Source organism: Ylistrum balloti, unplaced genomic scaffold (assembly GCF_031769215.1).
Source record: "Ylistrum balloti isolate Yb309-2 unplaced genomic scaffold, AGI_CSIRO_Ybal_v1 Utg370508, whole genome shotgun sequence".
Lineage (NCBI taxonomy): Eukaryota > Metazoa > Mollusca > Bivalvia > Pectinida > Pectinidae > Ylistrum > Ylistrum balloti.
The window spans coordinates 1,455,393-1,580,000 of record NW_026782328.1 but is presented as its reverse complement, the minus strand read 5'-3'; the positions used below and the strand labels follow the sequence as shown (position 1 = coordinate 1,580,000).

Below are 124,608 nucleotides of genomic sequence, written 5' to 3'. Positions count from 1 at the left end.
ATTCCGAATACTACAAATAAAAATACTATTCTAAGTATCGATTTTTAAACACTTTTGCATTGTAAAGCTAATACCTTATATGTTTCAGCAATTTACGCCCTTAGCATCATAGAGGAGTCCTAGAAGGACGAGGGGCTGCAGAATGATGCAGTTTAATTCATTGTTTGGGTATTTGTATATTCTGTTTTGCTATTCACTTAAGTGCCATTTTTACAGTGCAATGCTGTATTTAAAACATGTATCGGATGTACCCATACGTATGTTTGATTCCAGGAATGGAGCGAATAGAATAACTAGCATTTTTACATCCGGTTTTAAAAACTCTATCCCATATTTTGTTCATATGACCTCACCTAGTTACGTTAGGTTTTAAACCATATATTGACCTCCCTTGTTTTCCACCGCTCCCACTAAAGTGGCATCCGGGTTGTTCATGATGACAATGGATATAAGCATTATTTTGTAAGAATATCCAAGTTTGGGATAATAGATATTATGATCTGTTCCCAAGCTCGAATCATTCCGCGTTCAGCGTTAAAAGGTGTGATATGGAGTCAACATTACACCAATCATCAATTATTTATAATGCAATATTTCGTATCCATGATACCCTTACAGGGAAATCTTCGTACATGTTCATATGACCAAACCATCCCAGCCACGCCCACATCACATATTGAGATGTCCATAATAACTCATACAGTTCATTTTACAAAAGAAAAGCAATTCTCTGTAGTTTCATCCTATACACATCCTTACATATTTATAAAAACTCTTATCCCCCAAATACTTTCTTATCATTCCTCAGCATTAACACCCAATTAAAAATATTTTGTTATCATACATGTATAAGATGATCTATCGTAAATGAGTTTGGTTTAATCTATTGTGACGTCTTGGAGTCATATGCATTGTGGCGTCTCCAAATACAGGGGTGGAGAAAGAATATCCCCAATATGAATTTTGTAGCTGTCTTATAAAATCCTTTTTTCAAGCACATTGCAAACGTTTCTAAGTGATGCGATAAACAGAATCTTACATTTGTTTCCAATTATGAACGCGACCTTTCCCTTTAAGCTCTCAAGATGAACGGTAAAATAAAGTTGTTTCACGTTTTAATTGTATATATTTCTTTCTGGTATAGTATTCTGAAGAAACATTGAGAAGAAATAGTTTTGTCGCTTTGTTTATTATTTACATGGTTGAATTGTGCTGCCGATCACCCTTACTTCAGGCGACGATGACAGCATTAAATGATTATGTAGGTATTAGCCAATAGAAATGGTTTCTATTGAAAGACTACGTGGAAATTTGTATTAAAAATTCTTTTATCGGTTGAATGCTCCTGCGCTATACGATACTCCTAAATGGTCACGTGTCTAGGCTTGTTTGTGTTATTATTTATTTCGGGTACAAGGAAGTGACTGTGCATTTCCTCAGTTGTAGCAGCTGCAGTTACAGTAGCACTGCGGTGTTGTTGATACCTTCATTCCATATCATGTGGTAAGTTTCTTTGTAATGCTAACGTTTTATAATCACGTTGTAACATCCAATGCTTTCTGCGCAGTAACATAAGGTTATCGTGCATTACATACCGATACATTTATAAACGTTGTCTTTGTATCGTGTTTGCGAATACCTCAACAAATGATAACTTAATATAAAGGAGGTGTGACTGTGCCATTGAAGTTCCAAATCAAGCATGTTAGTTATCAGAATATAAACAAAAGATGAGTGAATTAAGGTTCGTATAAAGAAAAAGATCAAAACACATTTCATTGAAGATCTGGAATGGGCAAAGATATAAGTATATAAAATCTATTTTTGGCTATTGACGTGCATGGAATTTCTTATGCTGAACGTGTAATTCCTGTAAAAAAAGGACAATCAAAATTAATTAAAATATTTTAATAACATTCCAGAATCAAGATATGACGACAAATATTGTAATTGCTGAAATGAAAATAAAATTGCGTCATTTAATTGATTAATAATGGATATATAACTACAAAGCCTCAATGAACAATTACTACAAAATGGTGCAGAACAAGTCTATTCAATACCGATTTGCGTTCAAAATAAACATATCTGAAATGTAGCCTTAATTTTGACACAAAACGAGACGGTTTCAACCATCTTTTACAAGTCGTGGCATATAATGATGATACCGAAATTATCACATTGACTTGGAATTTTGCACATTTGCCTCCTAGATGTCAAATTTTAGTTCCTTTGTATCATTACTTACGTGTTCTTTCCGGACAAAATAGATGCATGGTGCAGTTTAATTTATTACCTTACTACACTTTATGAAATTCTAAATTTGTATTAAAATGTGTTATTCACACCTCAGTACACCTAACTGAGAAAAAACTTCCGCTGCATTAGAAACTGTGTTATTCATCATTAATATATGTTTCTTGCTTTATAGTCTATCGTGTAAGCACATTAACTAATGTTCACGTTTGCCATGACATTTCAAATTACATTCAACATTCTACCACCAGTGATGTACATTAAATATCATATCTGTCTTCGATTTTTAAATATAGATATGAGTGCTATATATCATGATTGATGATATCCAAATACTGGAATTAAGTTCCATGGTACTCAGTTTGTGACTTATATGCCAAACCATGTGGAGTATATATATGTTTTTTGAATTTGGGAATTCTTTTGTTATTTTACTAAATATTTAATACGTGTTTAATCAAAATATTTTACAAATTATATGGATATTCCAGTTAATGTGAGAAGTATTTAATATCTGAAATTAATTTTAATAATTAAAAAAAATTGATTTGCCAGATGTAAAAGCAATTCTTTTGATCTTGATGTTATGATATTGACCCAGTTCTAAGGCAATAATCCCTTTATTCAACAAGGAGTAAGGAAGGCCCATTTCCATTATAGTTTTAGAACATGAATTTACCATGTAATTCATCTCAAATTTCTAATATGTCAATATGTTTTCTTAGAGTAAGAACCTCAACAGATTTTTGCCTACACGTTTTTCCAATTTTAACTTTTTATTTAGTTGTTTAGGGTTTTTCTTTTTTTTTTTTTTTTCGGGGTTGGGATGGTGTTTGTTTGTTTGTTTGTTTGTTTTCTCACCAGTGAAAAATTAACACATTTGCAGACTTACGCAATGAAAAGAGAGAACACCAAATAAATAACAAATAACACTTTTATCAATGAGATATGGTATTTATTTGTTTCAAAAGTAAGCTTAACTCTATCCCCTGAGTCTTTGAATCTAATTAATTTCATTTACCAGATATATCATGTCGTTATTGGTCAAAACACATCTTCTGAATACATAAGGTAAGATAATCTATCACCATAGGTATATTAATCTATAGCATTGTTAATAATCAGCGTTTTCTTTTTCTATGTAATAATGCATTTGTACAGCAATGTCACTTTAAAAAGAATCCATTCATAAAATAATGACGTCACTTTCAAAATGGCTGTCCACGTGACATGATTAGTCTGTCGATAACAAATACAGCAAAAGATAATATGTTTGTCTGCAAATCTCTGTCATTTATAATGACCATATATAACACGCACAGACAGTTCAACACCCATAAAACAAAGCTATCTTATGGGTCGATGTTTGTTATCCTTTTTTTGATCGACTAATATACCTAGATTATCATTTCCTCAAAGGAAGGTCACAGTTAAACAAGATTGAAAACTGTGTTGTATACACACTAAATGCACTTGTCAACCTGCTACGTGCATAACCAATGACCTTTCAAGACCCTAAAAAGCCCTGACCTATACGGGCGTGTGATCCTAAAGATAACTTTTGTTTTCTGTAAAATAGCTGAGTAACACCTGACAGACTTTTTTATTACGACTGTGATAGCATATGGGTATAACTTGCTATCTGGTACATTATGTTTTGTTCCCTGACAATAGTTGACTATTGTCTTCTCCTGCCGAGCCATTTAAGATCGTTCTGGGATACCGACTGTGTATTTGGTATGACTGTTTATGGAGTCTACCTAATGCGCATGAAGACTCAGTCGTTGTCCTTACATGTCATGCAACCATGCTATACTGGTAAAAACGATCTTCCAAAGCGCTATTCATTTATGGAAGACACTGCTTGTGAACTTCAATCTCCAAAGTTTGCCGTACGTAACCTGCACGCCACGTTTTAATTTATTCGAATAGAATATGCACATGCCCTTGACGTTGTTCTAATATGAAGAGATGTATGAACATAATAAACTTTATTCAATAATGAGAATAGAAGTATACCTCCCCATGTAGATTCTCTCGGACACTTTGGATGTGTCTCAGCCTCTTCATAGGCTTCAAATTTTTGGACCTAAACATCACTGATGAATCCTAGAGGGAAGAAACAGCTGTAGGATGCAGTTTTATGCATTGTTTGACTCTACTTTTCCAACTCTTATTTTGAAGTAAAAGGTGTTATTCAGTTGTATGTCTTTTACAATCTCTGTGTAGCTGGTGTCATTATTGATATACCTAATGTAAATCTAAAATGATATACACAACTGTCTTTAAATTTATCACTGGTAATATTGAAAACGTTTATCTTGTTTCCAATATAAATTTACTATTATTCTGAGCAACACAATTGCTGTTAACCAGCCGACTAGAATGGAATGGATCGCTGTGCATGTTGTATCCATTACAACTACGATATATTGTTGTATCTCCGGTATGAAGATACTGAAATTCAAATGGTCCCGCAGAGCCCTATTTCTATTGCTTATGTGATCCTGGCAAAATACAAGCCGCAATACACTACTCGGCTACAGAGGACTTCTCTTGAGCGTGAGACTAGTACACCAAAGGTCCCGGGCTCGAATCCTAGCGCAGGCATTGATGAATAATGACATCTGTTACATTAGTGCCCAAGTAGGACTCGGGAATAATAATTAGTGTTACTTTTACAAGCATAATTTTAACCACGGGTAACTCGAGGACGAGTTATTACTTGGAGGGGTCATGTAACCCTGGTAAAATACAAGCCGCAACGGCTAGAGAGAACTTCTCCTTGGCTCGATCTGTAAATCAGAGGTCCCTGGTTCGAATCCTAGCGGAAGCATTGAAGTAGATACTGACATTTGTTAAAATTACGATTAACTTTCCTATCATGGAAATTGCCAGAAGCACTTGCAGTGGCGTAGCAATAATGTGTGCTTGTAAGCTTAATCATACGCTCAAAACAGCGATTATCGCCCAGGTTTGATTAAGGATCTCTAGAAACTCGCTTTTTTATTGTTCATATCCATTGAGATGTTGATACATAATCAACCAGTAATCACATTGAACATTCTTAATGAACAAAGTTGTTTGACCACATTGAACATTTTATTGCCGATAATGATGTTTTTCAACTGATTTTAAACAAGTCTGACAGGATAACATCAGGATTATTAAACTGATGTTGTTAATACCTTACAAAGTCAAATCTTACACGATAAAATCCGGATTAAAATACCGATGGTGTTATAACCGTACAAGTCTGACAGGGTAACATGCGGACAATCACACGGTTTCTTTGCCTTACTCGATTCGACATATACAAAAGGTGTACTTATATCTGACTTATGTCCAAGGAATAATTGCTTAGTGCTTGTGACATTGGAATCCTGATTGTTCTGATATAAAACGCGTTAATTTCTGTCTCCGGGCTAGGCCTCGTGGCATTGTTGAGAGATAATGGAAGATTGGTGTTTAAGAGTGCAGTTTTGGCATACTTCCAGTAATTGCGGAATGCTCTCAGAGATATGGTCACGTGTCACCTATCGTGTGTGACATTACGTATAACTTTTCATATATTAGCAAGTGCTGGGTTCTAGTTTAGAGACGGCTACCATATGGCATAGTGAATAGAAGAAAAAAACCGTTTCTGCGTGTTATGTTGAGAGATATGATATCCCTTAATAGGTTGTGTCCGTATTGTTGATATATTCGGAGATGCTTCACTCTGCGGCGGAACATATATACTTACTTAAAGCAATTTGCCTCTTTATTTGCTTTAAGTATTAAATAAAAAAAATCGGTTTTGGTTAATTTTATTTCAAAATGGTGAGGGAAAAGAGTTCATCCTTTCCACCCACCTTCGAGTGCTGTTACATTTCCTTCCTTCATGTCAGAGTTTAAGAAATGGCTGGATGAGTGCGGAATGAAGCCACAATGGCAGGTAATTAATATCATATCTTATGGATAAATAACAAAAACATTCAAGAAATTATGCTTACGAATACAAAGCACGATTTCCGTCTATGGCTTCCTAGTTCCACCGCAGTGATGAAGCATTTCTTGACAATAAAAGATTTCAAATTTTAAGATTATATAATTGAGTAATATACACCGGGCAGTAGACTGATATATCAATGGAATTATTTGTAAAAGCTAATATCTTCTGTAGATATACAATTCTACTTTAGATATCATTTGCAAAACAGTCTCCGCAAGTGCCGTTCATTAGAGTGCTGTATTTCGCCTAAAATGCATGTTTCAGTTATTTATTTATTTTTTTTTTTTACATCTGCTTTTGAAGAACTGTTAAGTATTTACTACATTTTGCCAGTAAAATATAGAAAACCATCACATTGGTCACTTACACCGATGAAACTGACAAATCATAAAGCCAGGTAAAAACATCCACAAAACCAGAAACCTACAAGGGTTGTTTACTAGTAACACGACCTTCAACTTCATGGCAAACTTTCAGCCCGCGTAGTAACTTGTTACAGGTAAAACATTCTTTGAACGTTTTACAGCAAGTTATATCAGTTAGTGACAAGGATAAGTAATATTTTCCATGTGAAAATAAATTATGTTGACATTCATTTTTGTGTTCATATATCTTAAATGATTTTTAACAAGCTGACTATGTGATGTTATAATGATTGGGTAGCGTCCACGATAAGTATAGTCAGCTTCGTTCTGTCCTAAACATATCAGTAATTTGGCTATTTTGCTTGTGAAAATGAAATAAATAGAATATTTAATACTATCTTCAGTAATAACAAATATATTTCACTCGTTTGTCTAATATTTTTTGTATCTTTCACTCGTGTTGCGCTTTGGTGAAGGATACTAAATATTAGATACACTTGTAAAATGTATTTGTTATCACTGAAGACTCTATTTAGCATCCTTTTTATATCTAGCAAACTCCAGAAAATCTTGTTTTGTTTTCCTTGAAGTTTTTCAGGTATATAAATGTGTTTAAATTAAGATGTTGACATGAGTTCTTTTTGCGATGTATTAAAATACTTGATACATTGAACTATTTTAATATCTCACTAATTACAAGAACTAATCATAGGACAACATGAACAACGTACCCACTATATCAATAGTTTTCGCCTGTTTTCTCTCTGGTTATTTAGTCCGGTAATACTGTTAAGAAAATCAGTAGAATTGGTTTACATGAAGTTTAACATTAACTTGTTTTTCTTTTGTATATATGAATTATTGCAACGGAGATTTCATAATATTTTACTATGAAATAATCTTCCAATAGAAACAAGAGACATTTCTTTGTCAACGGTTAATTTGGACAAACTTGCTAAATCTGTAAGAAAAGGCAAAAGAATTTAAACATTTTCTTTTAATGTCTCACCACTATAGCCAAAGGTCATAATTCCGTTTTTGAACAGAGCAGAGGATTTTAAAGGATAACTTCTCTATCGTAAAACAAAGGACGGACGGAAGGACGATTACAGGCGACGGATGCCGCTTCCTATCGTTTACGCTCATTTGTCCTTTGTACCATGTAAGCTTAAATATAAGAATAAACATAAGAACTAAGTTACGTCTTTGCACTAAAAAATGCATTCAACCGACGCTGAAACGCAGAGGAGTGTGACAATAGCAAATCTCTAATTCAGACATTATTTTGATTTTGCAAACAGAGCATGGATTATAACACGATTTCTTTCGAACGGGAAATGTCCACCGACAGCGGGATTCCTTTGCAAAGTAACAGCAGAGAAGGAAGAGAAGATACTGATGTGAAGGCACCTATTCTTGCGAAACCGCAAATATCTTCCGAATCGGATATTATCTATAATGGCGTCAAAAGTAACATACACACTACTCCATACGTTTCTGAAACAAATCCTTTACCCAGTAATTTCGATCCATATGTCCATTTAAAACCAAAACATGACATTCCCGAAAACAATGGAAACGGTGACATACGAGATATTCTAAAGCAATTGGTTGGAGAAAATAAAGAAAAGAATCCGGGTTCCGGAAATGTTATCAACATTGGAAATATTAATATCTATAATTCTCCTGATCAGCAGTACTACGGAACCGCGTTCCGACGACCTCCTGATCCGTGTGTTCCACATCATTACGACTACCCTGAACATCCAAAAGGTAACTAAATTTCTGTCTTTCTTTGCTGGAGGGTTTCAACTGTTAGTGACCATGTAGATGCACGAATACATATCATGTCGTGGTGATACAGTTGTCTCTAAGATTGGAGATGTTGCAATAGTCAAAATGTGGTCCTTATCAATGTTATGGATGATTATTTCAATCAGAAAGATATTTAGCGGGAAAACTTGCAAAAATAACATATCACATGAACAATCACATGATTGCTTACAATTTGAAAAAAAAATATGCTTCTAGATGTAAGAAACTCACATCATCTTCAGTTTAGATTCAAAACCCTTTAAATGGATATTCCAGTCTTGACCCAACACATATCTTTTAAAATATCATTGTATTCGTGTTAAGTGACATCATGGATTCTTCTAACAGGAGGATATACGTCTCCAACAGTATCTGAGGAGGATGTCTACATTGGCCGGTCTGATCGGAAAACAGCCGTAGAACATAACCAGTCATCCGTTCCCGACGACGAGCATATCAAACCATACAGAGTGACAAGAAACTTCTTATCTAACTCTAGACCTTTTTCAGGAATACGGGTGAGCATTATTTCTTGAAAGAAAAACGTCTTTAAAAACTAACAGTTTTCGGATTTTGGCTTAATATTTTAATAATTATAGTCTGTTCTATAGATATTGTGAATGAATAAAAAGTCAAACCATGATTTACACAGGAAAGCATCGGTGTAATGTCCCTCGTTTATAAACGTGCAACACTTAAAGATATAACGACATTCCTTTATACAGAGTATAACCTCGAGAACGCGTACTCTTCTGCACATGCTTTAGATATAATCGCCATTTTTATTTAATATAAAATCGTTTATCGATTCACCGAATTAAAATTCAGTAAAGTTTGTTTTGCCGTTGGTTCAGAAGTTGGCGGTTTTACCTCTCAATAGCATGTCTAGAGGTAAAATATTTCACTTTAGAAAGCACAAACTACCTTAAAATCCAAAATAGATATTTCCATAATGATATTTAATTATGAATGTATTAAAGGTTGATGTTTTTAGCACAAGATGATACAGATTAAATTATCTGACGCTGCTGTATTTACTTCTTAGTCTCTGTTGTTATTAAATTGTATCGTATCTACTCGTCCTCGATACTACACAAGTATTCACTTTCGCTCTCTGCATCTCTGGACCACGTCATGGCAAGATTGAAGTTTCCATTCGCGACACCTAGTTTGATCATTTGACGTACATCAAACGAATCTCGAGGTCGCATAACGTTATATTGTCATAGCGTTGAAGTTGGGTGTCGCTCATATGTCAAATTTAACTTGGAATCAATCAAATTACCTCAATTTTGCTATGACACATTGTTGCAGAGGTGCAGAGAGCGAAAGTGATCATAACCCCCGGAGTATCGAAGACGAAATCTGCTATCCAACATTATATATTGATAATAATGATACGTAAATCATGTTGTCAATATTCCAACTTATATATCAATATCGTTATAGGATACATCAACGCCCACTCAGTTGGAACAAAGAGCTGCAAGGCACGCTAAGCTACAAGGTAAGTGCATTTGGACAAAAAAATGAAGTTTCTGCAATTCTTTTGTCAAGTAAAACCTTTTCACTTGCGTATATATGCGATGCTATCAAAATAGCTCGGATTGGTGTAACTACGCATTTCCGTCGTATGATGTTAACATTTAATAAAAAGTATGATTTTTGGTGATTACATTTATGTCATTATCAAAGAACAATATTTAACTGGTTATTAATTATCAATATTAACTATTAGTAAAATTCAATATCTTATCAATTTGATTAAAACACACACACGGATTGTCGGCTTTGCTTCATCAACATTCTTATAATTTGTTTGGTAGGGAGGGTGTTGTCGAAATAAGTTTTCAAATGTGTATTAGGTCTTTTATTTGAAATCGAATATAGTCTTTGTGGTTCACGAATATCGCAACGATAGACATTCTTTTAATCATTATTTTGTTGACAGCCATGTGTTTTCAAAGCATATCTAATCAGGACAGCTGATACTAATCTCCACAAATCTCTCAGTTTCACTATCAGATTAATAGATCACGTGTACTTACCCATAAAATAAAACTGGATTTATTGAATGCATGTGTATCATCCTGAACTTGAAATCAAGCACTCTTTAGTCTATTAAACACTAGTGGCTTATTTCGATGGTCTATCACCAAGCTTTAAAAGTCAGAACAAATGAAGACTTCTCGGAATGAACATCTCATTCCTATATGTTTAGTCCGGAGGCAGATGGAAACAGGACAAGTAGAACATTTGGAATACATTTTCGCTGTAAAACTGACACCTGTACAATCGATATTTGTGCAGCTCTGTGTAAAATGACTTTGTTCGTTTGCACATTACATGAAAACTAGATTCACAAAAATAGTACTCATAGGATCGAATTAGTTGTGTCATATCTTAAAAAGGCGTATCTTATAGTTCTTTAGTGTAATGTTGGCTGTAGTAAACACGGACCATACAATATATAACATTTTTATTAACTTGAGAATTATTTCAGTTAAATGCCTGTTAACAGATACTCCTTCTTTAGAATTCTTCTATTTTAATATTTTGGAATGCGGCCAACCGGATCTCGCCTTGAATAAAAGATTTCTATACGATACATTTTTTCGTATTTGTGAATAACTCTTTAATATAATGGAATCTTTTATCTTATATTTTCCTTAACCTTTTTTCTGGTCAAATCACATATTCTTTTCTAAGCATCAGTTTCGTAGTTTATCTAACATCAACCTATTCACGTTATGATGCTCAAAAGGGGTTCATTTTCATATTACTTCAAAATCTTCACCTACAACTCTAAAAATATTAGAGATAAATACCACTAGCTGTTCATGTTGAGGGGTCATTTTTACTCCACTTTATTAAACAAGTAAGGGGCAATGCCAGTTCTTATTCTATAAACATAGTGAGATCATGTGTGAGAATCTCTAATGATACAGCGGTGGATGGGCGCTGGCCTTTGGTCCCCAAAACTAACCATTCTGATTTCATGCTCTATAAGCAATGAAACAATACTATACAGGATCCTAAAACTTCGTTACCATATGACCGTTTATAAACTATCAGGCAATTTTTCACGAATTATTCTAATCATATTTACAATTGCTTTCAAATAGTGACATGAAAGCTGAACTTTGATGGTTACCATACCTAGTTTAAAGTATCTTCTTCTGATATCCCCACCCCCAAGCGAAGTGGCGCAGTCGTAACGCACCTGCCTTTCACTTAAACGGCCGGGGCTCAATACCAGACAAAAAATAAAAAACCATTCCGTCACTTGTAGGTTAACCCCATAGCAGGTACTCCAGTTTCCTTCCGCAGTAAAACCCCCATGCGGTTCCATCTAAGCCAACAAGAGTGATCAATATAAACTAAAAGATTGTTTCGCAATTGTTGAAAATAGAAAATGTCGATAGCTACAAACTCTAATATTGATTTTAGGACCGGAAGAAACACCTACCCGGATTATAATTCAGCCTCGACACTCTTCTGAGGACGTAAGTAGAATAAGTCTATCATTAATTTCCTCTCAGTCTTCATCTTAACATTATCATTGACACATTTGTCTCATTTTTATCAATAAAAGCGTGTTGATTAAACATGAATATTATCATCAGCTTACTGCTGCTGCTTATTGCTGCTCGTGCTATTCATGAACAACGCCTTGAACTAGGTACTTCAAGAATTGAAGATTCGCATGTTTTGCCTATGTTTCAGGCATTGTGAAAAGTCTTCTGTAATTTGTTGTTGACGAATTTAACGATTGGATTGCCTTAATTTTGTAGCGTCCAAGAGTATATGATGTTCAGCTAATTATGAAGGATTCCAAACAGCGATGGGAAGGAGAATTAAAGTCCTCGTCAACTCAAGATTTGAACCAAGAACCGCTGTCGCCTGCTGACACATCAAATTCGGAGGACAGTACTTATAACAGCCACAGCGAACCACGTGATGGAATCCGTCCGACAATTTCTGAAGATATTTGGATTAGTCCACAATCAGGACGACAACAGGATACCGAAATTAACAGAACAGCCCAAACTATGAGTAATGATTATAATGAAGATATTGAAGAAAAATGGAATTCTGCTGATGACAACACTATAGTGAAAGTTCCTTCTTCAGCAACAGAGGATTATCAAGGATATACCAAAGAAAGGGTAAATTCCGTGGTTAACCCAGTATACATGAGGACACCATCATTCGGATTCGCGAAATACAACAATCCTCCTGGTTATACGAACTACCCACCAGGTAAAGTGAAAATTTTGTCCGCTAATAATGTATTATGGCATTAATTCTATAAGTTAATTTCAGTGTGAAATTAGCCGTAGGTTCGACTGGCGGTCAAAAACAATTAATTATGAATAAAGTAGTTGTCTTATAGTAAAGATGATAAATAATAATATATTACAGGAATGTAAACAAACCGCAATTCTTACTTTAATTGTATCAAACCAAAACAAAACTAGAATCAAAGGACAGAAATGCCAGAAACGTAAGACCAGACTTTCAGTAACGGTAAGCTTTTTGCCTCGTAGAGAACACCACCTTTGTAAATCTAGGCCAATCAATGCTCAATACAGCGTTATCTGTATGTGCAATTACTGACTGTAGCATGTCATAATTGAAGAATAAATGTTTTTTCTGATACAGAGTACAGTAATGAAATGGTATGTATTTTTCATATTGATTCAATTTAAATATTTGCAATATTAACATATGCCGCACAAACATTCATAATTAAGCTTCAAATATATATCTATATATACACATAACTAAGAGTTTATATCTTACATGCTAACGTAGCATCCGATCCACATTACTTACTTTAATATCCTATATATCTATCACTTTTACCATTCACTTAAACTTTATTCTATGTAATTGATGGTATTAAAATTACTGTATGGTTTACTAAGGCAAATATACTTAACTTTGATCATCAATACGCTATACAAAAGCAGCGTAATGTGTGCGTGTTTGATTTAAACATATTTTATTTGTACAAAGTATACAAGCAGGATTGGGCACAAGTTTTCTAACTTATATAAAGCCCTTTCCTATAAAAATTTTACAAAATACATATTAACAAGACAAGACGACATGTTAAAATACAATTATAATATACAAAAAAAAAACGAGAGAGAGAGAGAGAGAGAGAGAGAGGGGGGGGGGGAGAGAGAGAGAGAGAGAGAGTTTAAATAACTTCATGTAGAGCGGTCTCTTCTGATACAAACAACACAAGTAAAAATAAAAAACGCTGTGTTTATTAACATCTTGAAATTTTTTGGGTTTTGTTAAGTATGCTTATTGTTTAAATATGAATGAGAGAGAATATCATAACGAAACTGCTACTTGATGCAGTTCAATACATTATCTGACTCTAATGTAACTAATTTCACCGTTGTTTGGAAAGGCTCTATTCAATTATGCGTCATTTATACAATTTTCAGGGTCTATTCACAATATAATACCAAAGAAACCAAAATGAGCCATATTCAATTTCGAATAACATGTTTGCTTTAAGACTCTTTCTCCAACTTACATTCAAATTGTGTCTGAGTGTTCCAAAGGTAAGCCCGTAAATCTACTGGACGTCCGATGTTTTCCATCACAATTGTGTGAGGCTGGAAATTGACATAGTTATTATACAATCACTAAGCCCCCCACTAAGAAAGAGAGGCGTATAAAGTAATCACTGAGACAGCGCGCCCGCCTGCAAAATTTGTGCTTAAAATTACCCCCAATCTGATTTCATTGATGTTAAGATTCACACCATAACATAAAAAATAGCAAGGAGTGTATGCATCCAGAGTCACTCCTCACTTCGTATTTATCGAGGTCATTACAAATGTAACGACTTCACATCATACAGTTTACATAGAGGTAGCGAATTGTACATTATCAATTATCATTGACATTGGTATAGAGAAAGGGACAAGGAATGATATTGATGTAAAATGCATTGATTTTCTTATGATTTATATAGTCAATATCGAAATTAACATCTCGACCTGTGAACAGCCAATTGATGTGTTCATTCAAGTGACATCGATAAAGACCATACCCACTTACAAACTTATTGGCAACAGCAGAGAGTGCATTCAAATAAATGTATGACATAACAAGTTAATGAAATACCTTATATATGCAATTTACATTTGATATGAGGACATGAAATAACAATGACAAAAGAACTTTTTTCCCATTTTTTCTTGAAAGTTCTTGAATTTTAGTACAAGTTGAAATTTTTTTTTTATTTTCACAGCAAGCGTCTCATGGAAACCAGAACCTGAACAGAGGTGAGTCAACATAACATAATGTGAAGTGTTGAAATAAAGACATGTTTAACGCCGAAATGAAAAATTTAAAAATTTTTAAATATGGAAAAGTGCTTTTAAAAGTCCAAAATCTGAAAAATTTTAATCTATATTTGAAATGCTATTAGCATGAGTGTCATTTCTAGTTTTTTGGAAAAGTAGCGTTCATTTAAGGCACAAATACACATAACCAAATTATATCAAATTTACAATATCTCCATGTCTTTTTCATTTGTTTTGAAACTTATGTTTTATATTTTAAACAAACCGAATTGTCACGTTAAAAACCAACACCACGTAATTTTGAAATTAACCAGGTTTACGAACAAAGCATAAATACTTACAAATAAATACACCAGTTTTATATTCATCACAACTTAAAGCTTGTAATTTTTTACAATGCCACACACATTTTTAATGTTTTAAATTTTAATTCTATGTTGATTAATCAATCTTGATTTAAAGTACATGGTAGATAACATGTGTTAAATTAGTGAGCCTCCCATGCTAATAATAATTTAAATGAAAAGAAGTTGTTAGTCTGTTAGTTAAAAGCGATGTAAACATGTATACCATAACTAGGTTTTTGTCAGGCTACAAAGGAATAACTACAGCATTTAATGCGTCAATTTTCAGTATACCAGTAAGGCTCTATTTTTCATGCTGATAGATGGATATCGTTTTTAAGAAAAAAACGAGTATTTATGCATCACACAAGGATACAATTTTTGTTGGACAATAACTTGAATTTCAAGGGTATAGTTATCTGTTTAAACGACCCGTTTCTTTTTAATATCTTCTTCGTTTAGTCAGATCAGGAAGTAACATTAATTGACACGTGATAGAGATTATATTTAATTACCTTTTGCTTTAAAAGTTTAAAGAGGTGCTGTTATCTGGGTTCTTTGAAGGTCCGGTTACGAAAACAAGTTTGTGTGCTTTGATTTTAAAAAAAAACTTAAGTTGGCTTAATATATAATAAAGTACTTGTATGACAAAAGCTTTTGGATGTTGGGTTTGTGGGTTTTTTACTTGTGTGGAAAGGCATACATGGCTGATCGACATGCAACAGATATTTAAATACTGATCGATATTATCACAATTAACACACATTTGTCTTAGCGAGTAACAAAATGTGATCACAAAAAAACAAGGTAGTCCTAACAGTCAACACAATATTATCACAATAAACACACATTTGTCTTAACAATTAACAAAATATTATCTATATCTTAGTTTATAGTTTGCTTTACAGTGTTGTTTTGTTTGAATGTCGGGTTTTCTATTATAGAGAAACTTTAGAAACTGAATACCCCGTCAAGTTAATTTCCTGTATCATTCGGTCTAACAATCAGCATTGATCACATTAAACTTAAAAATCACCGCTTAAATATAATGACTATTTACGAACGAATGTCGTGTTTTGTTCAGTTAGATATTGAGCCGAATATATGGCACATTTCGTATGGAAGTTAAATCTGTGAAGGATAAAATTACGTGAGCTCAAAGAGTGCCTTGAAATGTTAATAATAAGTGTCCTTTACAACTTGGGTGTATTTTAACCTCAGGACTTTCTGTGTTCGGAGTCCGATTTTACTGATTAAACAAGACAGACAGTTAATATACAGTAAAATTTTAATTATTTTCTTAAATTTTCACCAATATCATTACAATCTAACCTTAAGGAAGTATTTATGTGTTTCTGTATTTATTAAAAAAAACCATAATTTTACCAGCTAGCTACGTTTTATATGTGTTTTTACAAAAGCGCCATATTTATTTGTTTACTGTAGAATCATAGATGTATATTTGATATATTTCACATCATTAACATGACGAATCGAGTACCAAATCGCGAACATTTTCAGGCTTTGTGGCCATCTTAAGTCTATTGCACTGGTGCAAAATAGACTGAAGACATTAGGGATTTGGAACGTCATTTGCCATGATAATGTTATGTACTTTTATATATACGATACGCAAAGTGTTTCTCATCTCATATCTCAATGCTCACGAAACAGTGTAGGTATTGATGACGGTCTCTCTACACTGTGTACGGCTCCTCCATTACAGGATGGTCAATGTCTCAATCAACACCAGATATAAGACAGAATGCTTTAGTCCGAACATCCAGTTGGTTTCCGAGTAAGCCCAAGGTCAGTAGTCACCAGTGCTCAATAGCGGGTTTTGTTACTATGCATGACGAGAAGACGATAGAAGACGCCAAGGAGATGCTGGAGAGTAATGGAAAGGTAAATAATTTTTTTTTAAGTTTCAAAATGGCATACATGTAACTCTGCTATTATAAACCTATTGTGTTCCTGTTGTTGTCCCGTTTTTTTGAGATCTGGTCTTATTTTCGTTGTACTTTAATCAAGGTCTTCTTGGAAATCTTTCATTTGTTCATATGTTGCCCTTGATTCTCCGAATTTGAGTTTGTTTAAAGATTTTTTCCCCCTTTTTTTACAATAGACCTATTAAATGGAGAAATTGATTAATAATTGCTTTTGTGTTTTCAGGACGGAAACTGGCTGGTGACGTCAGCAGTGAGACAGCCAATGCAGTCACATTGTCTCCACGTACGGCTACATAGCAAGATCAGTTCATTTCCAATCAACAAAGCTAAAAACAACAAACTCAATATTGACACAACAAGAAGTAAGGTAAATAAAGATTCTATAATGAAAAAGACTGCAGTACTTAATCAACAGAGAATTCTAACACATACATCGTACAGTAGGCTAATTTTCTATTGTGGCTACTAACTTTCACGATTCCCCGATCATAAGTAAGACTTACATTCGTGAAACACATTACACCATGCTATACATAAATCAATATATTTCAATCTTTGTCTTAATTCGCAAGAAGTAACTTTCACGTATTTGTTTTGATCGCAAAATTATTTTTAAACGCTGCAAACAAAAGACGGTCGGTTTAGAGTACTGCAAACGTTCATTTCAGTAAACGGAAAATACTTATACATAAAATCAGACTACGTTAACTCGAACACGGATAACTCGAATGCCCCTTTTAAGCCGAAGTATTTCTCTAGTTCCGGCCAAAATTCGCCTTTTTATCTTAGTTACCAAACCTTGGTTATTCCGAAGTGAAATGTTAATCCTGATAATTCTAATTCCGAAGTTAGGCGTTAAGCAACAGAAGAATCTTCTCGTAATTATTCTTTCATTTCCACTATAGAATGTTCACAACAGTGATTGTTCTGAGTGTGAAATGTGTGGTTTTATTTTATGTTCCAGTCGTTCGCTTGTATTTGTAAGCTGATCTACTACTACACAAACAAGAAAAACTTACCCAACCAGGACGTGAAGTTGGCAGATGCATTCAGGATGCCTCCACCATGTGGGACAACGGACACTTTTTCCCAAGTGTCGCATCTCTAAAGGATCTGCAGGATAAACATTTTCAAAGATATGAATATATTTTCAGTTAATTTGATCAGTTCGTTTTTCTATCAAAAGTTTACGTTTGTGAAAATTATTTCTAAAATGATAATCAAAACGTTGGAGTATTTATAAGTTTACTATGATATATGTCAACAGCGACACATGTATGCCAGCAATGAGCTTGTATTACATTTGGATACATGATATGAAAAGTGTCTGTTCAGTAATATGTTGTACCAACTTTATAGCCAGTAACATGTGTTCAGAATTCATATCATTAAAAATATACTTGCTGCTTAGTTTGTATGCTAACAAAACAGCTATGTTAACGTCACATGACGTTACATAACGTCACACGATATGAACAACTTCACACATATTTTGTATACAGAAACAATAAACAGATGTAGCTTCAAATTGTAAGTGTATAGATCTAACAGTTTGGAAATATTAGATAATAAGTAACTCCCCATATCTGGCCAAAATCGAGACCGAACTATAGAAACGATATTCTATGTTCCAATTTCTAATAAATTGCCTTAATGATAGGGAAATTCGCCAAAAATTGTGGCCGATCCACCTCCAGGCCTGTCATGTGCCTAAACACAGGTGTCAAGAAACGGTTCGCCTCTAAGTCGATATACACTTGGTGATCATTAAAGATATCCGTCAATCGAGCTTAATATCTGGCGAGTATTTCCACCGCTACAAATTTAGAAACCATCTGAGCATACGTGCTCAACTTTGAGGTGTTTGTTAACCGAAGTGCCAAGTGAGCATAGCGTGATCGATCTAACAGGTTCAGTGGCAGTTAACCTCAATAGCTAGATACTGATGTCACGTCATTACACATGGACGTCTGATTACGGTCTTTGGTCGACTTCAACTGTGCGTTAATGGCCGTCGATGTTTCAGTGTCAAGAAACCTAAAGTTGCGTACTCTCTGCATAAGCGTTACAATAGTACGCCCTCAGATAAGCTTTGACGATGACGTGTAGACCTTGTTATATAGATCGATAGATAGTGATTTGATTTGACGTTAACTGTACATGCTTTGGTCCCACGGAAAGAACAAAGGGTTTCTGGTCACACGTGGTTGATTCAGAACAAGAATTCGGGTTTTAGACAGGGTTTACTTCATTCCATACGTGTTCATGTACTTGATAGAAATACGTAACAATTTTAGAAGTTAAATTTCTTTATCGTTTTAATGTATACATAATCATTAATGTATAGAAAGCTCGAATTCACAATCTATGAATTTATGTTTAAATTTACAATAAACATGACACGTCCACTTAGCTTATCCTGTATATCAATAATTTTTTTCATCTTAGAAGAAAAGAATTTGCATTTGGCGTTGGAAAATGAAATTTCTGTATCAAAAAGTTTAGATAGGATAGTCACGGCAGGTAAGCCGCGGTCCTATTATACTGACCCATGTGTACCTGTGTACAGTTGCCCAGAAGGGTAGAACAGAAGGAGAAAATGTATATTATTTCCATATCTTTAAATCAAAAAGTGTATCCGTCCGCCAAAATGTTAAAAATGGTCTATATAATTACCAAATAACATTTTTACTTTTACTTATCGCCTCTACTCATTGTATTAATTAACCTAGCAGCGCCAGTAGTAGTCTGGAGGTTCGACTCCAGTTAGTGTTTACAAAATACTGATTGTCTGATCCTTATATCGCTCTTAAATGTAGATTGCCACTGCACTCTTTGAGTTAGCGCAAATCTTGTCTTAAGCTAAGCGTTTATCTCGCATTCATTTTCACACTTCTTTATATAAAAGAAGTATATATATATATATATAAAGATCGCCGTCTTTGTCATTTCAGTATTCCCTTTTACATAATAAATTGTCCATACATCATTAATCAAGAAGCATGTATTTATTGAATATTTCTGTTGTGTAAATATCATACCTGTTTAAATTTTTTTGTCAATGCATTTGACATAATTTGTACATATGGCTAAATTTTCGAAACAATCTCGCTCACAGATATTAATCTGAATCGTAAATTAAGCATATCAATTGAGGGATGTAATATCAATATAATGATTGATTTCGTGATCCGAGGAGTGTACCATTAAGACATTGCATCACTGAATACTCTATATTTATCCATCTTTAAGAACGAGATTGCCAGTATCGAATTCTACACTGTTTATTTTTTATCTACTTTTGTTTTGTTTTGTGTTTTTGTTTTTTGTTTTGTTATCATTTAATTACGACGCTATTGTTTATAATCAATAAGAGATATCAACATCAGTTCGCACAATGTTTATTAAAGGATTTTTTATCTAGATTATACGAAGTCCATATTTTCCTAATACGAATCTATTATACATATTTTACTAGTAATTAAGAATCAAAAAACAATAAATTCTATGAAATTGATATGACGGGAAGACAAAACCTTATCAGGTGGCTTAACATTGGCAGAGGTTGTGAACTCTTCGAAAGAAATTACCCGCTGCATAGGCCAACATCCCAGAGTATATTCAAGTGTAAAAAGACCTTGCTCATTACAAAGGGAGCTAAATGCTTTACCGTTGATAAGGACATAAGCGTATAGCTAATAAGGTAGTATATATATATACATATATATGTATGTATAACTGGTCGTATTTCACTAGAAATGCTTATTATATCACCAATGAATGTCTATACTGAATATGACAAGACTGGAAAATGTCTGTAAGATATTGGTTGATAAAAAAAGCAATTGTCCTTTTTTAACATCCTGATACGGGACTTGTTAATATAGTAAACAAGTTTTCTTTTAGAAGACGAGAAACGGGTATTCAAGAGTTCAAGAGAACCACGAGACTGGCAGTCACCATTTAAGGATATTTTGTCTTTTTCCTGGTATGAGGAAGTTTCAGACCAATATTGAAGTTCTCGTTGTAACAACATAAGCCTTCCGAAGCATGTTGTTTCAGATATGTGAAGAACAATCACATTTTTATACCAACGTTAGACTCAAAATATATTTTTTTGTTTCAGCTTGACCTTTAAAATGTTTTAAGCTCTGCACAGGAAAATAAAGGCTTTGATTTATCCGTGAAGTGTTTTTAGTGTATACATTCAAGACAACGAACCGTAAAAATAATAAAAATTGAATAATTATTCAGCGGTGTAGAGCTTTTCCAGACATGTTTGCATGCTCAAGCATGCGAAACAAGAGATCCCATAGGGATCTTGACGCCCGCCATTGTTTGATCTTGATTGGCTCTTTGAAAGTTGGATCCTTTCCCTTCTCGTCTCTGTTTTCACTCTTAATGATAAGAAATTTGAACATTCCTTTGCAGAACTAGCGATGATAATTTTTACCTGCCAAATGCAAGATGGTCACCTGAAAGCCATTTTGTTTCTTCTGATCTGTCCCAAAATCAAACGGGCAGAACTAGGGAAAAAGAGGAACCTATACATAGAATTTGAGAAATATTTTGCAGTATTTATAAAGAAATAGCGATAACAAACTTTCTAAGTCAAAATCCGATCAGCCCCTAAATCAAAGAAGAGCAACCAGGGAAATCAACCATTGAAATTTGATGTTTTTGATGATCGGTCCAAAAATTAGATGTCTACAAACTGAGAACAAGGGAAACCTACATATGAAATTTGAGAAAAATCTTCGCTGTAGTTATCAAGAATTATCGAAAATCCAAAAGAAGCCACCTATCAGCCAATTTTTTACTTATCAGTCCCAAAATCAAACTGTCATAACTAGAAACAGTGATAGCAGAAATTGTTTACAGCCCAACCACAGACATATGCTGTTGTAATTTGATTTTATACTGCTATCAGATATTTTGGATACTTACTTCCCCCTGAGCCCCTGAGCATACAAAACAATCAATACCTAGCAACTTAAAGGAATAATTATAACATCAAGTTCACATTTAATGCACATGTGATTGTTTCTACTACTTAACACCGAGCTAGGATTCCAAACTTACTATAATGATGAATTTGAGATTCTACAGTCTAAAGTATAACATCAATCAACACAAGATATGAAGAGTTTGATGGTGAAAGCAACCTATTTTCATACACTCTAACAGAAAATGATGGGATACATAATGGTATGGCATTGTCATTTGATATTCAAAAGTTCATACTTTCAAATTATATTAAAATAACATAAACAACTATATGATTCAAAATACAGAGAAGGTAACTGCCATTGCTTGGTAACAAATGTGAATTAGCAGTGCTTTATCCTACATCTAACAGAGAACTCCAATGTTCTTTTCACATACCTACATCTAGTGATGTTAAATGTTGTATTACCTACAACAGAAGGCTATATATTAATCTAACAATCAACATCCAGATTATATATTACATCCCTCTCATTTTATGGGGGAGGGGTGTATATTGTTACTATGTCCGTCCATCTGCATGTCCTGTCCCTTTCTGAATCAATGTCTTATCTTTAGATTCACTCAGAAGATTTTGATCATATTAAGCAAAACTGTCAAACATTGATACTTATATCCAGGGAAGTGAAGGCATTTTCAAGTCTCTATGATTGATTTTCAACTCTATATGGTTAATTTCATATGTTTCTGATTTTTCATTGATTATATAGGACAAAGCTGGGTTGAGAGAAAACACAAGACTTGTTTTGTATACAAATTTTATTGACTAAAACCATGCATACATGAAAATGTTAACTCCAGGTTGTCTCAAGTTTATACTTGGTGATCAGTGCCACATAATGATTGACAGACAATGAATAAACAATAAAAATTGCCCATCTACTCAACTATATTGACATCTTCAACACTTTCCACTTTTGTTGCCAAAGTCAACATTGTTTGACTACCTAAACCAAGTCTTAGAGTTTCTTATTATATAATGGAGTATTAATTTTGCTAAACTGACAGCTATCCTCGGGTTCAGATTCACACAAGCCTTAGCCAAGATCCTGAGTAGTTTGGCTTAGACTTGGCCAAGGATCTGAACCTGCCCTTAGTCTTTCCAGATTTTTTTTCACTTACTGGTTATTATTTCTATGTCTAAGTAATAAATCCTGTGTTCCACAACTAAAAGAAATATAAAAATAATTAAATTTGGACTACTTTTTGAATTAAATAATACAAAATGTAATATAGATATTGGTAAGTAATGGTAAAAGTTTCCTTATTTGTTATTTGGACAGTTCAGGTAATAATGGCAGGAGACTGAACTAAAAATACAACATTTCAGTAACAGCCTTTAAGTTTCACAAGTTACATCAAGATTCATTTCAATGACAAATCAAGTGAAAAAATAACTACATGCATGGAAAGTTCTAAAACAATACTGTCACTTGAAAATAAAATAACTGTAATTTTTAAAAAAAGACAATTATCAATATTCTACCACAAATTAATATTATTAATTCACATGTACCGGGTACCTAGAAAATATTAAAATATACTTGATTATATTACATTCATTATTTGTTAATTACAACTGAAAGTAAATTTGAATAAATTAGAACAATATAATACAGTGTTTACTTCATATCTACAAATGAAATATATTACTGAAATACAAACATGATTAATACACTCTGTAAGGGCATAGAGTCTGATAGATATTAAGATATTATCAAAGGTGAACTACTCCCTTTAGGTATTTATATTAAATACATGTACATAAGGATAAAGATATTTGTATTCTTAAATCACTGATGGTTATATTTTAGAGACAGCTATATGTAATAATGCTGGACACTGGTATTAATATTCAATATTCTCTTTATTAACTATATTAAAACAATTTATTACTACCAATTCATAAAATCAAATATTTTATTCAACTTTTGAAAACACATCTTTTGAAGTGTAGCCCAAAACCTTTGCTCTATCTCTTATTCTTTCTTTAAAAATCCTCATATAGTGGATTTTTGATAGTCATCAAATAAGGGGATGAAATCAAGTAATTTGTGTCACTTAAGAATCATTTCAGCTGAAAATAAAACCAACAACAGTGGACTAGATAGAAATAAACATTTGTATATTCTTGAAAAAATATCATTTTCTGAGATCAAATGAAATTTTAAATCATATCTAAATGCTAGATGATTGATAACAGCAAAATATTGTGGTGTATTTCAACTACTTCAATGCTAATAGTTACTGTAGCACAGAAATATTTTTAGCTCTATATCAGTCCTAATATCAATATATAAGCAAATGTAATTACAGTTACATGAAGGTCTATGTGATGTACATGTAAAATTTATATAATAGAAACAAATCTGTGACTGAGAATAAATTTTGTGATTTAAATGTACACATTTAGAATTTGTCACAAAAATTACAGGTATGTGGAAAAACCTGTTACACAGTCTTGCTTTTATGGAATTGTCTCCCAATCCTCCTGCATTAAATAGTACAAGAAATGTAATTTCATGGACTTAGAATACTAAAAAGAGGTCCATGGGCCTTAACGGTCACCTAAGGTCTTTAGAAACACATAATTTTTGTTGTTGTAACATATTTCATAAAAGGCACCTTATTAAGAAAGAAAGATATTATCTTAAACTACATTGTAATTTTAACCCCTTCCCACAATGTAATGTAAAACCCTGACATGATAAAATTAACACTTATGGTATAGAATATTAAGACCCTTTCATTCATTAAAGAGTAGTAGATTTTATTATAACTTTGTATCTTTTAGATTTTATTCAATCTAAACCCTTATTGCCCTGTCCATCAGCTGCTGGAGGCCATCAGTTGTCAATAAGTGTATACCGTCTAACTGTCACAATAAGTGTTTACCGTCTAACTGTCACAATAAGTGTATACTGTCTGTCACAATAAGTACATAACATCTTACTGGCACAAAAAGTACATACCATCTAACTGTCACAATAAGTGTATACCGTCTAACTTTTGTAATAAGTACATACCGTCTGTCACAATAAGTGTATACCGTCTAACTGTCACAATAAGTGCATAACATCTTACTGGCACAATAAGTGTATACCATCTAACTGTCACAATAAGTGCATAACATCTTACTGGCACAATAAGTGTATACCATCTAACTGTCACAATAAGTGCATAACATCTTACTGGCACAATAAGTGTATACCATCTAACTGTCACAATAAGTGTATACCATCTAACTGTCACAATAAGTGTATACCATCTAACTGTCACAATAAGTCCATACTGTCTAACTGTCACAGTAAGTGTATACCATCTAACTGTCACAATAAGTGCATACCATCTAACTGTCACAATAAGTGCATAACATCTTTCTGTCACAATAAGTGCATACCGTCTAACTGTCACAATAAGTGTATACCGTCTAACTGTCACAATAAGTGTATACCATCTAACTGTCACAATAAGTGTATACCATCTAACTGTCACAATAAGTACATACCATCTAACTGTCACAATAAGTGTATACCGTCTAACTGTCACAATAAGTGTATACCATCTAACTGTCACAATAAGTGCATAACATCTTACTGGCACAATAAGTGTATACCATCTAACTGTCACAATAAGTGTATACCATCTAACTGTCACAATAAGTGCATAACATCTTACTGGCACAATAAGTGTATACCGTCTAACTGTCACAATAAGTGTATACCGTCTAACTGTCACAATAAGTGTATACCGTCTAACTGTCACAATAAGTGTATACCGTCTAACTGTCACAATAAGTGTATACCGTCTAACTGTCACAATAAGTGTATACATCTAACTGTCACAATAAGTGCATAACATCTTACTGGCACAATAAGTGTATACATCTAACTGTCATCCTATACTAAAAAATTCTAATCAAGTTTGAATTTTTTTTTTTTTTTTTTATAAACTATTGCAAACTTTACCCTTTCCTAATTGGGAAATGTGTAACCCAGGAGTGATGAAATAAACAATATAGATAAAGCATTTTCTGTAAAATGTTTTTGAGAAGTGGAAATGGTTAATTGTTTACAGATGCACAACAGACGACCAATGACAGACAATTGACAAACGGTGAATGCAATAGGTCACTTGATAATTTGTCTCTTAATAACCGAGAACTATACTTCAAGGTATTATACACAACTTACGGTATGATTTGTTAAGGTCGAATGTATATACTGATCATTAATTCATATTACAAAAGCACATAAAATTTCTATTCTACAAAATACAATCTAAAATTCAATTTCGAGTGCAATAGAATATATCTTCTGCAAAAGTTGCTAACATTTATTAAGATACATCAAGGTTGTTTCAGAATTAATCACTTGGAAGATTTTTTTATCAGTAGTTCCATATATCACCCAATGTTTTACATTATATACATGTATAGAGAACGGCGGGGAGAGTTAAGACTTCACATTGCCACATGAATTATTACAGCTGAATGAAAAAATTTCTAGTCAAGTTCAAATTCTAGTCAACATGAATTATTGAATATGCTGACCAAATTTGCTACACCTATACTTATCAAAAGTATAAATGAAGACAGTCCTCTTTAAATATTGTTGAAATTACATATTCATGCTGATATGAACATGTACATAGTCTTAAATGCCAAAATGTATTTTTACAATCAGAGCAGTGAGTTAGTTATTTGTCCAAAAATTTATTTACAGGATAAAAACTTTAAAAATCTGTCAGTTTTATTATTCCTTGTAGCTTTTAATATGCTTATTCAACAGCCAATTATTTTGAATTGGTACTAATTGTGATAGTTATTCACAGGAAAAAATGAATTGTCCAATTTTTTTCACTTTTTTTTTTTTGTATCATTTTAAACTTGAAAAAAAATTCGTCTTTGCTGTGAATTCTTTAAATGCTCACACAGTGAGTGTCACTTGCTAAGGGTTATCACAGCTAACTAGTTACTTTTATCACAAGGAAATACAGACATCATCAGGAGCTCATGTACACTGGGAAACCATACACAACAGGAGCAGAACCAATGAGGTACGGCAGCTGACATACCTCCCTTGCTGCTGGCAGGATATCCATTAAGGAACTAGGCTTGTCTGCAGCCAGCCAAGTGGACAACAGACTCTCCAAGAACCGATCAATGTCACGGTCAGTCACATCCCACAGGTTGGATACAATACATGGGCTGCCATAAAAACACACAGGGCTGATAAATTTTTGTCTCTGATTAAGATATTAAAGTTTCCAATGGAGACTAGGTATGGGTAAAGATGCAACATAAAGTCTGAAGTTTTATTTTCTCTGTTTCTCCTTCATATAAAACCATAATTAATCCACTGATTTAGCAAAAACTGATATTCCTTTTTTGTGTGTATTTTTTCTATTTCATGTCTTGGCTATAATAAATGCTTGATTGAGCAGTAAACAAGAAAATCACTCACCATCCTGACAGGAAGTAGTTCAGCATGATCCCAGAAGCCTCTAATTGACCTTTGACCTGTAGACGACCACTGCTACAGCCCATCAGAATGGTTGCAGCTCGACAGTTGACCTGCTGAAGGTCATCGCCATGGAAATATTTGCTGCCACTGCCATGACCACAGTAGCTGTAAAGAGATAACATCTATAACTTCATTATCTATTCAGTTTTGTTTGCAGTGTCAAATGTATTTCTTTCACATATACACTGTGATATTGTAACACATTATATATGCTTTTGTAATATTGTAAAATCAATCAAATAGAGGTAGGTGTTAATCTATAATTATATAGTTCTAGATTAAATATTTTATACAGCATCAAAAATGAACTTTCCAATGAATACAAGGAATATTTTCCCAGTTTAGCTTTACCCCATATCTCACTTTCAAAATTACAAAATTAAAAGGTAGATCAAATGTTAAAACTGAAATTTATATCTTACATATATGGGGGTATATTTTAAACTGGAAAAATAATGAGAATATTTTTTTGTGATGGCAATAAATATCTTGGTCTAATTTCTGCCCACATAAACTGAAGAAGCTTGTAGCAGCTTTGTTAGAAACTTACAGCACTAAATCATTCCGGGTCAAAGCATCTTTGAACTGTTCAGCTGAGGGTTTCTCTCCAACAAGCCCCTTCCATCCAGGCTCTCTGCAAAATAAGTTGGTAATCACTTTATGCCATCAGCTATCAACTTATGTTTCTAACGCAGTGGCCATGTTTCCTTTCACTGTTCCTGTCCCCCTGCAAAATCTTCATTAAGAGATGTCTACGGTTAATTGTTAATGAGCTATAATTGATCTGTGATTTAAAGACATACTAGACGAAATTTTCTTGACCAAGTTGTACACTAAACAAAGTTAATATTTTAATAACTTGGCCCTAATAATAAGCTCCGAAAAATCTTTGTAGTGACCAGAATGGAAACATCACTGAATATTCCATATACATATTCATTTTATTTCTGATTTTATCCAAGTACATTTGTAATGACTCTGAGTTGTGAAAATGAATGATTCATATTATTTTTTGCATTTCAATCTCATCTTTATCATCTTTTTTAACACAACAGGATAGTCATTGGATTCCTTTCCAAACATACGGTGATATTTTTTTTATGCTGCACTTTTTTATAAGACAATGAAATAAGACATGAATATTTCTGACTATTCCACAGATGAATCTTCAGGACCGATGATAAAAATTTGATTATTATTCCCAGGACTACAATTCAGAGCAAATAAAGCTAAAACAAGATGAATTTGCTTGACATTATCCCCTCCGCTCCACTGTTTAAAAGAAAGACACACAATCATATATATATGTTAATATTACAAGTTTGTCATTTGGCATTTGGTCACGGAAAGGAAAGTTAATACTAATTTTGGTTTATTTTTTACTATGTTACCATGGTAACAGAAAAAATATTAAACATAAAATGCTGTTTGTAGCAAAAGTTACAACTAGGGCACTAACTTAATATATACCGGTATATCAAGTTTGTTAAGTTGAGATGAATGGTTTTGAAATTATATCCCAGAAAAGCTCTTGGATGGATGTACAGACACATGCATGCACAGACAGCCCAAATCAATATCCCACGTAAACGCGTTTTGTGGGGGATTATAAAGGTGATTGTGTTGAAAACTTACTTTCAAGTCTTTCTAATTCTAAGTATGAATCTATAATATCACATTGTATTAAATCAGTTTTAAGTGCAATAATTGGCAATGATAAAATCTGTTCGGGTGTAGTTTTTCTCTCCCAAATTAAGCATAGAAATTGAAGGTTTGCTTGTGAAGTTGCATCAGCCATGAAGTTTCTTTTCTACAGTCATACACATTTGCATTTGGAAAACATTATGTTTCATATCTTCAGAATTGTGAGAATACAGTAGTTTAATACCCATAAGACTTATCAAAACCAATAAAAGAAGCTATATTTTAAATTAAGGAATGAATTTACCAGCACGGGAGTGACTTACTTTTGAAACCAAGCCTGAAATGTCTCTCTTGTAGAGGACAGATTGCCGTCCGGATCCAGAAAATAAAATGTCTGCCTGCTGTTGATTCCTCTCTTGTATATGGAGCCCTTGTCTGCCTGGAGGAGAGATAGTTGAACACACATGTGATAGAAAGATGGAACCCGAGAAACTGAATTTTTCCTCAGTATCGGTATGCTTTCCCAGGGGAGATGTTGAATAGTCTGAAATAAAAAAGACAATATAAAATAATAATACATATTCAGAGACCTCTCTTCTACAAACTCATGTTTCAATAATTTTATAAACAACTATCATTGTGAATAGAATATTTCAAGTAAATATCATCAAATTTGTATGGTTTACTGGGCTTTTAACCCTTATCAACAGCCTTGGATAAATCAATGTGGAGACTACACTGAAAGTCATGCAGGAAGTCCATCAAATACTATCAAAAGTGACCGGTTTTTTTTTGTGTCCAAGGACACGTCCATTACAGAACAGGTTATGACCTGAAGTTACTCTACATATACATTTTATGTAAAGTCCACACATAGTAACAAGCATACCTAATTTTGTTGAACTGTCCTAAAATAAGCCATGAGCCAAGGAAAATTACTGTAATATTTCTGTCACCCCTGAAGTACATATTTTCTGGTAAATGTTAAAATAAACAATTCTAATCCATGCTTTTGGTATATCATACTTATTCAACAATAAGCACATGCCTGGGAATAAGTCCTCAAAAATAAAGAGATACAGTGTATATGGCTGTTCAATAAAATAACATATAAAAACAAATAGAAATGCATTTTCATTGCCCTTTTAAAAATGTGCCTGATGATTGCTCCCCCACTCCTCCCCTCGAGTTATTTGCAGCATAAACATGACATGAATCACAAAATAAGACACTTTACCTTGTCAAGTACTAATATGACATGCTGTGGTTTATTGTCCTCGCAAGGTATTCCAGCATCCCTACACAGACTTCTGACTGAGAAAACAAGGTCAGCTATAACTGCAGACCCAAGAGGATACCTGGTCAGTTCAGACAATGCAGTGGTCAGATGTTGGTCAGATAAGTTGTCTCCAGACTGAAGTAAAACCTACAAAGAAAAAGACAAGGCTAATGTACTCATCTATAGAAAAAAGACCTTTTGCTTCTATTGAATACAAATACAAAAGTATAAAAATCTATACACACCCTAAGCTTGGCACTGGACACTACTGCTCCAGTGCGCTGCTGTATTTCAGTCTGAACAGACTTTGTTAGGGTGGCTAATTTCTCTCTGTCCTGTTCATTCACGCATATACTGCCTAGTAGTAAGACCTTCCAGTGACCCAGCCAGTTGTTCTCTATACCGTCCAGCACACTCTACAATTTACAATAACACTTTAAATATAAATCATCATCATAACATATCTAACTTCCGGCATTATATTTTCAAAATAGTCCAAAATGATTAATTACATGACCTAACCAAAAATACTGTTTCTGATATACACTTGATTGAACTCATCTTTTTATTTTTTCTAACCTGAAGATTTTAGGGGCTATTTCTTTGGAAGGAATTAAAGATCTGGTACATGACTTTATGTTATAATACTATGGTGTGAAAGTGTTCATGAGATACCTTTTACACAATCTTATTATTTCTAAAGTAGTTAAGTATGACCCTTATGAACTTTGACCCTTTAATCTTAACCAATGACCACCAAAAATATGAAGTAATACTATGTGAACATGAAATAAAAGTGTTCAGAGGTTCTTGAGAGATACAGTACACAAGTTGTTTCTAAGAACTGACATAAGCATGCTATTATTATATAATGCCATCCCCCTATCCTTACTAGTTGGAAAGTATAATTATCATTCATCAGAGAACAAACACATGTATGTTTCAATTTCTGCATTCATTAACATATTTCCTTTATTAATATTGTTATCAATTTTTGGAATATGCAAAAGTCATGCTCAACATTTTCTTCCTGAATGTATTTTTTATCAACATGCAAAGAAATCCCACCACAAAATATGTTGAGGGATTGCAAAGTTTGAGTGATCCAAATATTAGTTGATTGACTGATACTTATGCTGTTTAACTATCAGTTGCTAAATTATTTCAATCCCATTTCATACTTACATGCAGGCGATCATCCAATCCTCTCCTCACTTTCCACCATTCAGCCTTCTTCGTCAGTTTGAGACTCTGTCGACTCTCCTCCATCACTGCTGTACACTCAGGTAGAATCTGCTGTCCCTAAAGACAATACACTAATAACATCACAATCTGATTGATAAGTCACATTACACAACTGGCAAATCTCTTATTTGACATGATACAATAACATTCTTTCAAAATTGTGAAATATATAATAATGCTAAATACAATTTAATTGTCAATATTCCACAGATTTTATTCTTTATCTGTAGCCAATATAGTGCCCTTGGAATCACCAAGGTTTTATAAACATTTTTCTTCTACACACAAACCAGGCACTAATGAATTGTAGATATTGAGAGCATTATGTTATATACAAATATGATTCCTTACCAGAAGACAGGAGATTCCTGTCAGACTGATGATGACTGGCTCCGAGTGTTTCTCAAACCGACTGACCAATAGTTGTGAGTGATGTGTTGGATGACTCACAACAGACAAATGACACACAACCATACCTGTAATCAAAGGAGATAATGATGTAGTTTAGCGCCATACAATGCACATCATGATACCCTTTGATTCAATTATTTTGATATGATACACTTGCTGTAAGTAATATTCAAATCTGACTTAAAAAGAAACATATCAAGTTTACTAAAATACAACATCTTAAAAGATCTCGTAGGATGTATGTATATTTTCAAAACTTCAAAAGATTTCATCAACACTAGATTATTTGTAGTTACATAAATAAATGTAGCACCAATGTTTAAAGGAGTACAAAAAACCAAAATTTTTTTTCATCATAACTACCTATTAAGAACTTTACTAAGGAATGGCTATGGAATGAGATTCGTTTCTACAAAATCAAAATTTTAGCGTTTTGAAACTAAATCAAATTTAGATCATAAATACATTTCACAAATCTACCGCAGGAATGCAATAAACACAGTGAAGTATAATTCTCATACCATCAGGAAGCCTCTCTATCATCTTTTGAAGATCCTGTTCAGATTTTGTAAATTGCAGACAATCTTGTTCAATCCTAAGCTTATCCAACCCAGTGTCCTCCTCCCTGCTACATTTGGCTGTTGTTTGTTCATAATTTTGTCCCACCATCCGTTTAGAATCCTTTCTTTGTATTCGATCATTCTGTTTTGGTTTAGGAGTCTTAGCATTAGAATTCAAGTTTTCTTTATCATTGAAAACTTGGCTCTCTGCTTCAGTTGGTTCCTCTGTCACTTCAATCTGCTCCACATTCTGATGGCGCTTCACCTTTCTAAATATCAATCATCAATTTTTTTTCTTCTTAAAACTACTTCACTTTTCTTGTCTAACATGAACACACATAAACTGAATAAATCAAAATACAAACTGAAAAAAGAATTACAATGCCTGAATATCTTTATAAGGATTTGACTTAGCTTACCAGATTGTATTAGACTTGTTCTAGTGGTCTGATGTTTATTTTTAACTAAAATATTAATTTTGGTCATCATTTATATCTGATACATAATGTACCTTTTACGTGATTGAAAATCCTGAATAAAACACTCAATTAAAACCAGGCTTTCGGCATGTTTCTCAGAGGGCTGCTCCATTGAAATACCTTATCAGTGATAAGACTCAATTTTGTCAAACATATCCTCATTTCTTTGCTGAAGTGGCCCCAAAAGAGAAATTATAGCCATTTAATAATTAAATATGATAATATTGACTGACCTGATTTTCTTGCCGGAGTTAACTAGAGCTTGATGACGAAATGTAATAGCTAGTGCTTCACAAAGATAGAACGCAGCCTTAAGGGGAGATGACTCAATATGCTGTAGACACTTAATGTGACAGATCTGACTGTACAGACCAGGCGACGGCATGTGGCGTACTTGTTGGAATGCTTTTTCGAGGGTGTCGACTAAGGAGGTGTCTAGCTGACGTGCTTCACTACTGTCTGTTATTGGATTAAAATCAAATGGTCAATAATTCTCACTGTCACGAATGAATGTTAAAATTTATTGGTCAATATTTCTCAATGTCAGGTAGACATGTTAAAATTAAACAGTAAGTATTTCTCACTATCACAAATGAATGTTAAAAATAAACAGTCAATATTTCTCAATGTCAGGTATGAATATTAAAATTAAACTGTTAGTATTTCCCAGTGTCACAAATGAATGTTAAAACTAAACAGTCAATATTTCCCACTGTCACAAATGAATAATATTAAGTATTACTAGTATAACACTATTTCTTTGATGATAAGGCCTGTTGCCTACATCAACAATACTGTCATATTTTATCAGTCTAGGTTTGTGTGAAGACCAAGTGATTACTCTTCATGCTGTAACCCCATATATTGTGTTATTTCCTCTCAACCTTCCAAGAAACAACGTACGATGTAAGCTGCTTTTCTTGGTATCTCCTGCTGATGTAATACTCTAAAATCTCACCCTGTATGATCTAGCATAAAATTTCTCCCATCCATCTGATATGCCCTGAGATATCACCTAGTATGTCTAGAGATGTATTTTGTGTCAACAAATTCCCTATAACCTGTATGAAGAGCTCGGAAATCTCACCCTGTATGACTGGCACTGTATTTTGTGGTATTTTGACCACAGGTTCATAAAAGCCGGTCATCTGTGGAATCTTGGTATTGAGAAGCTGTGTGGATCGCAAGACCTCAGTTGTCTCCCCTGAGGTTGACCCAGTGTCAGAGACAGATGACTCCTCTTTCTTTCTCCCTCGCCCTCTCTTGGTATTTGCTGTTGTGCCTTTCCTCTTTCCCTTGTCATCACCTCTCAATAATTCAATGGACTCATCCAAATCAAGCAGTTCTGTTAGCAGCAAACATGAAATACAAAACATTTACTGGTATAAATAATGGAAGTGCTGAAAATATATCTACTAATGAATGCAGAGTCAATTTTATCAACATATAGAAAACATCCCATGCACATAATTTGTGTTTGATGAAAAATCAATACCATACAGGAATAAGCAAATTCTTTGCCTGACAGCTGTAGGTAAACCAACATAAATCAACTGATATTCTGTCATGCATTGTTACAATGATTACATGAAATGAATGAATTTTTAAGAAATTTTCATAGTTTTTATCAATGATAATAACAAAAACATACCCTCAGCAGGGACAATGTTTAGAGCTGCTGGGCTTAAATTGTTCATCTGGTCATGCACATCACATACTGAAGGACTGTTTAAATTTTTCATGTCATTCTCCACAACACTCCTCAAGCTTGACTCCACATTGGGTGAGAACGACTCCTCTAAATCTAGTATCTGCATATCTACACATTCAGCCAGGTTGAATATTTTGTCCTCTTCTTCCTCAGTATTGTCCCTAACCATTTCATGTCCGATCAGTTTACGTGAGTTCTGGGCTGTCTGTGTTCGGCTTTTCCCCTTGACTAAACATTTACTTGTTGCAGGTTTACATTTTCCCGTTGTTTTCTTATTTGCTTTTGTAACACACCTTCCCACCTCCTCCTCATCAGAGATATCAAAACTGTACACATCAGTGGCAACAGATGCTACACATCTGATGTCTGAATCTTCATTCTTTCGCTCAAATTCAATATCTGCAACATTTTTTGATGACAGGCATTTATTATCTTTCTTACCCTGACGTCCTTTAACAATTTTGTCACAAACTTGATTTTTTTTGTTGGTTAATTTTGTTTTTCCTTCATCTTGATTCACTCTTGATTTCTGCTTACTATTGTCTTTTGTATCCATACTTGTCTTTGTAGTCTTAACACGACAAGGAATTCTCGATCGTCCTTTTTTGTTGGAATCATTTTCCTCTGTACATGTAATTTCTTTCAACAAGTTAAGTTGTGGTGTCTTCATGACTATGCTGTTGTCATCGCTTTTCTTCCTGGACTTTTTAGCATTTTTCTTGCTAGTTGTTTTTCCTCGCACAGACTTGACGTTAGTTTCCTCATCACTATCATCTAACAGATGATCCAATCTTGCCTTGCGACTACATACACTTCGAGGGGTCTTGAGAGGCATAGACACAGCCTCATCATTGTCAGTGTACACATATTGCTGACCACTTGGAGTATCACACAGGTCAGTTTTGCTCAGATTTGACCACTCATGTTTTGGTGTACTACTGATAGCTTCCTCTTTCAGTAACTTTACTCTTTTAACTGCTGCTTTCTTTGTTGTGTTTTTCTTGACTTGACTTGGGATGTTATTATCTGTCAGCAAATTATTTTTTCTATTTCTCCTCTGGTCACTTTCAGTTTCTACTTCCTCAGTATCCATATCACTTAGTGCTGTGCTAACATTTGAACAATCATTGATCTTGACCTTTGACATGGATGAAGTAACTTGTGCCATGTCATCATCATTGTAGAACAGATCTGACATGGCTGAGAGGTTGGTGGCAGAACAGTTCCCTGATATAACCTGCTGAGAGGTGTTGAAGAGTGAGTCACATTGAGACAATACTTGACAGAGGCGAAGATATGCCTCTAGTTGACTGACATAAACAGAAACCCCAGGGACCGTCTCACAGATTGCCAATCCAGATGTGGCTACACTGGCACACAGTTCCAGATCTCCAGAATCTGAAAAAATCTGTGCCTGTTTTGTCGTCACCTCCAAATAAAGCTCCTTGAATGACAACTTATCTACTTGAGCTGTGATCAGTTTTGGTGTTACATTAACGTCAGTCATCTTTTTCTTTTGCTTTCTTTTCTCTGTTTTGCTGTTTGTCACTGATGTTTCATGGGACATGCAAGACTCACAGATATTTTTAATTTGTTTTAAAGTATCTGACACTTCTTTATCAAGACTGACCTGACAATGTATTACCATCATTCCCACATGTAGGACACACAATGACATCCATGGATCTGTACAGACATCACAGTATTTCTTTTCTTTAATGTGCTCAAAACACTTTGGCAGAACTAAAAGATTAGAAAGATCTTCTTCCAGATTTTGTACCAGATCCTCCTCACATTCAAATCCAAAGTTTTCCTCAAGTTTTCTTTTGACAGATTTTTCTGGTGGGATTTTTGAAGATACTGGAGATTTCATTTTCAATTGTAGGGAAAAGGGCGCAATCCGATCAAGTGTACAACTTTCTAAAACATGACGACAGTCCAACACCGTGCTTGTTGCTTTGTCAATGTTTCCGGACAGATGGTGAATTTTCGCCAGCTCAATAAGAAACTGTATCGTCCTGAAATGAAACATCAATGTTCATATAAATTTCAGGCAGATCATGGGAAAGTAAAACTTACGACCCTATCATTTCTCTTACCCAGGACAGGTAAATCCACACTTTTTGCCAAAAAGGGATTTCCTTGTCTCACCCTACGGTTGCAACAAGATACACATGCTCTTTTTACATTCTGAAAACAATTGACTTTTATGAGGTCACACACATGCATTAGTTTGTCTGTTCCTGAAATCTTGTGTTATCATCAAGATTGAAACCCATCTTCATCCACAACTTCTTCTTTAAATATGCATAAAATATCAAAAGTATCATTTTATAAGACGTTTTATCAGCTTATATACTAGAATTATATTATGTGTAAGATTAAACCACAATATGTGAATCGTCTGAGGCATGGAAATGGTCAATTTTCATACCCTGTTCACATGTTTTTGTTTACACACCATACATTTCGTCTTAACCAAACGAAGAAAAAAGGGTAAGAGAAAAATTATCAATCACCCTTTTAAGGTGGAGATAGGGGGATCTCAACATTCAGAGAATGATTATTAAGCTGTCAACCACGGGGCTTGCAAAATGTTGACAACTTAACGATCTCCTCCTTGGGTTGAGATCCTCCTATCTCACCCGAAAGAGGTGAAAGGTTCCATTAATCACATATCTGGACAGTGATTGAGGTCATTTAAGTTGAACACACATTCTACAAAAAATAAGTCTTGACAAACAAAATGTCATTCATTCATTCATTGAATTTGTCTGTTCACAAACTTCAGGTCAAGGGTGATCATAATAGACAATTTTTATTGTATGTAGTAATAACAAATGAAACAGAAAGGGGACTTTATCTCCACCTGTATAGGTAGAATGCTACATACCAGTAGGGTAAACAGAGATGGTGAGACAGTTGCCAGCCCTCTCGGAGAAAGCATCTTGCTTCCCTTTCCTCTCCAGTCAGACTATACAGCTTACCAAGGTGTAACAGAGACTCCACCAGATCCTCTACTGCTGACCACTTGTCTAATGAATTGCTGCCTGTTAAAGAGTAACAAGTGGTATAAAACTTCCCCCAAAAAATTGCTATTATTTTCAGAGCAACCTGATTGATAAAAAAAACTTTTACAAAAGACACAAAAACAAGCTGTTGAAAATCTTCAAGGCTTAAAATTATTGCCCCAAGAACAGCTAGGGTCATTATGTGGTAGGTTTCCCTTGTAATTGTTCAGATGCTACCTCACCCATTGCAAGCAATCCAGAGAAGTTAGAGTAAAGTGTCTTGCCCAAGGACACAACCATATCAGCACAGATCTGTCCATTTCTCAAATTCCTGAAAATCACAAACTGGCATAGGTCAAGATTGTTGACCCACACACCTCAGAGCTTCAAAACCAATGCAATAGCATACCTGAAAATTCATCTGTTGTAAAGTTAAGGAACTCCTTCCCCAGAATGAGTTGAATAACACCTGTGTGCATCCTGATGGCATCAAGCGCAAAGTCCAAGGAGTACATGCTCTGGTACTGCTGCAAGCAGTTGGGAAGTCCCAGGAACATGGACATGAGACGCTTGGCAGTGCCTTCAGCAGAACACACAGATCGAGTCCTGGACTCTTGAGACTCCAGGAAGGATATAACAGAGGTCAGTCTGCTCATACCAAATTCCAGCTATAATTATAACGTATGAGGTCAGTAAGGTCATACCAAACATCTCGATCCACAAATTCTAATTTTAAAGTAAAAATCATGAAATACGAGAATTGACTAATTGGAATTGGTTGTGTAATTAATAAGCTAAGGATTATACTAGATTATGTAGACGACATTACTGAGATCAATTCATTGAAACATTCAAACTTGTTAGTAAAACTAAGCCCTTATGAATACCTGCTTGTGGCAGTATGCCTGATAAATATGGACCAACATGGACTGTAGAACCATGTCCCTCTGTGGTCCCTGAAGGTCAGCCAGCCGGTCAGCATCCTTTGGCCACTGAGGTTCAGTACAGCTTTTTTCTGTTTGTCCCACCAGAATGCGTGCCTCCAACATCCTAATATCCAGGGCTGACCGGTCTAGCGTAGGGTGTTGGTCTACTAGTTGTTGAGCAAGGTAGAGCACACGAAGCTCATTCTTGATCTGTTCAGAACGAGATTATTTTCTCTTGTTTTTAACTCTGTGACAACTTTTAAAACTGGAAAAATACTTTTTTTTCCTTTAATAATTTTTTTTATTTTTCCAAGATTTTACATGGTAGATACGATGTACACACACACACCCTCACACATCAACACCCTGGTGCACATATGTATTTGGTAAATGCATGTCTTACAAAACAAGATTATTTGTAGTCATACACTCAGCAATCTTTGACATCATCATCATCATGTGATTATATAAACATGTTTATATATATATGTTAATTCAACAAAAAAAATGGATAATAGAAAGAAGTATGTTAATCAAAACTGTATTAATTTGTCCCATTTTTTCCACTCATTCTCAAATTTACATTTTACTTTTTTCCACTCATTCTCAAATTTACATTTTACTATTTTTGTATCATGTAATTATCTTTGATGGGCCTGTAAGTTTAGTGAGTGGTGTAAGCATGTCATCTTGTAAATATACTGCTTAATAATAATTATCATTTCATTGTCTACTTGGTTACCAGGGAGCTAGGGAGCTAAAATCAATTGAAAAATTGGGGTTTTTTTAGTTTGTTTAGAACAATTCAGAGAATTCAAATTCATATAAATTTTTGATTGAGTGTATTCTATTTTATCACAAGTCATTTGCTTACTCTTCTAGAAAGTCGCAGTATACTGGAACACAGCATCAAGGTTGTCAGAAGGATACTGGGGTCAGTCCTGTTGTCAAGACAATCACTTCCTGTTAGTATCACTTCCCACAATGCTAAGGCTTTTTCCAGTTTTTCCATAGCAACTGTTTCCATGGCAACTGTATACATAGCTGGAGATGGAGGTTTTAGTGAGGAGCGGGTACCAGTATCCTCCTCTGGGTCTACAGATTCTCTGGTAGACATGTCACTTGTCATCATCACCTCAGTCATTGGCGACATGGTATGTGACAGGGCAAACATCTAGTTTAATAGAAAGGCCAAGTAAATTATTTACAGGTTTCCTATCCAAGTTTGTATTATTGGTGAAACATCTAGTTCAACAGAGACCAAGAAAATAATTTGTTGGTATTCTATCATAGTTTGTATTACTGTTGAAACATCAAGTTAAACAGAAAGGTCAATTAAAACATTTGTTGGCTTCCTATCCCAGTTTATATCACTTGTGAAATATCCAGTAAGGTAGCAAAACCAATTATTAACATACATCCAAATTAGAACACTCAGAATTGAAAACCAGATTTTTCAATCGAGTTGAAAAATTACAGCTATTTTGCACATGATATGGACATTTCAATATAAATTAAAAAATAAATACTTTTCTCCTTGACAACTGATACTTACTACAACCAGTCTGTTGCACTACTACTTAATCGTGTGTTCTACAATACTGAAGACTTTAAACTGTTGTCCAGAAGCTTGTTATAACCCTGTAAACACATCTTACCTGATGACACTGGTTCTCATGCTGTATGATGTAGGACCAGAGATAGACTTCCGCCAGCAGTACACTAGACATGGTATCCTTTGACTCTGACAGTAGCTCTTCTGCTTCCTGTATGTAGTCTAGTGAAGACCTGAAAATAATCAAATTTTTTTATCCTTTAAAAAAGTCCTTATTTATATCCAATTATTTTTCACACACAAAGCGTGCCTTTTCTGGGAACATTTAGAATAATTGATACACACTTACTTGTCCTCTGTGATCCCTTTCATCCAAAACAATTGACCAATGTCTAAGAGTGCCCTGGCCTGGACAGTGAATGTTTTTGAGACGGTCAGTATCACTTTAAGTATGGCCACCTCCACCTCACTGTAACTTCGCCTATTCATAAAAACAATGGCTTTTCATTTATCAAGTGCTGAAGTAGTTTAAACTTTACAAACACGCAATTGTTTGGACCAAACATGGCAACTGAATTAAAAAAGTAGGGAAAAATTACATAAATTTTTTTCTTTTTTTTTTTCTAACGTGTAAGCAAGAGTAAACTTGATGTGTCATAAAATATATTTATACCTATTGTTTCTAAATGCCAGTAACTCCATGCTAAGTAAGTCAGTGATGTCTAATTTCGTGTTTGGACATTTTGTCCACAGCCGCTCACCTAAAACCCTGCAATTCAGAACAGACTCATAATTTAATCTGACAAGTGAACTCTCTAAACACTGATAAGAAACAATTGTACATATCTGTCATCAAATCAAAACCAGTGCTCAATTTATAGTTAAATACAGGAAATATATTGTCAAATGCAATGCAATTAATTTAAATCTAAACACAGAATATATAATGTCAGCAAATTAAGATAAAGTCAATTAAACTCTCAACACAGATATAAATACATTTTTCATCAGATCAAGAGGCAGTCAATTAAAATCTCAACTCAAGATACTGATTTGTAAACAAATCAAGAAGAAGTCCGTTAAAATTTATGGATATATGTATTATATTAAATGAAGCCTGTTTAAATCTAAGGATACGTATTTGTCAAGAAGTTAGCTCGAACACAAGATAAATATATATTGGTCATCAGCCTGATATTAAAGTCACACAAGGTCAAATCTTACATCTGCTTAACACTGTTGATTCCATTTTTGATGGCTTCTTTCTTTGTTCTCACCCAGAGCTTGACAGCTGAGGTCATATGACTAGAATCTATCATCAAACAATGCTGGATTGTTTCCATGGCACTTGGTAAATCACCACTTTTTTTTTGACAATCTGACAAACACTCATACACCAGCCATAAGGAGACCTGTAACAGCAAGCTGGGCATGTAAAAAGTTCTCTCCAATTAGTATTGTAATGCATGATTTCCATTTGATTACAGAAGTTTTAAAAACTTTCTTGATCAAGTTTGATTCTGATTAACTTTGCAACTTTGAGTAACAGCTTTGGAGCATCAAATGTGTATCAGAGAAAACAGAAAATATCAAATTAAAAACTGAAATTTCTGGTTATTAGAAAGTGTTCATTTCAAAATTCTAGCAATTTCAGCAAGAAAATTTTGAATCAGAAACATTAATTTATTTTCAGCAGACATTTGACTCTTTGTTGGAAATCAATCTTTCCAAAATATTTAAATAAACTTCAAAATTCAGATATAAAAATAAGTCTTGCTTGGCCGACCTATGATTTCAAACCTGTAGGGTAAGTCTCACCTCCTGTAACCTCTGTTGTGTGAGTGACGGATCTGACTGCACCCACTTGGTCAGCTGGTGACATGAGATGGTGTAGAGTTTACATGCAGAAGAGTTATCTCCCTTGGTAGAATACAAATGACCAAGTTTGGACATTAGGTAGCCTGAAATGTTAAAATGGAATAGAAATAGCACTTCCTGTCTATTAAATAGACTGTTTCCCTTTCCCTTTAGTTGAAAACATCATGGCTTATTTCAATATAGGATAAAAAAATTTAACTCTAGTTTTTCACATGCCTATGTAACTGATGTAGGAAGCAAAATTGGAAAATGCAGGAAGGATAATGATAAGTGTTGATAAAATCAAGATGCTTCAATAAAATCTTAATCAATAAAATTTGGTACTGAGAAAAAGATGTCTTCATTTTCTAGAAAAACTTGGTAAATTGAATTGAACAAAGTCATCCAGCTCAATAGTGGAACAAAAGGCTTAATTTCCATATGTAACCCTCCATCATCCAAAGAACCATGGTACTTGCATACAAAATATGTAAGGTATTATTGCAGGCTACACCAGCATCTCTCAAGTTATACAAAAGGATCTTGCAGATCTTAGTTCCCAATAATTAAGAAATTGCATCCTACCACAGTAGTGTCGTTCTTGGTTAAGTTTCTTGGCTGACCAGTCCAACACATCAGTTTCCAATATTGTATCGTAATGACTAGACAGCTCTATCACAGCTTCCATGAAATACAGGTAAGATTCTCCTCCTGCAAATAAAGCATAAATAATTATTTCACTTAACTATATGTATAGTTATTTATAATTTACATTGATCAAATATATTCCTAAGAAATAACCATCTATATTATACCATCGTTGATGAATTAACAATTAATCTAAAAACAGAAAACTTTACTTTGACACTTTCAATCTTTAAATAATATCCATTAAAAAAATCAAACATTTTCTTTTAATTTGAACATTCAAATATGCCTGCGTGTGCATATTTTAAGAAATAATTTAAATAGAACAATTTTTTTCCTTCATTTTTTTTATTTCTTTTTATCTTTTTGGAAGACATTTCTCGTTTACATGAACAGACCCACCTTGAGTGTCTTTCAGGTATTTGAATAAGATCCGTAGACACAACTGTATATGTTCTACTGATGTCAACACCTGTTTACCATGGTCAATATTGGATGAAAACAACACACCTCCAATCCTCAATATTTCATGTATGGTTTCCACAACATGAAGGGATGTGCAGCTTTCTACATGCTTCAGCAATAGAGTGATCATATCATTGAGAAATGCCTTGCAGCTCTGTGGCCATGATTTATAACTTTTGTCAAAAGTTCTACAGAAAATTTCAACAACATTAGACAACTGGCAGACAATCTTTTTCCCAAACTTTTCAGTTGAAGACTTACATAACAAATCAAATACAAGAAAGAGATTTTGGACAACACTGAAAGAGTCTGACAAGTGACTTGTCACTTTCTGTTGCGTTTCCTCCAGCATCTTTAGACAATCTACGACCTTATGTTGAAGTGATCTCTGTAGAATGTACTTGAAGAGTCCAAGGAAGACAGAAAGCAAGCTGCTAGCCTCATTTTCCATGTAGAAACCATCTGAGGTCCGTTTGGTTAGGATTGACAACAGATCTTGTGTCAAGTTAACATACATCTCAGCATCTGTTTGCATGCCTTTGTTTTCGTACTGAACTGTCACTCTGTCATATCTGACCAAATATAAAGTATATCTAAATCTAAGGGACATGCAAGAACTCAAAACTAGGAAGATTTCTGTTTGTATTATGTAAACAATATTCAGTCTACATAACTAACTTGTGTATTGTGACAAAAATAGGATTTTCTTCCAAAAATAGAACACTGCCCTTCAATTTTTGTAACTGAATAATTTAACAGATCTTAAATTTCAATACAAGTTTTTAAATACTTAGCAAAATGATATTCATCATTTGAAATGGGGCATATTTTGCTAAATTTCTAGTTGTACAGGAAGTACTTGCATTTGTGAATTCATGCCATTTTCTTTCAAACATACAGAAAATTCACAAAAACGTAATTAACAAAATCTACAATACATTAACATCAATGACAAGGTTTTAGTTGTTACCTGCTAAATGCCACCAAATATTTTTCGATAAACACTGAAACAGTAGATGGACCAAACAAGAGAGTTTTCAAGGCTGCATGTCGTAGTTTGAGAACAATATCTGGGTTGCCAGTCTCCTGATCCTGTTCCAGTTTGGCAGCCACATTCCACATATAACTGTATGTGTTATGTATAATAGTATCCAAATTTCCATTCTTGGCTTCAATGTTGTATAATAATTCCTCTCGTAAATTTTCAGCGATAATCAGCTGACTTTCAGGAACTCCCTAAGGAAAACAAAGAAGTTATATGACATTGTATGTAAACACTAGTTAAGAAGAAAAAAATAAAATTTAAAAATAATTTTAGTACTGTTCATTACTACATTAACAGGTTAACTCTGAGTGGGATGTGTTGTACTGGAAACAAATATAGACATGAATTACCTGTACAAATATAATGACATGTTATCATATCCTATTAAATGTTTGTATACTCAAAACTGTCTGTTGATCTTCACTGATATATACTTCATTTATAATCAGGCAATTGATTTTGGTAAAAAGAACATCCAAGTGGTATAACCTTTTGTGGTAATTTAGTTAGCAGATGATACAGAAGCTTTAGCACAGTCAATGGTTCATTCAGTTTAATCTCATCCCTCGCAACCTTGTATCCCAAGTAACAGCTATGGACAGCCTGAAGAAGACTGCTGGTTACTGCACTGTTGTTCACATGTGACACAGATGTGTGGAGGAATTTGACTGTGTACAATCCATACTTGGATTTGTCCTCTTTTTTAGTAGAATTCTTCTTACACAGCAGTGGGGCCAGGTAGTTCTAGATAAGAAAAAGGAAATCTCTTTGAGACAAATTAGACATTTTGACCATTTGTTACATTTGTTAAACATTAAAGTCATATTTCAGGAATTTACTTCACTACTTTAGGAATGGGTTCCATGGTTTTTAATTCAGAAAAAAAGTGCTACAAATATCAACATCTAAAATGGGGAGAAAACATCAAAACTTAAAGACATTTTGATGCAATCATAGCTAAAAGGTAGGTCTCTCCAATAGAGCTAAAATACCTAAAAAAAAAAAAAAAAAGCAACCATGTACATGTGAACCAAAAGCTCACTTAAATAAGTTGAACACAAGTCAGCAACATCAGATTTAAAAAAAAATCTTTGATTACCCTTAATTTAGGGAATAACACTTAGATTAGGGGGGGGATGGCTTTGCAATTAGGAAAGGGGTCATTGGTCAACAGGTGTACATGTTGTGATATGATAGAGATGTACAAGACATTGAGAGGGAAATACGACGAGGGCCGGGGGATCACAGTTTATAAGGACAAACTCATTGAAATATTCCCAAAACATTAAGAACATCACTACGGCAAATTCTTTCTCCATAAGAACATAAACTGTATGGGAAAGTTTGTCTGATCATGTATTAACTGCAAACACACTAAACAGCTTGAAAAACAAACTGGGTGACTATTAGAATGGACAGGAAATAAAGTACAACTAGATGTGGCAATATGTATAACAACCAGAAGTGAAATTTATAATTATAATAATAACTTTTATAAGGCAAGCGAAGAGGATCCCTAAAGGAACCTGAGCTGGAAATTAAGAAATCAGAAGTGGTATAGTATGGATGGGCAGGGTGGTTTTCATTATTTTGAAGTTGTTGCAGTATACACCACATGACATTTTTTAGAAAGAAATTGAAGAAAAATTAATTCAATATATAAATGGTAAAATGCGTGCCTGACTCATTGTATTGACAATCACTACAAATAAATATCGTCAGAATCAAACAGCATAACTTCAAAATACATGAAAAAGGCCTCGTTGAATCGACTATAAACAACTCGGCCAAATAACCTCAATGTCTTGTCCGATCGTTTCATGTTTCCCAGTCTGTAAATCAGAAAGGAAAAGTTGTCCAGCCATGTCCACATGGATATAGCTACTTGGAAATCCACTGAGCCGATTCTAATGAATTAACATTTTATGTTGCACAGGATCCATTTCAATGTTCCCGCTCAGCCTTGTTTCAAAATGGTCGCCATTATCTGCGGAACTGACCGGAAATAAGAAAACGTTTAAATCATTAGTTCTTATTTCTCATGACATTTTGATATCTAAGAACTTCAGTGTTAACGAAGAATTCTTAAATATTCAAATTAGTATTCACACTTTGTCATTAATCAATATAATTAAACATGGCTATAATATTTCCGAAGTTTGTAGTTTCTGTTTATAACTTCCGGTCAAAACATTGCCGTGCGTTTGGTTTTAGTTTTGTAGTTTTCGGATTGAACAAACCAATCATGGAATATCAGGAAGAAAAGCTAACAGACGCACTCGTTCTGGCAAGGACTAGAGCTTCTGATCTTGAAAGTGTCAAGAAACTGAATTTTTGGTAAATATATATATTCGTTTTTAAATGAGAGTGTCGAATGACTCAATCTTGACCAACGGAATGTGATAACACCACAAGCATCGTACGTGTTATGTGAAATGACAGAAATATAAAACAATTATCGGAGTCATATATTATATAGATAATATCAATGTTTCACACAGCACATATGGTGCATATAAAAACACTGAATTTGACATCAATGCTTGTAACAGCACATGTCCGTTGCACTTACCACTCCCACATGTATCTGTTGACCCCCACCCACTCTCATACACATCCATTATCATTCGACAATCACATAAGCGAAAAACTAAAGAAAGCGAACTCTATTTTTGGTCTTATAAGAAGAACATTCCAGTTTATGGGCCAAAAATGTTTTATTCCGTTACATCAATGTCTAATATGCTAACACTTGGATTACACTAGTCCTTTGTGGGCACCAAATCAGAAAGCATATTGACAAAATAGAGAGAGTATAAGAAGGGCAACTATATATCTCATTGGCATGTGATACCTTGACAACAGCCAGAGATTAAAAAACTAAGCCTTCAAGAAAGTTAGAGCATGAATGACAGAACTTTATAAAATTATGGAATATACAAATGTATAACCAGGAATGCTGTTATTCAGCCATATTATGGGATGACACCACTCAATGACAAAGCTATCAAGTAAAATCTAAAACAATTTCTCTAAAGCATGATTCTACACTACTAAGACTTTTTTTCAAATAGATTGGTATTGAGATTTGGAATGAATTACTAGAACAAGCTAATTCTGCAAAAAATATTAATAAGTATAAAAATGAGTTAGACCAATACTGGAAAAACCAAGAACTGATTTTTTAATGCAGGACTGAAATCACTAAGTTATGGTAATACTTAAACTAACAATGTAACCCAAGAAATAATGCATAATATTTTATATGTATTTAAAATTGTAATACTTTATATGTATTTTTGAGCCTGGTATAGAGAACTTACATATACGCAAGTTCAGAATGGAAATAAACTTATCTTATGTTTGTGAGACATCTTTGCACCCTACACATGTCCTCCCCATACCAGATGTCTGCTTACACACTATTCTACACATATTCATATGAAACCTAATAACCCTCCATCTAACTGCCCACTATCCACTTGACACTTACCACCCACACTTTACTACCTACCCCACACATGTTCATTACACCCTCTACTCCACACACACACACCTTACCCCATTCCACCCTACCCCAGTTGACCCCACCTGAACCCCAAGGAAGTCATTTCACTTGAGATACTACAATTGTACAACATAGCATCAATGTTAATTAGATCATTCTAACACAATTCACCAAAATATTGACTGCTTCATCAACTGCCTCAAAATCTTTGAACACAAATAATCCACAATATAAACCCTGGGTTACAAAAATTATTCAGTCTTATATGTTGCATGAACATTTTATAAAATAGAACAAAACATTTATCATGTAGTATTTTGTCTATTTCCCAGGGGCTCTGATATAGAAAATGTCAGTGTGGTTCGCAGAATGCCTAACCTAGAAGTCTGCAGTCTCAGGTAATTATACAAAAATGCAATTAAAAGGGCAAATCATTAAGAGCCTTTAATAGACTCTCCTTATTAAATCTTTTCCATTAAAAAAAGTAGCTAGGTATTAAATAATGTTCCAAGTTGTACATGTTGAATGTAAACTTTTTGGAAAAACTAAAAGGCCATCATCTGGCCATATTGGATTTTGATAGTAGCAATTTGTTAGTGCTGTTTTTAAATTGGCATATTGTGAGTATTCAGTTTTTGAAATGATAGAGGAGATGAAAAAAGGCCACAAGTAGTCACAATGGATTTTGACAGTTCTTTTTCATTATGCCTATTTTCCATGTAATACTTATGGAACATTCTAAAATTTCATTTGTGGCATGACACAAGTTAATAAAATGCTCTATTTTTTTCAGTGTCAATAGCATAACAACATTAGAAGATTTTTCTTACTGTCCAAATTTACAAGAACTTTACATAAGAAAAAATAAGATTAAAGACCTCTCAGAAATCAATCATCTTGCCACATTGCCACGATTACGGAATCTGTGGCTTGCCGACAACCCATGTGCAGACACTGAAAACTACAGATCAATTGTACTAAAAACACTGCCAACCCTACAAAAGCTGGACAACATTGGTAAGTCTGCCACAGCATACTTGTGAGTTAAATGATTGAGTTTACATTACATGAATACAAGTTTTATCCACTTAAAAAACCATATTCTCTCAAAGAAATACATTCGAAAACAGTTTTTCTTTGTTGTAAAACTATAGATGTACATTGTATCTCTTAATATTTATGGTTCTGCCATTGTCATGTCCAGGTCATCAGGTCAGTACATGGGTCTGCAGTACTATAAATAAAATCACATATTGATATAGAAAATCAGTATCCTTGAAACTTGATGCTAAGATCTAGAGTTTGAGAAATACTACCCATTGTAGAAAAGGTGAGTTCTTGGCCTATTTTAAGAAATGGAAAAAGTTCAACCAGCTGTTTTGGTCAGAATTCAAAGGAGGGATAGGATAAAAATACTATGATGAGGTTTGATTGATAATCCCTTTTCATGACTGCATGATTTGGAAATATGTTTGGTTAAACTAATTGGCTCTGTTTTATTGGAAAATTTCCCTATTTGGAGGTGTTATTTCCCCATGTTTACAGTATATTCTCTTGATGGGAGAGAGGGAAACATAACATGTGGGGAATATAGTGTACTACCTTTATCCAATAGTAATATTTGTCTAGATTAATCCCTGCATGTGTATTAGTATTTCACTTCCATGTATTGTGTTCATCCTGCAAGAACTCTTACACACAATTTCTGTTGTGTCATGAGGTGAGCTTGTTACAGAACAATGCAATTTGTTGGTGATTGTGCTGAACAGCAGTAGATATAGACTTGTTGATAGACAAAGGGCTTATGGAAAGTTAAATATGGTATGTTTGTAATGTTCTTACTTGAAATATGGAATATCTCGTGTTACATTATAATTGCAGGTTTTTAACATACAATAATGTATATAAATCTTAAAAAACAAAATAAAGAAATGTTCAGTAGGATTGAATAGAGTTTTAAGAATTGATGAACACTATACAATAAGAAATCAATGTAATTTATTACTGTTGATTTTTGTCTGAATTGAAATAATTTCTACGTGTATTATCATACATGTCCAAAGACAAAATTCAGAACTCAATGACTTATGTAATTATTTCAGTCGTAACAGAGAGTGAAAAAGCTGAATTTGCTGATACTAAACTGCTGACAAATGACACCAGGGACCCTGAAGTCACTGGTTTAGTTTCCACTGGTGAAGAGGCTACAGGTTTAGAAGCCACTGGTAGAGAGGCCACTGGTAAAGAGGCTACAGGTTTAGAAGCCACTGGTAGAGAGGCTACTGGTGAAGAGGCTACAGGTTTAGAGGCCACTGGTAGAGAGGCCACTGGTGAAGAGGCTACAGGTTTAGAGGCCACTGGTAGAGAGGCCACTGGTGAAGAGGCTACAGGCTTAGAGGCAACTAACACAGAAGCCCAAGGACAAGACTCATTAATCTCTCTTGATGACAAAGAGCCTGAATCCAGTCACTTTAGTCAGAATAATGTTAGAGAGGATGAGAAAAGTTCTGATGAATCTATGACAGAGGTTAAGGTTACAGAGGAGAGTTCCAATGTCAAGGACAAAGATTTCAAACCTCATAAAAGTGCTGTGCTGGATCCTGTTACACTAACATGGGAAGAAACAAAGTGAGTTTTACTTGTGTTTCACATATATCCTGTCCCTAATTCATCCTCAACCCCAGGTGAAAATCTCACTATCGCTTGAATAAAGGATGGTGCTATTTTCACCTAGGCACCGAAGATAGTCCAGTCCCATCCCATCCATCCTTCCAATTCAAAATTCAATCTTAAAGTTCATTCTTTTAATGCATTTTGATAAATTGTACAAAACGGTAACTATGATAATCAAAGTCACTTACTATTTATAGGAAATTATCAACAAATTCAGTAACATCATTTTAGTAACTTTGTTTGTCTGGGGATTTTGATACAACTTTACACCAAGGTATTACAATATAATGAGAATATCTCAAATGGGTTTATGGTTCAATGCTTTGTTACTATTTCTGCATAATTTGTCAAACAGCTAAGGAACACAAGTGTGGAGACATTGTTGATTTACAGACATTTTCTGGTTCCTGACCTGTGATATTGTACCAGTGTTCATAATCATGGTTTCTTCACAAATTTAAACAAATTTAGTCTCTTTTCTCTCTTGGAGCAATGAAGCAATTCAAATTAGATTTGATGTGAGAGTCACCATCAGAATAACAGAATACATATTTTTTTTATACCTACAATTGTTGAAGCTTGACCAATGAAAGTGTTACTGCATGTTACTAGTCCCAAAATTCTATGAGAAATGAAACAGTATCCAGTATGTATTCAGTGATTTCAGTTTTAAATGTATTAGATGTAGATCTCTATCTTATTAGACCATTGTTTTTAGTTCAGAATCACTGAAGATGTCTCTTTTGGGCAACTTTTGTTTTACACTTCACTTTTAACATTTCAGCAAAATTAGACAAGAGGTTGGATTAAAGCCACTACCATTTGAGAAGATCACATCCACAAGGCCTGTTCCAGCAAGTGCAATGACGTCACGGGTAAGACATTGTCATGTCAGTTCTTAATACTCAGTACTATTGTCTCCATATACTTCATTGGTAGATTATTGAAATACAACTTTTCATTTCGATCCCTTGCTGGATAGTGAATGTGATTTAAGCCCAAAAATGTGACTTTTAAAGTGCGAACTAAACAGTTTGTCCTCATGAATGAAGAGGCTCCAGGATTATTATGATTATAGAAAAAAGTGGTCATGTCTACACTGCAGCTCATAAGGTACAGCATTTATCCAGCAGTAAAGTGAGTAAACCCATGCCTAGCAATAAGCCCACCCCCTGACTTCGGGTCAGAGGTTATGTGTTGGCCTCCTGAGCTTATTGCAGTGATACAGTACAATGATAATATAACTACATTTCCATTCCCTGTATCAGTTGTGAAATTGTTTGTAAAATCAAAGTTATTTTTTAGTTTGACCTTTGCTCTTGTTATTTAAATTCAGTACTTTGATTTATGTTATAGAATGCCCATATATTACAAGCAGTGATGATACTGATAAGAGAGTTGGATGACGACAGTCTGGAGACAGTACAATATACTATACAGCGGAAACTCCACCCACCTTCGTGATCAGTCATATTAGTTTACAAAGGGGTACACAGCAAATTTTGACCATATTGAGATGCTAAACTCATGTATAGATGGAGCATTATGCTACAGATGTTTTGGTATTTTTTTCTCTTTAAACCAGAGAAAATATAATCAACTTGTACATCAAAATCAGCTCAAACTTCAGGAAATTATATATTATATTTTGACATCACAGATTTTCCAATTTTTCTCTTGAATATTTGGGGTCGATGAGGAGGACATTATATTTAGGTTTGTATATTTATTGAATGCATGGAATGATATATAGGTGTCTGTACAGTAGTTATAACAGAAGTGAAAAATAAAATACAGTTGATCCACCAATAACTGCTTTTCTAGTTAGCCATCTCAGAAGGTAGTTATGTGAATTATTTTTGTCTTAGGAATATTAATTTTGTTTTTTTTTTTTCAATTTGGTTTTGCCAGTTTCAAGGATTTATTAAAAGATATTATAAACATGTCATGGTGTGTAAGGGGATGGAATCGGATGACCTGTTCAGACTTTAGGTTTAGATTTTTTTTTATCTTAGAAAAATAAATCATTTCAGGAATCAAAATGTATTTGTGAAAATAGATCACAATTATCATAAAAAATTATTGTTTATAGAAAAAAAACTAGGACTATCAAAATTAATATTCTGAAGTTATGAATAACATGTGTATGAAACAGACTTCTAAGATGGCTGACTTGATGGGAAGTTTTTCATAAATTACTGTATCTAACATTTTACTCTTGTCAGAAATTGTGCTAACTGCAGAAATGTTTCTGTAGGACTTTGTTTTTGTTTAAATGTTTCTTGCCATATAAAAAATTGACTGCCTTAGTAGGTATTTTAGAACGTCAGAGTGACATGTCTTTTTGTCATTGACTCATTTGGATATTGTACATGGGTTTTTTTTTTCATTTGTTACAAACTTTATCCATAGCAATTTTTAAAAGATCTTAAAACATTATATTTCCTGGAAAGATATTTTCATTACTTATTCATTGATGTGTGAGATACACACTCAACCAACATGTTTGTTAAAAAGACGCAAGATATTTGTGTATTGCCAAAATTGTGTATTGAAAAAATATCTTATGTATTCTAAATATTGTTTACATAGAGGCTACACAAAGGGTGGTTGTGGAATATTATATTTCTTTCACTCAAGTTCTTATATTTCAAAAGTCAGAAAAGAACACAAGCTTAAGCCAGTATTTTTGTAACTTATGAATATTATCTTACAAGAGTGAAAGAAATGCTTATTATAACAATCATGAGTTTGTGTTACCAGTTTCTACCACAATCAAATTATTGATTCAAATTATTAAAAAAACATTTGTGAACTACTCATTACATGTTCTAATTTCCATGTGTGCATGAAGTGCCCTTTGGGTGGAAGTTCATTCTGTCTGCCAATCAAAACATTTTAAAGTGTTATTCCTCATGTGGTACAACTTAAATGTTTAAACAATAGTATGAGTGATTAATTGATGCCTTGGTAGTTGAGTATGCTCACTGATTGTGGTAGAAGTATTCTGAAATCTATTTCTGTATCAGAAGTTATTGTCTATTTCTAAATTGATAGTCACTCCGTGTTGTAAGTGCACTTTTGGAAGTAAGATTTTTCAGTATACAATAGTTTAACCCTGTTCACACAAATTAGGATGGCATCAAAACATACAGTTGTGGATTCTGTACTTGATACAATTTGTACTAAAGTAGTGTCATATATGATATCATTAAGAGTCAGCATGTCATATTTTCAGTTTATTCTGCTTACTGTGTTTATGAAATATTATCAGGCTGAAGTATCACTGGTGTAAAGTGAAAGAAATAGAAATATTGAATTACCTGTAAATATACTGTTAATTATTATGAAAAGTATAACATCTCTTGTCCATTGTATAATACTGGTTATTGTCTACAATAACAATAATTTTGTATTCAGAGATAATGAATTAAGAACCAGGTTGCTTTCATCTATCAATTTGAATCTGACAAGAATTATCAAAAGAAAACAACTAGAGGGATCCAATTGTGCTTGTCCAAAATATAAATTTTGACTCAAAAATGGTACAAGGTAGTCAGAAGTTTTTCAACAACAAAATGAATACTTTACTGTATCATTTTACACAGTGTCAAACTGGTTTAATTTGTGCTCCACATGTTACATAGGTCCACCATCAGTGTTTAGTGTATAAATGTACTAAATTTTGGCACAATCGGTGATAATTGCTATACATATGTAAGCAATGTACAGAAACTGCAATAAGATGAATAATATTTTAGCACAATTATCTCTGTGTGATAAATACTGAAAAAGATTAACACTAAACTATGTACATTTACAGTATCACATTGACATTGCCAGTGGACTGTTTCAACTTAGATAAATGAAAACAAACTGGTTGCAAGTCATTACTTAGACGACTTAGTTGATGAACTGAAACAATTGTTGTCTTGAATCTACAACTTAAGGTTTTATATAGTCTGTAAGTCACATCTTTAGTCTGATTTGCCTCAAATACAAGCCTTAGTTTATTTCCGTCCATTTTCATTATTCTGCAAAATGTGATATATTATTCCCACCGTTGCACAATTTTTAGTTTCTTCTTTTTTTTTAAGTTTTTGTTTTTATGATTTTCCATTTATGTGAAATGTGATATATTATCTTTAACATTGAATGTACAGTGGATTGTAATTCATGGTTATTTTTGATATGTGGGCTTTATTGGTACATAACTTCATCATCTGTACCGGGTATATCATCATACAAATGTATATTATAAAGACAATTTTAGTCATCATTAACATATACTTCACCTATTTGCTTTGTAGATGTAATTGACCCAATTTGGTGTTTAGATATAAAGTTCAATCACTTTGTGAAGCTAAGCAAAAACAAACAAAATTGGCAGGCTTAGCACCATATTTGTTTTCAGGCAGTGAAAACTTGTGTTGGCCCATTGTACCATCAGTTCTGAATGAGATCTTTCATCTTTTAGTCAATACTTGAAGACCTTTTACGGAATATAAATCATCATCACTATGCATACATGTACATGTAGTTAGGATACTCCAATTTTGTTGTTATCTCTGAGAAAATGCTCAACACACTACCACATGCTGCTGATGGTAAAGTGAGTGTTATATGTGTGTATTGCATTCATCCAACGGCCTTACAATGATAATCTTAAAAATGTACTTTTATGTAAAGTGAACTGTTTTGTGTCAACTCAGCAATATTTATTTACAGCCAAAACATTCCAGGTCCTCCACAGCATTGATATATACTTTTGTTAGGTCATCTGACCCAAAGGGTCATAATTACTTAGAACCGTCATGCTTCATCCAACGTCATCCGCCGTGACTGTGTGCTGTGTGCTGTCTGCCATTCGTCATGCGTAAACTTTTGACATTTTGAACTTCTTCTCAAGTTCCACCAGCGGGATTGAGCTCAAACTTGCATGAAATGATCCTGAGATGCTCCTAGCCATGTGTTGTAATTTTTTTGGTATGTCTGAAATCCAAGATGGCCACTATGGCTGCCATCTTGAAAAACATGTTTTAAACTTCTTTCCCAGTACCACTGGTACCATTGAGCTAAGAACTGGTAGGAATGGGAAGGAAAGGTAGCCAACAAAATGTTATTATTTTTTTACCTGTCAAAACTTCGACACAGCAGTCAGGGAGGCCATATTTTAACATGCTAGCACAATCATGGTTTTCCTGTGCAACACCTATTTCAGACTTCTTCTCATGTTTCACCAGTGGGATTGAGCTCCAGCTTTACAGTCGAAAAATAGGTAGCACTTGTTACAGTTACCTACTCCTCACCAAAACTACTATCTGCATCATGGAAAACAGCTTCTTAGTAAGATTTCATTCAAAGTAGAAAAAATTACCCTTCTCCCTGCTGAAAGTTTTGTAGTCAGATAACCATTGGCCTCTTGTTGAACACCCTTTGTAACATAAAATTACTTTGTCATGATGAGATATTCCACTGATCTTACAAATCAGTTTGGAAATCAACCTACATGGATATAGTCATCTGATTCTACGTACAGTGTATTACTTTTAAATTTTCATTCAACTCAAATTTCATTGTTTTATAAAAAAAAAAATGCATTTTCGTTGGCACTAGATTTCATGGATAAATCTTGTTCACAAAATCCACTGGTCCAGCACTATCACATATGTCAATTTTTATCTGTTTTTCATTTCATGAAGATTTAATTTGTGGACGAACAGTAACCAAGAATTTAACCAAAATAAAATCCCCTCTAAAATGAATGATTTTACAGTAGTTTTAATTTTAAAACTGTACAAGATGTCCTCAACTGTGAATAGTCTTCTTATGAAATTTTGTATTGCTTTGTGTTTTAAAGCTGAGATTTAGCATGAAATACTGTTCATTTTTACAAAAGAAATATGTATTTTCATTTGGTAGGCAGCAGGTTGATCCTACATGTTGCCAGCAATCACGACAGAAGTGCCTCAATTATGTCTGTACGTGCAATAGCTAGCTTACACTTCACAATCCACCTGTAACCCCAGCTCAACTGATATCATATTTGTGTACAAAACCTATTTTTTGTAATGGATATATGACAGAATCTGTTTGACTATACAAGTCCAGAAATCTCTTCAAATGTAAAGATATAGAAATATATGATATATAAAATCTTTTTTTGGGTATGATCCTGCTTCCACTAAAACCTGCAACTCCAAACTTCTCAGTGCCCCCATCTCCCATGCAAGCTTCAAGAGGCTGCACTCGTTACGCTCGGTTAATACACTACTATATTAAACAAGGGACTTGTTCCTTCATACACCTTCTTATGTATTTAACAACCACTTTGTAACTTGTTGATTTTTAACAGGATAACATTACATTCTATCGTAATACGAGTTATCGCAATAATGAACAAGCCGTTACCATGCTTTGTATCTGGTAAGCAAAAGATATATATATATACATGTATATATAATTCTCATCAGTATACTACCAAATTTAGAGGGCAGTTAACATGGTGTAGCAGTGGAATATTTGTCTGAATGAAGAAAAGTCTTTCAATGTCTGTATACATAATGACATGAGGACTTTAGGATGACTTAAGGATATATGCTACCATATTTTGACATAGGGACTTTAGGATGCTAGTATATCGTTTTATTGGGATTTAAGGATGTAATTTTTATGGTACCATAATTTGACATGGAGATTATCATCTAACAGAATTCCTGACTATCAGACTTTCAGGAAATAGGAAAATCATTGAAAGTTTTCTCCTACTTAGATGAAGCTAAGGGGGAAAAAAAGATGTTTTTTTTTTTTATTTTAATGCCTTGTAACAGACAAGGGCATCAATAAGACAGGATTTTCAATCACTTATCATCTTTAGGGCCGGTTATTGACACACAATATATACAGGAATGTAACTAACATTTTCATGATACCGAAAGAATTAGGCAAAACTGGAAAAAAATATTAACAAGAATATAGGAGTTTTCTGGATCTAGTTCTGGTCAAGTAAGGCAGAATAAACCAATTAGTAATTGTTATTTAAGTCCTAATCTGCTGTAGAATGATTTCATTTTTTCAGAGGTGTAGGCCCTAATTTGTTGGGACAATTTATTGCTTTGTGCATGGACATTTGAATACTTGTATTGTATCAAAGTAATAGAATTCAATTTGGTACATGTATTTGAAAATTGATGGTGATCTCAAGTCTTGGGGTTAACATTTTCTGTAAATTTTGTCACAAGCTTTTAATATCATTATTTTCACAATATCTTGAATGAATGATATATAAATTTTTTTATCATCTTGTGTGTAAAAGCAGTTAATTCTTATAGTGCTATTGCATATAAGCATAAAATGCTATTATTTCCTTTATGCTAAACATTATATTGTGTATACATTTTTAAATTTGTATAAGATGTTGCATAAAGATTTATCATTCCAATTGTACATTTGTTCTGTACTTAGCCGGTTAAAAACTACATGTAATAAATTTTGCCACTATATAATTGAAGTATATTTTTCATTTTGAGTCTTTTCCTATTAAAGCCATTTTAGGACTTAAAGATGCCAGCTTTAGCCCACCATCATAAATGATTGGTTGTTCAAATCAGACTTTGTCATTGGTACATAATCTGCCTGAAAATTATCCTTGTTATCACTATTTCTTAAGAAATACTGGAAGAATATTTCTCGAAATTTGATATATTAAGAGTGTGCCCTTAGTCCCTTATCGTGCCCATCCAAATCTGTGTCTAGTCAGAAAAACACCATTACCACGAAGCAGCCATCTTGGATTTTGGCAGTCAAAGTTAGTTATCTCCCTATTTCCCTGGAAGAACTGGCAGGACATTTCTGGTATTTGATGTATAGGCTTTCCTTGGCCTCCAGTTGTGCCCATATAATTCCAAGTTGGTTTTGGAAACAAAATGGCAGACAGCCAGTCATCTTGGATTTCGAAAGTTGAATTTTGTTATCGCTGTATTTTGAGAAGTACTAAAAGAATAATTCTGAAACTCAATTTGCAGTTTTCCCCTGATACTTAGTTGTGCCCATATAATTTTGATGTTGACCAGGAAAAAAAATTTCAGACAGGCTGCCATCTTTAATTTTGAAAATGACAGTTTGTTATCACAACAGATTTTTCATGATCAACTCAGCTATCCTTTAATTCTAGCTGACATGTCTTTTTTAATTTTGGATTGATCAAAAAAGAAAATAATTGACAGGTGGCATCTTACAGTTTGAATAGGAAGAATTGTTTCTGCTATTCTTGTGAAGTATCGTATGAATTGTTCTCGGGGTTTCAAATAAAGGCAGTCTTGAAACTTTGACTGAAAGTTTGTTATTGTCATATCTTGGGATTAAGATGTTGTTAATGGATCTTTCTCATACTTGAATTTGGTTCCTAGTTTTTCCCTTTTGATCCTGGGATTCATCAGCAAAAAAAAAAATGCCTGTCATGTGGCCATCTGGAATTTTGACAATTAAAGTTTATTATTGCTATTTCCGGGGAAGCTTTTGATGAATCTTTCTAAGATTTCATATATGGGTCCCCTTTGGTCCCTTAATGAGCTCTTTTTATTTTTGGTCTGATCATGATCATGAAAAACAAATTGACTGGAAAGCAACCATTTTGAAGTTGGCGTTTAAAGATCAACATTAACAATGTATAAATATTTCCTAAAAGGAATTTTCTAATTTCAGAAAATGAATAGCCGAAACAATGATCAAATGAAATGAGATCCAACTTTTAGACTGGGTACAGATTAAACAATCGTAGGTGCAACAGACATTTCTTGTAATAATATTGATATACTATATATATATATATTTATGTATATATATAAGTGTATCAGTTTATCTTTCGTGTTAAAGCTATTAAACATAAAAAGTAATCAAACTGTTTGAGGACAAGGTTTACTAAAAAATATATCTAACAAATGATTTTAATGTATTGATTTTTTTTTCAGAAATATTACGCATTTTAAATGGGTGCGTATATGTAGAACTACCTTCACAGCTGGCATTTAATACAGATAAAAAGGGTGTATCGTTTGTAACGTTGATTTTGGGGAAATCCATATTTTGAAACTGCACAATTACTAGATTATTGAATTTATCTCATACGATATCAAAAGTAAACTATATAATAATTTTGACGTGTAATATTTCCGATACTAATTATACTGAGCATGTATGCTTTAATAAAAAAATACCCCGTTCCTGAGCCCCAATTTCCTCGTCCGGATTTGACCGGTTGGTTCTTTATATAGACTGCCTGGGAAAGTTCAAGGTCGATAATTCGGAACTCTTGCTTGCGAAGGATATGAAAACACCAGAGATACCCGACTAAAATTACATTGCACCACTCAGTGGCAAGAGTTGTGCAATATCCCAGCGCAGGTATATATACCGCCGTTTTCATTTGCCGAGATATCCTTTCCCAACGTCTGGGTTGGACAGCACATCGAAGAGGGATCCCCTCTACATTTTTCACAAGAAACTTTTATTTTCACCCTTTTTTTTTAGTTCACCTGGTTGGTGTTGGTTAGTGTGAACACTCATAACCAAATTGTTCAAAGTCCGTTGTCCAATTAAGGTCACGAATTCGGTTGTGACTATTCCAGTGAACGGTTATAAAGTGACAAGTTCGTTGGGAAACGTGGAGGAAGTGTCAAACTTACCAAATCAAGGGAAGTTCTACCATATTATGTTCAATAACCCTCAAAGTAATTGTCATTATTTCAATACTGAGAGCGGTTGTAAGTTTGGGACTAACTGTAAGTTTTTTCACGTGACTATTCCCCCTCCTAATCCAGCAAATATAAATCAAAATGAAACAGTAAGAAGGAACGTCGACTCTCCACCACAGTCAACAACCTTTTGCTCCAATCGGACGACGGACCACAGCCATGAAGAAACAGTAAGAAGCACAGATCAGCTTGTTTCTCCAGCGTTGTTATTTACATCTTCAAGTCTCACAAGAACACACAAAGATGGCCCAGTGAAAAGCAAAGTTGTTAATCCTTCTCGTGCTTTAGAGTCAAACAGTCCAATTTCTTCAGGTGATGCTGAAGGAAATGGAAGTCAGAATGAAAGTGGAGCAAAGCCCTGCTTTCAGTTCAATAAATATGGACAATGTCGATTTGGTGCTAAATGCAGATTCAGTCATGGATATAATCTGAAAAGATCGGATCAAGATGGCGAGAAAAAAGGTACCAAACAGGTGAAGGAAACTTTGCCTGAATTAGCAGCAGAAACCACACCGCATGTGGACAGACCTAATGGATCAAAGCCAGAGAGGAAAACAAAGACCCCAGTGACATGCCGCTATTTCATCACTGGTCGATGTAGAAGTGGAGCAAAGTGTAGGTTCTATCATCCACATGGAAATGAAAAACTAGGTGGTACATCGGCTTACAAGACTACAGAGGACAATGAAATGTCACAGGAAAGTGGACACAAAATTTCTGAGGAGGTTGTATCAACATGTCCAAAAGATTCCAAAGTCCATGTTACACCCAGACCAGCATATATCCCTACAACAGTAAAAAGAGAAATCAAGCGTGACAAAGTTGGCATGGAAGTCATCAAAAAACTTCAAGCAACAGAAATCGAGCAGCTGAAGAAACGATTCCCAACAGATAAACTGACAACAATTAAAGAATCTGATAATGGGGACAACATTTACCGTCTTAGCTTCAAACCATCTGATCCAGACTGGGTAAGTATTGTACACATACACAAGACTCTTGATCACACTTAATTTCATTTGAACTCTGTGGCAAGAATACCATGTACATTGAATAAAAAAAAAATAAAGTATTCCTACCAGCAACTTGCACATCGTGTGGTACAAGCTTTAAGCATACTCCAAATAAATGAAAATGAGATATCTGACCAGTCCTATAAGTAATGAATAATGAGGAATGTTGGTAGGTTTTGAAGTGATTTGAAGCAATATTAAGTAAATATGTAAATTATTTTTCAGCCATTCGATGTCAATGTATACGACATTCAACTGAAATTTCCTCAAAATTACCCAATCAAGGTAAGTGAAGATAGACACTGAACAGTTTCTTCCCAATATAATAATTTTCTGTCAAAATTTAATGTTATAGTTAATAAATCAGTGAAGGATATTTGTAATTTAAAAGCAAAGTTGGTGTTTCATTTTTATTGAGTGATGTCTTTAAGAATATATACCTGTTAGAAGTAAGACAATTCCATGCATTCGATGGTTTTGATACTGTGATATGTAAGTAATGTTACTGTATGAATCTGATCTTCAGATGTTTAAGACAGAGTTACCAACTGACCAAGACCTTCCTGAAACTGTGAGAAGGTACGTATACACATGTCAAACTGTTGTGTCATTAAAATTGCTTTTTTAATATAATCCTGCAGGCAGAAGCAACTACTGTGAAAATCATTTATTACAAGTAGTATTACTACAAATGTTGTAATTGTAGTTTATAACTGAATTAACACTGAGGAACCAGTAATTTTTGTAAGATTTTTTCAGAACACATTTTCCAAAATGTTGATGAGGTCCACTACTAAGACATACAATGGATCCAACAGGAAATTTATGAATCCAAGACTCATATATCTTTAGTCACAAAAATCACTGATATTAAGTATATCATACATTGGAAAATATTGACAGGAGCTGTCCTAATTGTAGATGTTTTTTGAAAGAGTTACTCAGACGTTGGTTACAATGTTTACAGGTATGTGGAGGCTTCTATCTGTGAGTGGTTGGACCATAGAGAGACTGAATTGGAGACCAGAGGAGTTCTGGAGCTAACATTCCGTCCCTTCATTCACTGGCTGGACAAAGATTTAGAGGAGATTGTTACAGAAGGCCTCAGACAGGTAAATACATTCAATACTTTAGATATTGAATATAATAACTTTTCAAACACAAGCAAATTGTTCCTTAACTTGCTATGAATCTAAAATATGATTATGTATGCTATAATTTCCACAAAGTATAATATTGCATTTCAATTGCACTGTTTCTTTAAATTGTTGATTATATATCATTCCAGAGTTAGATTACGTGAAAAAATTTACATTATTATCAAAGCATAAGCAAAAGGAGTAATCATGCAAATTGTTTCCTGTGATGTAGATCAACACAAGATCAAATGAATGTATAAGATTATACTTATTTGTACTTTATACACAGCTTCAAAGAGAATTGATGGCAAAGGCAGCTGGCTTTGAGTTTATTCCTGCCAGCGTGCTGAGGGATCGCCTAAGGGAAAGGAACTCTGGAGGATCGCAAGAGGAAGAGACAACAGAAAGTGAGGAAGACAGTGACTCTGGGAAAGAGATGGAAAATGTTGTTGTTTATAGAAAGAAAGATGAGGAGGAAGTATACAAAGGTATGTTTCATGTACAGAGCAATTATTTTGGCATACATTATCAGGCTAAATTCAGCATAACATCAATGACAGGTAATTAAAGAGTTAACAACAAAACTGTTGAAGTTTTCGATGGTCTGATTTCCATTCACTGTTGCAGGATAAATATAATATATGGTCATTGTCTTAACATATTAGTTGCATTATGGCTCAAAGTGGCTTGCCAGAGACTTGCCACTTTTGTTGTTCTTCACCCTTGCCAAAGTACAGCTGATATTTTAAGGAACTGACAGTGTATTCTCCAATTATGTTTACATTTTTCATACTTGACTTTTATAAATAAGTCTGTGTCAATTTATATAATTCTGCATCATTAACTCGACATAGTTTGATAGTTACAAAAAAGGTTCTTATATCAACAATTTACTGTAAAATTAAGATAAAGTTTATAATTAAGATAATTTTTTGCAACGCATTCATTTTTCACAGGTCCAGAGGCATATAGTTCTGATGAGGATGAGGATGAAGACATGGACCTCGTAACAGGAAAGTTTGAGGAGGCCAACCTAAATGCTGAAAGGAAAGGAACAGAAATCAGACTTCGCAACCTTGTGATGAAAGAAACAGTCTCGACAATGACCTACACACAAATTAAGATCATTGTCCAGTGTTCCCGCTGTAAGAGCAACACTAACCTCTTGACCCCTGTTGGAAGGGTCAACTTGCTTCCATGCTTCAAGTGTCACTCCCAAATGCTGTTGACATTCAGACCAGCCATTATGCATCCCTACTCCTCAGTCATGGGCTATCTAGACCTTGAAGGATGTGTACCTTTTGATCTCCTCCTACAAGACTCTGCATACAAACTTGGTTGCATGAATTGTAACAAGGAGACTAAAGTTGATGTAAGTTCATCTAAAGAGATTTAAATTATTTTTTTATGAATGTTAACATTCACATTGGAATTAAGGTTGAATGTTATATTGTATGGTATTGGATGAAAGAGATGGATTAAGAGGAAGAAAAAGAATATAGCACACCAATTAAAGATCTTATTCAATAATTGTGAAAAGACAAAAATTAAAATCTATCGGGCACGGTTTATAAAATGGATATGTTTGTCCATACAGAGTTTGTATCCTGGTCAGCCAATGGACACATGGTGTAAGTCATGCCACCAGAAACTCCGGGTGGCAGCAGAAGATGCCAAGTTCACATTGCTGCTGCCTACTGGTGTGGAGACAGGTGGGTAGTAATGTTTTCTATCAAGTAATGATTAAAAGAGTATGGCAGATATTTTCACCAACACAAAGTACAAGTAAATGCATAAAAAAACTGGTATACAAGTATTTTAGTGTCTAGTGTTATGTCTCCTGATTTGGACATTACTGTATAAGTAATGTTTTTTTTTAATCAGTTTTTTTTTCTTAAAACCATTCCAGACACACAGATTTGTTATAGATGTATAGTACAGTGAAATTAGTTATTGACTTATGAATTTTTTCCCCAGAGAAAACAAAAGTTTATGAAGTTGATGTGAAGAAAGTGAAACGGATTGTCCAGGACCCCGTCATCAAGTTCGGCAATCCTCTTCCTGATAATGGCACCTGCAAGCACTACAAGAAGAGTTTCCGTTGGTTCAGGTATAAACAGATTAAATATGTAGATTATGTGATAGTTGTTCTCCTTACCTATTTGGGAGTCCCACAGCAAGGTGAAGTATTGCTGAAATCATTGTGTCTAATAGTGTTGCCACTGTATCCTTTCTTTGAAAACCATTTTTCTTAGAGCGTTCTAATAATTCAAAGTCTGTGATACATTGTGTATGGAAACTGTTTCACTTACTGTGTCTATAAAGATAGTGATTCCAGTTATTAAAATGATCTTCTTAAATTTTCTTTTTTGCAAAGTTGGCCTAATTTGCTGTTTTGGATTTGAGTTTATAGAGTTTATTCATTTATTCATTTGCCTCCAGACTCCCTATTGAAAGTTTTGTTTCATTCTCCCTACAGATTTCCCTGTTGTGGAAAATGTTATGCTTGTGACCTGTGTCATGAGGAGGGGGAGGATGGACATGAGATGTTGCTAGCCAATCGGATGATCTGTGGATTTTGTTGTCGGGAGCAGCCATTTGCTTTGGAGAAACCATGCATATCTTGTGGTCACTCTATGACAAAGACAACCACTTCTCACTGGGAGGGCGGAATGGGCTGTCGGGACAAGATCCGCATGAACAAGTGAGTTATCTATTAAATTCAATTTCATTTTATAACATTTTATTTGTCACATCAGACAAGGGGACTTATGGATCAGTTCAAGATTTGTTTGTGTGGGTGTTTTTTGGGAAACATCAGCCAACAAGTAAGGCTCGTGTAATATTCCAAAACAGGATATACATAATTCATTCTTTACATAAATACTGATGTTAAAAATCCTTGTAAAAACATATTGTTTCTGAGGTAGTGAAAGTTTAATAGTTAAGACTCCAAACTATCTCATGAATACCAAGATCATCATTAATATATATTATTGTGTTAACTTTTATCGTTTAAGAGCTTGTAAATTCTAATTCTAAAAGCCAAAGGATGATCACAGTGTTGCTTCGTTGAATAGTTTTGTAACATGTTCTATTAAAACTATTTCTTTTTCAGGAATGATTCACAGAAATATTCAAATATGAACAAAACTGTGTCAAGGAAGGCAACTGAGAAACGGCAACCAAATAAAAAGAAAAATGTCAAACTGAGGCATTCTTCTAAGTAGTTTACACAGCTGTACAAATGGACACAGCTATTTGACATCTGTATTAATCCACAGCTGTACAAATGGACAAGGCTATTTGACTTCTTTGTAGTCTACACAGCTGTACAAATGGACACAGCTATTTGACTTCTAAGAAGTCCATACAACTGTACAAATTGACAGCTATTTGTCATCTATTAATATTACAGAACATGAGTGGAATTGTACTTTGTTAATTATTTCTTCTCGTAAATTGTCAAAGTTTTGTTCTTGTTGTAAATTGTCAAAGATTTTGTTTTGAATGTACCCGGCACAATCCTGTATCTTTTGAGCTTTGTTAATACAGAGCAGGATATCCTGTTCAAGAGTTGTAGTAATAGAACTTAGGATCTTGTTTATCCAGGTTATTACAGCAAATTATTTTTGTTTTTAGTCTGTGTAAAATATGTAATTCTGTTTTTGAAGTTTAAAACAAAGTGCTATAATTTCTATATACTTTTAGATAAGTGCATAGATAGAGTTTAAACAGTATAGAAATATCCTATATCTATTTGACTCTTTGTCTGCATTGAATGTTTGCTGTGTTTCTGTGCCAGAAAGTCTTGCCATTTAAAGGAGAAATAAAGCTTGCACGGCAGTATGTCTGCTTTTGGCTAAAGGGATGTAAAGTTTTCTGTGGGAATGGGTTTCAGACTGTAAGTAAATTGATCAGAAGTAAACACCAACAAAACCTAATGCTGTTCTCTTTATTACTTGAAAGATTTTTCCCTTTTCCATTGTTTATGTTGTCAACTCATTTTGTTCATTCAAATGTTTTATTTCTGTATATGTATTATTTTAATGATGCTAAATCCTCGTGTGGCTTCATGGGGTACATGTGTACAGTCTCTGTGTGGCTTTGGGAGATTAACATCTGTAAATACCCTGACTCCGCCCCCTAAAACTATTATAGTGGGGGCCCTGAGTGGAGTTCCCAGGAACCAGAGATGTTGGTACCACATGTTATATACAGTATGGCTATCTGTTTGTGATGGTCAGTTTAACATTTGATGTACTTAAGTAATGGAAAAACATGTTGGAAATAATTTTATCGAAATTAAATAACTTTTAATCAATACTGAAAATGATTGAACATTATTATAGTAGCAGGAATTTATTTTATTTTTCGTTTGAAAACAAAACATAACTAGAATGGTATGTTTAGTACATGTATCTTTTGATTAGGATGGCATGAATTCTTTTAAATTTGACTCTTGATTTCAAAATGTAAATATATTTGCATATTTCTTTCTTATATATGCAAATTGCCATGTTTTGTAACCGTGTATGTTATGTTGATCAACTATTTTGACCCAATTTTATGTTTCGTTTTGAATAAAACGTTTTCAACCATAAAAGTGTGTTCTTTTTGAAATGTTTTATATAATAATTCTGTTTCATTGACCTCTTTTGGACTACCATGATTGACCTCTTTTGGACTACCATCATCAGATGAAGTACTGTGAAATCAACATTCCTGGGTCCATCTAAAACAATTCTTGATATTGTTACTTTAAGTACAGAAGGGATCATTGTCAATTGCTGAACCTGATATATGTAAAATCTAAAGATTACTGTTGTGTAGAACAATTTTTATTGATAGCAGGCTGTTTTTCGTTTTGTTACTTTTTAGACAAAAAATATGTTGTGTACTTTTAATGCAATGTGTTAAAACGTTATTTTGACATCGGTGTCAAGAAATTTACACTTATATTTTGTTTAATTTCCGAATTTTAGCATTTAATTTCATTTAGAATAATGGAATATGGATATTTAATCAGCTGTGATTCCAATGTCTACTCACTTCTGTAGTATCCAATAATCTTCAGTCTGGAATCCATAGGTATCTGGAAAATTAACTTGAAAGCAATGAAATAGCATAACAAATTATATGAGATGCTTTGTCATTGAATTAAATGAAAGTATGTTAGTGTGTTGTTGACAAATTGAACTTTCAAAACGAGCAAGTTTTCTGATTCCTAACTGTGCTACACCATTAATAGTTTTACGGGTCTGAGCATGAGTTGTGATTCCTGTTTGTGTTACACCATTAATAGTTTTACAGGTATGAGCATGAGTTGTGATTCCTGTTTGTGTTACACCATTAATAGTTTTACGGGTCTGAGCATGAGTTGTGATTCCTGTTTGTGTTACACCATTAATAGTTTTACGTTCTGAGCATGAGTTGTGATTCCTGTTTGTGTTGAGCCTGTTTGTGTTACCTGTTTGTGTTACACCATTAATAGTTTTACGGGTCTGAGCATGAGTTGTGATTCCTGTTTGTGTTACACCATTAATAGTTTTACGGGTCTGAGCATGAGTTGTTCCTGTTTGTGTTACACCATTAATAGTTTTACGCTGAGCATGAGTTGTGATTCCTGTTTGTGTTACACCATTAATAGTTTTACGTGTCTGAGCATGAGTTGTGATTCCTGTTTGTGTTACACCATTAATAGTTTTACGGGTCTGAGCATGAGTTGTGATTCCTGTTTGTGTTACACCATTAATAGTTTTATGGGTCTGAGCATGAGTTGTGATTCCTGTTTGTGCTACACCATTAATAGTTTTACGCATGGGTTCTGATTCCTGTTTGTGTTACACCATTAATAGTTTTACAGGTCTGAGCATGAGTTGTGATTCCTGTTTGTGTTACACCATTAATAGTTTTACGGGTCTGAGCATGAGTTGTGATTCCTGTTTGTGTTACACCATTAATAGTTTTACGGGTCTGAGCATGAGTTGTGATTCCTGTTTGTGTTACACCATTAATAGTTTTACGGGTCTGAGCATGAGTTGTGATTCCTGTTTGTGTTACACCATTAATAGTTTTACGGGTCTGAGCATGAGTTGTGATTCCTGTTTGTGTTACACCATTAATAGTTTTACGGGTCTGAGCATGAGTTGTGATTCCTGTTTGTGTTACACAATTAATTACACCATTAATAGTTTTACGTAGCATGAGTTGTGATTCCTGTTTGTGTTACACCATTAATAGTTTTACGGGTCTGAGCATGAGTTGTGATTCCTGTTTGTGTTACACCATTAATAGTTTTACGTGATTCCTGTTTGTGTTACACCATTAATAGTTTTACGGGTCTGAGCATGAGTTGTGATTCCTGTTTGTGTTACACCATTAATAGTTTTACGGGTCTGAGCATGATTCCTGTTGTGTTACACCATTAATAGTTTTATTCCTGTTTGTGTTACACCATTAATAGTTTTACGGGTCTGAGCATGAGTTGTGATTCCTGTTTGTGTTACACCATTAATAGTTTTACGGGTCTGAGCATGAGTTGTGATTCCTGTTTGTGTTACACCATTAATAGTTTTACAGCATGAGTTGTGATTCCTGTTTGTGTTACACCATTAAGTTTTACGGGTCTGATGCATGAGTTGTGATTCCTGTTTGTGTTACACCATTAATAGTCCTGTTTGTGTTACACCATTACTGAGCATGAGTTGTGATTCCTGTTTGTGTTACACCATTAATAGTTTTACGTCTGAGCATGAGTTGTGATTCCTGTTTGTGTTACACCATTAATAGTTTTACGGGTCTGAGCATGAGTTGTGATTCCTGTTTGTGTTACACCATTAATAGTTTTACGGGTCTGAGCATGAGTTGTGATTCCTGTTTGTGTTACACCATTAATAGTTTTATGGGTCTGAGCAAGGGTTCTGATTCCTGTTTGTGCTACACCATTAATAGTTTTACGGGTCTGAGCATGAGTTGTGATTCCTGTTTGTGTTACACCATTAATAGTTTTACGGGTCTGAGCATGAGTTGTGATTCCTGTTTGTGTTACACCATTAATAGTTTTACGGGTCTGAGCATGAGTTGTGATTCCTGTTTGTGTTACACCATTAATAGTTTTACGGGTTCATGAGTTGTGATTCTGTTTGTGTTACACCATTAATAGTTTTAGGGGTCTGAGCATGAGTTGTGATTCCTGTTTGTGTTACACCATTAATAGTTTTACGGGTCTGAGCATGAGTTGTGATTCCTGTTTGTGTTACACCATTAATAGTTTTACGGGTCTGAGCATGAGTTGTGATTCCTGTTTGTGTTACACCATTAATAGTTTTACGTCTGAGCATGAGTTGTGATTCCTGTTTGTGTTTCACCATTAATAGTTTTACGGGTTGTTTGTGTTACACCATTAATAGTTTTACATGAGTTGTGATTCCTGTTTGTGTTACACCATTAATAGTTTTACGGGTCTGAGCATGAGTTGTGATTCCTGTTTGTGTTACACCATTAATAGTTTTACGGGTCTGAGCATGAGTTGTGATTCCTGTTTGTGTTACACCATTAATAGTTTTATGTGTCTGAGCAAGGGTTCTGATTCCTGTTTGTGCTACACCATTAATAGTTTTACGGGTCTGAGCATGAGTTGTGATTCCTGTTTGTGCTACACCATTAATAGTTTTACGGGTCTGAGCATGAGTTGTGATTCCTGTTTGTGCTACACCATTAATAGTTTTACGGGTCTGAGCATGAGTTGTGATTCCTGTTTGTGTTACACCATTAATAGTTTTACGGGTCTGAGCATGAGTTGTGATTCCTGTTTGTGTTACACCATTAATAGTTTTACGGGTCTGAGCATGAGTTGTGATTCCTGTTTGTGTTACACCATTAATAGTTTTACTGGTCTGAGCATGAGTTGTGATTCCTGTTTGTGTTACACCATTACTAGTTTTATGGGTCTGAGCAAGAGTTCTAACTACACCATTAATAGTTTTATGGGTCTGAGCATGAGTTGTGATTCCTGTTTGTGTTACACCATTAATAGTTTTACGGGTCGGAGATAGTTTTACATCCATTCACTTTTTAATGTTTATGACACAAAGGAAGCGAAACAAAACTGGATTGAACATAGTCAACTGACGGTCACTTAATGATTTTGAAATGTTTCTACATGATAAAAAAAAATTATTATTCTGTATTCAGCATTTTATGTATAGGTATTTGTTTGAAGATTTCAACTTGCCAACTTCAAAATCAAAATAATCTTGGTGACGTTATTTCAATATAACTCGCTTCCTTCTACACGCACGTCTTACTCGTCTTTGCTTCCAGTTACTCTTTTTGATTAAAGTCGTTTGACCATTAAATGTGTCTGCCAATTTAAGCAAATTGAATATCTGCTTAGCGATTACTTTAGTGTTCCACTGACTAATTTCTATTACTTTAGTGTTCTACTGACTAATTTATATCACTTTTGTGTTCCACCGACAAACTTATATCACTTTAGTGTTCCACTGACTAATTTCTATAACTTTATTGTTCTACCGACTAACTTCTATCACTTTAGTATTCCACTGACTAATTTCAATCACTTTAGTGTTTTACTAACTAATTGCTATAACTTTAGTGTTCCACTGACTAACTTCTACCACTTTAGTGTTCCGCTGACTAATTTCTATCACTCTAGTATTCCACTGACTAACGTCTACCGCTTTAGTGTTCCACTGACTAACCTATATCACTTTAGTGTTCTACTGACTAATTTCTATCACTTTAGTGTTCCGCTGACTAATTTCTATCACTCTAGTATTCCACTGACTAACGTCTACCGCTTTAGTGTTCCACTGACTAACTTATATCACTTTAGTGTTCTACTGACTAATTTCTATCACTTTAGTGTTCCACAGACTAATTACTATAACTTCAGTTTTCATTGTCTAACTTCTATCACTTTAGTGTTCCACTGACTAATTTCTATCACTTTAGTGCTCCTCTGACTAATTTTTATCGCTTTAATGTTCCACTGACTAATTTCTATGACTTTCGTGTTCCACTGACTAATTTCTTTCCCTTTAGTGTTCCTCTGACTATTTTTTATCGCTTTAATGTTCCACTGACTAATTTCTATGACTTTAGTGTTTCACTGACTAACTTCTATCATTTTAGTGTTCCACTGACTAACTTCTATCACTTAGTGTTCCACTGACTAACTTCTATCACTTTAGTGTTCCACTGACTAACTTCTATCACTTTAGTGTTCCACTGACTAATTTCTATCACTTTAGTGTTCCGCTGACTGACTTCTATCACTTTAGTGTTCCACTGACTAACTTCTATCACTTTCGTGTTCCACTGACTAGCTTCTATCACTTTAGTGTTCCACTGACTAATTTCTATCTCTATAGTATTCCACTTACTAATTTATATCCTTAATTACATTCTGTAATAGAATCAGGGCTCAGATATCATTGAATTCTTGAATTTAGTTCTTTCTCACTTACTCTTAAAATAAAACAGAAATCGGAAACGTTGGTATGGAAAAAATATTGTAACAGGTCCATATGATATTATTTTGGTATTAGTAATGTTTGTAATAAATAATTTGGTCTGCATGAAGGCGGACGATGGACTGATACTACATAAACTCACCTGGACCTTCATGTCGGCTAGAAATATATTTTTATGCTTGTTTTCTTCATTTTCTTTCCATACATGGAGAATCTTGCAAGAGTTTCCACTTCATATGAGATTTATGAAACAAGACGAAGTGACATGAACAGGCGCAAGTTTCATAAATTTCTTAATTGAAATGGAAGCGAATGTAAGACTCAGTTAATTATATGTTATATCTTTTAGCTATGAGGATTTTAGTCGACTGACATTATGTCTAAAAGTCATTCAGCTTACACGTAACAATGAGACTGGTGTAACAAAATAAAATGCTGGCCTTATCAACAGATTGAGAATGCATGGTATTTTAATGGTGGAGTTTTCACGATGTACAATGGCGTGAGGAATCCAGTTGATCTGTTTCACTCTGTTGTACAATGTATTCGGGAGGAGGGAGACTCATTGTGTAATGTTGTGTATATAATGTTATATTCTGTTAATCATTCTGAGTGTATTACAAAGGATGTGAATCAAAAACAAAAACAAAAGAAAAAAAATGGAGTACAATGTGTATGGGATATAAGATTTTATCAGTATATCAACATCTACATACATATGTATCACTTCTAGCAATGGTCGGTGAAGTTTGTACTTGTAAACATGTATGGGAATATATTAGTTATTTGCAAATTCTGGTTGGGATCTGCTAGTTATTTTATGCACTTTCCCTTTGTTCATCCTTATCCTCAGCGAATATTGTTTTTTGTATGTAAAGTATACATCAGGTAGATATGGTATATGATTCTTCAAAGGCAGTATATGTATGTACCATTATGCCTGTCAATCCGACATTTGAGTGTTCTGACTTATTTGACATCTGAGTGTTCTGTTGTTCAGACTGTCTATTTTTGACATCTGAGTATTTGGATATCCTGGAGGTCTAATTTGACATCTGAGTGTTTGGATATCCTGGAGGTCTAATTTGACATCTGAGTATTTGGATATCCTGGAGGTCTAATTTGACATCTGAGTATTTGGATATCATGAAGGTCTTATTTGACATCTGAGTGTTTGGATATCCTGGAGGTCTAATTTGACATCTGAGTGTTTGGATATCCTGGAGGTCTAATTTGACATCTGAGTATTTGGATATCCTGGAGGTCTACTTTGACATCTGAGTATTTGGATATCCTGGAGGTCTAATTTGACATCTGAGTGTTTGGATATCCTGGAGGTCTAATTTGACATCTGAGTATTTGGATATCCTGGAGGTCTAATTTGACATCTGAGTGTTTGGATATCCTGGAGGTCTTATTTGACATCTGAGTATTTGGATATCCTGGAGGTCTAATTTGACATCTGAGTATTTGGATATCCTGGAGGTCTAATTTGACATCTGAGTATTTGGATATCCTGGAGGTCTAATTTGACATCTGAGTGTTTGGATATCCTGGAGGTCTAATTTGACATCTGAGTGTTTGGATATCCTGGAGGTCTAATTTGACATCTGAGTATTTGGATATCCTGGAGGTCTACTTTGACATCTGAGTATTTGGATATCCTGGAGGTCTAATTTGACATCTGAGTGTTTGGATATCCTGGAGGTCTAATTTGACATCTGAGTATTTGGATATCCTGGAGGTCTAATTTGACATCTGAGTATTTGGATATCCTGGAGGTCTAATTTGACATCTGAGTATTTGGATATCCTGGAGGTCTAATTTGACATCTAATTTGACATCTGAATTTGACATCTGTTTGGATATCCTGGAGGTCTAATTTGACATCTGAGTGTTTGGATATCCTGGACATCTGAGTGTTTGGATATCCTGGAGGTCTAATTCTGACATCTGAGTGTTTGGATTTGGATATCCTGGAGGTTTAATTTGACATTTGACATCTGAGTATTTGGATATCCTGGAGGTCTAATTTGACATCTGAGTGTTTGGATATCCTGGAGGTCTAATTTGACATCTGAGTGTTTGGATATCCTGGAGGTCTAATTTGACATCTGAGTATTTGGATATCATGAAGGTCTTATTTGACATCTGAGTGTTTGGATATCCTGGAGGTCTAATTTGACATCTGAGTGTTTGGATATCCTGGAGGTCTAATTTGACATCTGAGTGTTTGGATATCCTGGAGGTCTAATTTGACATCTGAGTATTTGGATATCCTGGAGGTCTAATTTGACATCTGAGTGTTTGGATATCCTGGAGGTCTAATTTGACATCTGAGTGTTTGGATATCCTGGAGGTCTAATTTGACATCTGAGTGTTTTCATTTTGTATGTTTGTTTTTTTTAATGTTTTTATTGTTACTGTTTACTTCTACAATCTATATTCATAAACTAAAATCAATTTGATGATAAATCAGAATATTTAGTGTAGTCACAGTAACCATGTTTAACCAAATGTAAGGGGACTTAACTCAAACAGGATAAAAAGAAGAGATATATTTCATTGGACAAAAAAGAAACATTTTCATATCATATGTTTGCAAGAAACACATTTTATACAGTACAGAAAAATGTAAGAAAGAGAATGGGGATATAAATGTATTTTCGTAATCACGCTTCAACATCAGTAGGGGTAGCTATATTTCTGAGATATACATTCGAGAATGTTATATATGGCACTACAGAATGGATAACATCAGGGAAAGCTTATTGTACTTGATATTTCAATAAATAAAAATAGATTGTCATTAGCAAGTAAAAATGGGCCAAATCAAGATTCTTCTATATTCTTTGAGAACTTTCTGTCAACCTTACAAGTTTTCAACAATAGTGCATTGATGATATCAGGTGACTGGAACACGTTACAGATAATGATATAAGGTGACTGGAACACGTTACAGATGATGATATAAGGTGACTGGAACACGTTACAGATGATGATATAAGGTGACTGGAACACGTTACAGATGATGATATAAGGTGACTGGAGCACGTTACAGAACAGAGAAATAAATACACGTTATATTCTTCACAACAAGAACCCAAAATCTCAACAAGTAATCAAAAATATAATTACTACATATGACCTTATAGACCCCTGGAGGTGTTTTACCCAAATTTAAGATACTTTACAAGAGGCAAAAAAACTTATTCGACAAACCAAGTTAGATTATTATTTTGGTTTCAGATGACATCTATTTAAAAACAAAAGATTAAAAAATCCAACCTGGTTACAGAACAGGCCACTCTTGTATAATATTAGATGTCGAGTTCAGTAAAGTAGAACGTGGTAGAGGATAATGGAAACATAATGCTTCTCTCTTAGAAGATTTAACTTCTGTACAACAAGTCAGGAACTGAATTGTAGAGACTGTAGATGAATATATTGTAAAAGGAAACAGAAATAACATACAAAATATTGTGGTGAGGGTAAATGATCAACTGTTAAAGGTTAAAATTCGTTCACTCTCAATTTCTTATTCTATCTCAAAAGCACACTTGAGAGAAAATTAGAGATAGAAATAGAAAAACTAGACAGATGAATCAGAGTCCTAGTGGAGGTTTATGGAGAGAATTCAATAACAAACAACTGGAACTGGAATCTATTAGGAAAAGTAAAGTGGAGGGTCTTATTTTACGGTCAAAAACAAACTGGTATAAAAAAAATAGGGACAATGCAACAAAGTATTTTTGTGATTTATAAAAGCGTCATTTTGTAAACAAAAGTATTACTGAATTAACAACAGATGCTGGGGGCTTATTGGATGACCAAGGGGAGATACTTGAAACAGTGACTTTTTTTTTTGAGAATCTTTATACATCGAAACAACATGATTTTACACAATTAGAAAATTCTATTTTTTTCAACATAATATTAAACTAAACAACAGTGATAAGAATAGTTGTGAAGGAGAACTAAAACTGTAAGAACTAGCAAAAGTATTGAAATGTATTGATAATAGGAAAAGTCCAGGGTCAGATGGTTTCAGTACAAAATTCTACAATTTTTTTAGAGGGACCGAGGAGTTTTCGTACGTAGATCATTTAATTATGCATAAAACACAGGTCAGTTGCCTGATTTTCAAAATCAAGGAATTATTTCTTGTATTCCATTTGAGGATAAGGACAAATGGCGACCAATTTCTTTATTAAATATAAACTTTAAGATTGCAACTGCAGCTATAGCCGATAGAATTAAAAATGTTCTCCGAAAACTTGTAAGTGAAACACAAACAGGTTTTATCAAAGGTAGGTTCATAGGGGACAAACCAGTCTTCTCTATGACTTAATGACATTATTAGAAGAAAAAAGTAAATCAAGACTCTTGTTTATTTTGGAATTTGAAAAAAAGCATTTGACTCAATTGAGTAGAGTTTTATTAATAAGGTTTTGAAATCTTTTAACTTTGGATAGTCTTTATGCGAATGGGTTAAAAAAACATATAGATTATAAAAAGCTGTATACTTAACAATGGTCACTTATCAGCTTTCTTTGACTTGGGTCCAGATTGTCGTCTAGCGACCCATTGTCACCAGATATGTTTTGTATTGGAGTTGAACTTCTATCCTGATCAATGAAATCCAATAATAATATGAAAAGTGTAGTTATAACAGAAAGCTGATTCCTTCTTGGTCAATATGCTGACGATGTATATCTTCTACTTGATGGCAATAGTCAATCTTTATACACTGCAGTTGAGTTATTGGAAGATTTTGCCAAAGTATTAGGACTTAAGATAAATTTACAAAAGTCTACTCTGTACTGGATAGGAAATAAAAAGCTTTCAACTGAAAGAATATGACCTGGCCCCACTTGTATAAAACATCTCAACTTGAGATTTCCTCAAGTCGAGATTTTCCTAAGCTGATATCTCCTCAAAAACGGCTTGTATAAAATTTTCTCAAGGAACAGGAGGAAGGCATCGGCTAGGATTTCCTGAAATTCCTTGCGGAATTTTCATACAAGATATTTTCAAGGAGATATTAGCTGAGGAAAATCTCGACTTTAGGAAATCTCAAGTTGAGATGTTTTATACAAGTGGGGCCTGATCTGAAGACTACCAGGCCAAATGCAAACTTAAAATTGCTGGGTATAATATTTTCATTCGATACAGAAAACATGGAACGGGGGGGGGGGGGGGGGGGGGGGGGTTTATTTGAAGAGATCGATTTATGTTGTACTTAACATGACCCATAATTTTTCTTTCATTAAAGACCTAAAAGTGAAATGGATCAGAATAATATTTGACGGTTCTAGGATATAGGATAACCTGTGAAACTGAACTTTTGTATGATCTTGATAGGAAAACACTAAAGGAAGTTGGGAAATATTTTTAAAAAATCCTTTCTAGAGAGAGAAAGCCAATGCCTTGTCAGAAATCCAATGCGAGTCTGATAATCTATCAGAATATGTATGTAAGAGTTTAGTCAATTTTGTGCCAGTGGAAAATACAAAGTTATGTAATTAGTGGAAAACACGAAGTAGTTTAGGTACAGTCGAGGATTCCGTTACCATGAATGAAAACCCTTCAGCGAGCCCCAATAAATCAAACGGAAGTAGGAATTATATGAAAGCGAGGCTAATTCTACTTTCAGATTTACTTATGTAATGCTACAAGGAAAGTTAAACCGGCAGAATCAGGTAAGATAAATATATAATTTTATTACAAACGGGAAATTAATTGAATAATAACCTTACTTTAACCGTCAAGTCCGTTCATGTAATAAACCAAACTTAAACAATTTACCCCGTCAGTCACCTATGCGGGCAAAACTGATGGTAACGACTGTTATCAGCTGATTGTTTAATGGTACATTGTATTTGTGCAAGAGGAACGGGTTTGCCTAACTGTAGCTTTCTCATTAGAAAATCATGTGTATCTACGTCTTCATGTAGATCAAAGCACGAATGTACTTATTCTGCTTTATACATAGTTAGCCGTGTTATACAATGTTTCACATTGGTTGGTCAAATATTCTTGAAAGGGCAGTAACTCTGTAGGCCATATGTTGTTGGACGTACTAAATATACTGCTTACTCAACATGTGTACACGTATCTTTAAGTACAGGCAGAAGACTTCTCATTTTAAAGGATGCTGAATTTACAAATGAGATTATTTTAAGACATTTTCTGCAATAGTGACAAGTCATAGTTCAGTAATAATGACTACCTGTTTACTTGTGAAACAAGCATTTACATGTTATTGTGCATAACAGTATCACAAAAGAAAAAGTTATCAGTATCACTAGCTGTTAAAAAAAGAAACTCATCAATAGTCAATATAATCTGAAAATAACTAATTTACTCTTTCAAAACACACTTAATTATATCCTAACTATTTTGTATTTTACAGATGTCAATAATCCTTTGAGAAGTATGGAAATCAAATCACTAAAGGTGTAACTGATGTTTGACAAATCAAAACTTACATATTTCTGACCAGTAGTTTTATTTGTTAGAATGAGTAGTACACAAGGAGCACGGGTACGGGCCCTGTATAAGGCTATTTTAAAGCTGCATCGTGGTTTACCTCTGAATTTCAAGGCCATTGGAGACCAATATGTGAAGGACGAATTTAAAAGACACAAAAACATCACCTCAGCAGAAGCAGAGGTGTTTATGGACGAGTGGACAGTAGGGGTTTCCTTTTTTACCTCGTTAAATCTTTTCACAGATTATTTAATGTAGTACAAAGATTTGTTTCTGTAAGGCTGTTTCTGTTGTACATAGTATGTTAGTACATACTAAGTATGTATTGTGTATCAAATCAGATTAATTCATCTTACAATATTGTTCTTGATTCTATTTATTAAAGAACAACTTTGTTAAAGTAAAACTTTCAGTTTCTAGTTAGAATTTTGGTGAAATATCTAATTTTTTTCATTTTTAAATAAAAGAAAAATCCAGTAATTATTACTTGTAGATTTAAATGTCTCTCTTTATTGCAGAAATATTATCTGATGATAGGAAAGCAACTGTCTCAGAGAAAACAGAAACAGACCATAGGAGTTAACATGTCTTCAGAACTTTTGGACTGCTTTAGTGATGAACAAATTGTGCAGCTGATGGAGTTAAAAACGGAGACTGTAAAACCTACACCGGAAGACAGCTAACCCATCTATATCTATACTCTGTTTTCAAAAGAGGTCCTCACATCATATTCTGGTTATCTAAGTTCTGCTTTTTCCAAATATAACTGGATGATAGTGATGAAAACTTACCTAATTATTATTTAAAGAAAAAAGGACAACATAACTTTGTCTGTTTTGTGATTTCTGTTGATTATAAATTTTATTAACAACAACATTGTGTTCATTAAGCTGTGAATAAAGTAATAAAACTTATCAATCCAATTTGATTTCATGCACAATACAATTATTGGTAATGACAGGAATACTACTGCCTGGTGACCTTACACCAGAATTCACGATGGGTTTCTGCCTAATACCTTGTGATGTTCCAACTTAATGCTGGTTACTTCCATAATTCCAATAACCTCTCAATGTAGTTATCATTGCTTTCAAACTCAAGTCCAAGGGCATTTAACTTGTTTCCCATCCTAATTCAAGTGACCTTTCACCTCAATCCTCTGAATTCCGACCATAGATTTGTTGGCCTCCCACTATTTTCCTCAGGAATTATCACCTTTATTCCAATGACCTGTTTTAATGCTAGTGAACTTCAATTGTATCCCTAATGAAATTCCACATCATTAAATACAAACTGTAATCTATCTTGGTCACTTAAATCACATTTATATCTTTCTCATCTCCAATCTTAAAAAAACTCTTGCATTTAATCCTTACATGGTTATCCTGATTATCTTCAACATAACTTTCCTTCTAAACCCTGGTTAACGTCTGAAATGGAACTGCCAATCTAAGCCCTGGTTAACGTCTGAAACGGGCCAATCTAAGCCCTGGTTAACGTCTGAAACGGAACTGCCAATCTAAGCCTGGTAAACATCTCTGACCAAATGTCTAATCTTAACCCTGGTAAACATCTCTGACCAAATGTCTAATCTTAACCCTGGTAAACATCTCTGACCAAATGTCCAATCTTTACCCTGGTAAACATCTCTCCCATAACCTCCCATCTTAACCATTGTTAACATCTCTCACAGAACCTCACATCTTATCCATGGTACACATCTCTAACAGAATCTCGCATCTTAACCCTGATTTTTATCTCTGAAAATGCTAATCTTCCTACCTCCAATCCTAGTCATGCTAACTTTCCTACCTCCATGCTTAATCATGCTAACCTTCCTTCATCCCACCTTAGTCATGCTAACCCTCCTACCTTCCACTCTAGTCATGCTAACCTTCCTACCTCAAAGATACTTATGTGAACCTTCCTACAGCATACCCTAGTCATGCTAACCTTCCTTCATCCCACTCTAGTAATGCCAACCTTCCTATCTCCAACCCACATCATGCTGTCATTTCCATCTCTCGTCCAACTCATGTTACCCTTCCTTCATTAAACCTAGCCATGCTAGCCTTCCTACCTCCCACCCTAGTCATGCTAACTTTCCTACCTCCCATCCTGATAATGCCAACCTTCCTACATTAAACCTAGTCATTCTAACCTACCTACCTCCAACTCTAGTCTTGCACCTTAACCCTGCTTATAATTTATCAGAGAATCTTGAATCTTAACCCTGGTAAACATCTCTCCCACAACCTCCCATCTTAACCCTTAATATCTTTCACAAAACCTCCTATCTTAACCTTGCTAAACATTTCTTGCAGAATCTGCCATCTTAACCCTTGTTGACATCTCTCACAGGACCTCTCATCTTAACCATGGTACACATCTCTAACAGAATCTGCATCTTAACCCTGATTATCATCCCTGAAAAAGCTAACCTTCCTGACACCAACCCTAGTCATGCTAACCCTCCTACCTCCCACTCTGGTCATGCTACCCTTCCTACCTCCCACCCTAGTCATGCTATCCTTCCTACACCCTACCCTAGTCATGCTAACATTCCCACCTCCGAACCTAGTCATGCTATCATTCCTACATGCTAACCTTCCCTCTTCCCACCCTAGTCATGCTACCCTTCCTACTTCCAAACCTAGTCATGCTAACCTTCCTACCTCCCACCCTAGTCATGCTACCGTTCCTAGCTCCAACCCTAGTCATGCTAACCTTCCTAGCTCCCACCCTAGTCATGCTACCCTTCCCTCTTCCCACCCTAGTCATGCTACCCTTCCTAACTCCCACCCTAGTCATGCTAACCTTCCTACCTCCCACCCTAGTCATGCTACCCTTCCCTCTTCCCATCCTAGTCATGCTACCCTTCCTAGCTCCAACCCTAGTCATGCTACCCTTCCTAGCTCCAACCCTAGTCATGCTACCCTTCCTAGCTCCCACCCTAGTCATGCTACCCTTCCTAGCTCCCACCCTAGTCATGCTACCTTCCTAGCTCCCTAGTCATGCTACCCTTCCCACCCTAGTCATGCTACCCTTCCTAGCTCCAACCCTAGTCATGCTACCCTTCCTAGCTCCAACCCTAGTCATGCTACCCTTCCTAGCTCCCACCCTAGTCATGCTACCCTTCCCTCTTCCCACCCTAGTCATGCTACCCTTCCTAGCTCCCACCCTAGTCATGCTACCCTTCCTAGCTCCCACCCTAGTCATGCTACCCTTCCCTCTTCCCACCCTAGTCATGCTACCCTTCCTACCTCCCAAATTTCGTTAACCTTTTAATCCAAGATAGCCTATATCTAAATCCGTCACATTCCACCTGAAAGCTGAGGGACAACTTATAAAACTGTTAAGTAAAAAAATTAAGAAATTGGTGGAATAGAGTTTAAGATGGGTGTCTCAAGGAGCGATGTCATTCTGAGCCATCCATTGATAAGTCTTTTTTTTTTTTTTTTTTTTGTGGTAAATTTGAATTTCTTGAATAACAAACATGAAAGACTGAAATGGGAACCCCGGTTTCCTTTTCGGTGCTCGGGAACAGGTCAAACTTCACAAACATAATTATAAATAGCAATCATAAATCAACTCTAGACATTGCTCAATGTCAAGGTCTTCGTTACTATTTTCAGCAAAATAAAGGCCAGAAGTTTGTTTGTTTATTCAGTCAAAGGCATAATAAAATTACACATTACAAATATTACATAAGCAAGTTTTATGGCTTTATACCTTGGAGGATTTGGATGAATTCGAATTTAATAGTTTTAATGTTTATTCGTAATGTTACACTGGATCGACAAATATGTTTGTTAAGTATACTATTGAAATATGTTACGCCCTGTTCCACTGACCAAGAAACTGCCCGCCGTATCTTTGTACTCTGTGAAATAGATGTCCGTCATCGGTGACGAAATGTTTCGTGAATTTTGGCAGTTCGGTGTCGGCCAGCCATTTGAAAAAAGAAAAATTAAAGGAGATATATTTTTATACAGAATATCAGCAGTAAAGTGTTATCTGTATATAGATTCTACGATTAGGTATAGAAATATCACAGGGTTTGATTTTGCCATTGCATACATTGGCGCCCCTGTAGCACTATGAAATAATACTTAGCCATGTCCCACCAGCGTTACTTTCACAAGTACCGAATGCAAGCGGGGGAAATAAACGTTATCGAGACTGGGGACATTTTAATGACTACCCCCTCTTGAAACTTGACATGTTTCGCTGATCGATGATAACTAAACACTAAATTGAATGTGTTATCCAGTACAATGAATCTTAATCTTTGATTAGTTGAAAAACATAAATGACATATTTGAATGAAAGTGTAAAATTGTTACAAACATTTAGCGGTAGCGTTTTTTTTTTTTTTTTTGTGTGTCGGTATATAATCACATCGAAAAATAAACAACCACACGTTCGATGACCTCCGGTGTTATTCGAAACGCAAGGAATGTAACTTGCGTCATTTCATTGCCTTACGTGAGAACATGAAAAAAATTCAATTGATCTGTATCGCTCACCTGGATCTTTATGATCAACAGCACTATATCTGTGCATATGTTCCACGTTTAACACATTTGACACCTGTGACCTTGACTACGGGTCAAGGTCGTTGCTTTTTGCAAACTTTCTTGGACTTCATAAAAGGAACATATTGGCCAAATATAATGATTCTAGGCTTTTCGATATTTCAGAAGAAATTGTTTAAACGTTTTAACACATTTACCCCTGTGACCTTGAAGATTGGTCCAAGTCATTTCTTTTAGCAAACTTAGTAGGACACCATAAGAGGAACATAGTAGCCTAATGTAATGATTCTAGGCATTCCGGTATTTGGGGAGAAGTCGTTTAAAGGTTTTACCATATTTGACCTCTGTGACCTGGAATATGGGACAAGGTCATTTCTATTAGCAAATTGTGTTGGGCTTCATCAAAGGAACCTTCCAGCCAAATATAATGATTTTAGGACTTCCGGTATTTTGGAAGAAACCGTTAAAAGGTTTTAACACATTTGACCTATGTGACCTTGAATATGGGTCAAGGTTATTTCTTTTCGTAAACTTTGTTGGGCCTCATCGAAGGAACCTTCCAGCCAGATATGATAACTTTACGCCTTTCGGTATTTCAGAAGAAGTTGTTTAAATGAAAAGTTGACGGACGCTGCGGTATGGCATAACCTCACTTGGCCCTTTGGGCCAGGTGAGCTAAAAATGTACAGATTTACCCGACCCTACTCTAATATAAAATAAAAACTATTCCATCAATCTAAACCAAGGAACCATTTGGGCTGTTTCCTGATTCTGGCACGATTGAATATATCTACTGGTGAACAGTCGTAGTCGAACAGGACACAATCAGATCTAAATACGTCACGGAGCTTATGTAAGTCCTCCATATCAACAGAGGCATACGCGGTCAACATGACGTCTCTTTTTTCAACACGTGAGGCCCTGTAGTTCAAATGTTTGAACAGCAGCTGCAGTAATTGTTCGTGACTGACGTTATCGCTATCACTTCTTTTGATTGGATAACTGGCTTTCAAACTTATCAAACCGCGCAATTGCAGCGCGCGCCACATGCGCTGTTGAGCCGTGAAGAAACTTGGAACGCATTTATGACGATCAACAAGGTCTTTTTTGAAGAAAAACAACAGGTCTACACTATGTTGGAACTGATCTCTAACGTGAGCATCGTTAAACTGATCTCGGAGTCTGTTATTCATTTTCGTATGTCCTATAGTCCGTATCAGAAACATTGTATCGTTATAAAATGTTCCCATCTTTCCTATGATGTCATACCGGATATGACATGGACGACAATGTTCCGTAATTGTAATGAAATGGCTGTCCGTTTTCTCCAGACCATGTGCAAGATTGATTGTATACTTCACAAATTCTGCAAAACTGACGTCATTTCCACATCGTAAGCTGCTAAACTTTGCTAAGTCTCGATACTTGCGAACAATACCGGTTCCCACTAAAATCCAGAAGTTGATATTCGGAGAAATAAACTTATCGATATACGCCGAAAACAATCTCTCGTATGGATCTCGAGAGAACATAACAGTTAACGAAGAGCCCATCATTTGGTTATATTGCTCTTCGGTCTTGTTGTCCATGGTATCTACATTTTCTGGTATATACGCATCAAATGCCCGGATGTCATACGGGCTTGATTTTTTGGCGTCAATCAGGATCTGTCAAACAAATGATGAAGGGAATTTTGAATTTGTTTGATAACGACAACAATGATAAACACACATGAATAAGGTAGCTCGTGACACTAAGGTAGCTGAAACATATTTTTTAAAAATATTCGTATGCAAAAATAAAGTTCATGTCTTTTTGTTCCTAGCTTCCATATATTTGTAAATCCTCCGTCTCAACTTCAAACAAGTAGCTGAAAGCCTTACCGTAAAACCCATTTACTTAACTGATTCATAGCCAATCCTTCAGGCTTTTTAATTCAATTGAATTGAAGGTCGAGGGCATAAAGCGACCGACATTTTGACAAATAGAAACCCAGTGTCAAGTGTCTGGCCTCTTCAACAGGTAAAAAATATATAAACAAGGTCACGCACTTGGCATCAGTCAAGGAATGTTACCACGGATATCCACCTTAATGGAGCTGTTTGAAAAAATTAGATGAAATAAAATTAATGTAGCTTACGGCACATTGCTCTGGCAATTTGGCAACTACAGATATTAAGATCCAGCATACATCGTGTGTCCATCAAACTTTATTTCATTTTGAAAGATGGACGATCTACATGGAGAGGTGATTAAAACTTTGAAGGTGGCACTAGTAATGTTAATGGTCATTGGGAAACATTACTGAGTGGTTAAACCGAAAGGTGAATGATATCTGCACGCAAGTGAAAAACCAGGTTTCTCTTGTTCATAAAACAGACGTGAACGACCTTTAATGGACACATGTCCACAGCAGGCATCTGTCCGTCAAAATATCTAACGTCTTGTGTGGGAGCTAGAGGAAATTTAGATTAGGTGAAAGGAAGGAAAGTAATAATAACCGTGAAAGTCGTCGCTACAATGCTTGTGACACCGACGGCAACACATTAACATTAATGAACAGTTATAAAGTAGGGAACACCAAGTCACTTACAGAAAAGAACCTCCGCCAAAACGTTAGTCCGACTTTTTCAACCCCACAGAAAACAAGATTGCGCCCGCTGTCGACCAATAGATGCTCCCTGAAAAGCTTCTCTTCGTACAACCTCTTTTCAGACGGTAATGACGCACAATTCTCGAGAAGTCTGTTCCGTCGCATGACGTAGGTGATTGGAATCTTGCGACCAAATGTTTTGTTGCCGAAATATCGCTGAAAAGATTCGATCAAACAAAACACGGATATACACGTATGTATTAGGAGTAACAGACATCATATTTGGACTATTACGGAGGTTTTGCATTGATGGTCAATTCAAACGACGGACTTTAGCCGACAGCATACCGTATTGCACCCTAAAGTATGGTATGATTCCTATAAAGCTCTGTCATTTACTCTGACCAAAAATGACATACCACTACATTTCCCATTATTACATTTCCTACGCATCATGTTTCTTATGCCGATGAAAACTTTATTTAAACTGAAATAAAGATTCGTTTATTTAGTTTTTTTAATCATGTTTTATTATCAGTAGCAGAAAAATGCATCAGAGACAAGTTCTAGCACCTTATGACTTTTTCTTCATAAATAAAATTACAAATAATTGATATACCGCACGTGACACATATTTATACTATAAACATGAAAATATGTAATTGGTAGACGTACAATTGTTTAAATAGTTTTGTCAAAAGGAGGAAAAGATGAGAAGATATGATAGAAAGATTAGAAGAGAAAAGGAGCCTATATCGATTTTATATCAATTCAGTGCCGACTACAAACAGTTCAGAATCAGGTTGTGTTAATATGCGTTGTTTGTTTTATAAACTTCTGAACAAATCTGACAATTTTACGAGTAGCTTTATATGAGTTAACATGACTGTCGACCCATAAGACAGGTCCTATATCAAAATCTACGTCTAAATTATACAAAGTTTCAAATATGCGTCTACAATAAGGAAATAATGAACATGTAAGGAAATAGTGAGTGTCTTTAATACGTTCACCACACGAACAATTCGGGGATTGGCAAATACCTACCCTATATAAATCTGAACGCAAGCCACAACAGTGGTGTCTGATGCGACCGTGTGTGACAGAGAGGTATCGATTACTAGAATGTAAATAATCAGGAACTGATGTTATTGAGACTGGGGACATTTTAATGACTACCCCCTCTTGAACCCTGACATGTTTCGCTGATCGATGATAACTAAACACTAAATTGAATGTGTTATCCAGTACAATGAATCTTAATCTTTGATTAGTTGAAAAGAAAAACATACATGACATATTCGAATGAAATAGTAAAAAAATGTTACAAACATTAAGCGGAGACGTTTCGTTTGTGTGTCAGAATACAATCACGTTGAAAAATAAACAACCACACGTACGTGCAGTTCGATGACCTACGGTGTTATTCGAAACGCAAGGAATGTAACTTACGTCATTTCATTGCCTTATAGAAATATGTTACGCTCTGTTTCACTGACCGAGAAACTCCCCGCCGTATCTTTTTTATTTTACTCTGTGAAATAGATGTCCGTCATCGGTGACAAAATCTTTCGTGATTTTTGGCAGTTCGGTGTCGGCCAGCCATTTGAAAAAAATATTAAAAGGAGATATATTTTTATACAGAATATCAGCAGTAAAGTGTTCTCTGTAAATAGATTCTACGATTAGGTATAGAAATGTCCCAGACTTTGATTGTGTCATTGCCTACATTGGCGCCCATGTAGGGACTCTGGAATAATACTTAGCCATGCCCCACCAGCGTTGTTTTTCACAAGTACCGAAACTACCGAGTGTATGCGGGATAGGTTGCTTTTGAGTGTTTTAGTGATACAGCCGATTTAGTAGAATTGTCTAAATTATTCCACAAATTTATAGACGACGGAACAAAAGACTTTTCATAATGTCCAGCTTACTTCGGTGGAATTGACATCTGTCTGGATTTCTTAACTTTATGTTTAAGTCACGCGTGTTAGGTGGTATCAAGATTTCTAGGTGTAGAGGGACGTTTTTGTTATATATTTTGTAGATAGATTCGTTGTTGAAAGTAATCCATTTAGTAGAACATTCATTGAGGCGTTGTGCGGCTGAAGCCGTTGTCATGCCTACGAAAATGACGTGGCAATGGTCACGATGTGGATGGTATTCGTCGTGATTTCCTTATGCCTTAGAATAGCCATGTAAACGCAAATACAAACAAAACTGTATGATGCAACGATTTTATTTACTGCCTGACCTTTCGTTTATTGAAAACTGAATGCTATTATTACAACAGCTGTTATTCTGCTAAATTTATATATTTTATCTTATTTTAAGATTTCACTAAAAAAGATCAATCACACATGACCCCGACGTGATTTGAACACGCAACCTTCTGATCTGGAGTCAGACGCGCTACCGTTGCGCCACGGAGTCTTCGTTACAGGAGCAGCGCCCGGTAAAGTATTTTATTATATACAAAAAGTATTTTATATTTATACTTACATAATTTGGCAGGTTGGCATATTCCTTCAGATCATCTACAACATAATTTAGACAAAAATAGATTCCATGCAAACACCGTACCATGATACCACACGACTGATGCAATCGATATTAAATATTACAGGACAGTCTTTTAGCATTTACTTTCATTTTTACTTTTGATCAGTTGTGTTTGGATATTTCAGTATTTTCTATAGCCGGCCAAGTGTTCTTGCATTAGAAATGAAACAAAGATATCTTAGACTTTAACTTTTTTTACAAATTACATGTAACTGTAACATGAATTTGGTTTAAGGTTGGAAGAATCGTTACCAGGACGTGTCTGTTCATGGATTTTATATAAATTGAAACGTACGCCATGTACGTGATGTTACTTTGCTTCCTTTCTGTATTTGCGTTGTACATATAGTTGGTAATTATTTTTCACTCAATGACGTATTGATTGGTTTGTGTCCAGGTCAGAGTATTATCTTTGCCGGGACGAGGGAGAGAGAAAAAAACAAGAAGCAAAATGACTTACTTGAAACACTGATCTCATTGCTGTCAAATATGGTAAGTACGGAAGGTCCAAAAATGCATAATATGCATGACGTCAGCGTCACGATGACGATAAACTTGAGGCGACGTATTCGTCTGACGAAGGACCTCATGTCAGCATAACGACCAGTAAAATCTGCTTACAGATGGAGACGTATTTTTTGTTTTGTTATTTTTACACAAACTTATTTTGACATGAAATCAATGGGTGTCATTTTCGATATCATATCCCTACATTTGGAAAATTCCGTCCATAAAAACAGCTTCCCCCATATTTTTAAGTATACATGTACGTTTCTATAGTAACTAATGAAAATGAGAAAAACAATGTGTTACAAAATAACAAAAATAAGAGCCCGAATGTCTAAGATGGTACAAGTTGACTGTATCTTATAACGGTCAAGGTAATTCGTTTGAACAAACATTAGATCTTAAGTTATATTACTGTAACCGTGTAAAAGGTTTAGTAAAAAAAAGGAGATAACCGATTGTTCTATACATATGTTTAAATTTTATTTCTCCATAATGAATTTGAGAGCAAAACTCTTGTATCGAGATGAAATTCGAAATTTCGTGTTGATATTTAAAAGATGACAATATTTGAAACAAGAATTGATCAACCCAACTCAAATTAAGCGAAACGTTTTTACTTCTAGTCCATTTCTGGTCCATTTGCTAAATTATAAATGACTGAAGATTACACGACAAACAAATCAATCATGTTTACACATATATGCTTCTTGTGTTACTTTGTTATCACTTCTTATTTATATATCATTAGAACATGTACCACGATAATTTAGTTTAAAAGAACGAAGTCTGTTTTAAATGAGTGTGGTTAGAACATGACGACATAACATCATAACATGATGCGATGTAGGAAAATGTTTACAATTAATGAAATGTATGACGTTTGTTTAGCTTCAAATTAAGATAACAAAAAATGAAATAAAATAAATAATTATAAAGAAAGATAACAACTTACCATGAACGTGTCAATCACTGCACTGCAGGTAGGTAGTTTGGGAAGAAATAATCCGTGTCACCGAACTCGCGTTTATAGGCAGTTACTGAAGAAAACGGAGTCTTTTTGTACTAGTTATCAGCTTGATGGGAGGTCAATTCAAGATTTCTAATTATTTCCGATCAAACACTAAAAAGAAAATATTCTATTCCTCCCTCAGCGAACGTGTTAAATGAAATAAATATATTTTTATAAGTTAATTTGAAATGCTGACCGTTCAAAATGAAAGAGAGAAAAAAAATGCCCTGTAAGGTATCAATGGAGCTGTAATTAGATGCCCCGCTGTTAGGTCTATGGAACGTATAAATGGTAATTTGAGACGTTGAAAAGATGACACGCATGAAGATAAAAACTGACAATAGATGATCGACTTAAAGTAAACAGCTGTGTTCAGAATCGATAGAATTATATCTATATAAAAGCGGTAGAAGACACGATCCACAAATAATGAGCTTTTGAAATTAAAGAAAATCAATCAAATTTCTGTTGTGATGTTAGAGAGATGTATTGTAACTAGAACACAATGCAAATATAGAAAGCGAAAATAGGGAAATAACCAGGGATTCTATTTACTTAATTGAGGGAGATAAAGAACTCCCGAAACGATTCATTACTATTAATCCTAGATGAATTGTGTGCAATGGACTATTATATCAATACGTTTGTGCCCTCTGCTATTTTCTTACATGATTGTTTTATAGCTTTAATCTGGTATTTCCTCGAAGCTATAATCGACAAAAACTTGAAATTCCACAACAATCCGGTGAGATACACACATACAAGTAAACGAAAACAGAACCAAACATTAACTCCCAGCTGACTTATAGGAATCGTGTATATGTTTGTGTTTTGAGAATGGGACGGAAGGCTGTACTTCCCTATACATACAACAATCGGTTAGATTATAAGAAAAAAATAACTTTTTATCTGTGGCACTTTCCTATTGCTACTATGGTAGAAGATGAATGATGACCGACGTGTTTGTGCGTATCACACGCCGCAATGTCTGACAATACATGAGCGAACATGATAAAGCACATTTTAACTATTAACTGTATTTATATCTAACTTGATTCTCAATATATGGTATATTTTTCTAAGTTAAACACGTGTTCTTACCAGGAACGAGAGGGTTGTTACACAACGAATTCGAAAATATACATTGTGTACATCGATTTTGTACACATAGAAGAAAATGGGACAAACTTACTAATATTTCATTTACCTATTTTCAATTTTCTATGGACCCGGAATTTATCATACAAGTGACTAATCTTATGAATATGAAGAAACGTCGTACCACTTTATTTCAGCATACCGCTAGTCAGATGTCCGTTGGGCTTTTGATTTTTAATATGTAGTTTGGATACTGTGATACTTTTTACTCGTGTGACACTGTAATTCTTTTGAACAATGTTACTCATTTAAGTTATCTTGAAAGCACTTTATCCGTGTATGCTACTGGACAAACCTCAGGGCTCTGACTTGTTTCATCCCAATAGGCTACACACATAATAGCTTTGCCCTGATCCTTTTATTAATTCAAAAGTATTTCAGATTCCAACAGACCTCTAACAAACTATCGTTACCCTGAACTTTTCGTTTCGGTTATTAAGAAGTCATTTAAAAGATCCCAGCATTATCCTAATCAACTATCGTTACTCTGAACTTTTCGGTAATTAAGAAGTCATTTAAAACATCCCACCATTTTCCTAACCAACTATCTTTATTCTGATCTTTTCCGTTATTAAGAAGTCATTTAAAACATCCCACCATTTTCCTAACCAACTATCTTTATTCTGATCTTTTCCGTTATTAAGAAGTCATTTAAAACATCCCACCATTTTCCTAACCAACTATCTTTATTCTGATCTTTTCCGTTATTAAGAAGTCATTTAAAACATCCCACCATTTTCCTAAGCAACTATCTTTACCCTGAACTTTTCCGTTATTAAGAAGTCATTTAAAACATCCCACCATTTTCCTAACCAACTATCTTTATTCTGATCTTTTCCGTTATTAAGAAGTCATTTAAAACATCCCACCATTTTCCTAAGCAACTATCTTTACCCTGAACCTTTTCGGTTATTAAGAAGTTATTTAAAAGATCCCAGTATTTTCCTAACCAACTATCTTTACTCTGAACTTTTAGGTTAATATAGGTCCACAAGACAAGATCATATCGGGTCACACGATCATGTCATATAAGGCCACAAGATAAAATTAGATAGGTCACATAATAAGGGCAGATAGGGTCACAGAATCAGGTCATATTGGGCCACAGGATGAATAAATCACATAAGGTCACACGATAAGGTCATAATATATGGTCACTGAGCCGTGATTTACCCGAAATTAAACACCTGTTCTATAAATGCAAGACAGTGGTGTTCAAGACAGCGTGATCGCTATCGTTAGAACCTTGAGGATATAACTTGTTTTGGTAGCTATCAACATCACTATATATCAAACTTTGTCATTAGGTCAGTGTGCAACAGAGGAACTAGTGTGTTAATAAGAGACGTTTATTCTCCATTGACACAGAAATATTACCTACAAACGGACTAATCAACATTGTAAAGTGGATATTTACTCTAGAGTTTAATAAGGGGGGGGGGGGGAATCTTAAATCGTTATCATCCCGACACAAAGCAAAATATAAGGTATCCCCTACCTTACAATAGTGTTTACGTTCTCACGAAATCGTCATAGTTGGCTAGTTAACGCTCCCCGCTCTCCTTTGACCTACGTATGCATGTGTATCTATGTACGTAAACCAAATCAGGTGAATAACTTCCTGTTTTTAACTGTTCGCATTTCATTTAGGAGACGGAGAGGTTTTCTTGAATAGCAATCAAATAGTCGACAGCGGTATCAGGTTAATGCCAGATGTTTTGACATTGTCAACAAACCATTACCGATATACGAATTTTTCTACAAAATATTTTCGAAAGGAAATTGCGGAATGGCGATGAAAGACATTAGAAAATTCGTTAAAAGAGAGATCGAGGATTTGAAGTCTCCAGATTTATGGCGAGCGACATGTGCCGAATGGCTAGGGCTTGCATTAGTAACTCTTTTTGCGGCAGGGACAGGATTGCATCACGAGGGGATCCCATCTTCTGCACCCTCGAGTGTAAATATTGCTCTGGAAGCTGGTTTTATGATCGGTTGCCTGGTAACTGTGTTCGGAACTGTTAGCGGCGGTCATGTCAACCCCAGTATTACTATAGGATTTGCCGTTACGAGAGAAATAACATTTGCCAGATCATTGTTATACATTTTGGCTCAAAGTTTCGGTGGTATCTGTGGTGCGGGACTATTGTATCTGCTGACACCGATAGGCATGCAAAAGGGTTCGTTCGGTCTGATTCTTCCGGGGAAGGATGTAACGGATGTACAAGCTTTGTTCGCCGAGGCTTTAATTGGTTTCTTCTTACTCTTCGGAACGTTTGCCGTTATTGACAAAGGCCGGAATGACCTTCAAGGGTCAGTTCCGTTGATGATCGGACTCATGGTTTCCATCAACGTATTTTTTGCGGTAAGTCTGGGCTCTAAACTGATATCAATGAATATAGAAAATAACATTGGGACAAGTGGATACTGAACTTTCTCGGTTTTTTAAACAAATGTCATGAATATTTAAGGTGAGAAAATAAATCTATCTGTATATATACTAGTGGGAAAAAACGAAAGTTCGGTTTTTGTAATACAACTTTTAGATACATGGACGAAATTTGATTAAAATTGACACTAAGCTACCTCTTAACACTGAACATAATATTTAGACCGTGGCCCTGCTTGACGCTGAATGCTTTCATCAAGTTTTACAAGAAAGCGGTGCTGTACATCATTACAAATAGAACATTGGAGCAGTACGGCTGCTCAACATTTCTGTTCGAAGCGAATGTAGAGGGAATGAATGAAGTCGATTATGCAAGGGGCATTTGCAGCGTCATGTATCCCAATATCCCGTCTACTTGGGCATCTCAGAGCCACAGGGAGATTGGGTGACCGTCCCAGGAGCGGACGCGTGGCGAGGTCAAGATAGAGGCAGACGTCTCTCGCGACTCAATAACCGATTTCAGACGGCGACGGAGACGACCCACCAAGTTGCCGGTACTCATAGTCAGCCAGTGTGTCCAGTTTCGTTTAAGGGCACGACGTGTACTTGGAAAGTTTGCTTTTTTCCGTATAAAGGACCAATTAGAGGAATTATAAGCAAGATAATTTTTATAGAAAAAAAAACTGTAGAGGAAAAAGCAATTTTTCATTTTTTATTAATTATTTATTTCAATTTCCAATTCTACAGACCCGGAGGTCCACTTACAGAATGGATAACAAATATCACGCAAGAATACATATCACAGTCACATAGAACTATTAAATGTACAAAATATGGAACTATCGGTAATAGGCATTAATGAGTCGTGCTTTAAATGCGGTGAGAGACAAATTAAACACATCACAGACTGAAACAAGACGAAGAGAGTTAAAATTTGACTGAGTTCTGTTAAAAACACTGTATTTTCTAACATTTAAACGTCTTCTCTGTCAGTAAAATTGAATTGAACGAGTAGCTCGCAGATTACGACCAGGAACTAAAAACACATTTGCTCGACTAAATATGGACAATCAAAAACACTATTTACACATTTGAAAAGAAATACACCGTCTAAAAATAATCGTCTATGTTCCAAGCTGGGGATATTAAAATAATTACAAGTTTCAGCGTAAGACATTGAATTGAAAAAAACATGTGCCTTAAAACATAAAAATCTCAAAAAATTTCGCTGAGCAGCTTCGATTTGGTGAATTAAAGAAGTTTGGTGAGGTGACCAGATCTGACAACAGTATTCTAACTGACTCCTTACATGGCTAATGTATAAAGCATTTAAACATTAAACATTTTTAAATAACTAATTGAGATTTTTTTTTGCAACCAGAACATAATAGGAGACGGATTTTATTAGTTTAATTAAAACAACCGACAAATATCATTAGACGGAAAACAATTTTATCCGGATACTATCATACATGTATGTTCAATACATATTCTTTTAGTTCGTAATGAATCGGTCTTACTTGTGAAATTTCTTAAAGTTATGAGTTTGTCTAAAATTTGGGGAATACTTCTCATTATGAAAATGAGGAAATTGTGGACGGACCATGGAAAGGAGGGAGGATGGAGGGTTTGAGTAAATGCACCATAGGGTTCAGTAAAGCATGTAGTCTCCATGAAGCCCCATATGAATTCGATATAGTAGTATTGGGATTAGAATGCTAACTTTTATGTTGCCAAGATTTTACTGTGATAAGCTTTTTTTCTGTTTAGTATTTTTTTTTCATTTAGAATACCACTTGGCCCATAAACATATGGCCCATAGATTAACTCTTGCAAGCTAATAAGTGATCGACATAGCTCTAGTAATTACCACCTCTGCATAACAAATATATGAATATATGTCTTGTATATAATTATCTACTCTGTGTAAGTTTACAGAAATAAAACCGTTGTCATTGCCCCATTACCCACACATATTTCGACTTCCAATATAAAATATAATATTATTTGTGTTTTCCTGTCAACAGTTCAATATATCCGGTGGGTGTATGAATCCAGCTCGGAACCTTGGGCCAGCCGTCATCACTGGCAGACTGGACAAAATATGGGTAAGGGTTTATAACGATGTCGTAATTCACGAAAGGACTTCGTCTATTTCATCAACATGAAATAAGAATTCACAAAACGCGAAGATAGCTTTGACGATTTTGTACAGGAAACTAAGTACTTTTAGATATAGAGTGATTACAAATGAAAATGTACTTTCGGTACATTTGGGTCTGTATCGCTCACATTTTATTAATTTAACTGAAAAATTCAGTGGTTAAAACCTAGTTCTTTATGTTTTAATTTTTCCTACCTGAGGGTTCCTATAATATATTCATTTTACCTAATTCAGATACAATATTCATTGATAGAAGAGAATTCATTGAAAGAAACTTGTGTACATATGAACACGTTGTTATCTGTACTTTAATAAAGAGAAAGTTACTGTTCGCGATGGAAGGCAATGATAATATATGAAGTTAAAGTGCTGTACGAGTTCAATGCGTTCAGTAGATAAATTACAATGATTTACAACTGGGTCAGATAAATGGTATTTAAGTTTATTGCTACTTTCTCTGAAATTATGGAGATCCGCCTGAGTGCTTGTTGTAGAGTACAGTAGTTATGTTCTAATTCTGCTGACATGAAAAGTCCGATGATAGCTTACATATCACCAAGTCATTATTTTGTTCATTTATTGAAATTTGAAGGATGAATGAGAAACAGTTCAGCCTATGTTATAAGAAGAACATGGTATATGCAATGGTATATTACATCTATATATGTTAATAGCGCAAGTGATAACTCAGAAAAACGGCTTTAAGTTTTTTTTTAGTTCTGCTGATGATAGCTTACATAAGTTAAGAAGACAAGTTATAACGCAAAGTGAAGAAGTGAAGGTTATTGGAAGAACGTTTTCTGGTAAATTTGTTAATGCTCGTCCTACGCACAATGCCCTTCACTTACAGTACGTTGCATCCGAAACATGCCAAGTGACTTTTAAAGTAAATATAGCATAAGTAAGTAGTTATATCTAAACCACATTTTTACGACAAATTTCAGGTCAGAAGATATAGTAACGATTGAAGAAGTGACAACACAGCATCGGTTAATGATTTTCAAAGGAAAAATAGATAACTAAATATTAGCTTTTTCTTTGTTGACTTTTGTGTAAAGTTTGTTCAACTTCCCGTAATAATTTTTGTCAAATTCCTTTAAAAAATGAAGTCACTAGATGAATGTCACGGACTTGGTCAAATACTTACTCTGCTGGTTTGACGTAGCAAACACGGAAAACAATGTCGCACAAACAGACCGATCTCTGACTAATCATAGCTCATTATTTGTAAGCATGATGTAAACAATTCGTCTGGACAGGCGAATGGAGAGGAAACCAGCATAGGGACCTTTGTGCTTTTGGGAACAGGTGTCATTGTAGATGCCTGGTGGCTACCTCGCTGGACCATAAGTACCAGCCTTTAAATCATATGATGACCTGTCACATACTTTCCAGAGGACACGACCAATTAAAGAAATCGTCTCGTATAGGGATCGAACCACGGGATGTAATCATTTGTGAATTTCAAACATAGAATATAAACAATATATGTAGATACATAGGCAAACGTAATAGAGTAAATATCGTTAAATTGAACAGAAAATTTCCATTTTATTCCATCGACATTCAATAACAAACACAGATCACGACTAAGATTCAAACTTGAAATTTTAGTCAAGCTTAGTTTATTTACTGAAATAATCCTACACTTTTGTGGAATTATCTTATTGCAAGCATCATGACCCCCTACTTTGTATTAAAACCGAATGACGTGTTTCTTTTGGTTCACGCTGGCACGGCATTTCATACGGAAATATATAAGTCATGTTTTAAGATTTATCAATCAAAAGTCAATATGGGACTTGTCTCCTCGGGTATTGACCCGCCCTGTCGTTCACATTAAAATATATGGCACCCGACCACTTGAAGCATTAACCCTGCAATTTACAGAGCGTGTCATATGGTTTAGTAATAGTAAGATAACAGCAAGGAAGTAAACTGGACACGCCTATTACTACATATCTGCAATGTACTGTTATTCAGTCAGGGATGAAATAAGTTAATTCAGACCTAGAACATCAGCATCAAATTCTATTAATAAATGTAAATTTCTAGATGGTTTTTAGTGTTTTAACTGTCCTAATACTTACCTTTTTAATTTTTGATAGCTGTATTGGGTTGGACCTCTGGTCGGAGGAGCAATAGGCGCTCTGTTGTATGACAAGATCTTCTCCACAAAAGCGTGTGGATTGTGCATAGGAAACTGCTTCCCCACAATTCCTGGGGACGAGGAAAATCTAGAAAATGGAAGAAAGGAAATAATGTCTGAAATAAAAGAACCTCCTGTCAAAGAACATGACGACAAAGGATTATCAGCTAAAATAGAATCAATCCGACTTTAATTCGAGAAAAAAATGTCAAATTTACATGCATACAAGTGTATAGTATGTGCTATTCGTGTGTGCCATGGAGGAAAGCACAGCTTAACCGCTTATTAGGATGCCGTTTCCGGCGCCATCCTTAATAATATACATACAGAACTGTGCAAGAAATATATCAAGAAAGCAGACATGTCGACCGAATGTAAAGTAACTTGTTGGTTGATAGCTCGGAGTGTTAAATCACTTCAGTGCTCCCTTTGTTGTCATCGTTACCGTGTCAGCATATATATATATATATATGTAATGAAACCATATGCAGAAACTACATATATATTAATTTTTCCTAAATCAGGTAAAATATTCATTGATACAAAACAGAATACTTGGTATGTGTGAATGATACAAGAAATCAATGAAATAATATATATTTATGTACACGGTGCTATCAGAGGCGTTACTGTTCGCGATGAAAGGAAATGATGATGTATATAAGTTTAAGCGCTGTACGATTTCCATGCGTTCAGTAAATAAATTACAATGATTTACGTCTGGGTAAGATATAACGTGTATTTAAGTTTTTTGCTGCTTTCTCTGAAATTATAGAGATCCGCCTGGGTGCTTGTTGTAGAGTACAGTAGTTATGATAGTCCGATGATAACTTACATATCATATATATGTAATATACCATTGAATATACCATGTTCTTCTTATAGTAAAGCCTAAACCGTTTCCCATTCATCCTTCAAATTTCAATAAATGAACAACATGATGATTTGGTGATCCGATTTAGCCTGTCATCCTCGCATATAAATGCACAAATTTCAAGGCGGGTCAGACATGCTTGATAACTTATGTGTACATGTTGTCGCCGACGACCTGAAATCATTTGTATGTATAATTTGTTTCGGATATTTTTGTTATAGATCACAATAAACAGAGAACGACGTACATGACTGAGTATCAAGCGCATCTGTTTTCTCTCTCTTTTTTTCTCCTTTTTGTTGACTGTTTGATGCTTTGTGACTTGCCTTGAGGCAGGTGATGTACATGTATGAAAATCTAAACACATTGAACAATAATGGAAAAGACTATTCCTTCCAGGCATATATACATATGTACCGGCCTCCTAAAAATGTAAAATTATAATAGGAATTAGGACGTGACGAAGATGTTGCCAAGACATCACACTAGTTTCTGTAACTATTATATTTTTTGTGATATCTCCGAAAATGATGGCCAGGTGATATCACCGAAAAAAATGGCCTGGTGATATCTCTGACAATAAATGGCCTGGTGATATCTGTGACGGTAAGTTGCCTGCTGATATATCTGACAATAAATGGCCTGGTGATATCTGTGACAGTAAATGGCCTGGTGATATCTCTGACAATAAATGACCTGGTGATATCTGTGACAGTAAATGGCCTGGTGATAACTGTGACAGTAAATGACCTGGTGATAACTGTGACAGTAAATGACCTGGTGATAACTGTGACAGTAAATGGCCTGGTGATATCTCTGAGAGTAAATTGCCTCGTGATATCTCTGACAATAAATGGCCTGGTGATATCTCTGACAGTAAATGACCTGGTGATATCTCTGACAGTAAATGGCCTGGTGATATCTCTGACAGTAAATTGCCTGGTGATATCTCTGAGAGTAAATTGCCTCGTGATATCTCTGACAGTAAATGACCTGGTGATATCTCTGACAGTAAATGACCTGGTGATATCTCTGACAATAAATGGCCTGGTGATATCTGTGACGGTAAGTTGCCTGGTGATATATCTGACAGTAAATGGCCTGTTGAATAAATTGCCTGGTGATAGTCCTTACAATAAATTGAGAATTGCCTGGTGATAGTCCTTACAATAAAATTGCCTCGTGATATCTCTGACAATAGATGGCCTGGTGATCGTCTTTACAATAAATTGCCTGGTGATCGTCTTTACAATAAATTGCCTGGTGATAGTCCTTACAATAAATTGCCTGGTGATATCTCTGACAATGAATTGCCTGGTGATAGTCCTTACAATAAATTGCCTGGTGATACCTCTGACAATAAATTGCCAGGTGATACCTCTGACAACAAATTGTCTGGTGATATCTCCGACAATAAATGGCCAAGTGATATCTCCGACAATAAATGGCCAAGTGAAGTCGACAGTGTGTAAAGTCAACTGGATGTAACCCAGAGCTGTTTCCTATTTTGTAACCCAACGCGAGTGTCTTCGGAAAGTAGCTATATCCTGTCCACCATGCAATACCGTTGATTCACGGTGTTAACAGCCCAACCATATTTTGAATGTCCCGCATTGATTATAGAAAATCGGTGCTCGTTTATACTTCTCGCATAAATGGTTTTCAAAATTTCTGTCATGAGAACCACTCTTTCGCAATTGCACTGTAACCCATAATAGTTAAAAGAATTGGGTCCCGAATATTTTAGGGCTGCTTGTACCAACTGATGGCTACTACACCGTCACTGATCAGCATACGAGAGACCCGTCGCATATGATATCCGGAGCTATGAAATATCCTGCCAAATGACACAGCCACGACAGTACACATCGGTTATGATCTCAGTCTCATGTTCAGCACAAACCTACAAAGAAGGCATTGGGCTTTTCTATTAGCTTGTCAATGGTAGGAGCTATGATCCCTCTATGACATCTCGTTGTATTAAGATTCCCTTCCTTTAAGCCTTCGTGATATACAGTATAATTACTTATTTCATGTTTTTATGTGTTCCCAACGCCAGATGTTAAACATTTCTAATTTGACGGACGCACGCCTGTTGAGAAATAAATATTTTATACTAAATAGACCACGCCATAAAACTATTAACAGCTGTGGTCAAGCGGATGAGTACATCTGCTAAGTGCGCGTGTTTATGGTAGTGTGGAACTGAAGCCGACTTCCCAGTCATTACACAAAGGTTTTATTTCAGGTAAAAACTTTGTTTCTCCTAAACATTAAATTTGTCGATAATGAACAGCTGCTGCACGACTCGGACATGCTGAACTGATCGTTTCTGATTTATCAGACAGTAATTTGAAACAGTTGATACTGAAAATTTTTATTAATGTTCAGATATATCAGATGGACATCTGACTAAGATTAAATTAATAGATAAATTATATCTGATGCTGTCGTTATACATCTTTCCACAGGTCATGTGCAGAAATGGAAAATCACAAGGCGGAAAACAAAACGAACAATCAAAATGAAAACAACAAAACACAAATAAAAGTAAACAAAAAACCACACAAACACGCAACAAAAACAAAACGCACACACAGAGGAAAATCTGCAAGTAACTACTAAAACAATGTCGCCATTTTTTTCATTATTAGAATGATTGGTCCGGTTGCTTGGTATCTTCGTCCGGCAAAACGCACGGCAAATACAAAGGCACTAGATATGAAGAAACGAGCACCTGTGATAAATGAATGACACCATTACTGACTGATAAATGCAATACTAGTAGCTAGATGTATAAGGAACAGGATTGAGAATACCCTGACCCCATTTCATGTTTTCTATTGTACTATATGCCAAATCATCAACTCGTGCACTAAAAATGTAAACATAAAAGATATGTCGTTTGAAACGAACTCGTTTCGGATATTGCATGGTATCAATTCTGAATGCTCTGGGCGTGGCGGCGAAATAATAACCACCACCTGTCTCATTCACAACAGCTTTGTTTCATAACCACTATCTATCTCATTCAAAACAGCTTTGTTTATAACAACCGCCTGTCTCATTAAAAACAGCTATGTTTATAAAACCACTTGTCTCATTAAAATCAGCTTTGTTTATAACCACTGCCTGTCTCATTCAAAACAGATTTGTTTCATAACATCCGCCTGTCTCATTCAAAACAGATTTGTTTCATAACATCCGCCTGTCTCACTCAAAACAGCTTTGTTTTATAACCACCGCCTGTCTCTTTCAAAATAGCTTTGTTTATAACCACCACCTGTCTCATTCAAAACAGCTTTGTTTCATTACCATCGCCTGTCTCATTCAAAACAGCTTTGTTTATAACCACCACCTGTCTCATTCAAAACAGCTTTGTTTATAACAACCGCCTGTCTCCTTCAAAACAGCTTTGTTTATAACCACCACCCGTTTTCAAAACAGCTTTGTTTATAACCACCACCTGATTCAAAATAGCTTTGTTTATAAAAACCGCCTGTCTCATTCAAAACAGCTTTGTTTATAACCACCACCTGTCTCATTCAAAACAGCTTTGTTTATAACCACCACCTGTCTCATTCACAACAGCTTTGTTTATAACAACCGCCTGTCTCATTCAAAACAGCTTTGTTTATAACCACCACCTGTCTCATTCAAAATAGCTTTGTTTATAACCACCACCTGTCTCATTCAAAACAGCTTTGTTTATAACAACCGCCTGTCTCATTCAAAACAGCTTTGTTTATAACAACCGCCTGTCTCATTAAAAACAGCTATGTTTATAAAACCACTTGTCTCATTAAAATCAGCTTTGTTTATAACCACTGCCTGTCTCATTCAAAACAGATTTGTTTCATAACATCCGCCTGTCTCATTCAAAACAGATTTGTTTCATAACATCCGCCTGTCTCACTCAAAACAGATTTGTTTTATAACCACCGCCTGTTTCATTCAAAATAGCTTTGTTTATAACCACCACCTGTCTCATTCAAAACAGCTTTGTTTCATTACCATCGCCTGTCTCATTCAAAACAGCTTTGTTTATAACCACCACCTGTCTCATTCAAAACAGCTTTGTTTATAACAACCGCCTGTCTCATTCAAAACAGCTTTGTTTATAACCACCACCCGTCTCATTCAAAACAGCTTTGTTTATAACCACCACCTGTCTCATTCAAAATAGCTTTGTTTATAAAAACCGCCTGTCTCATTCAAAACAGCTTTGTTTATAACCACCACCTGTCTCATTCAAAACAGCTTTGTTTATAACCACCACCTGTCTCATTCACAACAGCTTTGTTTATAACAACCGCCTGTCTCATTCAAAACAGCTTTGTTTATAACCACCACCTGTCTCATTCAAAATAGCTTTGTTTATAACCACCACCTGTCTCATTCAAAACAGCTTTGTTTATAACAACCGCCTGTCTCATTCAAAACAGCTTTGTTTATAACCACCACCTGTCTCATTCAAAACAGCTTTGTTTATAACAACCGCCTGTCTCATTCAAAACAGCTTTGTTTATAACAACCGCCTGTCTCATTCAAAACAGCTTTGTTTATAACCACCACCTGTCTCATTCAAAACAGCTTTGTTTATAACCACCACCTGTCTCATTTAAAACAGTTTTGTTTATAACCACCACCTGTCTCATTCAAAACAGTTTTGTTTATAACCACCACCTGTCTCATTCAAAACAGCTTTGTTTCATAACCACCACCTGTCTCATTCAAAACAGCTTTGTTACATAACCACTGCCTGTCTCATTCAAAACAGCTTTGTTTATAATCACCACCTGTCTCATTCAAAACAGCTTTGTTTCATAATCACCACCTGTCTCACTCAAAACAGCTTTGTTACATAACCACTGCCTGTCTCATTCAAAACAGCTTTGTTTATAACCACCACCCGTCTCATTCAAAACAGCTTTGTTTATAACCACCACCTGTCTCATTCAAAATAGCTTTGTTTATAAAAACCGCCTGTCTCATTCAAAACAGCTTTGTTTATAACCACCACCTGTCTCATTCAAAACAGCTTTGTTTATAACCACCACCTGTCTCATTCACAACAGCTTTGTTTATAACAACCGCCTGTCTCATTCAAAACAGCTTTGTTTATAACAACCGCCTGTCTCATTCAAAACAGCTTTGTTTATAACCACCACCTGTCTCATTCAAAACAGATTTGTTTATAACCACCACCTGTCTCATTCAAAACAGCTTTGTTTATAACAACCGCCTGTCTCATTCAAAACAGCTTTGTTTATAACCACCACCTGTCTCATTCAAAACAGCTTTGTTTATAACCACCACCTGTCTCATTCACAACAGCTTTGTTTATAACAACCGCCTGTCTCATTCAAAACAGCTTTGTTTATAACCACCACCTGTCTCATTCAAAATAGCTTTGTTTATAAAAACCGCCTGTCTCATTCAAAACAGCTTTGTTTATAACCACCACCTGTCTCATTCAAAACAGCTTTGTTTATAACCACCACCTGTCTCATTCACAACAGCTTTGTTTATAACAACCGCCTGTCTCATTCAAAACAGCTTTGTTTATAACCACCACCTGTCTCATTCAAAATAGCTTTGTTTATAACCACCACCTGTCTCATTCAAAACAGCTTTGTTTATAACAACCGCCTGTCTCATTCAAAACAGCTTTGTTTATAACCACCACCTGTCTCATTCAAAACAGCTTTGTTTATAACAACCGCCTGTCTCATTCAAAACAGCTTTGTTTATAACAACCGCCTGTCTCATTCAAAACAGCTTTGTTTATAACCACCACCTGTCTCATTCAAAACAGCTTTGTTTATAACCACCACCTGTCTCATTTAAAACAGTTTTGTTTATAACCACCACCTGTCTCATTCAAAACAGTTTTGTTTATAACCACCACCTGTCTCATTCAAAACAGCTTTGTTTCATAACCACCACCTGTCTCATTCAAAACAGCTTTGTTACATAACCACTGCCTGTCTCACTCAAAACAGCTTTGTTTCATAACCACCACCTGTCTCACTCAAAACAGCTGTTTCATAACCACCGCCTGTCTCACTCAAAACAGCTTTGTTTCATAACCATCACCTGTCTCATTCAAAACAGCTTTGTTTCATAACCATCGCCTGTCTCATTCAAAATAGCTTTGTTCCATAACCACCATCTGTCTCATTCAGAACAGCTTTGTTTCATAACCACCACCTGTCTCATTCAGAACAGCTTTGTTTCATAACCACCACCTGTCTCATTCAGAACAGCCTTGTTTCATAACCACCACCTGTCTCATTCAAAACAGCTTTGTTTATAACCACTGCCTGTCTGATCAAAAAACAGCTTTGTAAGATAGTTTGACTGGTATTCAATTAACAGACAGATGACTGAAAATGATGCTGAAAATTTGTCTCTCATAAACATGTGATTGTAAATAAGCATATGAAATGAACGATAAACCAATCCTAGCTGTACACTTGTTTAATAATGCGGAATGACACCACCATAGGTTGATATGGCCTGATTTTAAGGTTTTACCCTTTCTGAAGAAATTTGACACATGTCATATTATGATAGATTATAAGAACTTTTCCTCTAGTTTTCATGAGGTAACATGATGTTTAAAATACCAGAATGAATACTGACATTTAAAACATGTCTTTTCCTGTTTTAAAAATGATAGAAGACAGAGCTTACCTGTATTTCAATCCTACCTCCTGAGCGTTATGATTACCATAATCATACATTTCAAATATCAGTTTAACAGCAAGCGCTTCATACCTTTGAAAAGCTCAGCATATCAGAATGTGACAGTTCACAAGTTGTTATTGTAAATAAAGAAAGTTTAGAGAAAAAGGGAAAGCATTGAAGTAGACTAAACACAGATGTGTTTCACAGCTTAAGAATAGTAGCTATAATTTCAGCAGTATCAAATATTTTTGATTGAATTTCTCTTTGATTGCTTTCAGCACTCAGGGGATCTTTTGACAAATGTGACAAGATTTCTAAGTTATGGTGTTAAGATTTGATGTCCTCTCAATGGTTACAACACTTACACTCGAACCTCCACACCTAGAACTCAGTGGGACTATCGAAAACCATCAAGATAACCAAGTATTCGATTTAAATGAGTTAGAATGTTTTGTAGTTAGTCAGCGACAGGGGAAATGCTTCAAATTAAACAGAGTGTTCCAGTTATTTGAGTTTGAGATAACAAGGTTCGACTGTATAAAGATACTCACTACATCATACCTTTATATGGTCTTGGCTGTTCAAGCACAGGCTTTGGTCACAAAACATTATTACAATGTATTTATCTTCCCAGCCATCAAAAAAAAAAAAAGACTTGCAACAGGTACATGTGGTTGAGAGGAAGCGAAATCTTAGCTAAACAAATAAACAAACATTCTTGGTAGCATTGTTCTGTAGATTTAAGTTGACGCTGTAAGTTAGTCAGCTGTCAAACAAAACAGAAAGAGTGATTCTTTATATGACAGCTGTTTCAATTGCATAATCTGCTTAAAGGACCACACAATAATGCTAAGCCTGTATTCCTCACTTCCAGTCTGTAACTCTTCAAAAAGCATATGTATGAATCAATACATGTACTGATGAAAAAATCAAGCAATCAAAATAGAAATGATTGTCACATATGGATTTATTATTTGATTTTTTAAACACAACATGGAAACATATGTCTGATTCACTTTCCATCAATAGCAATAGGCGGCATATCTGCTCCTGTTTCTGTATACACCAAAGGGACTGAAAATCCAGCAAAAACTGAATGATGCAATGTGTTTTTTATTTTCTGAATTCATATGTCAACAGTACAAAACATAAGGCTTAACAAGAGATCCCTGAGGGATCTTGGCACCCACCATTGTTTGATCTTTATATGTTCTTTAAAAATTGGTTCTTTTCCCTTCTTTCTTTCTCAGTTTTTGCTCTCAATAATAAGAAATTTGAACTTAAATCCTTCGCAGAAAGAGTGATAATAACCTTTATCAGCCAAAACCAAGATGGTCACCATTTTGTTTTTTTTCCTGATCAGTCCTAAAACCAAATGGGCACAACTAGGGACCAAGGGGAACCAACATTTAAAATTTAGAGAGATCCATTGAGTACTTCTCAAGAAACAGCCATAACAAACTTTACTAGGCAAAATTCAAGATGGTCGCCTGTTGGCTATTTTGTTACTCTGATCAGATGTAAAGTCAAACTGGCACAACAAATAAGAAGAAATAATAAGAAATTGGGATAACAATCTGTACTAGACAAAATCCAAGATGGCTTCCTGTCAGTAATTTTGTTTTTCTGATCAGTCCCAAAATCAAACAGGCACAGCTAAGGACCAAGAGGAACCTATGCATAAAATTTGAGAAATATCTTTGCAGTATTTCTCAAGAAATACTCAAGAGCAAGAGGCCCAACGGGCCTGCAGTGCTCACCTGGTATAAGTATAAACCAACCAAATATTATGCCTCTAGGCCTTTTAGTTCAAGAGAAGAAATCGTTTGAAAAATAATTTCGGAACTGTGACCTTGAAAATAAGTAAAGGTCTTTTATTTTTACAAACTTTCTTGAGCTTCATCCTCTGAACAAACCATCATTTGGTTATTGAGAATTGTTTAAAGGAAATAGTTTGAGTCCATCAACAGACAAAGCGCCACAACATAAGCTCCATTGGCCCTTTGGACCAGGTGATCTTAAAGCTATAATAAATTTGCAATGTCAATATCAATAATGGCCACCTCTCTGCCATTTTAACTTTCTGATCATTCCCAAAATTAAATGGACACAGCTTGTGTCCAAGGGGAACCTACATATGGAATTTGAGAAAGATCCATCCAGTTCTTCTCAAAAAATATAGCAATAACAAAAAATATTTACAGATGGACAGATGGACGGATGTACCATGGACGTAGGGCATTTAGAATAGCCAATCATCTATTGATGGTGGGCTAAAAATTTCCAAATTGAAAACCTGCATCTGTACATATACAGTCATGTATAATTAATATGAAATCTTAATGTATTCAATGCTTTTTTGAAAATTCTATTAATAAATGACTTCATAGCTAAATCATACATACCTTTGGCCTATTAAAGCAAGCTCACTTAATTCTACATTACATTTCTGATATGAAAGCAAAACTTTAAACTGAACAAAATAATGCTCACAAAAGTTTTCATCTATATCTATGACTCTCAACACAGCCCTTGAAAATTATCTGAATTATGTGCCATTGACAAGACATCTCATACCAAGATTTATTTTGAGCACTCAGGTTTCTATGTGTGATAAATTGTTATACAAAAATAATTCAATCATCTTCTAATAATAAATTATATAAAGACATGCATGAAAAAAGTTTGTGGAATAAATAAAGATATGGAATTCATTCAGATTACATTATGTAAACAATGATTAAATGATCACAGTTTTTCAATGATGATGTAAATGGGACGGCTACCAAAACATTAATCCTGACTTAGATTGGAGCAATGACCCTACTGAAGGACAATGAATCAATATATGTAGCGTATTGGAGTTGGTTTTTACCAGGCACAGACTTATTGATAGATATCTAACACATAGATATAACAATACATCATATTTACTTAGATAGCAAGCCCTGGGAAAATATTTCCAAAATGTGAACTTTAACAATAAACTGTTTCTTACAAATAGATAACTTTATAAAATCACCTACATATATGAAGCAATATTTCATAGCGGAATGTGTCACATTTAAGATTTTTTTGCATTGATAACTTTTATTCATAAACATCAATAAACAAGAGGATATGATATGCCTTGGGCATTGTGATATTGTAATTTTATATATAACAGACAGAATCAGCAAAAGAAACATTTGTTTAGGAATTTCTAATACTGTTATGGTAAAACTACAGCCATCACCTTCATATCGGTTATCAAATACTTATGTTCAAATTATTTGAAGGGTCACGAATCACTTTTGAAGAGAGCTGAAGAAATCTGCTGAAGATGTCCATCTAGTGGAGACTTCTCAAATAAAAACAAAAAATGTTAAAATTGTTTCAATACAATGATGAAATTCTTCAAATTTAACAGCTGGACATGCCAGATGATAAAACTCATCAACAATTTGTTGCAAAACAATTTATAATGTTTCTCATTACTGATCAGCTGAAACAATTTATTTATTTAAGAAAATAGCATAAAGTAGAGTCTATGGACCAACATGGGTTTGTAAATAAACATTAACTTTTTCCTTGAAGTTTTCTTATCTACATCAATCTGATCAAATATCAATGTCTATGTTATTGTGCTTGAAGGATTAAGGAGTCGCATCATTCCATCTCAGAATTTGAATTTGATCCTGAGAGACCTGAAGATATTCCAGAGTCAATCTTTTCTGCATCGTCTTCTGCTTCACTTTGGGAACTGTTTTAACCAAAAAGAAAAAAAGAAATTAGAAATTTGTAGACTTCAAAAAATATATTCAATTATTGGGGTTGGGGAGATGTGGGATTGTGTGGTGGTAGTATTGGTGGAGTATGGAGGGAGCTTACCTGTCATCACTTTCATCTGAATCATCAGAGTCATCTGAATCTGAATCATCTGAGTTGCCTTCATCTTCCTCATCGTCATCCTCTGTCCCTGATTCACCACTCCCTGAGTCATCATCCGGCTGTGCATCTGTGAAGATAACACAGTGAAATTTTATCTTGGTTTGCTAACTAAGATTTTTCTCATTCCAAGTTTGACTTAATTGTGTAAATAAATGCAACATGAACTTGTAGAATCAATATGTGATTAAAACAAGAGGCCCATGGGCCTTACCAATCACCTCAGATCTCCAGGTCTTAGGACAGTTTAAGAACCTGCCCATCAGTCCCAGCTTTGGGGCAGACAGAACAGAACTGTTATATGCATACTTACAAAGTTTTTATTATTTCTAAGTTTGGAGGCTTAATTTTCAATGAAATGAAACTGATAACAATGTCTGTAGTTTAGATTCTTTGAACATTTAAACAAACTTGGTAGCACTTCATCCTAATATGCTGCTGGCCCAATATCATGACCATGGACCTTTTAGTTATTGAGAAGAAGTTGCTTTAAGATTTGAACACATTTGACCTGAGTGACCTAAAAAGTTACGTTTGATTACAATTAACATTTTAAACGCATATCTTTTAATATGAATAGTGTAAGGATAATCAAGAGGATTTCTTTTGGTCTAATGATTTGAAATTCATGACTTACCCAGTTCAATTTTCTCATTTATCAAAGGCTGAAACTTCAAGGCTTCTGCATTGTCAGGCTCGTACATCAAAACTGCAAATGAAAGAATGACGATATCAACAGGAAAGTTTTATTTTTCATATCTAGGGATTGAAGAAATGAATTCCTAAAAAAGAATATTACACAGACACAAGTACGTCTCTTAATAGAGGAACCTATCTGGTACCATAGATATCGCTGACAATATACTGGGGAACCGCAACATTTTATCTATCATGTAATTTATCAGCAATATTAGCTAACATTTACAAAGACTAGCAGGCACTCACTCATTTTACACAGTTTGGCTGCATTGGGATAGTCGCCTTGCATAAGACATCCGATAAACTAAAAAAAAAAGAAAATTAAAAGTAAATTTTGAAATATCTAATTACAATGCACAAAAAACAAATTAAACAGCTACAAACATAAAAAATTTAAAAATTGAATCCTATAATTTTCAAGAGTTTTCACATTTTTGAATCTACACTTATAAAAATTTCAATAAATATGAATTCACTACTGGTACTTGTCTAATTCTGCAAGTTGTTCTCCGAAGAAGGAAGCTCATACTTATGGAGTAGATTAATGATCATTTTTATCTGTCACAGGATCAAATTCTCTACAGAAAACAAGAGTTTCACTGGCCTATTTAACCTTGTCTTTGCTTTCTTTCTCTAGTCTTCAAAGTGACATCATCCAATCTGTAAGTGTGTTCTGTCATTTTGTTTTCAATTTATGATGACATATTACTAGTGTCATAACGATCATGTGATAATATTTTAAGATAAATTCTAACATGAAAACAACAGAATCAACAGTTTGAGGGTTTAGGTGTAATTTCAGTAAGAAAAAACTACATGGTACCTCCATCATTAGTTGCATTGGAGCTGTCTTTTCACTGCCTTCTTGCCAGCTAGCTGGATTATCCTCATCCTCATCTTCGTCCTCATCACTGGAATCTTCTGTTTTACTAGACACCTCAGTAGTTTTGGGCTTGCTGTCTGTAGTTTTCTGTTTTGATATACTGTTAGGCACAGATTCTTTTTTTTCACTGGGCACAATAAAGAAGACAATCTTTTTATCTCCACAGAACTGGATGAAGATTATTAAGATTGCAAGGAACCAAGGGGAGATAATCATTACTTTCCAGACATAAAATCTGGTCCTGACAAATGTTTATTTAATAGGATTGGAACCTGTTTATTTCAAATGCTTATTAATACTTTCATCTAAATTTCTTATTGTTACTTATGGCATAATGTAGGTCTCAGAAGTTCTAAATGACTAATCTCATCAGAAAGCAAAATATCATCAGTAGGTCCATTACCATAGTAAACCAATTGCAGGTACTTGTGGATATTTTTTTCCAATATGATAAATAACATCAGAATAAATAATTTAATAACATCTAAATGTTTAATTAAAAAAATCAAAGGTAATAACAACTCATATAGTAGCCTCAACGACCTGTTTATAGCTACTAAAAGAGTAATTACTAAAAAGTAGGACAAAATAAATACTTACATTTCCTCTGTACCATCAGACTCCTTAGGTCTGGCCCCATAACCATTCGGTAACTTGACCTTGAAACCTGACACCCGATCTCCTTTCTTAAGATCTGTACTGGAATTATCTCTCTCGAGAAAAGACCTGGCCATCAACACAAAAGAACATAATACAAGTATCACAACCAAAGAAAAGACCTGGCCATCAACACAAAAGAACATAATACAAGTATCACAACCAAAGAAAAGACCTGGCCATCAACACAAACGTGGCCATCAACACAAACGTGGCCATCAACACAAACGTGGCCATCAACACAAACGTGGCCATCAACACAAAAGAACATAATACATGTATCACAACCAAAGAAAAGACCTGGCCATCAACACAAACGTGGCCATCAACACAAACGTGGCCATCAACACAAATGTGGCCATCAACACAAAAGAACATAATACAAGTATCATGTCTGTAAAGTCAAACAATGTCATCTGACTGTAAAGTCATAATGTAACAATGTCATCTGAAAGAAAAGACCTGGCCATCAACACAAACGTGGCCATCAACACAAAAGAACATAATACATGTATCACAAGAAAAATCAAACTTAAATTACTCTTGTAGATAAATAGTATGCTTAGGTTTTGGGTATGGCCATTTGGAAATTAAATGCTGACTGTAAAGTCATAATGTAACAATGTCATCTGACTGTAAAGTCATAATGTAACAATGTCATCTGACTGTAAAGTCATAATGTAACAATGTCATCTGACTGTAAAGTCATAATGTAACAATGTCATCTGACTGATAATGTAACAATGTCATCTGACTGATAATGTAACAATGTCATCTGACAGTAAAGTTATAATGTAACAATGTCATCTGACTGTAAAGTCATAATGTAACAATGTCATCTGACTGTAAAGTCATAATGTAACAATGTCATCTGACTGTAAAGTCATAATGTAACAATGTCATCTGACTGTAAAGTCATAATGTAACAATGTCATCTGACTGTAAAGTCATAATGTAACAATGTCATCTGACTGTAAAGTCATAATGTAACAATGTCATCTGACTGATAATGTAACAATGTCATCTGACTGTAAAGTTATAATGTAACAATGTCATCTGACTGTAAAGTCATAATGTAACAATGTCATCTGACTGTAAAGTCATAATGTAACAATGTCATCTGACTGTAAAGTCATAATGTAACAATGTCATCTGACTGTGACACCATGATAATGAACACTATAATGTTATGACCACTAATATAGGACAGCATTATCTATGTATATAAAGAATCAGCAGATTCACAGTTGTTATTACCTCTCTGATTCAAGTTTCAATGTAGAATTCAATTCTGCCAAATCCACATCATCGAATGATTCCTTTACACTGAAAGACAAACACATTGAGATTTATATGACAAAATAACTTCATATTTGCAGAAGCAAACCAAATGGACATTGTTCACAGCAGAGCCAGAGCAACAGCTGCACACTTGTCTACCATCAGAATTTAGGATTCAAGTTTTAAATACTCTTCCCAATATTACATATAAACCACATATCAATCAGTACATCTTATCGTTCAACTTTTCAGTGACACAGATATGTACTTATTTTCATGTTTAAAATTTTTCCCATGATGCTTCAGGGCATTCTTTATCACCATTATTCTTTGATCCTAGTTTATCATAGCTTACTCATACATGTATATCATAGCAAAGAATATATGCACAAAACAAGACATATTCACGTACTGGATAACCAGCTTATAAAACACCAAGTACATTGAAAGCAGACTTTTGTAATGAATTCAATTCCACATGCGTACAATCGTACTACATAATTTCTATGTAAAGTTTTGATGTGTTGTACCAAGTGATTATATAACACCAATCCACTCTTCCATTTTAAAATAATTCCACTGCATTTATGTAATTCGATGCACTTATATGACCATGTAAAATGTTGTATGTCAAATCAATTTTCAATTTACTTCTGGTCAATGATCATTGCCTTCAATAAATTTCTTAACAGCTCCTCAATAAAACATGATGAATATACTGTTATTCTTCATGCGTATTGTTGATAATGAAACCATTACAGTAGAAACAATCTGTAAAGGATGCAGGCACAAACTGGAAAAGCTGATTGTTTGTATCTTTGTTCCAGGATTATCACCCAGGGTCATTATGAGGTGGGATCTTCTTGTTTTATCTACTTACTACTTCACTGAACAACATACAGGAGGCAATCTAGACCTATGAGTTAAAGTGAGTTGCTCATGGATACAACAAAAACAGCACAGACTGATCAGTTTCACAACTTCCTTGGAAACACAAACCCCACACTTTTACTTCAAAAGTAATCTTCAGGATGTAACAAAAAGTTCAAATCTTGAACTATCAAGTCCGATTGTAATAGACAATTTTTTTTCTCTATAACCCATATAATTTCACTAGCATTGAAGATTTCTTACCAAATTTTTTTTCAGTATGAAAAATTCCATAATGATTTGTACAATCATGCCATGAAAGAATTTACTTCATGTTGTGTTGGACAATTCTGTTCTTACTGAAGCCCTATAAACCTCAACAAGATGCTCAATGAGCCTGAAACACTCCTCTGTTCTGTGGTTTAAAAAGAATACTTTGACAGTTAAGTAAATTTCTGCAAACCACAAAACCCATTTCCAAAACATGCTACTACATAAATATTATGACTTTATCAATTATCAAAATGAAGTTTCATGTTCTTAATAAATTTGACCCCTGTTACCTTGAAAGTAGGTCAAGGTTATTAATCTAAACAAATTGGGTAGCCCTTCATAAAAACATATTACTAATAAGATAGCATGACACTGGACATCGTGGTCATTGAAAAGAAGTCATTTGAAGATTTTAACATATTTGACACACGTGACCTTGAAAGTGAGTAAGTGTAATCCATTCCACTTACCCATCATCTTTCCTCCTCACAGCTTGCAATGCAATCTGTTTAGTTGGCGTGGGTGTGCGTCGGCTGCTGGAGCCTGGTCTACTGCCAGAGGAAAAGGCACGTGATCCAACAGGAACGTTACTAGATGAATGTAAGTGTTCTATTTGTGAAAATTGAGAATCAAGTACAAGTCACTAGACATTACATTTATGCTATTCCTAATGACCTCAAACAAATCCTTCATGACAATACTTTGTGTTGAAATCTTTGATGCATGGTTAGTACAATTTGAAATAATGAGTGTATTTAAATATATATCTAGTAGGGAAATAGCAACTTGTGAAGTGAAACTAACAAGACAAAAAATCATCCAGGGTTTTCGTTCTTCAAAGAATGGTCCTAGCTGAGATATTGTTACAAAATATACAAAACACAAACCACTGTTTCTTCCTTTTCCTGTTGCATTGAGAACAGCTGTCTATATACTAGTACCACATACATCCAACAATAATGAAGCCTTGTCAGGTTATCCTATTCATGCTTACTACAGTAGATGAGTCAACTTTAATGTTTCATTGATCCTTTGTCCAAAATTTAATCAACATATATATTGATTGGCATTGATGCCAGGCCAATATAAAAATGCTGAGAAAATGCCAGAATTATTTGGATATGCCACACTGAACTGTAATATGCCCACCACAGAAAGGTAACATTTTTACCCCATAGGCTTGTTCTGGGATAAATATGCAATACATACCGGACATGGTTGTTATTGTAGTAACCACTAGCATTTCCATATTCATCTTCACCCAGAACCGGCAATTTGTCATCCTCCTGTAGTTGTCGCCCACGCCTGATTGACATGACTGATTTCAAATGTCACAATGCACTGTAATTAAAAGAAAACAGGTAAAGACATATTTTTTGTAAATATCGTGGATTCATATAAAATAATTTATAAATTTACCTTACTGTCAATTATAATGCTTTCAGTGAAAGCCTAACTATTCACCAACATAAATCAATACAAAACAATTATGAAATATCGAAAGTGAAACCCCACTCAAAAACCACCTAACTACTAAAACCGCTTTCTTTCAATCCCAAAAATCATCTTTGTCTTGGTATTGTATGCTTTACTATCAAGACCACTATTATGACCACCTTGCAATTAAGACCAATCCCAAAATCAGTTTTGCACTGAATTTTACCTCACTAATCAACTTGCTGACCAGTCAAAAAGCTACTGTGAGTGTATTCCACAAGATACATCTGTCAGATATAAGATCAGTTAGCTATGTCAATGTTTCCATCAATATAAAACCAAAAAAAAGTTGTACCAATGCTGGTAATCCAGTCCAAATCAAATGCTATCATCACTAACCCCCTGCAACAGCATTAACCAAGTGGGTCTTTCATTAAATTTGGCATCAAATTAAGAACTACCATTGACATATTGTCTTTTGTTTGAAAACATACAAAAAATACATGACAAAATAGTTTCTGTAGACGCTAGATACACTGTAGCTAATTTGCATTTCATAAAATTGATCACATTGCAATTTCTTTTGACAGTGTCTTTTTCCTATTATCACTTCATTACTAGTCTATTGGAGTAGTCTTTAGTTCCTAAAAAATATCTTTTGTATCAAAGTGCAGTTGTAGCCAATTTGGCCATAAATAAGCAGGTGAGAGTGAAGTTGGGAGCTTGATGATGACTGCTGTTCAAAGATGCTGTATCCTTGAGCAGTTACTTTAAATGTTTTGTTCATTCAAGTGCTCAGGAATAGAGTATAGCACAGTCTGGGTTTGGTATCACATTTATGTACTGTGATGATCCTGTTGGAAGCACACGTTACACTCACACAATGTAGTCCCATACTGGCCGTAGTACAGAACAGACACAGGCAGTCACTCTTACGTGTCAAAATACACAATTTGTTGAAAGTAGATACTGAATGCGGTATAACATAGAATAATGATAATATGTACAAATCGAAAGTAGAAGAATACTTTTTTGGGAGTTGTGGGTTGGGGTGGTGGTTGTGGCGTTAAGTAAAATGTTGAAAAGGCTACAACAAAACTTACACTTTCAGATTTAGTAATCTGGTTACCACATCCTCTCCTTAATCATGAAAAGGGCTTAACCTGGCTGGGTAATATCAAAATTATGTTAGATACATATACCTCGATAATATGTATGCCAAAGGGGAAGAAAACTCAAACCCTCAAGTTTTTCCACACAATGAACGATAGTCCGCCATATTGTTTACAAGTAACTACGCATTCAGATATCGTTTTCGTATTTATTGTGTACATGATATTTATATAGACAGATTCAAGGTTGTAATCTTTACTATGTTGTATTATGATAAATTTGTGGGCTTTTTTTTTTATTTACACGCATTTTTCATAACAAACAAAATAACAAACTTTATACGTAACTATGCCTATTACACCGAGTTTTGACATTGATACAAAAAAGTGCATGTTGAAATAGGTAAGCCTTGCCCGGCCTAGGTTACTAGAATCATTGCATTGTAAGTATCCTGTCCTATTGCATGATGTCAGTAGACGTCTTTGGCATAGTTCATCCTCATCGATCTGTTCACAACCCAACACTTGTTCCGACTGCAATCCTTTGAATTTTTCTTTTAAGAAATAGGCTGCACATGTGATTCGATTTACGGAGTTACGTAAGGTTATCATGTATCATTTTCTAAAGGGATCTATGATTTTTCTAGTCATATGTTGATTTAGATTCGAAAGTATATTACAAAGATAGTTTATGTGAAAAATTTGCAATTGATCAGATCATTACATCGAAGAAGCGCTGCTCAATAACTCAAGGCAAGGGGGAGAACTCTTACCATGTTCATGATATAACATGTCCTAGTTAATATTACGGTTATATCCATTTAATTGATATGAAATTATTGTGTTCTTGTGTCATAAAAAATGTCTTTAAATTTTCTTCTCTTACTAGAGACTTTTATCTAGTAAGAGAGCATGGGTTGATGCAATGGATCAGATCATTACATCAAAGAAGGGCTACTCAATAACTCAATGCAAGGGGGAGAACTCTTTCATCGTTAATAATACAAGTATATCCTTTTCATTGATATGAAATTATTGTGTTCGTGTGTCATAAAAATATGTCTTTCAATTTTCTTCTCTTACTAGAGATTTTAATCTAGTAAGAGAACATGGGTTGATGTGGTATACAGAGGCAAATACATTGTAAGAGGATATCAATAGTGAGGACGTTTAAAGTCTACATATGAATACTGTCACTTTGTAGCTTCATATTTACAAGGAATGATCAAATTACAATTGATGTCCACGAGTCCTTTTCAACTTTATCGCTAAAACGAATGGGCCATGCAATGTAAAATTTAAGTACTTCCAGAGATTTTAAGAGTCCAAATTCTATGAGTACAAGACTCCGAATTGATATGTACATTGAACACTGGACAGTGTGCAGTTATTCAGATTGGAACTTTTGGGGAATGTACATTCACTTTATGAGTGCAAAATGGGTTGTGTGTAGAAATTTGACAAAACTAATAAGAACACAAAAAAACACAGATTGATCAACAAAACTGTTGAAGTTTCAATAGTCTGATTTTTAATCAGTGTGGCTGGATAAATAGAATACATTGTCAGTGTCTTAAAATATAAGCTGCATTTTGGCTTGGATCAGAAAGACAAAAGTGGCTCACCTGTTACTTACCATTTTCATCTTTATATTTTAAGACATTGACTGTGCATTCTCTATGTAATTATTTAAAACTAGCCATGTGAGTAATATAAAGAAAGTTAGGAAAAATATATATTTACACTTCATAAAAAAATCCAGATTTGGGCAGTTTAATTTAAATGATATGCTGTGGTTTAATTTGTATTTATATTAAATGTTTCATTACATGTACATTGTTATTTCAGACATTGTACCTCAACTCCATCTTGTTTGTCCAAAGACAGAAGATCAGTTATGAAACTTCCATCAAAATACAAAGTTTACGATTTCTTGATGTTAGCTGGGAATAGCTTCTTTGCTGGGTCAACATTAATCTTTGCAGGATTAACCTTCTATAAAATGTTCCAATTTAAAACAAGTAAGAGTCTAACCAAAATGGTTTATTTTTGTTTTCAAATGGCATCAAAATCTAGTAAAGATCAATTTGCACGCTGATTAGTTAATAGATAGAAGTTATGGAACAGGTGATTGTTATACACGTATATGCTTTTTCTTTCACTCTTGTTAGTTGTTTTTTTAAAGTTAACTTTTGAAAAATAACTAATGAGTGTGAAAGAAATGTCATAACAACCACATGTTAGTGGGATCTGTCACAATGAAAAATCTGTTTCAAGGAGGAATTGTTTTGTACCAATTTGTGTTTTGTTAAGGGGTTAATGATACCACCTGATAAAACCTGAAGTGAATTGCCATATGTGACAATTTCAGAAATATATAGAGGTATTATAAGTTATTCTAAATTAAGTCAAATAGAAATTGAGTTTGTTGTCGTCAAAGCAATTAATTGAAAGAAATTGATGTAGATAGTACAGTTTATCTGACTTTATCAACAAGATGATTTCTATGATATTGGTTACAACTACAAAAACAAAAAATGACAGATGTTATAGAACTCGGAAGACAACTTCTGCCTTTAGGCCTGTTGTGTTCTTTATTTTCTTCCTTTTTATAAATGACAATTTGAAATAGAAACAATCTGGTGATGGCAGAATTTATCTAAGATGTATTGAAAGCTTAGTCATTGACAAGTAAATTCTAATATTGAACTTGTTAAATGTAATTAATGTCTGTGTTGAAATGATAAACTTAAAACTGCACCGTTGATTGATGTAGATGTTGGACTAGTGTTGTATAAAAGCAATTAGATTGTAGATTGTTTTTCTTTTTTAATTTTTTCAGAAAGAGTTCCTGAAATAGAGGAAGAAGTGAGACTATTCAAGGAAGCTCAATTAATGAAAGAACAGGTGGAGAGAGAATCTATGTTGATGCGGAATGTTCAAACCAACAAAGACTAATAATGTCCTTGTCCTATAATTAATTTTTGATAGATTTTGATATTTTCCAACATGGAAAAATTACATAACGTAAACAATTTTTTAGTGTTGTAATATATCAAAATGTTATAAATGTTTATTAGTTGAGAGTGACATGAACGATTATGCTAGTTTATCAGTTGAGAATGATGTGAAAGATTGCAGTAATGTTTGTGATTTTTTGAATTGTAAATATAATGTGCCAATTTGCTGAGTACAGTTGTCTGAATTTTCATGCATAGACTTCCCTTTCTCCAATATTTCCTGTATGAATTACAGAAACCTTTAGAGAACCATGAACTTTATGATCTAGAAACTTCTTTATGAAGCATTATTAAAAACATAGGTTATCAAATGTTTCAGAGAAATTCTCTGATAGGCTTTGTAAAACAAAAAGTGACGAGCCCTTGATACAATGTTGTAAAGGGGATTAAATTGTGAGAAGGGAAGTAACTTGTTTTGTGGACCTTCCTTTCAAAAAAAACACTTGTGTGAATGGTCAAAATGTGTTTAGTTGTTCTATGTTATTAAATCAGAAGTGACAAAATGTCGGCCATTAAGAAAGCAGAGTCCATCTGGACAGGTTGCAATTTCAACTGACAGAAATTGTGTAAGTGAAAGAGCATGTACATTTTTTTAATAGTATGTGTGCAAGATTTTTTTTTATTCTAGCACGGAGAGAGAGTGTATTGAGAAATATGTATTTAAAAAATTGTCAAACTAATTATGTCTTTCCTTGTATTGGGAGAACTTTTCAAGTTATGTACTGATCTAATGAAGCAGCTTATGAAGGAATGCAAGAATGCAGTGATTTCATGTTGAGCTGAAGAGCATGAAAAGAAAAAAAGAAAGGAAAATGATAATCACAGATTAAATACCATATATTTACCCATTAGTAAGTCTAGGATACCAGTATGTAAACTCAATTTGAAGTAGATGGACATATTGCAGGGCAATAAAATTGTGTTTGTGTGTAATTTTACAGAGTGACAAAGGAAAGGATTGGATTTGTTAAAGACCTTTCTGTCAGATCAATATGTTGAATACACTTACTATCACAGTAGTTGTTAACAACAATAATATCATCACATTCATTATTCACAAGATCTTCATAAAATGTCTGTAATTAACATGGCAGAAAATCTGTTATGAAATTTGCTATTAAATGTGATGTTGGATGAATTATGTATCTCTGTATTCTTAATTCCGCTTGTAGAACAGCTGATGTCATTACTGTGTGTCTATTCAAATGTCTGTACTACTTGTTATCATTTCTTTAGAAAAACAAAAAACAAACAAAAACAATAATGTCATAGAGTTAGTCCATAATTTTGGACTTGAGGATGTTCAAGATGGCAACTGTTACATCCTTGAAAAATTTTGTTCACTTCTATTAGAATCATGGTTATATGGACAAGAATCTCCAAAAATATTAAGTAGATCATCAGTATTTGCTCTTGAAGGAAATGTGGACCCATGTGATATTCAAGATGGTCATCATTGAAAGCTTGTCAACACTTGTAGCGACATTTTACATTTCTGAACTAAAGATGTCAAATTGATTCAGAAAGTTTGAAAGAGTTGTGATTGGTCCTGAGAGCCTGACCACTCCAACACCCTAGATGGCTGCACTAATGGTTATTATGTAACATTATTAGCCTTTCTTGCAGATTAGTCATGTTTGGTTTACATGTGACATAAACTGAAATTTGAACTCTTTTTAATATATAAGAATTAAAAGTCTTCCTCCTATATGATTAATGAATCTATAAAAGTCAGGACACCTGTTCTCTTAATAGGTATGACACCACAGAGGTCCGACAACAGTAGAGCACATGTTCTGTTAATAGGTATGACACCACAGAGGTCTGACATGAGTAAAGCACATGTTCTGTTAATAGGTATGACACCACAGGTCTGACATGAGTATAACACTCATTTCTCTTGTGTGTCTTTTGTACAATATTTTCAGTAGTACTTGAACTATAGAGGTCTGACATCAGTAGAGCATCTATTCTGTGAATGACAATGACACTACGGAAGACCAACATCAGTAAAACGATCGTTCTGTCAGTGGTAACGACACTAAAAAGTTTCACACCAGTAGAACACCCATTCTCTTAGTGATAATGTAAACTACAGAAATCTGACACCAATAGATTTTTCAAATTTTAGTGACACGAGAGAAATCTGACAACACAAGGACATCAGATTTTTTTCAGTAATTATAACACTTTAGAAATCTAACACCAGTAAAGCAGCTGTTCGGACATTAGTAAATGACACTACAGAAGTCTTAATCCAGTAAAGCACCTGCGTTGTCGGTAGTAATCACGCTACAAATGTTTAACACCAGTAGAATGCCCATTCTGCTGGAAGTAATGACACTACAGAAGTCCGACACTAGTAGAGGACATGGTTCCCTCAGTAGTAATGATGCTAGAGGTCTGACACCAATAGAACACTGGTGATGACACTAGAGGTCTGACATCAGTAGAACATTTTATGTAGGTCAAAGGTCAAACTGTAGTACTGTGCTAAGCATGACAAAGTTTGAAGAACATACAGACAAAATTATAATCCTGGTGGTTGTCTAATAAGAACATGTATTCCACTATTGATTTCAATAAATCAGTTGAATGTCACTCGTCACATTATTTGAATTGTCAAATTGAAGGTACATCTTTTTTTGTTTCAAAAGAATAAGTTAACAAATAAATACATTCAGTTTTTTTTATTAAGCCTTTTTTGCTCTTGTTTTTTTAATAATTATGTCTAAACATAATTAATAATATATAAGAACACAATGAATTTCTCATGGGTTCTATACATTTACATGACAATAGAAAACTGCAACAACTTTCAGACACACCCATAACACAAATAGTATTGATTAAAATGTTAAGATGTTCATATCTCAAAATTTCTATCATGATCTAGATGTCTCAGATACACAAGTTGTGTGCTTATCTAATTCAGGAATAAACAAGTATTAATCATTGGGAGCTACTTAATGATGAAATATCAAAACATCTTGAGAGAAAAATATGAAGTGTTTTAGTTTTAAGAATAAGGTTAAGAAATATTGCATTTAATTTCACAAACATCTATATCACAGCTGCCTTATAGTCTTTTCTGAACTAGAAAAAAAACTGGATTTTAGATTTCATGAAAATCATCAGTCTAGGACAACTAGAGCAGTTGTTTATGTAAACAATGAGATATGCACATCTACAACAATATATCTAACACTTAATGGGGATGAGATGAATGGCTGTACTTTCAAATAACAAGCAAAACATTTCTTGAATAAAAATTCAGCATAATTATTATTACAATAATTAATATTGATTATTTACCTTAGTTATATTCCATAATGAGGTAATGATATGTATAGTAAACAAATTAAAAAATGTCTTTTTAATATATGAAGAAATACTGTACACACTCTACTTAATTATAAAACAGGCATTCTTGAGATCATTTTCTTAAAATGTAACACTTCGGGAAGAAACTCCAAGAGAAACATAACTTAATATGTATTTGTTCTTTAACTACACATGACAAATTCAAACTGAAATTTCGATGTAATTACAAATGTATTTTGCTTGTTAATACATTTTAGTGTATATGTCTGAATTTAATGGCCAAGAATTTTTTTATATAGAATTCATCATTGAGAAAATGCAATGTTTTCTTTTTTCCAATTTTCTATTTTAGACAAAATGTCATTAAAATATGGAATATGCAAATTCCTTCTGCAGATGGTGACAATGCTGCAAGAGTTCAAAAGACCAAAAGCATCTGTGAAATATCTGAAGTTTACAAAGTATATAACCTTACATGTTAGTGTTAATTTTATTAGGGGATTTTGAACTAAACAGAACATGAATCGTTTCAAAAGAAAATAAGATTTCATTATTACAATTTGACAGATTAAGAACTTGAACATGATGGGTAGGAACCATCATAAGTAACAGAAATGTTCAAATACATGCACCATAGAATATAAAGGTTCAAACTGTTATAACAGCAGTGTTTCCATTCAAAATATTGTTGCCATTTCACAAATAACAGGATCATTATAGTCTGAAACTTTTCTTTCATAAAATAGTATATATCTGACACAACAATACATATTAACACAAAAAGTCAAACAGTGGCAGGAGAAAAAGGTTTATGATAAAAAATCTGTAACTTGGTAATAGTAAAACAAAAACAAATCTTGTTCAAATTTTTCTAATATTTTCATTTCAAAATTTCACGACTAGAATGAAGTTTTCATTTACACTGAAGTTTTAACCATTTAATTAAAATATATACATTTAGTAATTACACCAGACATCAACAAGTACTTTCTACAACCATAAATTCTTTCAAAATATGCTGCCTGCTAAATTAACCATTGCTTTTCCCTTGATGTTAGATAAATCCTTATTTTAAAAATCCTACAGAGAGAATAGAATTTTATCCAGAGTCATTTACAGAGGGTACCATGAGGATGGTTGAAATATTGATGAATATAAATATTGTCAGTTGTAACCTGACTTATGGCTTTTCAGTTCTATATCATCAAGTCATTTATTTTTTTTGTTCAAGCACATTTTCAGCACAACCATCTATTGGAATTATCCAACTAGTTCATATACAATGCAACTTGTCACTAAAACTGAGAAACTATATATTTTTTCACATAAAAAAAGCCATACTACAAATTGGCACATGATAGATTTGTATACGGTGATTCACATTACATATGATATGCATGTATTGCTTGACCGTTTTAATGGGTAATATACATTAATTATTGTTATTTGCACCTTTTTTGTTTTCCAAGATCTGAACACTAACCCTAATAAATTTCTCTACAAATCACCTCACTAATATTTAGCTAAGATGCTCATTTTAAAAGTAAATTTTGGATATGACTTCCAATGTTTTGACAAGCTTTACATTATCTAGAAACCAAAAATAACAAATCAACATCAGCAAGATATCATAAAGTTACGACTAAATTGATGTTGCATCAAATACCATTCATCTTTTACGCTGATAAATTTCAAGACATCTTAACCTTGTATATGATTCAGGTCAGAACCAATTTACAAATATTGCAATATACAAATTAAAAGGCCTGTCCAAAACTTTCAAACGTTTCAGATGTAATATTATCAGAGAATTTTGGAAGTCATCTACTGGTCCACTGAAATGAAACGGACAAAATAATTTTTGATAACAAAACAAGTATGCATGCCTGGCACCAATAAACTACTATATATTTGTCAAGTTGTAGTAGGTCATCCTAGTAATTTCATTCTAATAGAGCCTGTGAATCTCATTCTATTCATCTG

At 34.5% G+C, this 124,608-nt stretch overlaps 9 protein-coding genes, 1 long non-coding RNA gene, 1 other non-coding gene and 1 pseudogene across 12 annotated transcripts; 8 read left to right on the top strand and 4 right to left on the bottom strand.

Moving 5' to 3' along the window:
- The first annotated feature begins 7,952 nt into the window (after positions 1–7,952).
- LOC132555622 (uncharacterized) lies at positions 7,953–18,166 on the top strand. The gene is made up of 10 exons (XM_060219969.1): positions 7,953–8,388; positions 8,779–8,948; positions 9,880–9,937; positions 11,881–11,936; positions 12,225–12,693; positions 13,096–13,112; positions 14,711–14,744; positions 16,836–17,014; positions 17,282–17,425; positions 18,023–18,166. Exons 1-10 carry the CDS (start codon positions 7,953–7,955, stop codon positions 18,164–18,166), a joined length of 1,707 nt encoding a protein of 568 aa, XP_060075952.1.
- Positions 18,167–27,069: 8,903 nt separating this feature from the next.
- Positions 27,070–46,291, bottom strand: LOC132555621 (uncharacterized). Its single transcript, XM_060219968.1, has 26 exons — positions 46,223–46,291; positions 44,916–45,170; positions 44,352–44,617; positions 43,319–43,953; positions 42,854–42,979; positions 42,230–42,372; positions 41,636–41,823; positions 41,085–41,180; positions 40,761–40,892; positions 40,515–40,644; positions 39,731–40,030; positions 38,818–39,066; positions 38,340–38,598; positions 37,813–37,969; positions 34,860–36,937; positions 34,296–34,553; positions 33,442–33,667; positions 32,691–32,998; positions 32,110–32,234; positions 31,699–31,815; positions 30,759–30,929; positions 30,472–30,660; positions 29,558–29,778; positions 28,141–28,224; positions 27,531–27,695; positions 27,070–27,274 (listed from the first exon to the last, which is right to left on the bottom strand). Exons 1-26 carry the CDS (start codon positions 46,289–46,291, stop codon positions 27,070–27,072), a joined length of 7,152 nt encoding a protein of 2,383 aa, XP_060075951.1.
- Positions 46,292–46,671: 380 nt separating this feature from the next.
- LOC132555647 (cilia- and flagella-associated protein 410-like) lies at positions 46,672–52,259 on the top strand. Its single transcript, XM_060219999.1, has 6 exons — positions 46,672–46,763; positions 48,267–48,332; positions 48,728–48,951; positions 50,037–50,562; positions 51,392–51,482; positions 51,964–52,259. Exons 1-6 carry the CDS (start codon positions 46,672–46,674, stop codon positions 52,069–52,071), a joined length of 1,107 nt encoding a protein of 368 aa, XP_060075982.1. The 3' UTR covers positions 52,072–52,259.
- Positions 52,260–59,945: 7,686 nt separating this feature from the next.
- LOC132555651 (uncharacterized) lies at positions 59,946–66,065 on the top strand. The gene is made up of 10 exons (XM_060220003.1): positions 59,946–61,330; positions 61,598–61,657; positions 61,899–61,951; positions 62,340–62,484; positions 62,801–62,999; positions 63,468–63,883; positions 64,109–64,223; positions 64,489–64,621; positions 64,991–65,215; positions 65,630–66,065. The coding sequence occupies exons 1-10, from the start codon at positions 60,317–60,319 to the stop codon at positions 65,739–65,741; spliced, it is 2,472 nt and encodes an 823-aa protein (XP_060075986.1). The 5' UTR covers positions 59,946–60,316; the 3' UTR covers positions 65,742–66,065.
- Positions 66,066–66,076: 11 nt separating this feature from the next.
- LOC132555620 (uncharacterized) lies at positions 66,077–73,440 on the top strand (annotated as a pseudogene).
- Positions 73,441–77,679: 4,239 nt separating this feature from the next.
- LOC132555644 (succinate dehydrogenase assembly factor 3, mitochondrial-like) lies at positions 77,680–79,417 on the top strand. The gene is made up of 3 exons (XM_060219995.1): positions 77,680–77,713; positions 78,427–78,707; positions 79,022–79,417. Exons 2-3 carry the CDS (start codon positions 78,534–78,536, stop codon positions 79,184–79,186), a joined length of 339 nt encoding a protein of 112 aa, XP_060075978.1. The 5' UTR covers positions 77,680–77,713; positions 78,427–78,533; the 3' UTR covers positions 79,187–79,417.
- Positions 79,418–81,056: 1,639 nt separating this feature from the next.
- LOC132555619 (histidine-rich glycoprotein-like) lies at positions 81,057–81,515 on the top strand. Its single transcript, XM_060219967.1, has one exon. The coding sequence runs from the start codon at positions 81,057–81,059 to the stop codon at positions 81,513–81,515; it is 459 nt and encodes a 152-aa protein (XP_060075950.1).
- Positions 81,516–83,772: 2,257 nt separating this feature from the next.
- On the bottom strand, positions 83,773–88,786 carry LOC132555618 (carbohydrate sulfotransferase 11-like). Its single transcript, XM_060219966.1, has 4 exons — positions 88,657–88,786; positions 88,137–88,171; positions 85,635–85,850; positions 83,773–84,708 (listed from the first exon to the last, which is right to left on the bottom strand). Exons 1-4 carry the CDS (start codon positions 88,784–88,786, stop codon positions 83,773–83,775), a joined length of 1,317 nt encoding a protein of 438 aa, XP_060075949.1.
- On the bottom strand, positions 87,996–88,067 carry Trnaw-cca (transfer RNA tryptophan (anticodon CCA)). The gene has a single exon. It is a non-coding gene; the product is annotated as a tRNA-Trp (tRNA).
- A 3,876-nt stretch (positions 88,787–92,662) lies between the features above and the next one.
- Positions 92,663–97,768, top strand: LOC132555617 (aquaporin-4-like). Its single transcript, XM_060219965.1, has 3 exons — positions 92,663–93,238; positions 95,290–95,370; positions 97,535–97,768. Exons 1-3 carry the CDS (start codon positions 92,663–92,665, stop codon positions 97,766–97,768), a joined length of 891 nt encoding a protein of 296 aa, XP_060075948.1.
- Positions 97,769–108,613: 10,845 nt separating this feature from the next.
- LOC132555649 (glutamate-rich protein 2-like) lies at positions 108,614–116,361 on the bottom strand. Its single transcript, XM_060220001.1, has 10 exons — positions 116,273–116,361; positions 114,942–115,073; positions 114,203–114,322; positions 112,566–112,634; positions 111,252–111,377; positions 110,592–110,778; positions 110,015–110,072; positions 109,707–109,778; positions 109,013–109,139; positions 108,614–108,884 (listed from the first exon to the last, which is right to left on the bottom strand). Exons 2-10 carry the CDS (start codon positions 115,046–115,048, stop codon positions 108,791–108,793), a joined length of 960 nt encoding a protein of 319 aa, XP_060075984.1. The 5' UTR covers positions 115,049–115,073; positions 116,273–116,361; the 3' UTR covers positions 108,614–108,790.
- Positions 116,362–116,649: 288 nt separating this feature from the next.
- On the top strand, positions 116,650–120,439 carry LOC132555588 (uncharacterized). Of its 2 annotated transcripts, none has more exons than XR_009554447.1 (3): positions 116,650–116,684; positions 118,130–118,302; positions 119,124–120,439. It is a non-coding gene; the product is annotated as an uncharacterized LOC132555588 (long non-coding RNA). The 2 variants fall into 2 exon arrangements; XR_009554446.1 differs by having other exon boundaries at positions 116,656–116,724.
- The last annotated feature ends 4,169 nt before the right edge of the window (positions 120,440–124,608 follow it).

Coding starts and splice junctions, on each gene's coding strand:
- LOC132555622 (XM_060219969.1), top strand. CDS start 7,953: ATGTCCACCGACAGCGGGATTCCTTTGCAAAGTAACAGCAGAGAAGGA. Junction 14,745..16,835: donor AAACCAGAACCTGAACAGAG/GTGAGTCAACAT, acceptor CCTCCATTACAG/GATGGTCAATGTCTCAATCA. Junction 17,015..17,281: donor TGCTGGAGAGTAATGGAAAG/GTAAATAATTTT, acceptor TTGTGTTTTCAG/GACGGAAACTGGCTGGTGAC.
- LOC132555621 (XM_060219968.1), bottom strand. CDS start 46,291: ATGGCTGGACAACTTTTCCTTTCTGATTTACAGACTGGGAAACATGAA. Junction 40,645..40,760: donor AAAGGGATCACAGAGGACAA/GTAAGTGTGTAT, acceptor GATTATTTTCAG/GTCTTCACTAGACTACATAC. Junction 34,554..34,859: donor AAACATTGTCCCTGCTGAGG/GTATGTTTTTGT, acceptor TGCTGCTAACAG/AACTGCTTGATTTGGATGAG.
- LOC132555647 (XM_060219999.1), top strand. CDS start 46,672: ATGGAATATCAGGAAGAAAAGCTAACAGACGCACTCGTTCTGGCAAGG. Junction 46,764..48,266: donor GTCAAGAAACTGAATTTTTG/GTAAATATATAT, acceptor TCTATTTCCCAG/GGGCTCTGATATAGAAAATG. Junction 48,952..50,036: donor ACAAAAGCTGGACAACATTG/GTAAGTCTGCCA, acceptor TAATTATTTCAG/TCGTAACAGAGAGTGAAAAA.
- LOC132555651 (XM_060220003.1), top strand. CDS start 60,317: ATGTTCAATAACCCTCAAAGTAATTGTCATTATTTCAATACTGAGAGC. Junction 61,952..62,339: donor CTTCCTGAAACTGTGAGAAG/GTACGTATACAC, acceptor CAATGTTTACAG/GTATGTGGAGGCTTCTATCT. Junction 64,224..64,488: donor GCCTACTGGTGTGGAGACAG/GTGGGTAGTAAT, acceptor TTTTTTCCCCAG/AGAAAACAAAAGTTTATGAA.
- LOC132555644 (XM_060219995.1), top strand. CDS start 78,534: ATGAGTAGTACACAAGGAGCACGGGTACGGGCCCTGTATAAGGCTATT. Junction 78,708..79,021: donor TGTTTATGGACGAGTGGACA/GTAGGGGTTTCC, acceptor TCTTTATTGCAG/AAATATTATCTGATGATAGG.
- LOC132555619 (XM_060219967.1), top strand. CDS start 81,057: ATGCTAACATTCCCACCTCCGAACCTAGTCATGCTATCATTCCTACAT.
- LOC132555618 (XM_060219966.1), bottom strand. CDS start 88,786: ATGAGGTCCTTCGTCAGACGAATACGTCGCCTCAAGTTTATCGTCATC. Junction 88,172..88,656: donor CAATGAGATCAGTGTTTCAA/GTAAGTCATTTT, acceptor ATTATGTTGTAG/ATGATCTGAAGGAATATGCC. Junction 85,851..88,136: donor ATGCCAACCTGCCAAATTAT/GTAAGTATAAAT, acceptor GAATCTTTTCAG/CGATATTTCGGCAACAAAAC.
- LOC132555617 (XM_060219965.1), top strand. CDS start 92,663: ATGGCGATGAAAGACATTAGAAAATTCGTTAAAAGAGAGATCGAGGAT. Junction 93,239..95,289: donor CCATCAACGTATTTTTTGCG/GTAAGTCTGGGC, acceptor TCCTGTCAACAG/TTCAATATATCCGGTGGGTG. Junction 95,371..97,534: donor GCAGACTGGACAAAATATGG/GTAAGGGTTTAT, acceptor AATTTTTGATAG/CTGTATTGGGTTGGACCTCT.
- LOC132555649 (XM_060220001.1), bottom strand. CDS start 115,048: ATGTCAATCAGGCGTGGGCGACAACTACAGGAGGATGACAAATTGCCG. Junction 112,635..114,202: donor GTGAGGAGGAAAGATGATGG/GTAAGTGGAATG, acceptor TTTGTCTTTCAG/TGTAAAGGAATCATTCGATG. Junction 108,885..109,012: donor TCAGATGAAAGTGATGACAG/GTAAGCTCCCTC, acceptor TGGTTAAAACAG/TTCCCAAAGTGAAGCAGAAG.